The 109,745-nt window shown below is 38.5% G+C and overlaps 1 protein-coding gene across 2 annotated transcripts; it reads left to right on the top strand.

Moving 5' to 3' along the window:
- The first annotated feature begins 10,650 nt into the window (after positions 1–10,650).
- On the top strand, positions 10,651–105,128 carry MFSD6 (major facilitator superfamily domain containing 6). Of its 2 annotated transcripts, XM_072612683.1 has the most exons (7): positions 10,651–10,790; positions 36,224–37,841; positions 66,902–66,999; positions 95,183–95,344; positions 96,731–96,829; positions 100,664–100,944; positions 102,985–105,128. In XM_072612683.1, exons 2-7 carry the CDS (start codon positions 36,277–36,279, stop codon positions 103,219–103,221), a joined length of 2,442 nt encoding a protein of 813 aa, XP_072468784.1. In that variant the 5' UTR covers positions 10,651–10,790; positions 36,224–36,276; the 3' UTR covers positions 103,222–105,128. The 2 variants fall into 2 exon arrangements, with proteins under 2 accessions (XP_072468784.1, XP_072468785.1); XM_072612684.1 differs by lacking the exon at positions 36,224–37,841 and having other exon boundaries at positions 10,702–10,790.
- The last annotated feature ends 4,617 nt before the right edge of the window (positions 105,129–109,745 follow it).

Below are 109,745 nucleotides of genomic sequence, written 5' to 3' on the forward strand. Positions count from 1 at the left end.
TCTAGCCACCACCCTGAAGAAAGCATGCTTGGAGAGAAGGGAAAAGGTCATTGGAATTTGGTTTTGAAATGCATGTGTATGTTCATCCTTCATTGCTGAAGAAAACCATGCCATTGGAGAAATAAAGACATGACTTGCACTTGACCCTTGTTTTGAGTGAGGGAGGGCTGTGCAGTTCACCAGCCTCACTTCTCCAGAGCCATCTGAATCCAGTGACCAGATATTCATCAGGATGACTGGAGATGACCCAGGATGGGGGTAAGTCACTTACCCAAGGTCACACAGCTAGTGGGTGTCAAGGTGAGATTTGAACTCAGGTCCTCCAGACTCCTGCACTGGTGCTCTATCCACTGCACCACCTAGATGCCCTGATAGGTAAGTATCTCAAAAGAGAACTAGTGATTCAAAGAGACAGCATGTCTTTATCAAGAATAGGTCACTCCAAATTAACCTTTCTTTTTCTTCAAGATTTTTAAATTAGTCCCTAAGAGGAATGCTATAGCTATGATACACTTAGAATTTAGGAATACTTTCTGATGAAGTATCTCATATTCTTGTGGAAAAGATCAGCAGATATGAACAAGATGATGGTACAATTAGATAGATTCAGAACTAGGTAGATGATCAAACTCCAGGGTTAGCCATTAATGGTTTAGTGCCAGTGCAGTAGGAAGTCTTTCAAGAGAGTGCCCCAAGAATCTGTGCTTATTCCAGTATTAACATTTTTATCACTGAATAGCCTGCTTATTAAATTTGCACATGACACTAAGGTGGGAAGATTAGTAGCTCACACATTGAATTACTGCATCAGACCCAAACAAAAAAAATCTTGACAAGCTAGAGCACAGGACTGAATCTAATAAGGTGAAATTCAGCAGAGATAAATGTAAAGTCTTACACTTGGGTACAAAATCAACTTCAAAAATATAAGATGGGGAAGTTGTGGTTAAACAGATGTTCTGAGAAAGATTTGGGGTTTTAATGGATTGAAGGTTAGATAAAAGTTAACAGTTTGGTATTGTAGACAAAAAGGCAAATTTGATCTTGGGTTATATTGAGAGATGCGTAGCTTCCAGGAATAAGGAGATGATATCTCCTCTACACTCTGTCTTTAATGGACCTCTTTGGGAGTGTTGTATTCAGTTATTGTCTCTACAATTTAAGAAAGACAATAATAAGGCAAAGAACACATAGAAGAGAGCTGATCAAGGGCCTTGAGTTCATATCATATGAAGACTGTCTGAAGGAAATTGGAATGTTTAGTTTGGAGGAAAGAAGACCTAAGGTGTACATGAAAGCTCTGTTTAAGTGTAATGGGGATTTGGTTCATGCACAAATCCTATTTGCTTTCTACGCTAATGCAAACTCTCCATGTGGAAGTCAAGACACTGTTTCTAGGATTATTGTGATGTGAAAGGGAAGTGATTTGGAGAGATTGTGGAGCATATACAGATAGATGTTTTGTAATTGGGTCCATTCATCTAAACAGCTTTATTGCCTGAAGAAGCATTTAAAAAGGCCTATCAGCTTTCATTAATTCCTCTTTGTCTTACTCACCTGTTTGCTTCATTCAGAGTCTCCTTTTCTCTAGTGAGAGACCATGCTGAGGCCTTCTGGACATGAGAAATAGGGAGTGGTCCTTGGTCTTTTCATTTGTTATTTTTAGTTTTAGGTGAAGGAAATGGAGCCTCATAACCAAGTAAGTTTGAAAGGTCCTCACTAATGTACTCTTGCACCCCAGTATTCCAGAGTTTGGGTTTCCAAACCCATTAAACCAGAAGAGCAAGGACTGATCTTTGGTAGTGACCTTCAGGACCCCAGCACAAGGACTCATCAGTCACGTCACATTTGGACATGAACTTGGTAGGACAAATACAAACTGAGTTAAGTTTTTAATCTATTCTCCAAAAGGTCAAAGTGGAGTATGGGTAAGTTTATCTTCCTCCCCAAAAGTTGGTGATGGGTGTCATATCTTGCTATATCTTTGAAGTAAATATCACTTTGTAAAAGCTTATTGATACTAAGTGGTTTAATGGAACTGGGGTGTTAGTCATTGGCCCTCTGACAATGGGAGACCACAGTTATTGGGGACTCAAACTGATGGTATTCCCCTTAGAATGCAGAAAGACAAATGTAGCACTCTGGCTCTAAGAAAACAGGCCAGACAAATTAAGTTCTCCATGTTGAAAGAACTGGTGTGCTACCTCTTCCATGCTTCAAGAGGCACCTATTATGTTTAAACTCTATTATATATTGAGCTGAAATTCATCTGTTGTCTTGACTATAAAAATGGTTGTAGTTGTCTTAGAAAGAATGTGACTACTCGTAACTCTTACTACAAATGCCCTCTAAGAGAGAAATCCCTAATGTGTATATTGTAATCCAACCCAATCTTTTCTGGAACAATTGAATAAATCTCATATTCTCTTTCAAGTTGAAAAAGAAAAAAAAAAGAAAATGAGCCAGAACAAACTTGCTACATAAGCATTCAAAGAGCCATCATGTGGAAGAAGGTTTAGATTCATTCTGTTTGGTCATGGAGAGGCAAATTTAAACTTGGCACCAGAAAAACTTTCTGATAATTATAGAGTTGTTCCAAAGTGGAATGGGCTGCCTTAAAGGTCACTGATCTTCAAACAGTCTCAATGGTCACTTCTCATGTTTGGTCTTCAAATAATCTGAATGATCACTTCTTATGTATATTGTATTGGAGAATCCTTTCTGGTTTGGGTTCAAACTAGGTGGTCACTATATATGTCCTTCTAAACTCTAAAAATTCTGAAATTTCGGGATTCAAGAATATACATTTTTAAAAAGTAAAGCATTAAATTATGATGAAAACAATTAACAAACAAATAAACACTCTCAGAACATATACTTGTGGGAATTCAAATCTCCTTTCCTAGCAAAAAAGGGGGATTAAAGGAAGATCAGATTCTGAGAACCCAATCCCCAGGAAGACTCATGATCTGGGCGAGGAAAGTGTTTCACAGGGTAGGCAGAGTGTAGAAAATTCAACCATGTAGTAAGTCTCATCTCCTTCTCTGTTCTTAGGTAATGGCATCCTGAGAGGCAAGTTCTGTTCCTCAGCAGCTGAAGTTTACTATTGGCTGCCACAAAGTCAGGCTTTGTAGGGGGCTACTTCCCCCATTCTTTACTGGTTACCACCATGAGCACTGCATTCCTTCAATTAGAGTACAAACTTGACCTAATTCCCTTGTATCCAGGTACAAAATGCTCTATGCAAAATGAAGCTTTAGGAGTTTCTCCCAATGATTATTTGCTCCCTAGGCTCAGGCATTACTGAGTGTCAAAGCTGGACAAACACGAATCTATTACATTTAAAGTAGAAATAATATGTGCCTTACCTGCCTCACAGGATTGTTGTTTGGATCAAATGAGATAATGCACTTAAATTGCTTTGTAACTGAAAAGCAGTTATGGTTATATGGAAGCCAAAAATGTTAAAGCAATGTTGAACTACAGAGACATGGCTTCAAGGAATACAGTGTGGTTCTTCTTGTGAAGTCTGCCCTGGTAAATCCAGCTCTGTAGAAAAAGATATTGATAAGTTAGAGAGTGTCCAGATAATGGCACCCAGGTTGGTGAAGGACATTGACTTCTCTTTGCATGTGGATCAACTGAATGAAATGGGGATATTTAGTCTGCCATGGGGACACGATAGCTACCTTCAAAGATTTAAGAAGCTGCTTTGTGGAAAAAAGATTTGATTTATTGTGTTTGGTTCCAAAAAACAAAACAGGAGCAATTCATGGGATTTATAAAGATGCAAATTGAGGCTTGATATCAGAAAAAACAAACTTTCCTAAAACTTGAGTTGCCTCTAAGTAGTATAGCCTTTTTCTAAAGATAATAGATTGTCCTTTATTCGAGGTCTATAAGCAGCAGTTACATAGTTTTTGAGTTTCCTTCTAATAAAATTCTGTGATATAAATGTAATGGAATCCATTTGCTATCCACCATGCCTGGCCCACATAGTGCATGCTCAAAGCTGACCTTTCTGACTATTGGTCCCTCATATGGGAGTTGTGAGACTGACTTCTAGACATATGACTCAGTGCTGGGAGTTTTCCCTATAGAACCAAAAGTCTCCCAATTGGCTGCTGATGACTCAGTGTATACACAAAAAGGAGAGAAACATTCTTCCCTTTTTCTCTTCCTTCCTAATTTGTGTGGACTGTTTCAAGCTGTACCCTAAGAGTCTGGTGGGAGAAGTAGAAATTGCCTCTATCTTCTATCAAACCTCCATGCAGCCATGGGCATGTGTCCTAACTAGGAGAGGTTTTGCCTGGGTCCCTGATTGCTTTTTCCTTTTTTATGTAGCTTCTCCCCTGATCTTAGGTGAATGAGTATCATGAATAGAAGTGACTTCATGAGTTCAGGAGATCCAGAGCCTGTGGGTGCCATAGGATTGGAGCTGGCTGACAAAGGTAGAAGCTTCTGTATCAGAGAGGCTAGCTACTGATGGGTCTGCATTCAGTTGAATTTCCAGCAGAGTTGTAAGGAAAGTTCCAAGTTAGAACAAAATGTAAGATACCTAATTAGCAGTCATACAAACTGCTCTATGTTCTGATGAGGTTTAAATATTAGCTTCCTTGTAGACTGGACCAATAGTTCTAAGTTACTGAAACCTGTTGTTTGTGCTCTTGGAAGTTTCCAAAAACTGTTTAGCCTTTCCTGTATGGGTAGAAATAAATTACATGTCCCTCACCCTACTTTGATTACATCTTTCATTCTCCTCCCACCCCCACCCCTTTAGGGAACCCCTGGAGTTTGGAGTCATAATCTAGTTTATTGTAATTAAAATTATTTTGGGGTAGGGAATTTAATTAGCCAATGAGTGCTTGAAAAGAAAGTTCTCTGTCTTTAGAGGCAGACTTTCCATGACTGAGCTTTGTCCAAACCACCTTGGTAGGTGCAGGATGAGCAGGCGTGAGTGCCCTAAAATGGTGCCTCCATTCTAGATAAATGTAAACTAGTGTGTCTAGTTTGTGTCTAATGTGTCTTTGAATTCCACAAAGTCCCATATAATCTCTCTCCTAGGAATTAAACAAGAAGACTAAATTTTCAAGGTAAAGAAACATGGTGACTGATCCAACCACCCTCTTGGAACTTTGCCCAAAGGGCTATAAAACAGGGCAATAAAACTCTTTAACCCAGAAATAACTCTTGTTGCTCTGTATTCCGAAGAGATTTTTAAAAGGGGAAAAGGAACCTATTTGCACAAAAATATATATAGCAGCTTTTTTAATGGTGGCAAAGAATTGGAAATTGAGGGGATGTCTATTAATTGGGGAATGGTTGAGCAAGTTGTGGTACATCATTGTGATGAAATACATTTTTTCTGTATACTATTGTGCTATAAGAATGAGCAAGATGGTTTTAGAAAAACCTGTACTTTCATGAACTGATGCAAAGTAAAATGAGCAAAACCAGAAGAACATTGTATATAATAACAGCAATATTGTGTGACGATCGACTGTGAATGACGGCTATTCTCAGCAATATAAAAATCAGATTCAGAAAGGCTCTCACCTCTAGAATAAGAGCCTGTCTGCATATAGATTGAAACATACTTTTTTACTTTATCTTTTTCATGTTTTTTGCTCTGTTTTCTTTTACAATATTACTAACACGAAAATATTTTTTGCATGACTGCACATATATAGCATACTAAATTACTTCACTTCTCAGTGGAGGTGGAGGAAGAAGGAAGGAGATAATTCAGACCTCAAACTCAAAAACTGGTTTTTTACATGTAATTGGAAAAAACCATGTATACAAAAAGCTGAAGGTGAGTTTTCATGTAGTAAAACAGTTGGAGTGTTCTAAAGGTAACCCATTCAATGTTAAGATATGGAGAAGGAAGCCCCCAGTGTGCTGAGCGGACCCTCTCTGCAGGATTTATGAGAGGACATGGACCAGAATCACACTGGACAATCACTGAAGCAATAAGTGTTTATTAGACATCTATTGTATGCAGGGGCAAGCGATTAAAAAGAAAACCAAACAGTGCTTACTTTCTTTTGGGAAGAAGAAGAAGAGGTACACATTTAAGTACAAAAGCTAAACAAAGGAAGTACAAAGCCAGCTGGGGATGGGGACCCCCTCGCATGTGGAGGAGCCTAAAGACAGAATGTTATGTATAGGGAACAACATATATGCCCGTGTAGATTGTGAAAATGGAATTAATGTGCAACAATTAGCATTCAGCATGCAAAATATTTTACAAATATTATCTCATTTGATCCTCACAACACCCCTGAGAAGGGGGTACTATAATTATCTTCATTTTACAGAGAAGGAATCTAATAGATTAAGATCACATAGAGAATAAATAATGTGTTTGAGGCATTTGAACTCAGATTTTCCTGGCTCCAGGTTCAGAGCTCTATCTACTATTCTACCTAGATGCCTTCAAATATCAAATAAGGGATTGTGTGTGTGTGTGTGTGTGTGTGTGTGTGTGTGTGTGTGTGTGTTTTGCTGGAGTCAAGAACCACTGGTATATCTTGAGCAGGAAAGTGACTTGGTCAGAACTGTGCTTTAGGACCACGTTAGGCAGCTATATGGAGGATGGATAAGATGACATGGATTGGTAGTCATATATATGGGAAGGGTATGCACATGGGTTAGATTTTTGTTATTCAGTCCTTTTCAGTTGTGTCCAATTCTTTGTGACCCCATTTGGGGTTTTCTTGGTGAAGGTACCAGAGTGGCTTGCCATTTCCTTCTTTAGTTCATTTTATAGATGAGGAGATCGAGGAAAACAGAGTTAAATAACTTGCCTAGGGTCACACAGTTAGTAAGTGTCTGAGGGTAGATTTGAACTCAGGAATATAAGTCTTCCTGACTCCAGGCCTGGCACTGGAGTCTACTCCAGTAGTAGTCTAGTCTTGTAGTCCAGTGGAGTCTACTGGCACTACCCAGCTACCCCATAGATAAGATTACAAAGTAAGAAAAAGGTTCCTAAAAATGGGTACAATCAAAAGTAGAATAACTCCCTAGAGAGGTAGTGGGTTCTCCCTCAACGAGGATCTTTTTTAGTTTATTGTAGAAAAGATCATTTGTTCACTTATGAATGGACCTCTAAGGTCACTCACAACTCTGAGATCTTTACTTCAAACCTGTCTCACAAGATGACACAGTCTTACTTCTTACCAAGGCTAACTCCTTTACCTGTTCAAATGATCCCATTTCAGCTCATCTCCTCCAACAGACTGCCCTGTCACCCCATACTATCACTTATTTTCTATCTCTCCCTACTGCCTACAAACATGCCCATGTTTCCTCCATCCTAAAAAAAAAATTACCTTCACTTGATCCTGCCACACCCCATATATGTGTGCATGCATATATATGTATGTATATATGTATGTGTATGTATATATACACATACATATATTTTTATACATAAAATCTGCCCTTTGTAGCTAAACCATTCAAAAAAGTTGTCTATCCTAAGTACCTCCACACTCTTTTCCCTCTTTTCTAACCTCTTACAATTTAGCTTTCTGCCTTCTCATTCCACCTAAATTGTTCTCTCCAATACTACCAATGATCTTAATTACCAAATTCAATAGCCTTTTCTCAATCTTCATTCTCCTTGACCTCAATGGTAGCCTTTGATATTGCAGATCACCCTTTCTTACTTAATACTCTCTTCCTTTTTTGGTTTTCAGGACACCTCTCTGTCCTGATTCTCTCCCTACTATGGGACTGTCTCCTTCTCTGGATCCTCCTCCATATCCACCCTCTAACTCTAGGTGTGCTTCAGGGCTCTGTTCTATATCCTCTTCTCTTCTCACTCAATACTAATTCACTTGGTGATCTCATCAGCTCTCAAAGATTTAATAATCATCTCTCTGCTGATGATTCTCAAATCTCTCTCTCCTGCCCCAAGCTCTCTGCTGACCTCCAATCTCCCATGTCCAATTGCCTTTCAGACACTTCTAACAGCATACATCTTAAACAAAACAGGTCCAAAACAGAACTCATAATCTTTCCCTCTAAACCCTCCTCACCCTTTCCCTGTTACAGCAGAGGGCAATACTGTCCTCTCAGTCTCTTAGGCTACAAACCTAGGAGTTCTCCTTGACTCCTCATTAATATCCCCCTCCCCCCCACATCCAGCCTTTAAAACATCTCTCCATCATTCTGAGCCATCTCCAGTCATTCTGATGAATATCTGACCACTGAAACCAGATGGCTCAGGAGGAGAAAGTGAGGCTGGTGACCTTGCACAGCTCTCCCTCACTCAAATAAAAGTCAACGGCAAGTCATGTCATCATCTTGATGTCATGGCCCTCTTCAAAAACGAAGGACAAACACAACCTGTGAGTAGGCCAAGCTGCCTGAATGGGGGCCCAGCCAGCTGGGTAACTCAGCTCATCCATTCCCTCTCCTTCTCTCCAAAGGAAGATAAATTTTGATTGTCAAAAGCTTCCCTGTTAACTTGGGGTTTGCTGGCTGGATTTTTTCCTTTCTTCTTTCCTTCTTTCCTTCCTTCCTTCCTTCTTTCCTTCCTTCCTTCCTTCCTTCCTTCCTTCCTTCCTTCCTTCCTTCCTTCCTTCCTTCCTTCCTTCCTTCCTTCCTTCCTTCCTTCCTTCCTTCCTTTCTGTCGTTAAAGACCAAACTTTAATCACATTTCATTCTGGAGCTCTTAGATTGGACACGGCTATATTTTGGGCCCTCCAGTCTCAGAGTGAATGTGAATGGTAACGTTTCTTTTGGCTAGCAACCCTGAGGGTCTTTCCCTCCCAGTTTGATTTTTTTTTTAATTAAAGGGACCATCCTGTGACTCATTTCTCAAAGAGGCCTATTCACTGAATGGGTGTTACCAAACTCAAAGTGAAACCCTGAAAAGACCTTAGCCTAAAAGGGTCAGGGTCTCCCATTACATCCTGGGCTATCTTCAATCCTCCCAACGAATATCTGGCCACTGGACCCAGATGGCTCTGGAAGAGAAAGTGATGCTGGTGACCTTGCACAGCCCTCCAACACTCAAATCAAAGTCAACTGCAAGTCATGTCATCATCTCCCTGATGTCATGGTCCTCTTGAGAACAAAGGAGAAACAGAACAACCAATAAGTTTCCTTTTCTCTTGTCACTGACACCACTCCTGCAGATCCTCATCACCTCAGCAGTGGAGTATTGCAACAGCCTTCTGGTAGGTCTGCCTGCCTCAGGTTTCACCCCATTCCAATCATCAGCCACTGCACAGCGGATTTGACCATGTCATCCCCTACACAATAAACTCCAATGGCTCTCTATTACCTCTAGGACCAAATACAAATTTTCTACTTGGCATTCAGTTTTTTATAACCTAATCTCCTCTTACCTTTCCAGTCTTCTTTCATTGTACTCCCCAATACTTACTCCTCAGTCCAGTAACATTGGCATCCTGGTTGTTCTACAAACAAAACTCCATCTCTCAAATATTTCTCTTGGCATTCTTTCTGTCTGTCCCTTATGCCTGGAATACTCTCCCTCTTCAGTTCTGCCTACTGAGTTCCCTAGTTCCTATGAAGTCCCAACTAAAATCCCATTTTTCACAGGAAGCCTTTCCCAACCTCCCTTAATTCTAGTGCCCTCCCTCCCTTATTTCCTATTTATCTTTCATACAACTAACTTTGTACATAATTGTTTCCATGTTGTCTCTCTCATTAGATTATAAGCTCCTTGAGGACAGGGACTGGGGTAAGTTCAGTTTTGGAAAGGAGTCTACCTTCGAATACGGGGACTTCATGTTGGGTTTAAAATGTGTACTGGACATCGTGTTCAAGAGCTCTGAAAGCCAGTTGCAGACGATAAATCTATCGAGGTCAGCAGAGATCTCTTTTGCCTTTTTGTATTCTCAGCTCTCAGCACACTGCTGGGCACATAGTAAGTGTTTAATAAATGTTTACTCACTGATGACTGACTTGGGGTCAGAAGACCTGCTACTTAAGAACGCTGTATAACTTTGGGTAAGGCATTTTCCCCCTCTAGGTCTCAGTTTCTTCATCTGTAAAACGAGGGAGTTGTAGCGCTAAAGCTGTGCCAAGTGTAAGACACCTTTCTTCTCGACCTCCTCCTTAGCAACCCCCACTCCGCTCTCCAAATGCAGTCAACACCGTTTCCATCCACCCACGGCCACTCTGGCCTTCCAGGTCCTCCCAGAGGGAAGGCAGGGGCAGCTCCTTCATTAGGGAGGCTCAGCGCCGGGCCATGCGCGGAAGATGGAAAATAACCCCGCCCGTGCCCTGGCCGCCTCCCCGGGAGCCTGACGGAGCGCCAGGGTTCCCGAGGGGCTAGAGCGAGGAAGGAGGGCGGGCGGTAGCATCCGCCCCAGCCGCGCAGCAGCGGCCGGGGGAGGCGGAGCGTTGCACCTGGCGCCGGGTCCTCCTCGCCGAGCTCTGAAACGGGTCCAGCCGGTAGCGTGCGGCTGCCTGCCCGCTCGGGGAGGAGGAAGAGGAGGAGGAGAAAGGGGGAGGTCGCGGCCGGGGCTGGGTGAGCTCTGCGCTCGCTCGCTGCCTCCACCGCCTCTCGGAGCGCCCACTCCCGCCTGCCAGCATCCCTGCCTCCCGCTGCCACCTCCCCCCTCCCCCAGGAAGAGACGGCAGAGAGGCCGGGACCCAGAAATGGTGCTAGCTGCCCCGACGGCCCCCGCCGCTCCTCCGCCCCTCCCGGCTTCCTGCAGCGGCTCCGCACCTGCCGACAGCGGCCGCCGCCCTGGGGAAGGAGCTCCGAGCGCTTCCCAGAGCTAAGAGCCGCCGCTTCCCTGCAGGTGAGTGAGCCCGGGCTCGGGGGCGGCAGCCCATCAGTCCAGGGCCACTGATGGGAGAGGAGCGCTCACCGCAGCTGAACGTCGGTACTCTGGATTGCCATCCCCGGCTCATCCTCTGGCCCCCAGCTACGCCCGCCTGCCCAAGCCCAGGAGCCGGGGGCGTCCGGGGTGCCCACCACTCCACCTCACCACCTCTTCCCTAGAGCGAATCGGCCGGCCCCCCGACCCGTTCCAAGGGGAGTGGACGTGGTACGAGGGGGGTGAAGACTGTGCCAGTATCCTTGGGGGAGGAGGAATGGTTTGCTGGGGGCCCTCCAGGGAGGTTAGTCATTCTCAGGCATCTCGTGTGCGTATCTTCTGTCTCCGTCACCCTCGCCCTCGCTGTCTCTCTAGCTTGCTCACTTCCCCCCCTTCCCCCTATTCCGTGGTTCTTTGGAGGTGGGTTTGTTGTTTGTTTTTGTGTGCCTTGGCAAGGCTGCCAACCCTACCCAGAGAGGCGCAGGGCAGGACTTCCGCAAACGTAACCTGAGCTTTGAGAAAACAAAGGGGCTGCGGAGTCAGTCTCCAGTTTTTTCTCCTGCTGTTTAGGCGGCTGTTGTTTCTGGGGAGGAGAGAGACGAATGTCCTTAGCCTCTTCTTTTCAGAAGGTCCCTCCCTCACTTCTGGTAACAAATATCCCGCAGGAGAGTTAGGTACGGACGTTCTCCGTAGGACAGAGACAGGAACCTCTTTCTATCTTCCCACCAGACAGGCACAATGACTAAGATATGCCCACTTCCATTCTGGAGGGAGAAATTGACATCTCATTTGTCACTCGCTACATAGTCGCACGCAAAGAATTATTCCCGACATTCTCCAAGAGGAACTTTCCATATTCAGTGCAGGCAGCAGACTAGAAAACCTGGGCCAGCCTGACGATACAAAACAGTGCTCCGAGGTAGATGGAATCCCCCGAAGCATCCGTGCAGTAAGAAGCAACCGAAATGAACTAATCAATCAATAAGCATTTATTTAACGATTGCTCTGTGTTGGGAACAAAGAAAAAAGGTGACAGCTTGTGCTCTCAGAGAGCCTACTGTCTAAAAAGGTAGGGGAGAATATGGGCGATAACATATGCTCCAATACGTACAACTATCTAGGCACAGAACAAATACAAAATAAATTCCAAAGCAGTTTTGGGAGGGAGTCGAAGTCTCCATAGAGAATGTGGAATTTGAGCTGAGCCTGGAAGGAAGTAAGGGATTCTACAAGTTGGAAGGGAGGATGGCAGTATATTTCAGGCATTGGGATCGGCCAGTGCAACGGTACTGAGATGGAGTGTACTTTGTGAAGGAGCAGTAAGAAGGTGAACCATAAAGTACAGAAAGGAAATAATGTAGAGCAAGTGGGTGGGAGGGAGATCTAAGCTCTACAGATTTGTTTGGCGTGCCTTCTCCCACCAGGCCTAGTCTCTGGAACAAAGGTGAACAATTCACCCATAAATTTGGAACATGGAAGAATTCCTTATTTGCTTTTATAAAAATTATCGAGCATCTTTTTTCTTATAGATACTATTTATGATGGGTGATAGGCAGAATTTGAGTCGGTGTGGTCTTTCTCTTTAGTCTGTTGCAGTAGAAATGAATGCTGGACCTGGAATAATTAAGAGCCCTTGGTTCTCATCTTGTATTTCTGATTGTAATTAGCTACGTGGCCTTAGGGAAGTCACTTAACTACCTCAGATCTCAGTTTCCTCAAATTGAAGGGATTCATTAAATTGTAGTCTTTGAAGAGTTAGAATGAGCCATCTGGAGCATATATAATAAAATGACCATTTTAAAGATGAAGATTTTGAGGCCTAGAAAGACATTCTGTGACTTGCCCTTGGCAGCTGAGGTAGTAACTTGTAGGATGGATGTTGGAACCCAGGTTTTTTGTTGACAAATCGGGGTTCTCTATGATGCCTCTTACAAGAAGACCTCAGAGACCCCTTTAAGCTCCAAGTCTGTAGGATTCTGCTGTGAAAATATGACAGCAGTGATGCAAATGAACATAAAGAGGATATACATACAGTTGAATAATAAACTGACCAGCCAGATGCAGGATAAATATTTATGTGACAGGATTGTCTATTCTTATAGTGTGAAACTATTCTTATAGTACATTTATATGCCAAGGGAGAATGATGTCTAGCCAGCTACATATCAACATACACACCATCAATCTTATCTTTATCTAGGGCATCCTTAACATTTATGAGCTTAGGATGCTGGCCACTGGTTGAGATCAGAACATTTTAAGTCAGAAAGTGGCTTGTGTTTATCCATAGGTATTAAAATAACATAAGGAAGAAGAGGAGCATCACTAATGAATGAGATGTAGGAAGCATTGGGAGAATAGGAGGGGGAAAGTTCATATTTCTATGATGTAGTTAGACCATTGAATATATTTTCAACGTATTTTCATTTTCAACAATAATTTCAACAATTGTTTTTTCTCAAATAGTTCCTGTGTGTAAGCTGAGGTATTTACTACACAGTAGTACTTACTACACAGTAAGTGTAGTAAGACAAGAAGGTGAATTCAAAGACAAACACCAACAGGGCATAGGTTTGTTTATTAAGAGGCTGATTATCTAGTTTCTTTACTGTGCTCTGTCTCTGCTTCCTGTCTCTTTCCACTTAACAGATGTTAACTTCAGTGTGCATGTGTTAGTTAATGTTATCTGTGTGTTCTCTTCACTTATTCATACCTCCTTCATATTTGTCTATTTGTTCCCATTGCTTGTTCAAATACGGTAAAGCTCAGAGGAAGCCTACGCTTTGCGTATAGCTTTGTTTTTACATAACCTTTTATGTTTCTAGGTTACATCAGAGGCAACATGGTGTCATGACTTGAGGGCTGATCATGGAGTCAGGAAGCCCTGTATTCAATTTCTCCTCTCATTCCTTCTAGCTGAATGTCCAAGGGCAAATCACTTAACCTCTTATTCCCCCTCAGGTAACTCTTAGACTATAAGTAACCTAGGAGTTGTTGATCTATATCAGTGGAAGGAGTTTCTCTAGTGGGAGTTCCTTGAACAGATGAAATTACATACATTCAAGATAGATTACAGTTCTTGTTACTAAATGTATACTGTATATAATATATTTGTGCATTTATGTACAGTCAAATTACATGGCATATTGAAACTGTTAGTGGGCTGATTCAGGTTTTACTTTTTTTCCTCTTTTTCTAGTAGAAGTACCAAGATACAGTGAAGTTGCTATCAACCTTCATTCAGAGCCTAAAAAGTGTAAAAGCATATAAGTTTAATAATAAGTTTAGTTTGGTGTGTGTGTGTACAAGTTGGCAGCTTGATCTATTTCCATGAATTCACTTTATATCAAACTCAGCATTTTTCACTTATCTGTTTCCCTGTTGATCTTGAGTCAAGGATCATGAGTTCAACGATTTATGGTACTTAATCCAGAATATCATTAGGGTAGAAAATAGTAAATCTAGGTGGGGCAGAAACCAAAGAGATTAGAAGAGATTCTCAGAATTGCAGATACTAAGAAGAAAAAAATATTTGACATTCTTAGGAGGCAGTATGACATAATGAGTAGAATGTTGGATGTGAAGTTAGTAATATCTGAGTTCAAATCCTTCTTGGACACTGTGTGGCCCTGGGCAAGTCACTTAGTCTCTTTGCGCCTCAGTTTCCTCATCAGTAAAAGGAAGACAATAATACTTACAGTTCCTATCCAGCAGAGTTTTGGGGAGGACTAAATGAGATACTGTCTGTAAAGCTCTTTTGCAAATTTTAAAAGCACTGTATAAATGTCAGCTACTGTTCTTAGACACCTGGTTTTTACCTTTTCTGGTGGTTACTTGTAGCTTATGTTTTAGCAGTCTGACTCCCCTGTTTTCACCCAGGATGCTTTTCTGGTGTTTGATGTATAGACCTCAGTGCAGTATATATCAGCCCATAAAGAATTCCTTTGGGTGGAATGATGTCACTTGATGGTTTTTGTCCTCTGTAGTTGTCTTAGAGGGTGAAGTCACTCCTTGTAAAGGGGGGAAAGGTACCATGTTGCTTAAAAAAAATGGTCTCCAAAATCCCTTCCAGCTCTAAAGTTTATGATCTGATGTACTTTAGAGGATTTTGTAGGGGGGAAAGAACTTTGTAACAGAAATGAAATCAAAAGCCATGATCCTGAAGTAAAGGGAAGAGGAAGTATTCTGAAAGAGGACTTGGTCATGACTATCAAAAGGTGAAACTTTGTCCAGAAGAATTAGGAGTGGAAAAACACTGTTGAATTTTATTATTTTTTTTAAATTTTATTTATTTTCAGTGTTCTACAATCACTACCATATAACTTAGTAATCTTTTGCTTCAGTTGCTAATTTGTGTTACTGACATAACAGAGAAACAGCAAACTATGATGTTTACCTGGTGCATGTTATCCACAAGACCACAGTTATGTGCTTTATTATGTAAACTATATTAAGAGAAGATACTCTTAAAAGAGAAATCATAAAATCATAGTATTTTTATTTGATCTTATCATGAGGTAAATTAGCTTTTGTAGAAATTGAGGGGGAAGAACGTGTGTGTGTGTGTGTGTGTATGTGTATGTGTCTGTCTGTCTCCCCATGCTCATATACTTAGGCTTCTTTTAAGAATTATTCAAATTTAGCTGTGGCTGAACATTTTGAAAGCGATATTATTGTCACATTAATTTAAGGAAGACACATTCAAAAAACTTTAATCTACCATCTAGCATGTCATTCATGTAAAAGTTCTAATTGTATTTCAGGTTATGAAAGTAGGATTCAGGAAGCCCTGTTGCTAGGTAATTGCCCAATAAACTCTGAGAAATCGACATAGAATTCTATTTTTGACCAATTGAGTCATAGAAAACTTAAGATTCTCCTGGAAAAATTAATTTGCCATTACCCATAGCATACATTCTGTTTGGATTATGCATTAAAGAAAGTATTTTCAATCCAGCAGGACTAAAGAGAAGAAGATGCTTTTCATTGGTCAGGAGGTAGGAAAAGGAGAAACTCAATGACACAATTTCTGTGAGCTGAATCTAGGGAAGGGAGGAAAGGGAATAAGCATTTGTAAAGCACCTACTATGTGTCAGGCACTATGCTAAGTGCTTCTTTACAAATATTATCTCATTTGATCTTCATAACAACCCTGGAAGGTATTGCCATTTTTACAGTTGAGGAAACTGAGGCAGACAGAGCCAAAGTGACTTGTCTAGGACCACTAGTAAGCTATAAAATGTCTGAGGCTGGATTTGAACTCAGGTCTACCTGCTCCAGGCCCAATACTTTATACACTGCCCTACCAAGATGACTACTGTATTGCAGTTTGAGCAGTTTTGAGGAGTGTTGTTAGAATCTGACACCAAGGGTTGGTGGATCTAGGTTGAAGACAGAAAAAGCATTGTGTTTCTTAGTGACTCAAAGAACTATGATTAGTTTGGGAATATAAGAATAGGGAAAACCATGAAGTAGAACTGAAACAATGGACAAAAACAAAAATAGTTTTAAACAAGCCAAAAAAAGAGAAACCAATCTTGAAATTACATGCATGTGTTTAGTTTGAGACCCTCTGTGTAGTAGTTAAATAGCTCTTGCGCATTTATTCGGCAACAAAAATGAAAGTCTCTGACCTCAAAGGGCATATATTCTACAAAGTAGCTCCATGTCCTGTCCCAGATTTGTGATGTTGGGAATATCATTGTTCTTGGCTTCAATTTCCCCCTGCATAAAAATGGTCTCCAAAATCCCTTCCAGCTCTAAAGTCTATGATCTGATGTACTTTAGAGGATTTTGTAGGGGGGAAAGAACTTTGTAACAGAAGTGAAATCAAAAGCCATGATGCTGAAGTAAAGGGAAGAGGAAGTATTCTGAAAGAGGACTTGGTCATGACTATCAAAAGGTGAAACTTTGTCCAGAAGAATTAGGAGTGGAAAAACACCGTTGAATTTTATAATTTTTTTTAAATTTTATTTATTTTCAGTATTCTACAATCACTACCATATAACTTAGATTTTTTTCCCCTCCCTCCCTGAGACAGCATGCAATTTTTCTATAGGTTCTACACATACATTCTTGTTAAATACATTTTCACTATAGTCATGTTGTATAGAAGAATTAAAATGAATGGGAGAAATCATATAATAAACTGAAGTGTAATACAAAAGAAAATGATCTGCTACATTCTGCAATTGAATTCCATAGTTTTTTCTCTGGATATGGAAGGCATTTTGCCTTAAAAGACCATTGGAAATTTTTTTAAGTCCTTGCAGACTTTTAAGTTTACCTTTTAAGTCTATCAGAAAAAACTCTCGCACACTGTGGTTGTTACTGTGCACAAAGTTCTCCTGGTTCTGCTCCTTTCACTCAGCATCAGATCATATAAGTCTTTCCAGGCCTCTCTGAAGTCTTCCTGTTCATAATTTCTTATAGCACAATAGTATTCCATTACATTCATGTACCATAATTTATTCAGCCATTCCCCATTGATGGGCATCCGCTTGATTTCCAGTTTTTGGCCACCACAAAGAATTCAAATTTTACAATTAAGAGGTCATGAAATCCATAAACATTTGTTAAGCTCCTTATCAGGCACTGTTAATAAGCACTGGAGGTGCTAAAAGAGTTAAAAGACAGTCCCTGCCCTCAACGGCTAATTGAAGAGAGCATGTAAATAAATGTTTACAAAACAAGCTATATACAAAATAAATAGGAAATAATTAACATACGGAAGGCATTAGAATTAAGAAGGGCTGGGAAAGGCTTCCTGTGGAAGGTGGAATTTTAGATGGGACTTGAAACCAGGAAGGTCAGTAGTCCAAGTGGAGGAGGGAAAACATTCCCGACTTGAAGGATAGCCCGAGAGAACCCTTGTAGCTGAGAGATGGAGTGTCTTGATTGAGAAATAGTCAGGGGGCCAGTATCTCTGGACCAAAGAGCATGAGTTGAAAGGAGTAAGGTGTGAGAAGATTGGAAAGGTTGGAGGGGGCTAGGTTACGAAGGGCTTTAAATGCCAAACAGAGCATTTTGTATTTCATCTTGGAGGCGATTGGGAGCAATCAGAGTTTACTGAGTAGAGGGATGACATGTTTGGACCTTCCTCTTAGGAAAATCACTTTGATACTTGAATGGGGGCTTGATTGGAGTGGGAAGAGACTTGAGGCAGGCAACCCCACCCACCAGCAGACTATTGCAATAATCCAGGTGTGAGGTGTGAGGAGGGGCTTGTGCTAGAGTGGTAGTAGTGTCAGAAGAGAGAAGAGCTCCCAAGAGATGTTGCAGAAGTGAAACTGTGACAGGCCTTGACACAAGATTGGGTGGAGTGGGGGTTGGGGACAGGGTGAGAGATAATGAGGAATCCAGGATCACCCCTAGGTTGTGAGTCTGATAAACTGGGATGATATTGATGCCCTCTATTATAAGAGGGTAAGTAGGAGGTAGGGAGAGTTTAGGGGGAAAGATAACAAGTATTGTTTTGGACATGCTGCGTTTAAGATGTCTACTGAACATCTAATTCAAAATGTCTGAAAGGCAGTTGGAGATATGAGATTGAAGATCAGCAGAGAGTTTGAGGCAGGATAGGTGAATAAGATCATCATAAGTATTAAATCTATGGGAGCTGATGAGATCCAAAGTGATATAGTATAGAGGGAGAAGTAGAAAAAAATATGAAACATTTCATGACTTTGCATGTCATCCAGTGGTTCAGAGTAACCTTGAACAGGAAAGTCTCATTTGAGCGGCTGCTTCAGAAGCCAGGTAGCCAGGGACTGAGTAGTGAGTAGATGCTGAAGAAGTAGAGCCTAAAAGTACACAGTTATTTCTAAGATTTTGGCAAGGAAGGGAAGAAGACATGTAGAATAGCTTTGAGGAATGTCAGGGTCAAATAAAGGTTTTTAAAGGATGGGGTAGACCTGACCATATTCCCAGGAAGTAGATGAGTTGAGTTGGAGGGAGAGAGAAGACTGTCAGGGATTTAAAGAAAAAAAGAGCATGATCAGTAGCTGAGGGCAATGGGATGGACGCAGGGAAGACTCAAGAAAGGAAAACATTTTGTAGTGCAGCCAACTGTGTGTTTATTTGAGGTTGGGTAGCATGACTGTGTAGAGGACCCAGTTGTCTTGATGGTGTGTCTTTTGTTAGCATTCAGTGGCTCAGTGATATGTCCAGGAGATGAATGCTTTCATGTGCGTTGTTGGCTGTCCCATTTAAAAAGCATTTTCTGTAAAAGTATGTTTCAATAATAAACATGCCAGCATGAAGTTCATCTCCCCTTCTTTTGCATTCCCATTCCCAATCATTTGCTAAGTCTCATTGAAAGCCACATGATTGTCCTTTAAACAGGAAAAAAAAGCCCCAACTTCCATAGCATATATTTTTAAATGACCCTTCCATGATAATAGCATTTTTTTCTACTAGTGGTATATAAATTATACGTTTAAGTTTTTAACCTGGAGGAACAGCTCTGTTATCAAAGTAGAGGGCATGTGGTGCTGCTTTAGTTGGTTCATTATCATTCCCGCCTCACTGAATAAAAAATAAATCTAATTTCAGGGTATGATGCATTACACATATAATAAATTTACACATTGCTGTTTGAGAATATAATGCTTTCAAGGGAATAGTCTGAAGCCAACAAATTAATAGAAACACATTGAAAGTAGTCAGATGTGTCAATAGAAAATTTAAATAAATTTAAAATGATAGATTCTCATTTACTAACACTCAAAAAGCATTAGATTTGAGAAATCAAATCCTAGACATTTTGACTAGAATTTTCTTTTCTTTACATTTTCGTTTTTCCCCAACTATTAGTAGTTTCTGAAATTTTGACCAGTTGACATAGTCAACAAGGCATTATTGAGGTGTGTGTGTGTTTCTAGGTGTTATTGAGCAGCAGTAGGTACTCTACTACCAAGATTGTGGCCCGATATAGGATTGGAGTATGAGGAAAGCCTTTTTTCCCCTTTCAAATTGCCTTGTGTTGAAACTTGAAATGTATTTTCCTCCATGTACAATGTTATAAGTAGTGGCAATATAGTTTACACCAGTTCCAACGTTAACTTACCATTTTAAAATGTGAATTACCTATAAATACATGCATTTATTTGAATTTCATTGTTGTGGTTAGTTGTGTGGTATGAGATAAATAGGTTTGGGTTCTATTTTCATTAAGCATGTGTAATTTCACTTTAAAATATACTATGACTTGTATGCTTATTAATTTATTTTAAGCATTTTCATTGTCCTATCCTTGAAAATATATTCCTATTGTTGTAAAAGGCAGAACTCAGAAGACAGGAATCAAAACTTCATATTCGAGGTTGCTGTAATAAGAATTTGATTATTTGATGTTCACTAGCCACCTGGCTTATGTTAGAGGCAGGATGTTCTTTGATTTTTCACAAGCCATAGCTTTCTGGCACACACAATCACAATCCAAAGACTGACAAATTAGAATTTAGCTCTGCGGTGTGGATAAAAGGTCCTAGTTATAAAATTGTCTTTGATATTTATACTGTGTTTATTAAGACACAAGAGTGGTTGAAATCAGGTTACTTTTTTTTGTTTCTGTAGCCATATATAGGTTTGAAGGCTTCTCTTTCGTCTCCATCTCTCCTTCTTACCCCAACCTTTAGTAGAAAGAAAACAATTCCTTCTCCTGTAGTTCCCGTCCCTTTAATAAATTGAAGCAGAAAGTATATAATACAGGATTTAGGCTCTTAATATTTTAGATTTATTGTTTTACCAGTATGACTTTTTCACTATAGATTCTGGAGGACTCACAGTACTCTTATAACTATTTAAAATAATTAGCTGTTTTTGCCTTAGATCTACTTAATTATCATTCAGGACTTTCAACTGACTATGCTCTGTCAGGAGATAAGTGGGTTTTATCAGGCTCATAAGTTCATGAACATCCACAATAAGATGAATATCTAAAAGACAACTTTGATTAAATCCTTTGATGTACTACCATAAAAGAGAATAGGAGGTCGTGTTTGAGTTTTAAACTATATTAGAGCATTCCCAAAGTTCAGAATTGTTAAAAGATTCCTAGTATTGCTGAGTTGGATAGAATTCTTTTGGCTAGCATCATGAATAATCAGGGATGCATAGGACCACCACTTGAAAGAAATATTTTAGCTGAGGGGAGATTCATCTCCTTTGAAATAACATATTTAATAAAATACAACGTGCATTGTACTGCCCATTTTTATGCTACTAATGCTCACTGGCCTCAGAATATAATATCATTATCAACAAACTTTTTTTAATTGAAATTACTTTTAATTAATAAAGATTCATTTTCTTCCCCTTCCACCTCCCCTTCATGCACAGTCAAGCAAAATAAATCCCCACATTAGCCATTTCAAAAATATGTATCTGTTCTCCGTCTTGAGCCCATCACTTCTCAGTCAGTGCCCATACTTGACCATTGGTCCTCTGAAATCATGATTGGTTGTTGCTTTGATTAAGGTTCTTAAGCTGTTCAAAGTTGTTAACAAACACTTATTGAGAGATGATGTACTGCAGTGCACCTCAGAAGATATTCCAGAACTCGTATGGAACTTAAACTTACAAACACATGGGTATGTTTGATTCTCCTGACCTATGAGTTGTCCATATATCATGGCAAAGAATTACACTGTGCCATTTGCAAAATGAAATTTGAGGAAAACTTGGCTACTGAGTGCAGTTGCTATGTTAGAGTTTTAAGTTCAGACATCATCCCTGCCTTCAACGAGCTTAAGATCTAGTTTGAGAAACAAGGACACACATGTGAAAAGATAGATAAAAGTATAAAATGACAAATACATGCTAAGGAATTCACATGAGAAAATGACCTTACCAGGTGTGGGAAGGGCATATTAAAACTGTGTTTTGGAATGCTGATTATTTCTGAGTCAGTGTACAAGATTACGTTCGGTGTAATTGATTCTAAAATGATACCTTTACATGAATATTAACATAATTAATGTCTTCCAGTCTTGTAGGAAAAAAACCCAAATATCAGAAGTTAATTTCTTGGTATGATAACACTTATTGACACCTTTGATACATTTTGTTTTGCTTTATTGATTTTTCAATTTACACCCCAGACTTAAAAATTTTGCCTTTTGCTCCTCAGTATGAAATGTCCATTTCGGTAAAACTATCTTCTTCTCTGTCCTCTGAACCTATCATATTGTTTTGAACTGTTAGTGTTCATGGACTTCTTATGCTGTGTGCCTTTTCTGGAAACTTGCTGTTCCTCTCCAGTTATCCATATCCTACCCTTCCTTTAGAATCCTGTCTCCTCTAGCTCCTGATCATCATCTCCTTCACTGAATTCCTATAACCCTCCTCATCTGTACTTCTTTTATTGGCACTTAATTCTATATTATTTTGAATTGTTGCTTGTTTCACAAATATTCACATAAATATACACAGATGCATCTTTATGTCTTGTCATCTAATTTTTCTTTTGCACACCCTTTAATGGCTGTCTAGCTAAATGCTGTGTACTTCTTAGACTCTTAATAGTTAATGAATGAATATATTCCTAAGAAAATTCACTATTTTATCTTCTCTTTCCTTTAGAAATCTAGTTTCTGTCTAACTGAAATTGCATTTAGTCACTCATGAACCGTTGGGCAGCAAGGTAGCATGGTGGGTAGAGCACCAGATCTAGAGTCAGGAAGCCTGGAGTTCAAATGTAGCCTTAGACACTTACTAGATGTGTGATTCTAGGCAAGTCATTTAACCCCATTTGCCTCAGTTTCCTCATCTGTAAAACCAGCTGGAGAAGGAAATGGCAAACCACTCCAGTATCTTTGCCAAGAAAACACCAAATGGAGTCATGAAGAGTCAGACACAACTGAAACTAATAAACAGCAACCACAGAGCTTTGAATTCCTGATTACCCAGTCCAGTGTTCTGTTGTCATTCCAAATCATTCATGAACTAACTTTTGATTCTGTAGATTAGCCTTTCTCCTTGATGTACTTTCCTTGGTTTCCAGGACCTATATCCATATGGTTCTTTTACCTACCTAATTTCTTTCTATCTCCTTTTCAAGATTTACCCCCTTTCTTACTGTCATCTTAATATAACAATTTTGCAAGGCTTTATTCCTAGCTGTTTTTTTTTTTAATATACCCTGTCTTATTCAGTGACATGGCTTCAATCATCATTGCTTTGTGAATGAATCTGAAGGCTATATTATCTATATAATATATAGGCTATATTTTATATATATGTGTGTGTATATATGTGTGTATGTGTGTATATATATATACATATATATGCATATATATGTATATATATATATATATACACACACACACATAAAATTGTCATCCCTGACTGCTCTTCTAGTCACCAGACTCTCATTTCCAACTACCTGTTGGACATTATCTAGCTATATGTTGAAGTGATACTGCAATCTCAAGATGTTTAAAACCAAACTCATCTTTTTTCCTTAAATCTGCTCCTCCTACTTCACTATCTTTGTCAATGGCAAAATCATTCACGGTGTTGTAATCTTGGTCTTTATTGGTATCTAGCTTCTGCTGCATTCCTAATGTCCGGTTATGCCCTATCAAGTCTATGTAATATCTCTTGAATCCATCCCCTCCTTCCTGTTCCCATTCCTCTCTTTCCTAATTCAGATCCTTTTTACCTTGTTTACATTTAATGCAATAGCCTCTGATAATGGACTTTATATCTTCTAGGTTCCCTTCGTTACCTATAGGACTTCCTAATGTCAAAATAGATCTGATCACACCATCCTCCATTCAAAACCTTTAGTGTCTCATCAATATTTGTCAAAGTCCATATTTCTCAGTAGTTATTCAAGGTTCCTCCACAATCTAGCTCTAGCCTTCTTTTCTCTTCACACACTCTGATTTCAGCCAGTCTTTATCCCCTGAACACACCCTATACATCTCTTGTCTTTTTTTATTACTCAGATTGTTGCTTATGAGTGAAATCTGCCTCCTGTCCTCTTTCTTATCCTCATTCCACCTCAACAATTCTGGAGCTGCTTAGGCACAACTCAAATGGTTATCTCTTTGATGACATCTTTCCTTGATAATTTTAACTGAAAGTGACTTCTCCACAATCTGGCTCTTAATACTCCACTTATACCCTTATTCTGTTCCAATTTATATTTTATTTTCTTATATACATGGCTCATCATCCCTACTAGATTCTAAATTCTTCAAGAATGGGAACTTGTAACATTTATCAGCATAGCTCTATCACTGCTTAGCAAAGTATAGTGCATAGTGATCACTTTAATAGATGTTTGGCATTGGGAACTCTAAATTTCTACTCCTATATTATAACACATTCTCTCCCTTTTTTTTTTATAGTAAGGCACCATGAACAGCTGTCTTTCACTTTTTCATACTAAAGAAGGCTAGACAGAGCATAGATCTTTTAAATATGTGAGTAACATAACTACTGTATTCATTTAATGTAATTTTGAATTAACCAGTCAATCTGAGCAGTGATTTAATGTTATATACCTAGAAGTGTCATATGTGTATGCTTTCAGATCCCTTCTCCCATCATGTTCATAGTTTCTTCTGACATTTTTGAAAAGCCAGAGATTTGGGAAAAATGATCAGAATGTCTATATGGATGAAACTAGACATATTTTCCTAATTAGGTATAAGTATTATGTTATATTTAAGAAATGCACACTTAGGAAAATTGGTAGAATCAGTGGTTGTTCCTTCAGCTTCATAGGGTTTTTCCAGCTTGTGAACTTTGCCTAATACCTGAAACATTCACTTAGCGTAAGCACTCAGAGTTCCATTGAGTCATTGAGAAGGTTAATTTAAATGGGTATTAATTATGTGGTATATTTTAATAGATGTGTTGATATGAGATGTTGGCCTTCCTAATACCTTGAAGTGAATCAAAGACATAGATTAAAGGCATAATGTTCTTTGTAAGATTCTTAAAGAGTGAATGAAAAGACTTTTGTAAAACATTTATTATGTGCCAAGCACTGTACTAAATACTATGCATATGGATGTAAATTTTAAAAAAATAAAAAATAAGAGAATTGTAAATAGAAATAGAAAATAAAAAAGTGAAACAGCCCCTGCTCTCAAGGAACACATATTCAAATAAGTAACCAGATCTCTCTCTCCTTGGAACTGCTGGTATACTCGTTTGGTTATTAATCACATGCCTTCTTTCTTTGAGACTCTCTGTAGTCTTAAGTTATTATTTAACTCTGGTACTATTATTTGAATTTTCCTATGTTTATGTTGCATCTTCATAAATAGACTACAAGTTACCTGAGGGCAGGTACTCAGTCTTGCAAAATTGATAATTTAAAAATTATTTTAAAAGCTACACAGCCTCAAAACTAATAATTTTTTTTACCACAATAGCTGTATAACTGGAACTATTTGTAAATAAATATACTTAAATAAAATATACTTAATTAGCATTTCACATATTCTCTTCTGTTGAACAAACATCTGAATACCTACCATGCACAACGTATAGTACCCACCACTGGTGATACAGAGCCAAAAATTAAACAGCTCCTGCCTTCAAGGAGCTTAATAAGAAGAGGTGATACAACATATATTCAAGTAAATAAAAACAAGTTATATACAAAATAATGCAATTTAATTTCAAGAGAGAGTAAATTTTAATAGTTTATAGGATAAGAAAAGACTGTTGAAGTTGGTGCCTGAGCTAGGAATTCTATGAGGCAGAATTGAGGAAGGATTCTAGGCATAGGGAGAAGGAATTCTCCATTAATTCTAGTAGCATCTTGCCCTGTCCTTCAAAATTCATCTTGCCAATAGTCACATTCATTGTTCTAGATAAGGGACCATTTGTGCAAAGGCATGGAGGCAGTTGTTAGAATGTCACGTACACATAACGGCTAACTGGCCAGTTTGGAATGGAGAATGTGCACGTGGGAGCAATATGAAATAAGACTGGAAAGGTATGTAGGGACCATATTATACAGGGCTTTAAATGCTGTATTTTACTCTAGAGGAAATGGATGGCCATTAAAAAATTTTGAGGGTGTATATATGGGGAAGTAATGACTTGGTCAGATCTTTGTTTTACAACAATCATTTTGGCATCTGTAGGGAGGAAGACTGCAAAAGGGAGACACTGGAGACCAATTAGGAGGCTATTACATTGGTCCAGACAAGAGGTGATAAAAGTCTGAAGCAGAGGCTAGAGACTCTGTCATTGGAGAGGGGGCATGGATGCAAGATAGAATGTAAAGGTAGAGTCAATAAGACTTGGTAACTGACTGAAGATGGAGATTGAAAAAGACAGAAGAGTTCAAGGAGACTTCAGAATGTTGAGCCTGGGGGATTGAAAGAAATCAACAGAAATGGGAAAGTTTGGAGCAAGGATTTTTTTTTTTTAATATACTATGAGTTCTATTTTGTATTTGTTGAATTTGAGTTTGGGATATTCTAGTGGAAGTATCTAGGTGGCAGTTGATAACAAGGAACTGAAGTTAGGAGAGTGATTAAGGCTGGTTCTATATATATTTGTTTGGAGGTGATAATGGAATATTAATGAATAAATGTATATTAAGCACCTACTGTGTGCCAGGCACTGTGTTGAGTTAGATATACAAAAAAGGGCAAAAGACTCAAGGAGCTCACAGTGCAATAGGAGACACAACATGTAAACAAATGTACACACAGCAAGCTAACCATAGGATAAATAGGAAATCACTAACAGTGGTAAGGTCCAGAATGAAGAGGGTTGGGGAAGGTGGGATTTTGGTTGAGACTTAAAGGAAGCCAGGGAGGTAAGAGTAGAGGAGGGGAGAGTATATCAGGCATGGGGAATAGCCAGAGAGAATGCCTGGAGCCAAGAGAAAGACTGTTTTGTTCGTGGAAGTCAAGACATCAGTATCAAAGCATACATATCAGAGATTAAGATGTAAGAAGACTGGAAAGGTAGTAGAGGGCTAGGTTATGACGGATTTTGAATGCAAACAGAGCATTTTGTATTTGCTCCTAGAGGCAATAGGGAGCCACTTGAGTTCATGGAGTAGAGGAGCAGCATGATCAGATTTGCTTTATAGGAAAATAACTCTAGTAGCTGAAGGAAGAATGAATTGTAGTGGGGAGAGACTTGAAGCAGGCAAATCCACCAGCAGCTTTTTCAGTAATCTTGGCATGAGGTGATGAGCACCTACACGATAATGAAAGCTAATGAGAGTGTACTAAAGAAGATAATGTAAAACAGAGATCAAGACAGAACTGTGTGGGATTCTCTCAATTAGTGGGTAGAAGGATGATATTCAGTCAAAGGAAACTGAGAAGCAGTGATCAGAGCTGTCCTGATTCCCTATGTGCTGGTACAAGAATGGGCTGTGTAACCCCTCAATGAAGTGTTCATATCTTTTGTGAGCTCAGAGTAAATGGTCTCAACATGTGAAGTATTCAGAACTATTTCCTCTGTCTTGTTCAGTGTTATAGACTCCCAGGGAAGAGACAGTTGTTCAGGGTGGCAGAGGCTGAAAGAAGGAAAGAAGGATGAGGACTCAGAACAGGTCATTGGGTTTAATAGTGAAATGATCATTGATAACCATGGAGAGAGATTTTTCAGTACAACGGTAGGGTCAGAAGGCAGGCTGCAAGAGATTAAAAGGTGAAGAAATGTGGGCAAGGAGGATAGACTGCGCTTTCTGGGATGTTATCCATGAAAGGGAGAAGACACACAGGATGAAAGCTTGAGGGGATGGCAAGGTAAAAAGATGTTCTTTTAAAGAAGGGAATGAGGAGGGAGGGATGTGAGCACTGTAGATAACATGGAAAGAGTCCATGAATAAAGAGAGGTTGAAGATGGGAGAGGGGGAAAGATTGAGGGAAGCAACTCCTACAAGAGACAGGAGGGGAATGAGATCAAGAACACAGGTAGAAGGGTTAGCTCTGTTAAGAAGAAGGGCCACCCCTCTGTCACAGAATCAGGGCATGATGAAGAAGAGGGACTTAGAAGTGTAGAATCAAAGGGTCATATATTTAAATCTGGAAGGTATTTTTGAGGTCATCAAATCCAACCTCCTCATTTTATAGCAGAAAAAAACTTATTTTATGGATGAAGAAACTGAGGGTCAGAGAGGCTGGATCATTTGCCCAGGCAGTCTTATCATTGTTGCTGCTGTTGATTTGTTTCAGCCACATCTGACTCTTTGTGACCCTACTTGGGGTTTTCTTGGCAAAGATACTGGAGTGAGTAGTTCACTATTTCCTTCTCTAGCTCCTTTTACAGATGAGGAAATTGAGGCAAACAGGGTTTTGTGACTTGCCCAGACAGCTAGTAAGAGTCTGATGCAAGGTTTGAACTCATGTCTTCCTGATTGGAGATCCGCTATTCTATCCACTATATTACCTAGGGGCCCCTGCACCACACTATCTCTAACTAAACAACAGAATTTTCCAAAATGAAATTGGAGGTTGATGAACTAGAATGTAAGGATGTAGGATGTAAGAAGGGACATTGACATGTAAATTGAATTCTCCAAGTAGCAAGGCAGGAACATTTTATCCTATATATATATTTCATTTCTACATAGTTATTTCCATGTTATCTACCATAGTAGATTGTGAACTTATTGAGGATAGAGGCAGTTTTTGCTTTCCCTTGTATCCCTACTAAGTGCTAATCGGCACTTTTTAAATGCTTATTAACCTGACTTTACTTGAGATAGAGGATGAACTCCCTTGAGAAGGAAGGAGAATATTGTCAGGGTTAGTAGACTAAGAGTTGGGTGATAAAAATGAATGAAGTGAACCTCTGTGGAAGAGAAATTGTTGAGTCAAAGTGACAGCCTAGAAGTGGGAGACTGGAGTAAAAATTATGCTTGCTTCCCCTCCTGGCATAGAGTTTCATGGGGCATGAGAAAAGAAGCACCTGGTTTGGGGATGAGTTGCTAGGCATACAATTTTCAATATGAAGAACATTGAAAGACTGTAATAATGACTTAGGGTAAAGGAAAATATGTTAACAGTAGTTTGAGTCTTCTGGAGGGCTCAATGGAACCGCAGGGCAGAGGACAGAATGAACTGCCAATAGATGTTTTTACAGTAGCAGCATGGTGTCCTAGAAAGAGTATTGAACTTAAATTCAGGAGAGGCCTGGGTTTGAATCCTGCTACTGGCACTCATTAGATGTGTAGCCCCAGGAAAATCACCTAACCCTTGAAACTTCAGGTTTCTCATCTATAAAAATTGGAAACATTCATAAAATGGGGATAATGTTGTTCTGAGTTGTTGTGAGGATTGACGAGATAATTTATGTAAAATGCTTTGCAGACTGTAAAGGGCTCTATAAATGTCAGCTATTATAAAACTTCTTTCCCATATCTTTAAAAATATATATATATATATTTCATACTATGTCTTGCCTATTATGGTCTCTATTATGGGCACATTGGTTTGATTCAAAATGGTCCTAGGCCCTAGGTCCTTAGCCATAGCACCTAGTAGAGTGATATGAAGAGAGCCTAAAGGTCTGCCAAGTGGCTTAGGGGGTCTATCATAGAGACAGAAAACCCTGCCTTAGTTTATGATGGGATCCAGTACGATCCTAGAGTTATAATGAAAATGTTACCTGAAATATTAATCTATTAGTTCCTTAGCAGGGATTTGTTTCTTAGATTAACCAGTTGTCATCATGCATCAGTTGGTGAGCAGAGTTTTGGTGAGAGCCTCAGAAACCACCAGTAATAATGGGGTGGTGGGGTGGATTTGGACTTCTGTTGCTGTAGTGAGAAGCATTATGTAGACAGTACAAGTACCCTGAGCTCCTGTGGTGGTATATTCTCACCCATGGGGAAACTTGCTGCGCCTACTTGAAAATTTGGCTTGGCACCAGGCCTGAAGGAGCCATGTCAAAATGACCTGGAAGGAAGACTGAAGATTCTGTGATACATTCTCCACATGTCCTTCTAGTGGGAGACAACTTGTACCCTGATCAGGATGTGCTTTAGCCCTCTTGCAGTATGAGTGTTTGGTATAATTCCAACCTCATCCTTCTTTTTTGTTACATTGGCTTCATGCCTGACAGCCTCTAAAGCTGTCACTACTGCCAGAAAATCTATTAGAACCAACAGCATCAAGATCTGTGTCCCTGAAGAATGTTTTATTTTGGAAAGTTCTGTTGCTTCCTGAGAGGTAGTGCAGTGTTAGTGAAAAGAACACTAGTGTTAAGAGTGACGATAGCCTGAGTTCAAATGTTACCTCTTCATTTAAGTAGCTGTGTGACCTGGGGCAACTCAGTTTATCTCCAAGTCTGTTTCTTCACATATAAAATCGGGATAAATAAATACAGTACCTATCTCAAAGGACTGTCAAAAAGATCCAGTGAGATAATATGTGCAAAGTACTTTGTAAACTTCAAGAACTCTAGAATTGTCAGCTGGCATGGTGTGACTGGGACTTAAAAATGCACTTCTGAGAAGGCAACAGGGAATGAAGTCAAGGTAACATCTGCAAAGACTTGTGGAGGAGTTTTAATTTATGTCTGCATTTTATAAGAAAGGGTAGCATTGGTAATAATTATGCTTTACCCTCATAAACTATAAAATAACTACAGGGTTTATTCATTCACGATTTTGTGTTCGTCCTTTGTTGCTAAAGAAGACCATGCCATCAGAGAAATGATGACATGTACTTGACTTTGTTTTGAATGAGGGAGGAGTGTTTAGTAAATGCCTAGTGTGTGCCAGGCACTGTATTAGGTGTTATCATATAGTCCATACCTTCAAGAACCTTACATTTTATTGGATGGGAACAACATGTACACACAGAAAAAGCAGTTCTAGATTACATGTCAAATAAATATAAGGTGATTACAGGGAGGGAAAGGAACTAGCAAATGGAGGAATTACGTAGGATAGGCATGATGTAGGAAGTGAAATTTGTACTGAGCCTTGAATGAAACTAGTGATTCTCTGAGGCAGAGATGAGGAAAGAGGGGATTCTAGGTCCATGGGGACACAGCATATGCAAAAGCACAGAAGTCAGCAAGAAATGTTGTGGGGTAGACCGGTTTGGCTAGATTGTAAGTGTACATAAAGAAGAGTGATGTGTAGTCAGCCTACTAAGGTAGACTGGAGCTGTATGGTGAAGAGCTTTTCACAGTAGGACTTGCATTTTTACCCAAGAAGCAATAGGGAGTCATTGGAACTTCTTGAGGTAGAGGGTAACATAGTCAGACATGTTGATTCTGTTGGTCTTCTAGACCAGAGATTCTCAAACTCTTTCATCTCAGGAGTCCTTTGTACTCTTAAAAATTACTGAGGACTCCAAAGAACTTTTATTTATCCAAGTTATACCTATTGATATTTATCATTTTAAAATTTAAAACTCATAAATTTTTAAAATATTTGTTCATTTAAAACAAAAAACCTATTACATGTTAAGACAAATAACATTTTTATTTTTAATGTTTTATGAAAAATAACTATAGTTTTCAAAACCAAAAAATTAGAATAGCGATGTTGTTTTCCATATTTTTGTAAATCTCTTTAGTGTCAGGTTTAATCTCATCTCTGCTTCTGTATTCAGTCTGTTGCTATATGTTGTTTTGGTTGAAGTATACGTAGAAAATTTGGCCTCACAAAGATAGGTAACTGGGAAAAAAGAAAAAGAAGGATTTTGTTAGGCAAATACCACCTTCCTGTTACGATGAAAATATTTTTGACCTCATGGATTCCTGAAAAGGTTTTAGGGACCTTTAGGGGTCTATAGACCGCATTTTGAGAACAGTTGTTTTTAAGCCACTTCAAGAAGTTCAGGAAGCACTTTTCTTAATCTTTCCTAGTCTTTTATCCAAGGACAGAAGCATGGTGACATAGATAAGTAGGTGCTGATAAGCTCTCTTTTCCAGATGGTTGTTTCTCATCCCTACTTGTCAAAAATGGCTTTTAAAAATATGTTGCAATTAGACTTGCACAAGATATTATAACATTTGCAAGTGTAGCCTGAGGAAAAGATTACTAAACAATTATAATATAGTTTATTTTTCTTTTGAAATTATTTTCAAATGCCTTTTATTTCATGCCTCTGAGGGGAAAACAAGAAATGTTTGGGGCAAGTTTGATTTAAATACATAATGAAGAAAGCTATCAGTTTTTCCAGGAAACATTTCATTGCCAACCATTAATAATTCAGAATAACCTGCAGTTTGTGCAACTCTATGTGGGGTTTAGTAGGATGTTTTCTCTGCGATGATGATGATGGTGATGTTATGACTTTGACCTGTAATTTTGTCAGAATGAAAACTGCCTCTGTTAGCAAAGATCTCATTTCTTACATGCCTCAGTAGATAGATGGTCAGCATGAATTCCTGGGGAACCCCAAAATTCATACTTGATCTAGTAGCTGGGAGCCAAAACAATACATAATCCAGTAAGTGGTCAGAATAAGAGTAAATGATGTTTACATAGCATGGTAAGGTTTACAAAGCCCTAAGGTTCTGCTTCAGCTTCATCATGGCATGGAGATGAAGCAATTGAAGGAGAACCATAGTGGAAAGGCATTGATTAACATCTTTATAGAAAATATAGGTGAGAACTTTAAAATTTTTAATGAAGTAAAGAAATATTGGGAAAAGCAATGTGGTAGTGGAGATGTCAAAATCCAGACCAGCAAACCTCTGGAGTGAGGTCTGAACCAGATTAAAATGTAACAGGGAAATGTTTAACAAAATAAAGAAAATATAGTGCAACTCAGATAATGTTAATTTGTAGTTTTCTAAGTCTATATGCTACCTCAGGGATCCCTTTCTACATGAATTTGACAACACTGTTTTAGGTAATTAACGTCAGATGTTAGATTATATTCTTGTTGGTGGGTGCTGAAGTGGGCCTTTCTTCTAGCTTTGCAAAACAAACACTTCTATTCTTCTACAAAGATGTTTTAAACTAATTTTTCGACTTGGACCAGTGCAATAGTAATGATGCACTAAATGAAGTCCTTGTGCTTCAGGTGATTAAAATTCATATTTTGTCCATGAGTCTAAGTCTAAATTGTGACATTTGTTATCCACAAGCTGGTCAGAGAAGAAATTGTTAAGGTTAGATTCATACCAATAATTGAATGGTTTTTTTAGAAAAAAATAATTTATAAATGAATTTTTTTCATGTTCCTTGGTTATTTTCTTCACCTATGGCATTTTTCCTTTTCTAAGTTAGTCTGGTGTTTGATAGAAGTCTTAGTTAATTTATTTCTGTTCTTGAGTCTGTGTCAATAGCTTTGATTAATTTTGTTAATTTCTCCAAGTGTTTTAGGACTTCTTGACAGGGACCTAAAATGTGACTTGAAAGTATTGAGTCAAAGACCCTTTGTAGCCAGTCAAGTCAGAGTCCTAATTGTTAATAGTAGAGAGAATGACTACGTGAGCTAATAGGAGCAATTCTTGAGTGTTTGAGGACAGAATTTTAGCTCAATTTTGCTCATTCTGAACACTTGAAATTATGTTGTACTTCCATTTTTGCTAAGATAGGAGGAACCTTGTGATAAATCACATGAATTCATATGATGGAAAGGCGGTTGGCCAGGAAAAATGATTTTTATCAAAGACCAAGCCAACATCCTGTTGAAAGAAATGTTCTCCATTTGATAATTAGAGGCATAGCATACAGTTCTTTTAGTGTTTGAGCATCGATTACTTATTGGCCTGGGTTCTTATGAGATAGTGTTTATTCCTCTGCCTTCTGCTAAGTCCTCAGTAGTTAATGGGTATGAACATGTAGAGCTGAGCAAGGTAACTGAAAGGGGGGTAATAATGGCTGTATGGTAACCAAGTAGCATCGTGGCAATGAGAAATAGTTCAAGAAGACATTGAAAAAATCAGAACTGTAATCATTGCCATGATCAATCCTGACTGCTGACACTGAAACAGAATTCCTCCTTTCAGCTAAAAGGTGGACTACAAGTGCAAAATGGGACATTCTGTGTCAGTGATGACCAATTTGTTGGTTTGTTTCATGAAACTATACTTCTTTGTCAAAAGCGTGGACTAGAGGATTGTTGGGAAGTGACAGGGTTTTTGTTTTTTTTTTAAGAAGCATAAATATACACATTTTTCTTAATTTTAAATTAGTGAAGGTAGAAAGATATTGGTAGCTAATTTTGATTTTTTTAAATAAAGTTTCATATGACTGTGATCTAAAAAAAACAAAACAAGGGCAGAGAGGTTGAAGCTCAGAAATCAATTAAATAAGGAGGATAATTTTTAAGGCAGAAGAGAGAACATTTGTTCTTTCCTGAGGTCAAAATGGAACTGGGGGCGTTTTGCACAAGCCTCATTGAAACAGGTGAAGGCAGCTGTTAAGGGAAATTCAAGTAAATCCTGTAGGATTAGTTTTCATAACAGGCGATCTGTTTAACAGTAAGATTCTGGTATTTCCAGATTACCTCTTGCCTGCTTTGGGGTAAAAGTGAAATTTTACCTACAGTTTTTTTTTTAACATCCTGTGTATAAAATTTTAGCTTGATTTTAGCTTAATTTTTTTGTGGTAGCAGTTTATAAATGAATGGAAAACTGTAGAAATATATAGCGCTCCTACTAGGCAGAGTGAATGTGTGTAATGCCTATTCCTCCATACTGAAAATGAAAAGACCTGTCATCTAGAGCTCACAAATTGTCTACCTTTCTCTTTCATTTAGAAGGATTTTTAGGATAAAAAGAGTAATAAGAAAGATTCCGGCAGATTTTAAGAAAAAAATTTTTTTTTACTGATATAAAGCAACTGGTGGACTATTGACTAAATTTGGGGGTGGGATAGGTATGAAATATCTTAAACTTACTACTGTGTGTCTCTGACAAATACCAATAGCTGGTTTGGATAGCTGTTTTGATAGTGCAAAGTTTTAATAATATTAGCTTTCCCACTTTGGTCATATTTTTTTTTTACTTAAACTTAATAATAATAGCAGACATTTATACGTTGTTTTAAGGTTTGCAAAGCACTTTACATGTTTTCTCATTTGATCCTCACAACAACCCTGTGGGATGGGCACTGTAGATGAAGAAACTAAGCCAAGTGACTTACCTAGGGTGACAGAGCTAGTACATGTCTGAGGCCAGGTTTGAACTAATGTTGTCCTGGCGCCAGGTCCAGCACTCTTAACAGCCTCTCAGTGCTGTAAATCAGTCCATGAACATAGTAAACAGGTTTGACCATTCTGTCATGCATGTAAGAAGAGTGAGGAAGGCTGGTAGCTTGGGTGGTAACTGGCACCATTGTTTCAGCTTCTTAAAACATCTTTTTAATATTTCTAATCCAGTAAAAAAATGAAATGTCTTGACTCTAAAAGATGATTCTCAGTGCAAATGTAGTTTATAACATATGATATTTGAGATGAACTATTCTAAATGCAAGATATACTGACAATCTCCCTGATAGCAAGTACCGAATGATGTTTTATCTCCAGAAAGGGGCTGTATCTGTAGGCATCTAGGCAGTGAAGAGGATAAAATACCAAACAGCCTCAGGAAGACCTAAGTTTGATCCTGCTTCATAAACTTACTAGGTCTATGACCCTAGACCAGTCATTTACCTTCTCAGCCTCAGTTTCCTGATCTGTAAAATGGGGATAGTAATAGCACTTACTTTGTCAGGTTGTGATGAAGATCAAATGAGATAACATATGTAAAGTGCTTTGCAGACTTTAAAGCACTATTTAAAGGATAGCTGTTGTTATTATTGTGGTGTTATGTAATACAGACAGACAGTGCAACCAGTTCTTCCTTCTGAGTACTTCTTTGTTAGGAGTATAGTATTGCTTAGGCAACTCTCTTGCCCATTAAGTTGTGGTTTTTGCTTTGTTTATTTGTTGGAAGGCCATGTGATGTTTATTCTTTACTAGGAACTGAATGGATAGCCCTCCTAATCCTTCTTTATAGTATCAGTCCTCAGAATCTTATAAAATAAATGCATCCAAGTCAAGATATCATTCTCATGATGCCATTTTTGGTTCTCTTGGAGAAACAACAGCCTTTAGAAATGAGAGGCATCCACAAGTCTGATCTTTTAAAAAAAATTATATTCTCTCCAGTATGTTTTATTATAGATGAATCCCTAGAAATTCGATATTTTTCCTAGGAATTAGTGAAAAGATTGGAGACTAATTAGTTAGTAATAAATTTCACATTAGAAAGTATCATTTGTCAAGATAATACTGAATTATAGTGAGAACATTTTCATTTCTGAAACTATTTTTAATTTCTTCTGTGTTTTCTTGCATCATAGGAACATGATTCAAATTGGTTAATAAAACATCTCTTCTCCCCTAGGTGCTCTTTATTGGATATGACATAGAACTCCTCAGTTGGCTGCAAGCCTAATAAAGCAGAATCAGTTAGCATCAAAATTGTCACTTCTAACTATATATATATTTTTTCCTTTATAGATCAACTAGAATAATTTTGAAAATTATCAACTTTCTGATGTTCATAAAAAACCATGGCAACTGATGACAAAGTTGCCATTTTGACTGATGATGAAGAGGAGCAAAAGAGGAAGTACGTGCTTGCTGATCCTTTCAATGGTCTTTCCAGGGAACCAGACCAGCAACCTGCAAATGAAACACCCTCCTCCACAGAGACTTCCACTATCCCAGAGGAAGAAATAGACTGGATCGAGAAACACTGTGTTAAAATCAACAATGATCTTCTTATTTCAAAGGTCTTTTATTTTTTCTTTTACTCTGCCTATGGCTCTCTTTATCCACTTTTACCTGTGTACTATAAGCAGCTGGGCATGTCACCCAGTCAGAGTGGACTCTTAGTGGGCATTAGATATTTCATCGAATTCTGCAGTGCCCCCTTTTGGGGTGTAGTTGCTGACCGCTTTAGGAAGGGTAAAATTGTTCTCCTCTTTTCACTTTTGTGTTGGGTTTCATTCAATCTTGGCATAGGATTTGTCAAGCCAGCTACCTTGAGATGTGTACCAAAGATCCCACCTACAGTGCATCCAACCAATGGGAGCCATCTTTTAACTACAGTTCCACCAAATTCTTCAGTCATCCCTCCCCTTACCGTAGTCCATGCCACACCACCAAAATCTCTGAAGAAAAGGAGTTTACCTGAAGATTTTACGTCAGAAAAGGAATTAACCAGTCCTGGGCTTGTATCTCCTTCTCCAGCTGATGACACAGCAATTGTATCCACTGTTCAGTCTCCAACAGCACCAAGTACTAACAGTTCTATGCTCTTGATCCAGAACATAAGCACCACAGTGACTCCAGTTGTAACTGGGAATCTCACCAAAATGACGACCACCCCTTCTGTCACCACCAAAGTATCACCATCGGACCAACGTATTCTGGTTTATGATCAGCAAGAGGTGGAAGTGATATTTCTGGTTATCCTGTTGGTTGTCATTATAGGAGAGTTTTTCAGTGCATCCTCTGTCACCATTGTGGATACAGTCACACTACAGTATCTGGGAAAACACCGGGATCGCTATGGATTACAACGCATGTGGGGTTCTCTGGGCTGGGGATTGGCCATGCTTTCAGTGGGTATAGGTATTGATTACACTCACATAGATGTTCTCATTGATGGTCAAGGGTGTAAGCCCCCTGAATACAAGAACTACCAGATAGTCTTCATTGTTTTTGGGGTCCTGATGACCATGGCTTTAATAGTGGCTACTCAGTTCCGCTTCCGTTACAGCCATTTCAAAAGCAGTAACAACAAAGGGAAAGAGGTGGAAATCCCTCAGGTGGAGAGAAACAATTCTGCGGAATCATCTGAAGACACACCGACCAGCTCTAGTCAGTCACAAGCATTCAGTTTTTGGGACCTGATTAAGCTACTTTGCAGTGTGCAGTATGGCTCTGTGTTGTTTGTGGCATGGTTTATGGGTTTTGGCTATGGTTTTGTATTCACCTTCCTCTACTGGCATCTGGAAGACCTCAATGGCACAACAACTCTGTTTGGTGTCTGCTCTGTCCTGAGTCACGTCTCTGAACTGACTGCTTATTTCTTTAGTCACAAGCTTATTGAACTCATTGGCCACATCAGGTAAGAAAAATAATATTTTTCATTGCTATCAGATGGTTGAATTAAATTCCTATTTTATGTTATTTTGGGTATAAATTCATGATTATATTATTCATGCTATGGGAAAAAGTTAAAGTATCTCTTGTTCAACTTTATTATTCTTGTTAAAGGAAAAGACCAGTTCATTTAGACTGGGATTCTTTACCTGAAGTCCATGCATATCTTCCCATTGCCATGGTTAGATTTTAGGGCAAGTCCATGAGCTTGAATGAGAAAAAAAAAAATCACATCTTTATTTTCAGTAACCTTTGGTTTCTTTTGAAATCCCATGTATTTTTTTAATGTTATTAAAAACATTATTCTGAAAAGGACTCCACAGGCTTCAACAGACTGATGAAGGGGTCTCTGATACAAAAAAAAAAAAAAGGTTAAGAACCTCTTATCTAAAGTCTAGAGAAAATTTCTTCAAAAAGTCACAAATTCCTTGTTGTCTGTCACCTGTAAAAATTGATTTGTCTTACGTAAAATGCTTTAGTTACTATGTCCAGTATGTTGTAATGCAGACAAGGCAGCTTCCTCCTAACAGGATTATGTGAGTCAGGTCAAGTGAGTCAACTTTCTCATATTTCACCTATACCTACTATAAAACTTAGAAGTAGTCTATAATAATGGCAGTTACATTCAACAAACATTTTCCATGATCACAAGCCTCTTTCAGAGGTGCTTACATTAAGAGGAGTCTTGCAGAATCCTTTTCTTTTTTAAAAAATGAGTCTGTGAATTGGGGACTGGGAAATGTGTCTTTAGCTGACAAGAAAATAGAGAAAATTTATTCCCGCTTCACCCTTAACTCCCTGCCCACTCAACTATGTCTCCTCTTTCAAGATCCTTCAGTGATACAGTATTTACTAGGCTGCCAGAGTACCTTGTCTTCTTGAACCTCTGATCTTTGTATGAAACTGAATCAAGTTTGCCATCCTTTAAAAAATCCCCCTTTCCTCTTACATTCCCTGAAAAATGGAACCCATATATATATATATATATTTTAAGATTTTGTACGGCAAAGAGAAGAATATGACTATCTGAAATGAGGAAAGATAATACTCCAAAGAAAGTTAACAACAGATATATATGTAGCCTTCTTATGCATGTAGCATGTGAGTGTGGTGTGTGTGTGTCTGTGTGTGTGTGTGTGTGTGTGTGTGTGTGTGTGTGTGTGTCTGTGTGTGTGTGTAGTTTATATGCATTACTTTAAATATCAGGTTTTTTAGACTGGCAGCTCCTTGAGAGCAAGAACTGGTGGTTTTTTTTGTTTTTTTACCAATTTTTCTATCCCCAGCAATGTAGCACAGTGCCAAGCACAGAGTAGCCATTTAGCAAATGCTTATTCACTTGGAAAAGGGAAATTATAAAATGGAAATATGATAGTTTTAGCCCTTTTCCTTTCTCTTAAAAGGGAGAGTATCACCCATTTTTAAAATGTGAGCCCAGTGATTTTAGGGAGAAATTATTACTGAATTCCTTTTGCTTGCCGAGTATATGTTCATCTCTTCAGCCCTTCCTGTAGTAACCATCCTCTCCTTCCTTTCCAATTTTTGATTCCTTTATTTTTACTAAAAGTAGGCCAAGACCAGATTACTTGTCTTTTTTTATTGCTTTGGTCTACTTTGTTAAGACAGAATTAGGCTGACTGATTCATTGAGACATAGTGTGGTTAAAATAATGTTGGATAGAGATATCAAAATGAGTACTGCCTGAACCAAATTAAAATGTATTTGAGAAATATTTAATAAAATAAATAAAGCTACAGTAAGACATAAATGCCATTCCATTTGGCCCCTACAGGGAGACTTATGTGTGTATTAGTGGCCCCCATTCCTATTTAAGTTTGATGTCACTGATATGGAGTATTAGAGTTGGAATTAAGGAGATCTGAGTTTAAATCCTGACTCTGACACTTATTAGTTCAGTGACCCTGGAGAAGTCACATTAACTTGTCTGGGCCTCAGTTTCTTCATTTGTAAAATGAGACGTTTGTACTTGAACGACTCTAAGACTCCTTGGGCAGACTCTTTAGACAGGTTACACGTAGATGGATAGCTTGCTGGGCCTGGAGTCAGGAAAACCTGAGTTCAAATCTGACTTCAGATACTTATTAGCTATGTGACTCTGGACAAGTCACTTAACTCTGTTTGCCTCAGTTTCCTCATCTGTAAAATGAGCTGGAGAAGAAAATGGCAAATTGCTCCAGTATCTTTGTCAAGAAAACCTCAAAAGGACTCATGAAGAGTCAGACATGACTGAAAACAACAAAACAATAAAGATTCAGCCAAGGATCCTATAATCCCTTTGCTGGGACTCATGAAAATTACCATATGATTGAAGCTGTCTGGGGCTTCCTGTTTCCGTTCTTCAGGTCAAGTTTATCTGCTCAGAGCTATTTATCTAGCTAGAAAAATGGACCCTTTGGATCTAATATGGTATGGGAAGGTTCAGACATCACAACTTTCAGTAGGTGCTCAGGGGTAGACTGAGTGGAATTCCAAGATATTACTTAGTTCAATAGCAGCATTTAAGGGGTGCACAGAGGACTCTCTATGTGCATTGAAAGTCACATCAGTGTATGTTCATCCTTTGTTGCCAAAGAAGACCATGTCATCAGAGAAATGATGACATGACTTGACTTGACTTTGTTTTGAGTGAGGGAGGGCGGTGCAGGTCACCAACCTCACTTCTCCTCCAGAGCCATCTGAATCTAGTGACCAGATATTCATTAGGATGACTGGAGATGACCCAGGATGAGGCAATTGGGGTTAAGTGACTTGCCCAAGGTCACACAGCTAGTGAGTGTCAAGTGTCTGAGGTAACATTTGAACTTGAGTCCTCCTGACTACTGCACTGGCGCTCTATCCACTGCACCACCTAACTGCCCCTAAGTCAAATCAGTAAGCATTTATTAAATATGAACTATGTGCCAGGCGGTGTACTAAGCACTGGAGAAAAAAAATAAAGGCAAAAAATAACAGTCCCTGATGTCAAAGAGGAATCAGTCTAATATAGGAGACAACCTGCAAATGACTATATGTAAAAAAAAAGTGTATGTTATGTGTGTGTGCATATACACACACACACACACACACGATAAATTGGAGATCTCAGAGTGAAGGCATTAGCATTAAGAGAGATCAGAAACGCTTCTTGCAGAAAGTATGATTTTTAGCTAAGACTTGAAAGAAGTCAAGGAAGGCAGGAGGTGAAGGTGAAGGACATTACAGGTAGGGTGGACAGCCAGTGAAGATGAAGTGGGAAGATGGAGTATCTTGTGTGAGGAAACAGAGAGGTCAGTGAAAGAAAATCTGTTTCTCTGTTTCTCATATGCAAACAAAAAAATATGGTTCTTGCCATCTTTTGTAGAAGGAGAGGAGCTAGGGTAGAAATTTAATTGTAAAATTATCACTGAGCTTATGCTATTTTAAAAAAATTTGTATCACATAGATTTTGAAACTATATTTTTATTCCTTTGCTGGTTGTTTGTTAGACTGAAATTATATGATACTTTATTTTATCAATCTCCAGAAAAATAAACATAGGATAGAATGAATTCTCAACAATAACTTCAAAATTCAAGCTATTTAAATTTTGGTAAAAGGGAAAATCAATTTTTAAAAAATGATAATAGAAACAATTTGTTTCATGTCCCCTTCCTACCTTTTTTCTGTAAGTCTGCTTGGAAGGTTTGGACATTGTTACTTTTGGTATATAGTGTCATCAATATATATATTATTTATATGTATTATATATATTATTTTAGAAATTCTGAGGTGTGTACACCTGTGTTTTTATAGCACAATGATATTTCATTATATTAATACTATAATTTAGTCATTCTTAATTATTAGATATGCTGATCCTTTCTAGTTTTTGATACTATGAATAAAACAGTTATGCATGCTTTACATACATAGGTCTTTTTCTTTTAATAACATCCTTTGCATATAGCCCTAGCTGTCTGGATCTCTGGTTAGAAGTTATAATTTTGTATCTTGCTAGATTTTTCTCCAAAACCATTTTATTGATTTGACCTGTACCAACAATGAAATAGATTAGCTTTTTCTCCATGGCCCTAATCAACGTCAAATTTTGTAGTTTGAAACCATTTTTTTTTTCAATTTGGTGGATGTAACGTATTTTGGAGATTCTTTGAAGACCAATTATTTGATCATTAGAGTTTAAATAATTTTAAAGTGATCATTAACAATGTCTCTTAATATCCTGTGACAATTTGACTATAAGGGAATGGATATTATCATAGAAATTTTATGTCAGTTCCTTAAATATTTTGCCAGATTTTTATCAGATATACTTACCACAAAGTTCCCCCATTTATTTTTTTCTTTTTCCTTTGAGTTACATTGCTTTTTGTTGAGTAAAATTTTTTTATATAACCAAATCCATCAGTTTTTTCTCTAATAATTTCTTGTTTATGTACAGTAGAAAATAAGTCTATTGAACAATTGAAATCTATTGTTTCCTTTTCTTCTAATTCCTTATGCTATTATGTTTATGTAATCTATCGAATTGGGATTTTTCCAGTCTATGGTATGCAATATGTATCTCAATTCAGTTTTAGCATACTGCTGATAAGTTTTCTTGGTTTTTATTGACTGTTTTCTTTATGCAATATTTTACAGTCTTTGGTTGATCAAACAGTGTCGTATATACTTTTGGTGCTACTTCTGGATTCTCTATGTTAGATTTTGGGTTTTGTTATATTAACTTTGGAAGTATTAACATTTTTGCTTTCTAAATATTAGCTTAACCTAAGCATGGACTGGAGTTATCCCTCCAATTGTCAGGTTCTTCCTTTATTGTTAAAATAATTCTAAATTCTTTATAGAGGTCTACTGTGTGCCTTGAGAGTCTAATGCCCAAATATGTGATACCTTTTGTATTCCTGTTGCAGTGGGCTCTCCAAAAAAAAAAGAAAGTGCACAAGGCACACTTTTATGTTTAATGTACATTATTAACATTTTCTCTTTCATAAGTCTGAACCTGGAGGAGTCAAACTCCTATCAGTAGGGAGTCAGATTAAAATGTAACTGGGAAATATTTAACAAAACAAAAATATGAAACATAGATAATATTAATTTGTGGTTTTGTAAATCAACATGCAACCAGAGAGCTCCATTTCTATTTGAGTTTCATATTGCTACTCTAGACAATTAAGGGAATAAATTAAGCCTTGATTTGTAGCATTTCCTGATTTCTGAGGTATGTATGGTCATGCTGAGAATTTATCCATGAGACAAGTAAGGGGTCTCTAACACAACCCTCCTGGAATCTATATTCAGTCATGGCCTCTGCGACAGTTGAGAGACTGAGACTTTCAAAAATGTGACAAACAGCTATTTTGCCTGACATGCCTCATCTTTGTCACAGGAGATGGAAGTGTCATATTCTTATAACCTAACTTCTCAAAGATCATACGGTACCTTTTATATATTCATTTCCGATGATCGATGTAAGAAATAGCCTTTTCCCCCTTCTGAATCCCCTGTTTCACTTTTCAAAGCCTGCTGTCTACAGATCAACTACCTTAATGTAGGAACAGTCTTATTTCTTACACATGTGCAGAAGACAATTACGGGATGTAGATAATGCTCAGAACTTTGAGTTAGGAAGACTTGAGTTGAAACTCTGCCTCAGATACGAACTCTGTAACCCTGGTCAAGTCACTTAACCTCCATGTGCTTCAGTTTCCTCATCTGTAAAATGGGGATCACAGTAGTCATAACAGCACTTACATCACAGGGTTGTGGAGATCAAATGTGATAATACGGATAAAGCACTTTGCTAATTTTAAAGTGCTATAAAAAATTTAGGGAGAGTGAGGGAGTGGGAAGGATAGAATTTGGAACTCAAAACAAACAAAAAAAAACATTGAATGTTAAAAGTTGTTTTTACATATAATTAGGGGAAAATAAAATATTATTTTTGAAAAATCAGCTGTTATCGTTATGGCTCCTTCATCTGCCTGCCACTTTACTTCTAGTTTTCGTATCTTTCTTTACTGAAATTCTTCCTCATCCTCTTTTCCTCCTGTGCTTCCTTTGGCCTGTCCACACCCATTCTCCGACAAGTATCAAGTAAATTAATCCTTAGGATGTTGCTGCATCCTCTGTCAAGCAAGATTTGGAGGGGAATGGACAAAGAGTTCCCATGGCTTTCCTTAAGCGGCCACATTATTAGACTTTGCATCCTTGGACCTAAGCCTGCGTTTAAGTAGACCTTTTCCCCTTGCCCCAGTCCTTTAGTTTAACTCTTTGGCCCACTATAATACATTTTATCTTTCTTGTAGATAAATTTCTCTCTTTATTCATTTTTGTTGTTTTTTTTAAATAAAAATACAAATGACTTTTCTTAGTTTATCTTTATACACTACTACCTGACTAGAGTAATTTTGTTGTTGTTTAGTTTTCGCTTGTGTCTGACTCTCGGTGACACCTTTTGGGTTTTTCTTGGCAAGGATACTGGAGTGGTTTGCCGTCTCTTCCTCCAGCTAATTTTACAGATGTGGAAACTGAGGCAAACAGGGTGAAGTGACTTGCCCAGAGTCCCACAGCTAGTAAGTGTCTGATGCCAAATTTGAACTCAGGACGATGAGTCTTCCTGACTCGAGGTCTAGTACTTTATCTATTGTGCTACATAGCACATTAGAACTTAATTTCCTAACATTTAATTCAGTAAAGAATTTATTAAGCACCTTATATGTATCAAATACTCTATCAGGTACCAGGAAAGATGCAAAGTTTAGATGAAGCATGGTTTTGTGGCTGTAACATAAACTCCTTGCTCCAAGGGAGTCTATAATATAATAGGATGATGTGACATGCACAAAAATAACACAAGAAGTGTTTAATAAATGCAAATAAAATGCTGTGTGAGATCTGAAGGAGGAAAATCATTCCTGGTTCAGGAAATCGGAATGGGGTTCGTGGAGAAGATTCTGGTAGAGCTGAATCATAAAGGGATTCAGCAGCTAAGTATAGCTTGGTATATCAAGGAAGATGGATCTTGGCATTGGAGCCTCAGGAGAGATTTGTGATGGACTGTTGTCATTAAGTGGTTAGTTACTTATGTGACCATATTATCTTAGCTATCATCTTTGGGCGTGATGAGATCAATATTTGTCATCTTTTTGGAGAAAATTTTGTGAGTCATGTAGTGTTTGCTGTGATTTTCTGATGGATTGGTTTTTAAAGTAAAAAAGTAGTGGCGCTTATATGATTTAAAGTTGTTATTAGAAGACTGTCATATATTCATTCAACCATCTGTAATGGGAAGGGATCATTTTCTCATGAATTTTTGTTCTGTTTTGTTTGTTGATCTTTGTCAGATCAATAAAGAGGGAAAATATCTGACCTGTGTATATGAGGACTGTTCAGAAGGATTTTGCATGTGTCTCATAAAAGATCTTCAGTATCTTTCCACATCATTTCTGTTCTGAAGATGGTCACTGGCATATAGAAAACACAGCCATAAGTGGGTATTCAGAAAGTGATCCTGGATTAGCATATGGAGTAGTGACTGACAGTTTGTAGTCCTGAAAACAAAATTTTAAGGTCATTTCATTTCTAAATCTCTTGACAGTTTTGGGCTTTATTTGGCAACTTAGGAAGGGAAAATGAGACAGGAGAGCAACCACCAATTTTAAAAGGGACAACAAAGGCTCAACCATAAAAGTTATCAAGGTGTTTGGAGTAGATGGTTTCTAATTTTCTCCTTGGATCTTGTCTTCCATCCTCTGGGAAGAGTTTGAGTAGTGAATAAGAACATGTCCACATATCACCAAGGACAAGCAAATTTCTGAATAGGTTTAGAAATTTAAGGTAATTGCATTCTTAGGCCAGTGTTTTGTGGAAATAAGATTAGAGCTAATGAATTGTTTGTTAAGTTATCCCAAGCATGTAACTGGCCTGTTCAATATATTAATGCCCAACTATGAGAGTGTAAAGAATCAGGTAGATATGGTTCAAGTTTGACTCTTGTGAAAGCAGCTTCTTTTTGTATTGTAGGAAGTTACTTATTTACTTTGAGAGACATGTTAAGATGGCTTTATACCTCAGGCAGCTAACTAGGTGGTAATGTGAATAGAGAACTGGGCCTGGAGTTAGGAAGGTCTGAGTTCAAATGCAGCCTCAGACAGGAAATGTCTTAGGCTGGATTTGAGCTTAGGTCTTTCTGACTCCAGCCCCAGGATTCCATGCACTGAGTCATCAGCTGTTTCTAGTCTCAGCTCTGCCATTAACTAGCTATGTGACCTTGAGTGAGTCATTTCATTGTTTAGGAGCCCCACTTTTATATATCTATTGAATGAAAGGGTTGGGTGAAATGATCCTTGAGGTTGCTTCTGGTTGTAAAGTTCTTTGACTTTAATTTCTGATATAAGTTTTCTCTAATCTGGTGTCAAAGTTTGAAGGAGGTATGACTTGAATTTGTGAATCCTTGAGTAAAAGTAGTGGCACTTTTTTCCTTTCTATTCCCTTCGTTTGTCAATTGGCTAAGTTCAGTATCATTATAGCCTGTCATGAATGCAAAAATGTTACTAGTACAGTGTGGGCAAAAGAATACAGACTCAGAATATAGACAGGTGTTGCAGTTTCCATAACAATGTAATAATGTTAACTAGCGCTCATATAAGACTTCTAAGGTTTTCGAAGCAATTTTTGCAAATATCATCTAGTTTATCCTCATAATGATCATGGAAGGTAGGTGCTATTATTATTTTCATTTTATAGATGAGGAAACTGAGGAAGAGAGAGGTTAGATAACTTGCTAAGGGCACTCTGGGGTTTGATTTGAACACTCATTTTCCTGACCACAAGTCTAATGTCCTTCAGTGTACCAACTAACTGCCTCAAAATTAAAAAAAAAATTCTCCCCCTAGTGCAGTTTAAATAATCCTATTCTTTCAGAGCTTTTTAACTGCGTATAGGTTATCAAATGAAATTAGAATTGAGTTTAAAAGCTTATGATCTAACCCACAAGGAGCCGTGTAGAGCCAGAACCTTCATGCCTTTGCAGTAGATGTGCTTGCAAACGATATGATCTTCCTCATGGGGACAATCGTAGCCATTTAAGTGAAGAATTCAATATTTTAACCCTTTTAGGCTTCAGAAATCCTGTAGGGAAAGACTATTTTCCCTGACATACTTTTTAGTAGTTGATGAAAAACATCGTAATTCATGTTTTCATTCAGCATCCGTCATGTGAACTGTGTTCTGTGTATTTTTGGCCAGAAGTCCATATCTTTCTACCTGTTATCTCAAACATAAAGCAGGATGTTATGGCACGAAATGTGTCATAGCCAGAGAGTTGTTCTCCACTTGATAACTGGGAAACTGACACGTAGGCACCATCACTAACACACCACTGTCCCATTTTAGCCATAGGATCTGTTCGGCTACAACAGTAAATATCTCTCAAAAAGACCATTGAAATGATTCTTTTTATTATTTATTATCAAGATCAGTCAAGCCATATTTATGAAGCTTCTGCTATATGTCCGGCGCTATGCTAAGCTCTGGGGATACCAAGAAATCAAAATACATCCTGTGCTCTCAAGGAACTCACAGCCCAAGTGGATCAAGGAAAGTATAGATATTGTCTTAATATATCAATGCTTTGGATAGTTTTGTCTCAGACACAGACTGGCTATGTGACGACAGGCAGATTAGTTATTTAACCTCTCAGCGCTCCAGGCTACTGCCAAAGGTAGGGGTTCTTTAACTATTTTTGTGTCATGAACCCCTTTGGTAGCACATTTAGTAGCCAGCTGTATGACCCTGAGCAAGTCACTTAACCTCTGCCTTCCTCAGTTTCCTCATCTATAAAGTGAAACTTATAGACCTGTTCACAGAATAATGTTTTTACACAATGTACTTCTCAACACCTTTTTAACTACCTCTGTGGCCTTCCTCATCTGGGAGTTCCCAATATCAGTGAAATCACAGGTCCCTTCCCTCACCCTAATCTATATTGTTTATTTTCCCCCCGAGGGAGGCTGGATATGATCCATATTCTTGTTTTGTCAGAACAAAAAAGTCCCCAAAGCATCACTTCTATTTTTACTTGAAGTATTTTAAAATGCATGTTTTCATTCAAAACATGATGGATATATGAAGAGTTAAGCAGTGCTATAAACAATATCATGAATATAGCCCAAGGGAAAAAATATTATCTCCCATAACTAGTTCTAGAACTTCAGATTGATTTGAAACAGCATTTTTTTAAGCCTTTTTATACTAGTGAGGATATTACCTGTCAAGAGTTAGCTGTGACCTCACTTCCAACCTCGCACTAACTGAACAGGCACAGAAATGTCTTCTCTTCTAATACGCAGATCAGGTGAAATTATTTTTTTTTCTGTGCAAAGGGAGCAGCTGTTAACATTGCTATCATCTGCAATCCTGTCTCTTTACCCAGCTATTACAACTCTTGTTTTTAAAAAAAACAAACCAACAAATCTTATAATTTCCTATACAAAAAAAGGAGTAGAGGATAAGAAAGAAAAGTTATTATTTTTAAAAGCTACATTGTGCCCCTTTTCTGCCTCAACAAATCTAATTAGTTAGCAGTCTCCGTACTGCTGATTATCATAATCTCAATTGTTCAAAAACAGACTGTAACTAGTACTTTGCCACCAATAAGTGCCTTTGTTGTCACAACTAGGAAAATGTATGCTTACATTAATACTAAGACGCAAGCAAATACTGAGTTAATCAGGATTCATTTGTATTAAAGCCTTTTATTTTAAAACAAAGCAAAAAAAAAAAAGCCACTGCTTCGAAGGAGCTTTCTCTCTTGTTATTGTATATTGACCATTATTTATACAGATCTGCAGGTGTAGGACAAAGAAATGTCATTGGAGTGTCCCTTTCCTTCAGGTTTCAGTTCAGTTGTTCCAGTAGGGTCTGACTCTTAGTGATCCCATTTGGGGTTTTCTTGACAGAGATACTGGTGTTGCTGGCCATTTCCTTCTCCAAGTCATTTTTACAGATAAAGAACTAAAATAAACAGGTTTCCGGTCACATAGCTAATAAGTGTCTGTGGCTAGATTTGAACTCAGAAAGATGAATCTTCCTGATGCCAAGCCCAGTGCTCTCTCCAGTGTTTTGTAAATTATCTGCTTTTGATGTTATAAAATCATTGACTGTTTGAGCTAGAAGAGATGTCCTTTAGTCTAGTCCCCTCAATTTGCCAGAGAGAAAGTGAAGGCTTTGGTGCATGGTCCGGTTCACTTCACTCAATTCCGTGGCCACAGATAAACCTTAATTTGGACCAGCACATTTGGTCTTTTGTTTGCAAGGATCAGATGAGTGTGTGTGACTGCTTTAAAACAACTAGTTGAGGGCAGTCATTCATGCCACTCTAATCTCATTTCCTTCATTGACAGGGCTACTAGACTGGTAGATCAGGGGAGTGCCATAGACCATTTACAGCAGACCATTTAAAAAATTCTCTCGTGTTATTTTTGTGGGCAAGATAGTAAGATACACCTTAGCAGATTGTCTAGGTAGGTCATATTTAAACTGATTGAACAACCATATTTAAAGAAATTACTAATAGATTGACGTCAGTTTGAAGTAAGATCTTTAATTTGGTATCCCAAGTATCTGTCCTTGACTTTATGCTTTTTAACATTTTTATGAATTTCTTGGTTGAAGTTATAGCATACTTGTCAAATTTACACATGATACAAAACTGATAGGAAGACCATGCCTGACAAAATTAGATCCTGACATGCCAGAATTTTCATGATGAAATTTAATAGGAATAAATAGAAAATTAGTTTCTAAGATGTTATACATACAGCTAGGAAATAGTTCATGTGAAAAAGACCTGTGTTTTTTGGTGGGCTTAAAACTCAGTAGGAATCAACAATGGGACATAGTAAATTCATGTAATCTTGGGGTACACTGAGAGGCATAATGCCCAAAACAAGGAAGGTGATGGACCAACTGGATTCTGCCCTCAACAAGCCATACTTGAATCATTATGTTCAGTTCTGGGCAGCACACTTTGAGAACAGTAAGGTAAATTGGGTAGTGTGCAAAAGAAGGTGATCAGGGTGGTGATGGGACATAGAGGACTGTGACATACAAAGATGATTTGAAGGAACTGAGATGTCTAACTTGGAAAAGAGACATCTTGGGAAGGGGAAAAGAAAGGTGGAAAAAGGGGTACCTAATTGTTTGGGAGAGAATTTAATGTGAACAGGGATTAAACATATTCTGTTTTGCTCCAAAAGGCAGAACTAGGAAGGGTGGAAGCTGAATGGTTGGATCTGGGACATCGTTAAAATTTCAGCGTGAGCGTTTGTACCTTGGAAAGCAGCAAATGCTTTCAGGACTTGATTTATTAGTTTGTGGAGTAATGGAGATTAAATTTAAAAGTGATTCATGTGTACATTTTCCCCCTGGAGAGCTGGTTATTAAACATATATCAGCATACTCCTGGCAGGTGATGAAACTAAGCATGGATTGAGGCTTTGACTGAACACTGAAGAGCAAGCACTTTGTTGTGATTCCAAACCAGTGTTATGCATGTAAGGTGATCCACAGAGTCCCAGTCCAAGTTCTCTCTGAACTTACAATCCAAAACAATTCCTCTCCCATTTTCTTACAGAACGGGCCTGTCTCCATTTTGTGTTTGTGATTCATGGAAAATAAGGCAGTAGAGATGGGAGTGACTCTGGGGATGTAACCCCTGTTACTGTTCTCATAGACCTTCAGCAAATAAATTAGGAAAGACTGGAGGAATCTCATTATCAGCACCACTGAATAATCACTTAGTGACATAAAGTAAGATACCTTAGCTTTAATTGATGAGTGTAACTATTACCTCTGATACATTTTGTATAAAATAAACTCATTGGTGGTTTTGCTTGAATATTGATGGAATTTTATTTTCCTATTCTCTTTCTACTTTGTCGTTATAACAGTAAGCATGCTGACGTACACAGCAGGGCTTATATATAAATAATTATATATTTTTATTATATTATTATACGTAACATATTATATTGTATATTATATATAATATATAAATGTTTATATATAAAATATATATATAAAAAGAAAGGCAACCTTTGAGAGGTCAACAATCACTTTCATCAAGCCCATGTATCATTCACTTAGTTCAGAGGAAAAAGTCAGCACTGTGAACTTCAGAGAAAATACAAAGAAATCAGAATCAACAGACATGCATCCAAATGTCTGACATAAGCAATACGTACATCATAGACCAACAGACAGATCCAACTGTCTGACCATAGCTACCAGAGAAGGAAGCACCAATATCTGGGTTTTCAAAGCTGGGGGACTCCTACTCCTTAGTGGCTTCCAAGAATCACGTCTGGCCAAACAAATACTTCCAGTCAGGAAGCCCCAGAGTTAAACCTCCCCCTCGGAGTATTTGTACCTTTTTTTAGAGTCAGAGGGCATCAGAACCCTTGAGAACCAGTGCCTCATTAGAAACTTAACAAAAGATGAGGGCTTCCTACAGATCTTCCCAGGCCCATTAATGGGTAGGGAAGATCTTCTTTAATCACATTATTTAATCAGAAGCACTTGCTTATACTAAAACAAAAAATGCATTATCAATATAGTCATTTCCTCATTCAGCAACTGAATTATGTACAAGACAGTATGGGGGTTTAAAAAGAAGAATGAGATAGAGATCAATCTTTTATTCATATAGCTTACTGTCCAATACCATCAAGAAGTTAAGATCTGTCTTTTTTTACAATATGGCTAATATGAAAATGTTTTACATAATTTCGGATGTATAATTGATGTAATTGATGTTGCTTACCTTCTCAGTGAGTGGGGAAGGGAGTGGGAGGGAGGGAGAGATTTTGGAATTCAGAATTAAAAAAAAATTATAAATGGAGACTTTAAAAAAAATGAAAGCCAATTTGATAGGAAAAAAAATCTATCCTAGTGCTTTACATTTTCAGTACATTTTACTGTACTGAATGTTACATTTTACTGTACCATGTGAACAAATTTACCATCAAAGGAGGTACAAAGGGCAATCGACTCTTATCCCCTTATAAACACTTTAAAAAGAAAAAAAAATTCCATTCCTGGAATAAGAAATCATTATCTCCTGTGTAGTATTTTTAGTGTTAATGATTAACAGTTGAGCTGTCAGAATAAAAGGCCATTGTGAAAAGAAAGTAATCAACAAATCAATCCCCAAGCAAACGTTAATTGCCTGTTACATTCCAGATACTGTGCTAGGTGCTGCGGATATCAATACATACAGCCGCTGCCCCTCAAGGAACTTGTACGTAGACTAGTAAATACAATATATACTGAGCAGTTGTAAGATTTAATAGCTTTCAGGTTTTAGTAGCTTAAAACTGCGCTAAGACTTTTGTCATTTATTTCTCTCCCAATTACATGTAAAGACAATTTTTAACATTCATTTTTTTAAATTTTGAGTTTCAAATGCTCTTTCTCTCCTCCTCCCCCATTTCCCTTCCTGAAAAGAAGTAAGCAGTTTGATATAGATTATATATGTGCAATTATTGTGCTAACACTTTTAGGACATTGTACGTATGTACATATGTATATATGTCTCTCTCTGCATATACAATAAATACAGAGTAATTTCAAGTGAGGGGCATTGATAACTGGGGTCATCCGGAAAGATCTCTTGAAGGAAATGACACAAGTCAAGCACTGAAGGGAAGTCAGGGTTTCAGCGGAGGTGAGAAGGGAGGGCATCCCAGGGATGCAGAAGGACTTCTGCTAAGAGGTGGGAGGTGACATGTGTATGGAGGACAGCAAGTAGTCCAGTTTGGCAGAAATGTAGTATTTGTGAGGGGGAGCAACACATAATCAGGAAAACAAATCTGGAGCCTGGCTGTGAAGGCCTTTAAAAGAGAGAGGAGTTTGCATTTTATTCTCCAGGCAAGAGCAAAGCACTAAAGTTTCTTGAGGGGGGTGACATGGGCAGACCTCTGCTTTAGGAATATTAATTTGGCAGCTGTTCAGAAGAGCAAAATTAAATTTTAGTGAGTAATGTAGAGTGTTGTTTTTTAATGCTTCCTGATTTAAGAAAATTCTGGACCATTTTCTGTGCCAGTTAGCGTAATTTTTTTTAATGGTGCTCACTCTTGTTTCACAAATGAATATCATTGGTCAAAAGGAGGACTGGTCAATAATTCAGTGTAAATTTATCCCCTTTGCTAGGGAAAAGAAATAAATGAATAAAATACATGTATATATAATGTGTGTGTATCAGAGCCAATGCTTTAGATGGGGTATCCGTAAAATCATTTTTCCATATTAAGAAGTCCTTTAAGTACCACAGTGTAGTTATATTAGTAATTTACATTTGTATAGAACTCGAAGTTGTTGAAAATGTTTTCCTCATAACCCTGCGAGGCAGACCAAACAAATACCATCCTTACTTTCCAGATGAAGAAACAGATTCTCATAGAGTATAAACCCCATCGTCACATAGAATTCATTGAGTGAAAGTCAGGATCTGAAACCCAGACCTCCAGAGCTCAGTCTCAGCGCTCCTTTGGCTACACTTTCTGTCTCTTTCGCCAAGGGTGAGACTCTCTATATAGATCGTCTGATACCCAACTAGTTAAAATTCACCTAGATATTTCACCCATGCGGTATAACAATCTTTGACTCAGTGGTTTTCTCATCAAATAACCTAAAATTTCTTACAATTAGAGCTACACTCCCAGGTTTTCTTTTACTGCCTACGACAAGCTCAGGTGCAAAATCACAGCCCTTGTTAAGCAGTTTGCTAGCTAACACTTAGAATAAGTATATGGTTAAGTTGAGTGCTTTAAGGCTTGCCAAGCTGCACATATGTCATCTCATTCAATCCTCACAACAACCCTGTGGAGTAAACGCTATCGTTATCCTCATTTTGTGGATAAGAAAACAGACATATAGAGGTTAAATAACTTGTGCAGGGTCAGACACCTACTAAGTATTTGAGACAGGATTTGAACGCAGGTTTTCCTGACTTCAACTCCAGTACTCTGTCCACTAGACTACTTAGCTGCCCCACAACCCAATTAAGGATAATCATTTTAGCATGTTTTTGTAAAGAAAGCGTATCTGAGGTGCACAAAAAAGAAGTCCTCTGCAATGCCTTCTTAACAATAACCGTGTGAGGTTTAGATTATGATTATTCCCATTCAGATGAAGAAACTGAGACTTGCAGAGCTTAAGTGTCTTGCCTCAGGTCCTGTAGGTAATTCATTTCATAGCTGGGATCATAGAACAAGTTTACTGTCAGTTGAGGACTGAGTTCTGGTCTTTCCAGTGTTCTGAGCCACCCACATTGTCCCTTCCAGGTTTTTATGTTAAGCACTCTAAAGACAGCCATTTGCCTTAATGTGTACTCATTGGACCAACATGATAAATATGGGTCTGCAGAATGCTTGTGCAGGAGAGACAAGAACAGAAAATCCCCTCCATAATCCCCCTCTCTTAATGCTTTCCTCTGTTGACTAGGCAGCAGTTCAGCCTCCCCTCTGCTGGGCGCTGAGGCATCTTCCTTCCCTTCTCCCTCCTAGACATACTGTTGGAGAGCAGCTCATCCCAAAAGAGGGATGAGAACATTTTTTAAATTGTACTATTTTCACTTTTTTTCTTTCTTATGGTTTTTCCATTTTGTTCCGATTTTTCTTTCACAACATGACTAATGTGGAAATATGTTTAATATGATTGTACATATATATCAGATTGCTTGCCATCCTGGGGAGGGAGAAAAAAATTGGAGCTCAAAATCTTACAAAAGTGAATGTTGAAAACTATCTTTACTTGCAATTGGAAAAAATAAAATACAGTTAAGTAGGGGGGAAATAAAAAAATTGCCATTTGAAAATTAGACACATCAGTGCAGTCAGTAAAATAATCATCACCTAAAATCTTGTATAGAAACAGAGTTTCAGATAGGCAGTGAACAGTATCTTTATGGATTCTGGAATCTCTCAGAATTCCTTAAATTTGCTCACTATGTAATGGTAATCTTAGCAACATAAATAGAAAAGAGAACCAAAGGAGACCTGGAACAAATGAGTCATTACTCATCATTATATTAATTTATTATTATATTATATAAACATTATATTAATGTTTTTATATTTTGTTCTTTTACCAAAATTTAAGTAATTTAGAGTTTCAGTCTTTCTTTGGGAGCTATTTTCTCATTTAAAAAAATTTTTTAAATTTAAATTAAATTGAAAATTAAAATTAAATTAAATTTAAATTAAAAATTAAAAAAAAATTTTTTTTTAAATTTAATTGTCCTTATTTATGACCTAGGAAGTCTGGAGGAGGGGGAGGCGTTCTGGAGTGGGAGGCTGGAAAGATCTGAACCAGGACTACACAACTTGTGGTCCTCCAAAGGATGTTGGAAATCCTTATGGCATGCCAAAGGATTTCAGGTGACCTGCAAAAAATGTAAAGGATTTCCCAGAATCTTTGGGTTCAGATCATTTCTTCATCTGAAAAAGATGAGAGTCATAGTCTCGCATTCCTATCTGACAGAGTTGTTGTAAGGAAAGTGCTTTGTAAGTCTTCCTAGTAGTTTCCCCTCCTTTTATGGACCATTCCTGTGAGTTCTTTGTACAGAGTGTAGAGAATTCCCTTTGAGGAAATCTGTTCTACTAATGCAGTTTCAGCATTTGCTTTCCAATTTATAGCCTAAAAAAGTTGCCTGGAGTCACCGAAAGGTTGAATAATGACTCAGGATTTTCACCCAGGACTTCCTGACTCCAGGGTTTGCTCTCTATCCACTATGGAAAATTACTACTTTGAAAAACTGAATCCAGTATATATAAATGTGAGCTCTTGTTCGTATAATTACCTCTACACTTTGAGATAATGTGATTATCTATGATAGACACTAGAACAATGGTAGCTTATGAATATTGCAGTCATAATCCTTATTTGATCCTTCCATACCATCTTTACTATATATATCTTTTCTGCCCTTTGTAGCTAAACTCCTGGAAAAGGTGTCTACAATAGGTACCTTCACTTTCCTCTCACTCTTTTCTTAACCCTTTACAGTCTAGCTTCCAACCTCATCATTCCACCAAAACTGCTCTCTCCAAAGTTACCAATGACTTCTTAGTTGCCAAATCCAATGGCCTTTTCTCAACCTCATTCTCTTTAACCTGTCTGCAGCCTTTTGACACTTGATCACCTTCTCCAGCTTGATACTCTCTTTTCTCTAGATTTTTGGGACACCTCTCTCTCCTGATTTTCCTCCTAACCCTCCTTCTCAGTTTCCTTTGCTGAATCCTCATCCAGATTATGCCCTTTAACCTCAGGTGCCCATAAGGATGCTGTCCTGGGCGGTCGACTTTTCTTGCTCTGTATTCCTTCACTTGGTGATCTCATCAGCTTCCATGGATTCAATTACCATCTCTACGCTGATTATTCTGTAGTCTATTCCACCCCAACCTCCCTGCTGACCTCCAATCTTGCATCTCTACAAAATTGATGTCCAGTAGACATGGCTTACTTAAATGGAACTTATTATCTTTCCTCTTGAATTTTTTTTTCCCTTGTCTCCATCTCCTTTCCTCTTACTATAAAGGACAGTACCATCCTCCTAGTCCCTTGGGCTTAAAACCTTGCAGTAATCCTTGACTACTCTCTATTTCCCTCCTTCTTATATCCAATATGTTGTCAAAGATTTCACTTTGCAATATCTCTTGAGTATTCCCCTTTCTCTCCCCTGACACTTCTACCACCCTGGTGTAGGCTATTTTACTGCTGCATTAGCCTGCTGGTGGGTCTGTCTTTATCAAGGTTCTCCCTACTCCAATTCATCCTCTATTCAGCCACCAAAGGGATTTCAAGATCTGACTATGTCACAACCCTGCCTCCCCCCAGTAAACTTCAGTGACTCCTTATTACTGCCAGAATCACACAGAAAATTCTTTGTCATTCAAAGCCCTTCATAATCTAGCCTTCGTTTTTATTCTTTTTATGCCTTATTCCCCATCACATACTCTTCCATCCACTGTCAGTGGCCTCCTGGCTGTTCCATAAACAAGACATTCTATCTCTTGGCTCCAAGCATTTTCTCCATTTCCCTTTCCATGCCTGGAACATTCTCCCTCCTCAGCTGTGCCTATTGACTTCTCTGATGTCCTTCCTGTAAGCCCCAAATAAAATCATATCTTCTATCAGGAAGCCTTCCTCAGCCCCTCTTAATTCTTGTGCCTTTCCTCTGTTACTTATTTCCTATTCATCCCATATATAGTTTGTCTATATTTGTTTGCATATTGTCTCCCCATTAGCTTCTTGAGGACAGGGACTGTCTTTTGCCTCTTTTTATACACCCAGTGCTTAGCATAGTGCCTGGCATATAGGCACTACTAAATGTTTACTGATTGACTATAACTGATTTCTGTATTTTACAATCTTAGAAAGTTGCTTAGTGAGTACTAAGAGTTTAAATGTCTTTCCCAGAGTCACAGCCAGAAAGTATCAGAGGTAAGATTTAAACTTAGATCTTACAGGCTTCAAGTGAGCTCTCTCCACCATACCACATTATGCTTAAGATCTCCATAGAATATGTCATGAATGCAGGAGCATAGTGCATTGTGGAAAGATTCCTTCAACAAATGGCTTCAATTAAAAGTTTCTGCACTTACATAGTTAAGATGCAATTATCTTTTAAAATTAATTTTTTTGTTTCCAGTTTTCCGCAATCACTTCCATAAGTCTTAGATTTTCTCCTCCTCCCTCCCCGAGACGGCATACGGTGTTATATGGATTCTACACATACATTCTTATTAAACACATTTTCACATTAGTCATGTTGCATAGAAGAATTAAAACAAATGGGAGAAACCATAAGAAAAATCCAAACAAAACAAAACATAACACAAGAGAAAATATTCTGCTTCATTCTGCGATCCAGTTCCATAGCTCTTGCTCTAGATGTGGATGGCATTTTGCCTCAAGAGTCCTTTGGGAATGTTTTAGGTCGTTGCATGGCTGTGACGTACTAAGTCTAAAAAAAAAATCCTTACACACTGTAGCTGTTGCTGTGTACAAAATTCTGGTTCTGATCCTTTCACTCAGCATCAGTTCATCTAAGTCCTTCTAGGCCTCTCTGAAGTCTTCCTGTTCATCATTTCTTAAAGCACAATAGTATTCCATTTTAATCATATACTACAACTTGTTCAGCTATTCCCCAATTGATGGGCATCCCCTCCATTTCCAGTTCTTGGCCACCACAAAGAGAGATTCTATAAATATTTTTATACGCATGGGTCCCTTTCCCATTTTTATGATTTCTTTGGGGTACAGTCCTAGTAGCGATATTGCTGGGTCAAAGGTATGCACATCTTTGTAGCCCTTTGGGCATAGTTCCAAATTGCTCTCCAGAATGGTTGGATGAGCTCACAGCTCCACCAACAATGAATTAGTGTTCCAACTCTCCCACATCTTCTCCATCATTTATCATCTTCCTGTGTTGTCATGCTAGCCAATCTGATAGGTGTGATATAGTACCTCAGAGTTGTTTTGATTTGCATCTCTCTAATCAGTAGTGATTTAGAGCATTTTTATGACTATATCCTCAGAAAACTCTCTGTTCTTATCCTTAGACCATTTATCAGTTGGAGAATGACTTGTATTCTTGTTCATTTGACGCAGTTCTCTGTATATTTTAGAAATGAGACCTTTATCACAGACACTAGTCACAAAAATTCTTTCCCAGTTTTCTGCTTCCCTCTTTGGTTGCATTGGGTTTGTGTGTGCAAAAATTTTTCAATTTAATGTAATCAAAATTATCCATTTTGCACTTCATGATGTTCTGTACTCTTGTTGGATCATAAATTTCTCCATTTTCCATTAATCTGACAAAAACTAAGATGCAATTATCTAAAAAATTAAATTATGAGGAATAACTTAACCCCCCAAATTACTTTAGATATCATCACTTCCCAAAGTGATCCTGAGGTTGTGAGAGGACAGATGTGGACAGAATATATATATATGATAATTATAATAATAACTAGCATTTATGTGGCTCCTTCAATTTAGTTCTTGAAATACTTTACCAATATTATTTCATTTGATTCTTACAACAACTCTGAGGTAGGTGCTATTATTATCATAATTTTACAGATAAGGAAATTGAGGCAGAGTGAGGTTAGGGCTATATAGCTACTAATAATCTGAGGCAGAATTTGAACTCAGGTCTTCCTAACTCCAAGTCCAGAGCTCTTTCTATTACATCACTTATATTTTGTTTATATTTGCATATTTATATATTATGTTTGCATAATTATGTTGGGGTTGATAAGGATATTGTGAAAGATAAGAATGACATCTTTGATATTCTTTTTTGATTTTTTATTCATCTCTTGCGTTGAGTGAATAGACTGACTTTATTGGGGATTGAGAAAGGGGGGTAGATGGCCGAAGGTATCTGTGTGAATCTGGAGAAAGGTGTGTTGTTGAAGAGTGGGATGTTGGAGACAACCAAAGGAAGTTGCTATATTGGATGGCTAAAGACGTACCTAATAAGAGCTACTGTGTATAGACTGAGGAAGGAAACAAACAGACCACGATACAGTTGAAACCAGATGAGTTATTTTTAACAAACAATTGGCTGAGCTGTGTATTCCTTTTTTTGAAAGAATTGCCTCATTAACACCCAAATGAACATTATCCTGCCAAGGGAACTCTTTAGAAAAATCCTTCCTGGTGACCTGCCAGTGTTAAATTAAACCCTCGCTAGGGGAAATTTTAGTATTTAGTTCCCCAAATTTGTCTCCTGGATAAGACGTATACATGTTTGAAACACCGCAGTATTGTAGAAAACACTGGGTTTAGAATCAGAAGTTCTGTATTCAAGCCCAATTATTACTACCTGCATGACTCAGGTCAAGTCAGTTAAACCCTCTGAGCCGCAATTTTCTGATCAGTATTATTGTCTTATACTAGATAGTATCTCAGATTCCTTCCAGGTTTGATCCTGTGAAAATGACACTCCCAGAAAATTAATTCTTTTCATATCAACATAATATAATATTACTGTTATCAAAGTGAATTTGATCTAACATTCATTTTACTTCAAAGACATGATTTTCTTTGTGTGGGTCCTACTGAACTAGGATGAGCCTCCTTGAAATTAAGAATCAGAGATCCTGGCTGCAAATCCTGCCTCTCCTCCTTGCAGCCTCTGAGACCTTGGTCAAGTCATTTCCCCTATTACTGCCTCAGCTTCCCCAAGGGTAAAACAAGGGAATTGGAGCAGATGACCTCCAAGCTCCCATTCAGTTCAGAATTTTTTAGCTTCTTCCTGGCAGAAAGACTCAGCTATTATTTGCCTTAGTCAGCATTCTTGGTGGGCTACTGTGGCTATAAAACTCATCAATCTGTGATCAACCTAGCCATGAAATCAGTGTTCTCTGGACTTAAGTGGGACTGCTAAGAGCCCACTTATTTCATGCCTTGGGCCCCTGACTTTTTAAAGCTAAAAGAGATATTCTTTTTTTTAAAGCACCTCAAAGCCTTGAGATTCCAGAAGGCAGAGGTGAGAGAATGCTGACACTCAATGCAGTCATACTGTGGGGAAAAAAAGCACTGAAGAGGACAGTCTGCAGGAGAGGTAGTGTACTAGAATGCAGTATCCTGTGCTAGAGGCTAGTGAGGCCATCTGTGTGTGAATCATGGAGAACCACACTTGCTGAAGAAAAAAAATTGGTGATGCAATATTGATGGTTCTAAATAAGCTGCAACAAGTTACCAATAAAGAATTGTGACCAAGAGGTGGGAGGAAGAAAGGAAGGAAGGGAGGGAGAGAGAGAGAGAGCGAGCATGTAGTAAGACCTGTGTCCTCGTAGACCTGTGTCCTCCTCTGATATCTACTATTTGTTGATCCAGGGCAAATAACTTCTCAGTGCCTCTCAGTGCCCTAGTGTGTCTGTGATTTAACCATTGTGTTATAGATAGCTTGTGTTGTGTAGCTACAAGGAATTCCCACTTCAACAAAATCCTAGAATATGTGTGTGGGGAATATTCCTTTATCAGAGGAAACTATAAAAATTCTACTCATTAAAACGTTTTAACTTCTAGAAATATCAAATTTATAACATTTATTATAGTATAATAAACACTATCCCATTTTATGAGAATCAGAAAACCGGAGTTCTAGTCCTGGCTTCATGTCTTACTAGATTGGTTATTTGGGGCCTGTCTGTCAACCTCTTTGAATGTCTGTGTCCTCCATTAAAATATGTGTGCGTGTGTGTGTGTGTGTGTGTGTGTGTGTGTGTGTGTATGAAATGTTGCCTTTCCCACCTATTTTACAGAGTTGTTAGAGAGGACAAAACAAGTCTGTGTGTGAAAGCCTTTTGCAAAACTGTAGAGTGCTTTGCTAGGGCAGCCAAGCAGCACAGTGGGTCCTGAGTTCAAATATGACCTCAGACACTTACTAGCTGTGTCACCTTGGGCAAGTCACTTAACCCTATTTGCCTTAGTTTCTTCATCTGTCAGATGAACTGGAGAAGGAAATGGCAAACTGCTCCAGTATCTTTGCTGAGAAAACCCCAAATGGCATCCTGAAGAGTTGAATATAACTAAACAATGACAAAAAGAGTGCTATGCAAATACAATGCATTTTATCTTATCATAAAAAATCCAGATATTTTAGCAGAGTAGTTTGGCCATTTAAAAAAGCTGGCACACCTTGATTATAGCACAGAAATAATGAGGCTTTGCAAATGCTTGCTGCTGGCTTGGAAGACGATATGGACAGCCCCATGCCTACTCATAACCACCACTAGAAAAACAATTTTAAAAAACAGGTCTTACTGCTGGGGAGCCCACAGCATCATTTTCCCATGGAAAGCACATTTTTCTAAAGTAGAATTTTAGAATATTAGCTAATTAGGACTATAATTCAAATAGATAACAGTTGGACTAGCAGCCTAAGAAAGGTGTATTTTGCTTTAACTGAGTGCTAATCCTTAGATTATAAATGAATCATTAATGAATATTCTATTGTATATATTACAAGAAGGATAAGAGGGAGTTAGAAAAGGAAGGATCAAACAATATGTCTTGGGTGTTCAGTGCTGAGTTGCAGACAGCTTGTTGAGAAGCAAGGCTAATCGGGTAATGGAGAGGAAAGGGCCATTTGTCTTGGGCTACACTTTTAAAGATGGCCTCAGATTAGGCACAGACCCACCTCCTGTGGAACAAGAGGGTTTATTTACATAATCTCATTTACTGGGCTTAATTAATATTAGCTGTGATCTTCATTTGATTATTTTGGGTGTCACAGTTTTCTACTTCATACCTCCTCTAACCCCTTACAGATGACTGCTGTCATTACCTGCCATGCCCACCTCCACCTTCACTGACCAAAGTCAACGGTCTGTTTATTCTAAACTATAGACACTGTCATAAGGAATGAGTAAAAGTCATGCAGGGTTTTTTACCAAGGAAGATTGTTTTTCCTCTTTAATAATAACCTCATCATCCCAACACAGAAATAAATATGTATACTGTATGTGTGTGTGTATATGTATATATATATATATATACATATGTGTGTGTATATATATGTGTATATATATATTATATATATACACATATATATGTATAGCTTCCATCTCCACATTTGTATTACTTTGGAAAGTGATGGTACCTGTAATAATTTGCTTGTGAAATATTGCTGAAAATTTAAATTTAGACCAAGTTTCTTAGCTAAATAATCAGCTGATCCTAGAATCAAATAATAGGGAGAGAACAGACTGGGCTGTCTAGTCATTTTTTAGGCTTGTCCAACTCTTCATGACCCCATTTGAGATTTTCTTGGCAAAGAAACTGTAGTGATTTGCCATTTCCTGCTCTAGCTCATTTGACAGATGAAAACAAGGTTAAGTGACTTGCCTAGTGTCATGTAACTAGTAAGCCTCTGAGGATAGATTTGAACTCAGTAAGTTGAGTCTTCCTGACTCCAAGCCTGGCATTCTATCCACTGCAACACCTAGCTACTGTTGCAAACTGGATTGCAAGTCATGTGATACTTCAGTAATCCCAAACTGCCTCTTGAACCAAAGACCCTTTTTTTTTCTGAGGCAGTCAGAGTTAAGTGACTTGCCCAGAGTCAAACAGGTTCTCCTGACTCCAGGTTCAGTGTTCTATCCACGTGCAACCTAATTGCCATCTTTTTTTATGTGTGTTTTTCTGATGATTCTATATGTTTATGAATCATAACTACTGTCTCTGAAGAAGAAAATTGTGGGTACCCCAACAGGGATGGACATAAATAGACTGTTGAAAATGACCAAAAAAGAATTGTGATCAAGATACCCCTGATGCTAAAATATCATATTTTAAAATATTATATTTTATCATATTTAAATGATATTAGAATATCAGTCAGGCTACGGGTGTGGTGGTATGGGATGACAGAAAGACCTGCAGACTTGAATTTGGACGGCATGAACTAAAATCTTGATTATGACACTTACTAGCTGTGTGACCATAGATGAGCAAGTAATTGAACCTTCCTAAGCCTGTTATCTCTGGGCATGCTGGGTTGAGAAATCATGAAAATGCCACCTTGATTAGAACTCCATGACTTTTATGTGGTCTCTCACATTTCTGGCAAGGAAAGGTACCAAAGAGTAGTAACATCTGGTTAAATTAAATTATATTTCCTTCTCCTGCCCCTCCCATTCAACATGGTGTTAAGGCATTGTTTCACACAATTGTTATACTCTGTCTCCCGTTGTCTAGAATTCTCCCAGAGAAGCAAAAATGCACCTGGTAATTCCTTCAAGTGTTGACCTCTCTATGCCACAACCTCTTTATCTCTAACCTCACAGTAAGGATCAATCACCAGTTGCTGAAGATATGCATTCATTCTTTTTTTTTTTTTTACCATCCTGTGATATTTCTGGGTCTTTTTCTGTTTGTTCATACATATATACATATGCATACATAGCATACATACATGTAATTCATGTATAACTATTTCTTATTTCCATAACAGTTGTGTTTTACCTAGTCAAACTCTATGATTTTCAACATATTCAAATTTTCTGCTAAGCCAAAATCCTGAAGTTCTCTTGGTTGTAGTTAGAAAGGCACTAAAGAGCAAAAAATAAATCTTTAAAGACTCTTGGCATAGTTCTTAAAGCTACATTTTTAAACTACTGTTTTTCCCCCTTTGGGAATATGTGATAATCTCTTTGGTGTTAATGGCAAAAAAAGCATTCTTTCATGTAACTCCCTTAGCAGCTTGAACCTTTAAATGGTTCATTGCATTGAAATATCTAAGCATTCTCTCCTAATATATAGTTAACATTAATTCCTAATTCCAAAAATGTGGACAATACCAAACATAAACTAGACTAGATTTGTTTAAAAAATTGGTAACAGAAAAAGGAAGTAATTGTGATATAATGGGATGAACACTAACTTCAGAGGTTGGAAGACTTGGGTTTGAGCCTTCTGTCCTGCTTACTGGCCATGTGATCATGGGCCTGTCAATTAATCACTCTGCACTTTAGTTTTTTCATCTAGTTCATCAAAAAGTTGGCAACTAAGGGATTGGTATGTATTTTGGCCACAACAACTCATAAAACCTATGTTTTTTTAAAAGATGGCCCCATGGTTGTTGAACTGTTTCTCAGTCATTGCCCAGCAGATCTCTGTGTGCCTTGCCATGCGTCAGTGCAGTTGCTTTGCTCCTCTGATGCCTGGAACAAGCCACTATCTACCTCAGAGGCAAAATTCTTGGCATGGAGCAGGGGCCATATTCCACCCACCCACCTGCCATCAATTATATAATTCTGTTTTCTCTCAGGATCCTTCTGGTTAGAAAATAAAAGAGTACCTGGATACTTCTTCCTTCTCTAGAACAATAGGTTTGTGCTTGAAGGTCACCTCTACAATACTGTCAATCAGAAGAGAAGGAATGGAGAAAGAGGACAAAGAAGAGAAGAACATGCTGGGTGCTGAGTCATCTGGTATATTGATCATAAATGCCCAGAGATAAGATAGTCCTAGATGTCAGTGCCTATGGATTGTGGACTGAAGGCATAGATTGAGCAACATCATGACCTGAAGCAGGTTACCTTAGGTCAGGAGCTTTGGACTGTAGCCTGGGTTGAAAGACCATAGTCATGGCAACGATGAGTCTGAGGAGGGCTCATAAAAAAGATTTAGGATGGACATTGTGAAAAAGGGGGAGGTGGGGGTGGGGGAAGGAATAGGTTGCAAAACCAGTTTTGCTAATAGCCTAAGAGAAAACTATTGCCAGGGAGCAGCTAGTTTTGAACTGGACTAATTAGGGGTCAGAGCCAGTGAAATGTGCGTGCACATTTTCAATGTGTTCTACGTGTGTTGTAATATCTTTTAGGTTTTTGTTCTCTTGGAAAAGGAAAGTTTACAAGTCAGGTGTTCTGGTGTGCCACATTGAACATTTTGTTAAGCAGGGCTGTGGTATCTTCTGCCCAGACCACAGAAGTATAAAGAACCGGATACAATATTTGTTTTGGGATATCCACATTGTACAGGTCTTGCTTCTTCTCACGAAGGATGCCTGAATCTCTGAAACAGCTGTTTCCTGACCGGTAGCCCTTCTTCTGTACCTCATTCTCTCTTCTTCTCTCTCTTCTTGCATTTACTTAAAATTTGCTAGCCAAGAGCCTCATTTTGATTCCTTGCCTTGGCCCTGTGCTGAGGACAGAGCCAAGGCAAGACTTAACATAACATAACTTAACATAAGGGAAGACATGTTTAGAGGTACAATTTTCCCATACGATTCCCAGTTGAACAAGAAACAATAAATCGCCTATATAAGCCACAACTTTCCCTGTAGGCCTACTAGCTTTTCTTTCCCAAGGCTCAGAAACAGGAAAATAATAGGTGTTAGAAAAATCAGCAGAAATTAGAGAGGAGCTAAGAGGAGAATCTTGCTCACTAAGACTGAGTTTTAACCCTAGAGTTTTTCTCCTGAAATTAAATCTCACCTTCCAGCTATTACCTGTTTCCAAACCAGTTTGGTCTGGTTGAAAACCAGATAGTAACTCTATGCTTTTGGATAACTCTTTAGGGGGAGTGAAGGATTGGAAATTCAAGTACATTTTCTTAAGCAATTTTATAAGCCTTTTGTAATCAAGATAAGGCTTTTTTTTGTGTGTGTGAGACTTCTCTAATATTTATAGATTATAGAAACAAGAGCAAATTTGTCATTTTCAGATACCGTTTTTGCTCACTAGACAATAAAAATTCACTAAGTTATTTTTTTAATTAAATTAAATTTTTTTTGGTGAGTGGTTTTATTAGGTTCATAGATTTAGGATTAGAAGGAAGACCTTAGAGGTCATCTGCTTTAACCTCCTGATTTTACTGGCAAGGAAACTGAGGTCTAGACCAGCTAAGTGACTGACTGCTCACCTCGTCAGAGCTGGGATTTGAACTCAAATCCTTTCGCTCCAAATCGAACATTCTTTCTGTACTGTGGTATGACTGTTTTAGGTATTGTATGCAAGTGCATAGTGTGTATGTGTGTGTGTGTATGTGTGTGTGTGCTTGCACACACACATTATATATTATATATATTCATTTTAATAATGCCCTTCCCACTATCTAGTGAATTGGCTACAGTTCTATGCATATTTACCCTACAACCAACTGGATGAAAGCCAATAATGTCATTACTGATGGCAGAATGCCCAGACTGCCTTAAAAAAGCATCGTCCTAGCTGCTAATTAAGTTTCAGGAAAGAAGATGTTCCCCTTTATATTAACAAGCATGTTGAAAAGGCTGAGGGCAGATATGTTAGAGGCAGTGTTCTTCCTCTTGGGATATCATGATTAAATCCAGGAGTTTCCAGCTCCTTAGCTTAGGATGGGTCTAAGTTTGTCAGTGGTGAGTTTTTGGAGTAAAGAAAACCAATGATTCTTGCACATGGTTGGCCTCATACCCTGATCTTAGTTTATATTGCCTCTTCTTATTCGTTATTTATTTTATTCTTTTAGGGTTCTGTATATTGGCCTGGCCTGCAATACAGCTCGTTATATTTATATCTCCTATTTGGAAAATGCTTGGACTGTTCTCCCAATGGAAGTCCTTCAAGGTAAGAGACATTTAGAATGAGGAATATTCTGCAAAAAACCAACCCCCTAAATTATTTATCTGCTTCCTTGAGTCTTGATCATTAAAAAGTTCAGTAGCTCTGTGTGTCTGACTAGACAAAGGCAGGAAGAACCCACTGTTTTATATGATTTTACAGTGGTTGCCATGGAAAAGGATGACGTCAGGGAGCTGGTTCAGCAGTTGCTCTGAATACTGTTCTGTTTGTTGATCTAAACAAAGCTAAATGTGATCCACACCCTTGTGATTAAACAAAGACTGGGGAGCTCTGGCCAGTAGACCAAGTCTATAGGTGTAGCAGTTGTATATGCCCTCATCTGAAGCAGCTGACCAAGTAGTTGTACTGTTCAAATAGAGTGGATTAAACTTGCATTAATTTAAAGGGTTAAATGTACTTAGAGGAAAAAGTTTCCCCTTCCCCCCAATAATTATCCACCTTATGCACACAAGTATTATTCAGTTCCACCTGGTGATTTATAACTAAAATTTTAAACAGAAAATTAATCATGTTTCAATTTCAGCATTTATTTCCCGTACCTTAAAAGAAGTTCTAGCCTGAATTCCCTTCTTTGATTTGGTACACTGTTTTGTCTCAAGAGATTTGACATGCATAGCGTCCAACTGGAATCTAGGAGAAACTGGCATATAACTTCTGAAAACAGAAAGGAGGAGAGGATGGACAGACGGCAGGAAGGAAGGAAGGAAGGAAGGAAGGAAGGAAGGAAGGAAGGAAGGAAGGAAGGAAGGAAGGAAGGAAGGAAGGAAGGAAGGAAAGTTGGTTCACATGTTATTTAAGACTGAACAAAGCACTCAGTAATGTACTATTGAAAAGATTCATTCAAAAGGGTCGTATGGCAGGATTCCGCAGGACTCTTCTTTCTTTCTCCTTCATAATGCTCTACAACAAATTTCAGGGAGCTTTTCACATGTTTAAGCATCATAGTATCATAGATCTTGAGATGGAAAGGATCTCAGAGGCCATCAGATACAACCATCTTATTTTGAAAATGAGAAAACTGATGCCCATGGAGCTTAAGTGACTTGCCCAGTGTTACAAAGGTACTAAATGTCTCTTATAAGCCTTTTCCCTTAAGACTCTGCTTCCACTCTAGTGCAGACCTCATCATCTCACTCAGGTTATTGAAATAGCCTCCTCATTGTTCTACCTGTCACAAGTCTCTCCCTACTCCAGAGTCCATCAGCTATCACAATGATTTTCCTAAAGCTCAGATCTGACCATATTTATACCACCACCCCTTCAACAGACTGCGATGGCTTTCTGTCACCTCCAGGATCAAATATGAAATCCTTTCTTTGGCATTCAGTGCCCTTCATAACCTACCCCTTCTACCTGTCCCGTTTTCTTGCACCTTATACCCTCTCTTGTACTCTGTGACCCATTGATTCTGGGGTTCTTGTTGTTGCTGGAACAAGATATTCCATTTCCTAACTCCTGGAATTTTCACTGACTGCCCTCAGTGTGAGCAATTCTCTTCCCCCTCATCTCTGCCTTTTAGCTTCCCTGTCTTCCTTTAAGTACTATCTAAGATGTATGGGTGTTCAGGGAGGACTACCCCTGCTGGTCTGAAGGCTTGCTGACCCCTTTTCGGGGCTGTTCATCCACTTTTGGTGTCTACCCATTACCCAGCTCACCTGTGGCTCCAAGAAGCTGTAGCATGTGTAGTGTAAAAGGCCTCAGCAGATGAGTTAAGCCATGTTGAGGTTAACCCAACCAAATTGGGCTAAACCAAGCAAGAGACATCAAATTTCTCAGTGAGTTAGGGTGATGTCAATTCCAAGCATGTGAAGACTCCAACCCAGTGGAATAGACAGATGACAACAGTTTGTTCCAGTGGCCATGAAGGTGGCTGAAACAGGCACTCTGGGTTTCTTAGAGCATGGTCAGACATCAAAGATGCTAAGATCATCCACTGCATCCTGAACCATCACCAGTCATCTTGACTTTCGTTTTACTAATGGATTTTGATGACTCTGGAAGAGAGAGAGTAAGACTGATAACTTTACACAACCCTGCCTCATGTGAATCTGCTTCACAGATGAGTCAAGTCATAACTCCACGATGTCATTGGACTTCTTCAAAAACAAAGGATGAACAACCACAAGATCCTTCCTCCTGCAGGAAGCTTTCCCCCATGCCCCTGAATTCTAGTGCCTTCCCTGTGTTGACTATTTCCAGTTTTTCTTGAACATAGCTTTTTTTACATGTTTTTTTTACATGTTTTTACATAGTTTTTACATAGTTATTTTTACATGTTTTCTTCCTTATTAGACTGTGAGCCATTGGAGATCAGGGACTCCCTTTTGCGTCTCTTTATAACTCCGATGCTTAGCACAATGCCTGGAACATAGTAGATGCTTAATCAATGTTGATCAACTCAGATCAACTCACTATTGACTAACTGATTTATTTCTCAGTCTTCTGACTCCAAAGCAGGCCTACATTCTTTCCACTGTATTACAGGGGAGCAGGCCCAATACTGTTAGCTGTCTTGCCATTTGTGCATTCATTGATTGATTTGCCATAGTATGTTAGAACCTATACAGTGCTGGCAAAGACTCCTGGAGAGCAGAGACCATACTTTTTTCCCTCATTAGGACTTTCTACCCTTAAAACAATTAACATGAACTGTGTAAGAAGGGATAACTGATTATGTTAGTCATGAAAGGTGAATAGCCTCTTCCAATTTTGCTTAACTGATGTAGACAAGGAATAAGAAGGGGAAAAGAAATATGCTATGGTCTCTTGGTTAATTTCTCACTTGGATTTTTTTTTACTGGGGATCTCAAACGGCTTGCAGGTAATGTTTTATAAAAGTAATATTTCCAGTGGGATACCCAGGGCCCAAAGATAAGTTTTTATTCAGTGATGAATTAGGGGAAAAGACAAAAAAACTTTAGAAAAGAAATTCTTTTTCCTACACTTACATTTTCTTCCCTGGATTTCAGTTTATAAATAATGTGGGTTTTATTTGGTGGGGTCATTGCCTCGTTCATCTAGTGCCAGTAGAACCCCGTTTAATGACACAGAGCAATTAAAAGGAGGTTCCGTGAATATGTGGAGTCAGGCCTTAGTGCCTGCTGATTCAAACAGAAAGCTCCATGTGACAGCTTTCAACAAAGCCACTTGTGTCTCAGACTGGACAAAATGGTTCCATTCCCTGAAGGACTGAGGGTGGACCCACTTGGCTGAACCAAACCCAAACCCTCAGACTTCCTTTGATCTGCTGATGACATCATGGAAAGTTATAGGTCATCTGTCCACAGCATGAGTTGTGGGACTATAGAAGACCTTTTATAAAGAGGTTAGCTGAGTTGGTCTGAATTGTCCCTTCATGACAAACATTAGATAGCTTTCAAATCCCTTCCAGACCTATTGTTATTTTTTAATTGTTTATCAATAATAAATTTTTGCATTATAGAGAGGCAGATGCCACAATAGTAGATCAAGAACTTGCCCCAGAGCCAAGAAGGTATGTGTTTCAGCCCTCCGTCTGGTATATAAAGGTCTGTGTAACTGTGGCCAAAACACTTAACCCCTCAATGCCCCAGCTAATTTTTCTAAGACTGAAAGTTGCTGAGCTGGTTTAGCTTTGAATTGGTAGAGGAACTTTCCTTTTCCATGAGTTTTCTAGACCAATGAAATCACGAGTCATATTTTAAAAAATAGTTTTAATTAAGATTCAGAAAAGAAAATAGAATATGAACAAATCCTAGAGGTTTTTCGCTTCAAGGAGCTCTCTGTCCCATTCATGGGGATGGGGGTGCCCCTTGTATCTTGGCTTACAGTATGGCAAAGGTTATGTAACCAAGAAGTCTTGAAGCATCAGGAAGGAAGGACCAGATCATGAGAATTCCCCTATGATCTCTGGTGGAAGATATAAACATTATTTTCCCCTGGACTTCATTTCCATACATCCATGCATATTGGAAGCTCTCAAAAATGATTAGCTCGTGGTACTTATATTCCTTGTTTCATCATCACGCTTCCCCCCATATAAACCCTATAATAATTTAAGTGAGAGCATGCTGATTTTGGAGTTATAGAACCCGAGGGTGGATCTCAGCATTTCCACTTACCGTCTGTGAGTAGTAAGGACCTCAGTTTATTAACCTCTAAAAGGAAGGAATTTGACTAAATCACTTCTAGGGCTCTTCCACCTCCAGATCTGATGATCTATTGTCCCAGGAGTTGGCACCTGGAAATGGTGAAAACTGAAGATCTATTATAGCTATCAGTCAATAAGCAATTTTTAAGCATCTACCATGTGCCAGACTAACAAAAAGAGACAAAAGACAGTCCCTGCCCTCAAAGAGACCACAGTCTAATGGGTGAGACAACAAATACGTACCAACAAGCTATGTACAGAATAGAAAGGAAATAATGAGAAGAAAGGCACTAGAATTAAGGGAAGTTCAAAAAGACTTTCTGTAGTTATAAACAGGCAGTTTTCAGATGAAGAAATTAAAGCGATCTATAGTCAAATGAAAAAATGCTCTAAATCACTCTTGATTAGAGAAATGCAAATCAAAACAACTCTGAGGTACCATATCACATCTATCACATTGGCTAACATGACAAAACTGGCAAATGATAAATGTTGGAGAGGTTGTGGGAAAATTGGAACACTAATACATTGTTGGTGGAATTGTGAACTGATCCAGCCATTCTAGAGAACAATTTGGAACTATGCCCAAAGGGCTATAAAACTGTGTATACCTTTTAACCCAGTAATACCCCTTCAAGGTCTGTATTCCAAAGAGATCATAAAAATGGGAAAAGGATCCACATGTACAAAAAATATTTATAGCAGCTCTTTTAGCAGTGGCCAATAACTGGAAGTTGAGGGGATGCACATGATCAAGTTCTGGGATATGAATGTGATGGAATACTATTGTTGTATAAGAAATGATGAGCAGCGGACTCCAGAAAAACGTGCAAAGAGCTAGATGAACTGATGCTGAGTGAAGTGAGCAGAACATCGTACACAGAAACAGTAACATTGTGTGATGGTCAACTTTGATAGACTTAGCTCTTCTGAGCCATGCAAGGATCTAACACAGCTCCAAAAGGCTCGTGATGGAAAATGCCATCCACATCCAGAGAAAGAACTTGGGAATGCAGATGGAAGTATATCATTTGCTCTCCCTCTTCGTGGTTGTTGTCTCTTCTTTTTTGTGGTTTCTCCCTTGAATTTAATTCTTCTTTACAACATGACTAACATGAAAATATGTTTAACATGAATGTATATGCAAAGCCTGTACCAGACTGCATGCCATTTAGGGGGAGACAAGGGAGGGAGAGAAAATTAAAACTCAAAATCTTATGGAAATGAATGTTGAAAACTTTAAATAAATAAATGAAATTTAAAAAAAAATGTAAAAGGCTTCCTGTAGAAGACAGGATTTTAGTTCAGACTTAAAGGAATCCAGGAAGTGGAGATGAAGAGGGAGAGCATTCCATACATGGGAGACAGCCAGAGAAAATGCCCAGAGGTAAGAGATTGGAGTGCCTTGTTTGTGGAACAGCAAAATGGTCGTTGACAATGGAGCAAAGAGTATGTGAGGTGTAAAAAGATGAGGAGAAAAGGTCTAGGTTATGGAGGGTTTTGACTCTTATTATAGCTGCTCTATGTCCCCAGTTGCCACTAGTTTACTTTTAGTGTTGCAAATGACCATAATGATAGCATTCCTGATCACCCTCTATTTCTGGTACCTCTTGTCAATTTTTTGTAAGACTATACATTTAGAGGTAGATGTAACTTTTGAGATTATCAAGTCCAATCCTCTTACTTTTCAGATGAGGAAATTGAGGCCCAGAGTTTTTAAGTGACTTGCCATGAGAGCTTATAGGTAGTAGGCCTAATATCTGAACCCACACTTCTATGTCTAAATCCAACCCCTTGTTCTACTATGTCACTCTTTCAGGACAGTGATTTTTCTCAGGTGGTTTGTGTAATAATTGGTAGGTGAGGATGGAGGGAAAACAGATTTTCCTGCTGCCTTGGACTCTGCTTTTAATAGGCAGTTACATAGGGGATAAATTAAGGGCAATCTATAGGGACTGAAAAATAGTCTTTCGTAGTTCCTGATTTCTTACTGGCAAAGTCTCATGTTTCAAATGAAATTTCTCATTATCCTTATACATTTATTGTTGCATAATAAATGTTATATAATAATGTTGGTTGTAAGGCTTCACTGTCTTCCCACATCCAATGACTCACATCACCTTCTTGCTATATGCTAAAAGACAGTTAACATTTAAGTGTGTAGGGTATATTCAACTATGTATTGGAAACATCCAGTAAATAGTATTAAAGAAGTGAGCTAACAGAGGAGAAGTGGACACCAGAGGCAAGAAAAACTTAAATACCTTTAGCTAGAGTCAGGAATTTAAAGTCTGATTTTATTTGCTTACTCAAGTCTCTTTTGACCACCTACTTTAAAAGCAATGATGATTCTCCATGGGATCCTGCTAGCAGGAATGACCCATTCAAAAGATCATTGAAAGAAAATGATGCTTGCTCCTTAAAATGGATTTGTAATGAGAGGCTTGAGTCAGAGAGACCCCCTTCCAGCAGGAAGGTTACCACAACCTAGGGGATGTTTGCAAGCTACTTAAATTAGTGCTTTGGGCAATGATGAGTGAAACCAAGCTCAGCCCCCAGTTCTTATTACCATCCACTAAGGACAGTTTCTCTGTAGGACACTGGTGCCATTACTGATACAAGTTTCAGCATCAGTGAGTGTAGAGTTAAGATTTTGATGACATATGGTTTTTTAATGTTAGCAGTAGGAGGGTTCCAACTGACGTTTATAAAGCATTAGATCCATCATCTTTAGCATGCTTATTCAGGCTAAGAAGAATCGTGTTTTCTTTGCTATGCCATATTGGAGGGCATACAGAGCTCTTAGGAGGATTGCCGTTCAACCCACCATCCCTGACAATTGAAATTCTAGCCATGATCCATGTCTCTTACAATCCATATTGCAAAGTGCCCAAATACTGCTGTTGCTGCTAAAGGTCTGTCGCAACCCTTTGTTGACAAGCAGCCTGCATTATACCTAAACGGGCACATGCTCTAAACAGAGCTCTCCAATTGATAACTGAAAGAAAGGAGACTTGCCCTTACGAGCTAGTCTTAAGAATAATTTTCTCAGTATCATCACCATAATGCAACATCAATATGCAAAGCGAATAATACAGGCTGACCCCGATCAGTAGATATTCTTTTGTAGCTAAAAAAAAGTCATGATGTAGTTTTTTTTTTAATTTTAAAAATAATCATCCTTTAGGACCCATGTCAAACCTCACTTCTTCTATGAGTCCTCTTTCAGTTTATTCCATCTTATGCTAATATCTCCGTTCTCTAAACTCCTTTTGCATTTACAATCAGGACCACAATGTTCTCTCATTGTTTTATGGATCTTAGTTTTTCCCCCATTTGATTCTAAGCTTCTTGAAAGCAGTGATTCCTGCCTATACTTATATGCCCCCCAGAATGCTGGACATACAATTGCTGTTCATTAAGTACCTATTGATTGACTTAATAGCTGTTTAAACTCACCAATATAACTGAGTTTTAAAAAACTGTCACAAAAGATCCTTTGCAGATACCCAAACAAACACACAAGTTCATTCTCTGAAAACAGTTCATCAATTGTTAGCAGAAAGAGTGTGTCCTTTCACTTCAACACTATGGCACTGTACTTTCCTTAAGGCAAGAACTACCACTAATTTCATTCACACTTATAGGACCTTGGAGTTTCAATTTCATGGATTATCTCACGTAATTTTCACAGCAACCCTATGGGGTAGGAGCCATTATTATCCCCATTTCACAACTGAGGAAATTGAGTCTCTGAGAGGTTGAATTATTTGCACAGAACCTACACCTTTAAAGTATTTAGAATTGAAGACTGTTACATAGGTAGTTCTCTCTTATGACATGCTGCATCATTGGCTATAATATTTCATCAGTTTCGCTGTCTCTTGCTGTTATCTGTACTCATATGGTTCTAGTAACTCTATAGTGTTCTTTTGGCTCTGATTTCTTCATCCTGAATCACTTTATGCAAGTATTCTTATGTTTCTGTGAGTTTTTCATATTTGTGATTCCTTACAGTAATGTAGTTTTTTCATGACATTCATATGCTGCATTTTGGTCAATTGTCCCTCAATTATCTGTCACACATTTTATTTTTGGCTTTTTGGTAACATGAAATAATAAGTGTTTTCTGTTTGTTTTGGCACACATGACTCTTTTCTTGCTATCAGAAACCTGCTTGGGTCAGAGTCCCAGGAATAGTATCTCTTCAAAAGTATAGTAACTTATACAATTCAAAATTATTTGTTAGAATGGCTGAACCAATCTACAGATCCAGAAGCAGGGAATTTGAATTTCTACCATTCTACAAGGCTTTCCAACATTGAGTTTCTCATCTTTTGTCATATTTTTACTGACTGGGCAGAGATGAGGTAATATTTCAGAGTTGTAGTTAATTTCTCTGAACATTTTTCAGAGGATTACTGGTGGTTTCTGTTTCATATTTTGAAAACTTTATTTGTATCCTTTGTCTTCTTGTCTATTTGGAGAATGGCTTTTAATTTTTCAGATTTGTACCATTTTCCTATGTATTTTTGGAGTATTTAACTTTTATTAGAGATTGAATGTAAAGATGTTTTCCCAATCCATATATTTTCTTCTGGTTCCAGCTGCATTGATTTTATTTGTGCAAAGACTTTTATATATTATGTAATTATACTATAGCTGATTATGATTTTTCTCTGATCTGTAGTTATGACAGATATAACCTTTCCTGCTTTTCTTATTTTTTTTGGCATGACTTTTTATGTTTAGATCATTTGTGTATTTGGAATTTATTGTGATATTTGGGATAAGACACTATTCTCAAACTATTTTTAGTCAAGCTGTTTTCCAGTTCTTGCTGAATAAAGATTCTTACTATTGGTAGTTTGTGTTCTTTGTTTTCTCAACCGCTGTGCACATCTGTTTCTAGGTCTTGCTTGTCTAGGCTATTTTAGTAGCATACTTCTGTTTCTTATCTAGTATCAGCTAGTTTTAACATTTGCTGCTTAAAATCTGGTCGTGGACAAGCACTCACTCTCCTTTAGTAAAAAATTATATCCCTTGCATTATACCCCCGTATCTTTTGACCTTTTACTCTTAAAAATAATTTTTTAGTGTTTTGTTTAATTCAGTAAAGTGCCTTTGGCTCTTTGAGATAGCACTCAATCTGTAGAATGACTTAAAGAGCATCATAATTTTTACTATATTGATGCAGACATACTTGTTTTTAATTTTCAAAAAAATTTAAAGAACAATATGAACATTTTCATTTTAAAAAATCAAACTATGCCACAAACTTGAAAAAAAAATCCAGAAATAGAATCCTGAGCTAGGATAGACTCTAGAAGTTTTTAAATTGCTTTGCCTCCAAGATGAAGTTCTTAACACAATCTCATGTCTCAAAAGAGTAGCTTATTTCAGTTTAGAGGTAGAGTAGTAGAACAAAATACTTGCTTTTTCAGGTACAGTTTAGTAATTTACGAGGGATAGCATAATACAATTCTTGCTTTAACATGTGCAAAGTCACTGAATAAATAAAAATAATATTAAAAATGTCTCTTGCTGCACACTCTGCATATTATTTCCTTGATCAGAAATTTTCAACCCGGAGTCCATGGATAGATTTCCTGTGGTAGTTAAACTTGAGTGGGAAAAAAATTACATCTTATTTTCAGTAACTTCTAATTGAAATTTATTACTTCCTTCAATTTTTTAAAAACATTATTTGGAGAAGGGATCTATGACACAGAAACGGTTAAGATTACCTGCCCTAGACTATTGCTGATCATGTCTTCCCTAAGTCTCTTTATGCAGTATAGATGCTATCTTGCCATTCTATTATAAGTCGGAGTATCAGCTGTGGAGGAAATATGCGACATTTTTTGCTCATAATAGTCTCTCTGAAAGAATCATTTCATTATGATTCTCCGGTGCTTTCTCTTCCCTTCTCTTCCTACCCTTCCTTCTCCTCTGTCCTCCTTCCCTTCTGTTTCTTCTTTCCTGTCCCCACTTCTTTCTTCCTCTCCTTTCTTTCCCTCTCTCCCCCTCCTCTACTTCCCCTTCCCTTTCCTCTTTTCCTCTCTTCTGTCTCTCCTCTGTCTCTTCCCCATCTTGCCCTCTCCCTTTCTCTCTTCTCTCTGTATACTCACATGTGTTTGTATGTATCTTTCCATGTGAGTTGAAATTTGTAGAATTGATTCAGAAGTTTGGGTCCCATTCTCACTCTCCCATCTTTCCCCAGCTCTCTCCCTATCCACCTGATGGATTTATTTCACAGAATCTAGGAGTTGGAAGGTATTTCTGAGGCTGTTATTAAATAGCCACCCACCCTTACTGGAATTAGCATCTCTGTACACCATAGCTGAGAAGTGGCCACCCAGCTTTTCCTGAAGGTCTCACGAGGAGAAATCCACCACCTCCTGAGGCAGATTAGGCCTCTTGGGGATAGCTCTAATTGTTACAAAATGTTTTCTTTTAACAAGCTTAAATTTGCCCCTCTTCAGCCTCTACCCACTGCTTCTAGTTGTGCCCTCTGGAGTCAAGCAGAACAAATTTAATTTCTCTTCTAGTAGCGGCACTTAATACTTGAAGATAATTATCATGTCTTTTTACCTATCAGTCAAACATCCACAATTTCTTTAATTCATGCTTTCATATGGCATGATCTTGAGATCCTTCATCATCCCAGTTGTCCTCCCCTGGTCTCTTTCAACTTACCAATCAATCAATGTTCTTAGAAATGAGATATCAAGAACTGAACACAGTGTTCCAGAAGTGGTCTGACCAGGACAGAGAATGGCAGAGCTGTCACCTTCCTAGGCTTGAGGGCTATCTGGCCTCTCTTAAGGTAGCACAAGATCATATTAGCTTTTCTTGCTGTTACTGTACACAAGTGACTCTTAATGAACTTACATTCCATGAGAACCCCAAATTAGACTTGGGTGAACTACAATATAACCATACCTCTCCCATAGTGCACTTGCAAAGTTGATTTCTTTTAACCCAAATGCAAGATTTTATTATTCTTATTCAGTTTTACCTTATTAGATTTGGCCCAACACTTTAGCCTGGTTAGATTTTTGGATCTTGACTCAGTCAAGACCATTTGGCATCATCTGCAAATTCAATAAGCATACTATGCCTTTATTTAAAACAGATAGAAATGTTAAACATCATAGGGCCAATCACAGATTCCTGGAACATGCCATTTGAGCCTTCTTTCCAAGTTGACATTGAATCATTTATTAATGACCACCCTTTGGGATTGGCTGTTCAGCCACTTTTGAATTCACCTAACTGTTAAAAAAAAAAAAAACCAAACCCAACAACAACAACAAAAGCCCCAACTATTTTTTAAAATCTTTTGACATTTCTAGTCTCTATAAAATCTCATTTTGCCTGTAAGAAAAAACATGAGACTTTGTCAAATGCTTTGCTAAAATCAAAGTAAACTAGTTTTCTGGTACTCCCAGTTTAGTGTGGCTTATTAATGAAGTCATACTGGTTCCCTGTGATCACCATTTTCTTTTCTAGATAGTCATCAATCCTTCACTACATTCTAGAATTTTTGTCCTTAATAGGAATCAAGATCAAGAGCTTTGTTTTCAGGCTTCATCTTCTAAACTTTTTTTGAAATTGGGAAGAAAGTTGCCCTTCTGTAATCCTGCAATACTCTCTTTCTATCTCCCTGCTTCTCTTGGAATTTAAATCTCTATGCATTTTTACTTTATTTTAGTCTCTAGCTTAAAGACCATTCTCTTTGGCAAAGGAAACAAGGAAAATAAGAAGCAATTCTCCTTTCTCCACTTTGTCCATTTTTATCTTCTTATCCACCCTGATCACAGAACCTAAGCCTTCTTCCTCTTCCCTGTTATAATATGTCCTTTAAAAAACAACACAACCTAAGCAAAAATAAAATGAGATAGTACACAACCAAGTTGATGGTTGCCAAGTCTAATCCATTTATTTTTTAATCAAAGGATTAGACTTAATTTGCTTGGTCCCAGGAGACAGAACAGAAAATAGAGTGTAGGTGTGGCAGACGCAGATTTGGGCTTGATGTAAAAACAAAACAAACAAACAAAAAACTTCTACAAATTAGATCTCCCTATTTGGTAGTGGGGCAGCTTGGTGGCATAGTGGATAGTGTGCCAGGCCTGGAGTCAGGAAGACTCATCTTCCTGAGTTCAAATCTAGCCTCAGATGCTTCCTAGCTATCTGACCCTGGATAAGTCACAACCCCATTTGCCTTAGTTTCCTCATCTGTAAAATGATCTAGAGAAGGAGATGGCAAACCACTCCAATATCTTTGTAAAGAAAACCCCAAAATGAGGTTACAAAGAGTCATACACAACTGAAATAATTGAACAGTAAATTTAATAGTGTATTCCCCAGCATTTGCTGTTATAGATGGTATTCTTGGCCATGTATGAGTTGGATTAGATGGTCCCTGAGATACTCAGAGATTCTCTGAATTCCATCTTCCAAGATTATTTATGTCTTTTTACCCACAGTGCTCCCTCTCGGTGTGCGTGGGGTTATTGCTGTATGTAAAATGACCAGCATATAATCAGCAGTTACTTTCCTATGTTATATATACACCAAGTAAACTTCTTCTGTTGCTATTTCTAGAATTATCTGAAGGTTCTGTAGCTGTTTGGGACTTGGACATTTGGGCTCATAATCTGTTCTTTGTCTCACGGTCTGCCTTTGTAAGCAAAAGCTTGGTAAAAGACCAGCCTCTGACAGCTTGCTGCACACTAGGTGGACCTGGCAGGGCTTCTATTCACTGACATTCTGTAGAAGCCCTGCGTGGCTTGAAATTGTTGTTCGTTGGGTCAGTGGTTTCTCTTAGAATAAAACCCATTACAACTAATTCTGAGATCATTGCATGAGGGACTGAGTAATTACATACCTGTTCAGAGGGCGCAAAACACAGCTTGGTACAGTGGTAGAAAGGTCTCTGGACCTGCCTCTGACACATACTATACTGACTGTGATTCTGGGAGATCCAGCTGATATCTCTGTGCACCGAGACAACTTCCTGATATTATAAATTGCAGAGAATGTAAATTCCTCACCAGCAGTTCCCTATTCTGATGTTGTGCATTCAAGTCTCGGCTTTGCCACTAATTTTCTCTGTAATCTTGACTGAGTCAGTTGAGTATCCTGTGCCTCAGTTTCCTTGTGTGCAAAATGAGGAGCTAGACATACTCTAAGGTCTGATCTACCTTGAGAATTTTGTGATTCTAAGTCAGCAGTAGAATTGGGAAGGGAAAAGAAAATCTATTGCCCAATCCACCAGGCCACAACCCTCCCCGCCATGACGTGATTGCCAAAAGAGCCGTTGTCCCAGCATGAAATCAGCATACCTGTTCAGGTGTGCAGGTTTCATCTTGCTAATGTGAAGCACTTATTGCATTAGTACACTCTTTATAGACCCACATTGTGCAGTTGTGAGATGGCTGCCATTGAATCAGAAACTAATATTGGCATGTAAGTTAAAGAAAATATTTTCCCAGCATATAAAAAATTTTTTTTTTAATAAATCTCACCTGACATTTTAACAGCTAAGAGAGGAATGGGAAACTATGGAGAGAATGGAGTGAGTGTGTTGACAAATGGTAGCAGATGAATATTATTTCTGCCCTTGTTGGGCCAGACAGATTCTTGCTCATCGTTTTTAGATTTCGAGAAATTAGTGCTATTGAGATGAGCCATCCAGCCAAGCTGTCTCTTTTTGTGAAAAACAAAGCAAACAGGCATTTAGCATTTCCCGTAGGGTGGGTTTTTATTGGTCATGGTATGTTTTATTGTTTTCAGGCAGAATCAGAAACTAGAGTTGTTCACACACCAAATGGTTAGGCTCTTGACGGTGGTAGTCTGCATATGTGTCTGTTTTCTTCCCATTATGTCTCTAAGCTAATCTTCAGGGAACAGCACTTAGGGAGGAGACAAGACTTGGGTTCTCAGCTTCCTTGGGTCTTTAAATTGGTATCTGCGGATGGGTGATGAAACGTGCCGTTTGCTTCCTGACAGAGAAGTGATGAACTCTAAGTGCAAAATAAGGCCTTTAAAAAAAAAATGGTCAATGTTAGAATTTGTTTCTCTAGCTTATGAATATTTGATACAAGAATTTTATTTTTCTTTCTTTCAGTTTGTGGAGGGAACTTGGGGGAGGAGGAGTTAGCGATGGGGTTAATAAAATTTTTAAAAGGTGAGAAAAAAGGGTCATTAAAGCATTGTTTAAAATGTGCAGAAGAAAACAGAAAGAAGGTTTGGAGGAAACACACAGATGAAACAACTGAAAATAACTGCTGACTATATTGAATTGCCTGCCTTCTCAATGAAGCAGAGTCGGGAGGGAGGAAGAGAGAATTTGGAACTCAAAGTTTAAAAAAAAAGTTGGAAATTGTTTTTACATGTAACTGGAGGAAAATAAAATACTAATAAATCAATTTTAAAAAAAGAAAATAACTGTTGGGTTTCTTGTATACTTTAGTAAAAGAACAATACAGATTCACAGCTGCATGTGCAGTCTTTTCTGTTCTGCTGTGTATTTTATGTAAATGTTCATCTTATTTGGTATTAAGTTCAGAATTTAAAAAGTGAATTATATTAAAATAGACAAAAATATTGTATTTTTAATGTAGAGTTGTTCAACTAATGGTTTGTTTGGGAGATTAGCCTAATTTGGAAGAGTGCTTCTCAATCTGTTGGCCTGCAGACCTCTTGGAAGCTTCCAGGCTATTTCGAGCTATTTATGAATCTATATGGGCACCAAGCATAATCATTTTGAACTTTTATTTGACTGTGACAAACTATGCAGCATGGCTCAGTATGACAAATAAGCAAGTATGCATTCTGTAGACAGAATAATATCTTGCACATATATGTATCACTGTTTTTCAAATACATATGGATCCTTCTGATTAATAAAATAAAAATTCAAATAAAAAATGTTGCTGAAGTAGAAAAAAAATGCCATGTAGTAGTACCAGTCATGATAGTTGAATGGTTTGGATTTTTATTTATTTTTTTTCGTGACCTGTGCACCCAGTGAAAGGAAATTGTTCTGACCTAGTCCTTCCTTCAGAGGGAGTCATTGGTGGTTGTGTATGAGCACTGATAGCTGAGGGTACAATGTTCTTAGCGTCTGTAGTCCCTCAAGACTTTTAGTCTGTCCATCTGAAAAATGTAAAATCACATTTTACTCATGTCACTGAATAAATTAGCATCCTTATTTATGATCCTTCAATATGATCATTTGCTACTTTCTCCCATTACTGTAATGAGGAACAAAATGCCCTCCACTTTCCTTCCTGTTCTAGTATATAGTCTTTTGCCACTCATATTCGGAACTGAAGTTGTTTTCAGGTAGCAGCATTAAGGCAATTGTTTTTTTTCCATAATACAGGATCACCTCCAATGAAGTTCTATTTCATTGTCTTATTGTATAATGGAAACAAAGCTGGGTTCTCAAAGGTTGTGCCATAAAAGGATTGTAAGTTCTGGCCATTTAGTGTAGTGGGAAGACCTCTCACCAGGAGTTACAAGACCTGGATTTGAGTTCTGACTCTGCTGCTAATTTTCTGTGTTTCCTTGGGCCTCAGTTTCCTTACATATAAAATTAGACATAGGATTTATTAAAGCACTTGCTGCATACCAGTCATTGTGCTAAGTGCCAAGCATATAAATGAAAGCAAAAGAGACAGCCTCTGCCCCTCTAATGGGGGATGATAACACATAAGGAAGTGTTGGAAAAGGTGGGGAAGGTAGACAGCAGAGCTGCAGGAAGATTGTCAGAGAGGGAGACTCTGTTAAGGCGGTATGATTCCAGATACTTCTAAGCTTGAGGAGGTTTTTTGGGTAGTCTTGGCTAAAAGACTTGTGTCCAAGAACCAAACTAGCCAGGTTCAGAAAGGCTTTTCACAAGAACATTGACCACCAGGGAGTGAATTGTGTTGTCCAAAGGAACTTAGTCTCCTAGGGCATGAAATGATAATGATCCGTGTCAATGGAAAACCTATCTTTCCCATTAGAGTCCCAGCTATTTGAAATAAAATTGAACTGTTTTGGTCTTGGAAGAGATTTAATTCACATGCGAGAAAACTGAGACCCAGAGCAGAAATGACATGTCCAGTGTAACACATTGCCTTTCCTCCTGTCCCACCCTTTTATATGGTTCAAATGTCATTTATTTTGCCCTTATAGATACTGAATGAATGAGAATGCATTTACTGAATGTTTACCATGTACAAAGAACTGAAGAAAAATGTTAGTTGATGAGGATCTGGACTAGGTGGTGGCCATGAGAAATAGAGTGAAAGGGGTGAATGTGAACTGTATTGTGGTGATAAAATCAACATGAATTAGCAACTGATTGGCCATGGGGGATGAGGGAGAGTGAGGAATTGAGGATGACTCTAAGGCTACAAACTTGGGGGAGGGGAAGGATGGTAGATACTCTTTACAGAAGTAGATTCAGAAGAAAGAGTGGTTTTTTGGGGGAAGGTAATTATTTTTGTTTGGGCATGTTGAATTTGATATGCCTATTGGGTCAATTAGTTTGTAATGTTCTTTAGGATATTATGTAGATATGGATATTATTAGATATACAGATATGTGATATCTGATAGATAGATATAGATCTGAGGAAGATGAATTAGGTTGTCTCTATCTGGAGTCATATACATAGAGATGTCAGTGAAACACATGAGAACTGATGAGGTCTCCAAGAAAGAGAATGTTGAGAATGGAAAAAAGGGGGAGCTCAGGACAGAGCCTTGGGGTATACTGACAGTTAGAGGTTGTGATATAGATGATAACCCAGCAAAGTAAACTGAGATGGAGTGGTCGGTTGGGTAGGAGATGTGCCAAGAAAATAGTTCCATGAAAATTCAGAGAAGAGAGAGTGTCCAGGAAAAGAGGGTGGTTACCAGTGTCATATGAAGCAGAGAAGTCAAGAAAGTTGAGAATTATAAAAAGGCACTCAGATTTGACAATTTAAAAGTCATTGGTAAGTTCAGAGAGAGACAGAAAATGTTTATGTTGAACGATAATGTTGGAAAACAGATTGCAAAGGACTGAGGAGTGCAAGAAGTGGAGGCACCAAGAAGAGAAGCTTTCTTTTTTTATTTGAAGTTGGGCTGTGAGCAGGATGAAAGATTCAGGAGAAGAGCTGGGGGCAGCAAGATCAAGTGAGAGCTTTTTTAAAATGAGGAGACTTGGGCATATTTATAGGCAGCAGGGAAGGAACTGATAGAGGATTAAGATTATTGAGAGGAGATCATCATGGGGGCAAACTGTTGAAGGAGGTTTACGGTGATAGGATCAAGGATAAAATAGAAGTCAGTGTCTCACATATGATTACATAAGAAGAAAGATGAATGAGAATAAATGAAGAAAGATTCCTAATGGGGATTTAGGGAGTGACTGAAAATTATGATACCTTGCTTTGAAGTTTAGAGGGGGGGGATTTGGACCAAACCTATGATTCTTCTTTTCTCTTAAAGACTAGCCTTAACCCCAAATCACCCTGGCTCTCATTGACTGGACAATAATAAGTCCCAAAGCCAAGCCCTGATTGGCTCAGTACAAATATAAATAGAAATTATTTTTGTTTTGGCCAGAAACCCTGAGGTCTTCCCCTCCTAGATTTATTTTTTTTTTTAAAGAGACTATTCTTTGCTTCATTTCTTATTTAGTATTAATCACTGAATAGGCTTTGCCTCAGTCAAACTGAGACCTTAGTTTAAAAAGGCCACAGTCTCCCACTGTATCCTGGGCCATCTCCAGTTCTGATCTATATCTGGCCACTGAACCCAGATGGCTTCAGAGGAGAAAGTGAGACTGGTGACTTTACACAACTCTCCCTCACTTAAATCCAATTCACTGACATGTCATGGCATCACCTTCCTGATGTCATGGCCCTCTTTGGAATGAGGGACAAACCGCAAGCAACAATGATGTCATTGGTATGGGGGACTTCCAGGTGAAGCTGTTTCCTCCATTGATGCAAATGACAGCTGTTCAGCTGCTATGAAACCAATCATCTTAGAGAACTGCCTGGGGCACTGAGAGGCTGTGACTTGTCTAGGGTCACACAGCTAGTATATACACAGGTTGGGTGGGCAATATTTTAAGAATTCACCTTGTTGTGACATTTGTATTGACAAGATTGAATCTTTACATATTTGTGACTACAAATGGGCCAGACTCTTAAGGACTGAGCATTTGTACACTAATGCAAGCGGGCCAGATTCTTAAGGAATCTGAGGTTAATGGGGGGGCAAGAAGGACTTTATATACAGAAAGACTGTGGGAAGGACCTAGGAGTGGCCAAGTCATCTGAGGTGACCAGGAGGTAACAGAGGTAACCCAGAAGGGCTGAGTGCCCCAAGCGAATGCCAGGGACCTGGGCCACGTAGGAAAGTCCATGGACTTTTCCATTTGGGGGTTCAGATCCCATCCTCATCATCTCTATCTGGTATATCATGCTGCCTGCTATTGAAATTAATTTGTTAATAGTTAATTGCTATTAGTTACTTAAATTAGTTAATTGTTAAACAGTTACTAAAACTGTTTAGTGGGTCATATATTCAATGTTAATTTTCTGATAAATTACATTTTTTTAAAAATCAGTGTATCTTCTCAATATTTGTAGCATAAAAAGGCTTCTAGATGCTGTGCATGATTTCTCTCATTTTCTTGCGTGGTTAGGCAACTGGGTCCACTTACGGCCAGAGAAAAATAACTTACTGCATAATTAGCCCTTTTTTTTTTTTAAAGCTTTAGTCTTTCTCCTTTCACTTTGTATTATCTATACTTATAAATCACAATCCTGGAAGAGAAATAATTTACTCACTGCATCCCAGGCTATCATGTCAGAGTTCCTTTCAAGTGATACAGTTCTCAATTACCTAACCAAGATGGTAATTTGATCATTAAGCATTGGAAATCAACTGCAAAGTCTTTTCTAATGGCCAGTTAATATCAGCCATCCATTAAGAGTAAATTCTATCTTCAGTTGCTGATAAATTTTAAGTGGATTTGAAATTCACACTGAGTTATATCACCCACAGGGTGTTTTACTATTTATCTTAAAGGAAACCAGCTTTTTAAATTGTTTTGTTATTTTGGTCAGAAAAATTATGTATATCCAACATTCCACATTTAGACAAAGATCCTTATTTCATCTTTGTTTATACCAGTAGCATACATTTTAACTTCCCCTTCTCTATCATCACTCATGGGTATGAATTGATCACTCTCAAGAACTTTTGGTGATGGGGGCGGAGCCAAGATGGCGGAGTGAAAGCAACGACTCACCTAAGCTCCTGGAAAAACTCCTCTGGATATATCTGGGGGGAGAGTCTGACCAGACTTTGGAGGTGTAAAATCCAGTGGGTGACGGACTTTGACGGATTCGGAGCCCAGGCTGGACCGAGGTCCACGGGAGGGATCTGTTCCGCGGGGGTAAGACCCCGGCGCACAGCGCAGCGCGGTCAGCGCGGCAGGGCGGAGGGGACCAGAGGAGCCCGAGAGTGGCGGGCGAGACCAGCGGAGCAGGAGATAAGCCAGGCGGAGCCGGTGAGAGCCGCTGAGTGCCAGACATCAGCGCAGCAGTCCTTGAAATCTTCAGCCTGAAGACGGACTTCGGTGGGTCACTACTTGAACTTCCAGGAACTGGGATGGCAGAGTGATCAGTAAGTGCTCTCTCCTCCCCCCTGATGACCCTGAGGGAACCATAAAATTCTTCCCCAGATTAATCCTGGATCAGCGGGAACAGCAGAAGGGGGCGGGTGGTCTCATAACACCAGAGGCTGGAAAAGTGGCAAAGGGGGATTCTTCCTACTGTGGTGGAGGCGATCTGGAGGGACAGACGACCCAGGGCAGAGAAAATTCGCACTGAGACCCAGGCAAGCCTCAGAGCTGGGAGACGAGCCCCAGGAGGGGCGGGAACACGCGTTAGCTTCTAGGCGTGCCCCAGCCCTCCAGGGGAAAAGGGAAGACAATAGGGAAGCTGGGATTACCATCCCCTGACCTTGCCTTTGCCTCAAGTCAGCTGAGGAGATAGCCTGAGACCAGACCACACCTCCCACACACCTAACAAGCTAACCCCAGGGTTGATCGGGGAAACAAAAAACAAAAGCCTGCTTTTAGCCTAGACACACATCAGCTCAACTTAAAGATCTGTACCTTCTGACTGAAAGAACCAAAAGCTACAACACTCAGCCAACATCATGAATCGGAAAAAGCAGACGAAAAGTGAAAAAACCATAGAATCTTTCTATGGGGATAAGGGCCAAAACACAAACACCAAAGAGGTTAGAGCTGAGACTGTACTTCCATCTGAAACCTCAGATGGGACTATGAATTTCTCGCAAGCACAACTAGATTACCTGGAACGTCTGAAGAAGGATATAAAAGAAAAACTGGCCAATGATTTTAAAACTATAAAAAAAGAATTCACTGATGAGAACATCACCCTGAAAAAGAAAATTGAAGAAATGGAAAAGGAAGTTCAAAAATTAACTGGAGAGAATAATTCCCTAAAAGGAAGAGCTAATCAAATGGAAAAGGAAACCCAAAACCTAATTGGGAAAATTGATCAGATGGAAAAGGAAACCCAAAACCTAACTGGGAAAATTGGTCGATTGGAAAAAGAAGTACAAAAATTAAATGGAGAAAATAGCTCCTTAAAGGGAAAAATTGGTCAGATGGAAAAGGAGATGGAAAAGCTAACTGAAGAAAACACTACGATGAAGATTAGAATTGGGCAAGTAGAAACTAATGACTCAATGAGGCAACAAGAATCAGTCAAACAAAATCTAAAGAATGAAAAGATAGAAGAAAATGTAAAATATTTAATTGGAAAAACAACTGACCTGGAAAACAGATCCAGGAGAGAAAATCTAAGAATTATTGGCCTGCCAGAAACCCATGATGAAGAAAAGAGTCTGGACAATATCTTCCAGGAAATCATCAAGGAAAACTGTCCAGAAGTACTAGACTCAGAGGGCAAAATAGTCATCGAAAGAATCCACCGTTCCCCTCCCGAAAGGGATCCCAAACTCAAAACCCCAAGAAATATAGTTGCCAAATTCCAGAGCTATCAAGTGAAGGAGAAAATACTACAAGCAGCCAGAAAGAAACAATTCAAATATCAAGGACACACAGTCAGGATCACACAGGACCTTGCAGCTTCTACATTAAAAGATCGAAAGAATTGGAACCCAATATTCCGTAAGGCAAAGGAGTTGGGACTTCAACCAAGGATCAACTACCCAGCAAAGTTCAGCATAACATTTCAGGCAAGGAGAAAGTCATTCAACGAAATAAGGGATTTCCAGAGCTTCCTGACCAAAACACCAGAACTCAATAGACAATTTGATCTTCAAATGCAGGTCTCCAGAGAATCATAAAAAGGTAAACAGAGGGGAAAAAACAAAAACAAAAACTTGCTACTCAATTAGGGCAAACTGTTTACCTTCCTATAAGGGAAGATGATACCTGTTAATCTTGAGAACTGTGCAGCTATTATGATAAAAGGGATATATGTAGAGGGAATGGGCATAAAGTAAATGATGTCATGTCAAAAATATGATTTAAGTATGAGAAGGGAATGTAATAGGAGGTGTGTAAAGGGGGAAGCAGAAAATGGCAAATTATATCACAGGAAGAAGTACAAAACTATAGTAGAGGGAAGGAGGGGAGGGAGATGAGCATTGTTTGAGAGGTACTCTCATCTGATTTGTTCAAAGGAGGGAACAATAACCTTAAGCAGATAATCCTAACTAGCTCTATAGGTAGTAGGAGGGGAAGGGGGAAGAAAGGGGAGGGTGCCTAAAAGGGAGGAAAGAAGCAATAAGAGTAAAGGGGACTAAAAGGGAGGGGGGCTAAAAGAAGGAGGGGAAGGCTGCAGGAGGAGGGGGAGAAAAGTGAATACTATTGAGGAGGGGAAGGGAGACGGGAGAGTTAAAAGCACAAATGGTGGGAAAGAGGGTGGAGGGAAATACACAGATTGTAATCATAACTGTGAATGTGAATGGGATGAACTCTCCCATAAAACGGAGATGGATAGCAGAATGGATTAAAAGCCATAATCCAACAATATGCTGCTTACAAGAAACACATTTGAAACGGGGGGATACACATAGGATAAAGGTCAAAGGATGGAGCAGAATATATTGTGCTTCAGCTCATGTAAGAAAGGCAGGAGTAGCAATCCTAATCTCAGACAAAGCAAAAGCAGAAATAGATCTAATCAAAAGGGATAAGGATGGAAACTATATCCTACTAAAAGGCACCATAGACAATGAAGCAATATCATTACTAAACATGTATGCTCCAAGTGGTATAGCATCCAGATTCTTAGAGGAGAGGTTGGGGGAGTTGAAGGAAGAAATTGATAGCAAAACTATACTAGTGGGGGACCTCAACCTCCCCCTCTCTGAACTCGATAAATCCAACCTCAAAATAAACAAGAAAGAGGTTAAGGAGGTAAATAAAACTCTGGATAAGGTAGATATGATAGATCTTTGGAGAAAATTAAATGGGAATAGAAAGGAATATACTTTTTTCTCAGCGGTACATGGAACATTTACAAAAATTGACCATGTACTAGGACATAAAAATCTCACAATCCAGTGCAGAAAGGTAGAGATAATCAATGCATCCTTTTCAGATCATAATGCATTAAAAATTACATGTAATAAAAGGCCATGGAAAGAGAAACCAAAAATCAATTGGAAACTAAATAATCTAATTCTAAAGAAGGGTTGGGTTAAAGAAGAAATCATAGAAACAATCAACAATTTCATTCGAGAGAATGACAATAGTGAGACAACATACCGAAACTTATGGGATACTGCAAAAGCAGTTATTAGGGGAAGTTTTATATCTCTGAATGCTTACATAAATAAAATAGAGAAAGAGGAGATCAATGACTTAGGCTTGCAGTTGAAAAAGCTAGAAAAAGAACAAATTGAAAATCCCCAAGTAAATACCAAATTAGAAATACTGAAAACCAAAGGAGAGATTAATAAAATTGAAATTAAGAAAACTATTGAATTAATAAATAAAACCAATAGTTGGTTTTATGAAAAAACTAATAAAATTGATAAACCTTTGGTCAATCTGATTAAAAAAAAGAAAGAAGAAAACCAAATTACTAATATTAAAAATGAAAGGGGTGAACTCACCTCCAATGAGGAGGAAATTAAAACAATAATTAGAAACTACTTTGCCCAACTTTATGCCCACAAATTCGATAATCTAAATGAGATGGATGAATATTTTAAAAAAAAAAAGAACTTTTGGTGATTCTACATTATTGCCTGCTGAGGAAAAGACAAAACCAGTCCGGAATGGCATTTCAGGCCTTCTGCTTATTTCATGATGCTTCCTCTCACATAGTCTATAGTCCAGCCACACGGAATGATCCACTATTCCCCATTCTCATCTTGCCCATTTGTGCCTTGCTGGCTTTGTGAATTCCATCCTCCAGGCCTGGATTGTATAGTCTCCCCCGCAACTCTACTGAAGCCCTTTCCCATCCATCAAGGCCCAGTTCCAGTACAGTCTCCTCCTGGTAATCTCCCTTGCTTAATCCAGCTACATTGCTTCTCCCCTCTTTGAATCTTTTAGGCTGCTTTGTTTGACTTCTAAATCAGGGGTGAGGAACCTGTGGCACTGGAGGCCACACATGGCCCTTTAGACCCTCAAGTGTGGCCCTTTGACTGAATCCAAACTTCCTAGAACAAATCTCCTTAATAAAAGGATTTGTTCTGTAAAACTTGGACTCAGTCAAAAGGCCACATCCAAAGGCCTAGAACGTCACTTGTGACCTTGAGGCTGCAGGTTCCCTACCCCTGTCTAACTCCAAATGGGGTCACAAAGAGTCAGACATAACTGAAAGGACTCAAAAACAAATTTGTATTATTTGATTATTTGTTACATGTCTCATTCCCCCTTATGGATTTATTTATAGAGAAGGACTATGCCATTTTTCAATCCCTAGAGGTAGCAGAGTGAAGGTGATTAGTAAAAATATGTGTTGAGTTCAAACTTACTTTTCATATAGGTACATGATCTTTTTTTAGGTACTTTGTGCAGTCCTTGAGCCTGCAGTTAATCAAACAGACAAATTATACTGATTTCCATTTATGAAGTATGCCAAAGAACATCTTAGATATTTTTGGTTTGGAAGTAATTTGTTTCTTTGGAGACATTTTCAAAGTCAACCAGAAGCATTTGGTCTGGTTCTTAGCCTAATGTGACTCATTTCAATGTAGTAGAATGGGAACAACACTGAATTTGAAGGACTGAAGTTGGGAACCACAAGACTCAAATCCTGGCTCTGATGCTTTACCTCCGTGACCTTAGGCAAAATATTTAACCTCTCTTTACTTCAGTTTCCTTATCTGTAAAATGAGAACTTTGAACTAGATGACCCTAAGGGCCTTTTAGCCCTAGATCTATAATCCTAGGACATGTTACTTTTTACAAATTGATTTCCAGTGTATTGATTTTGAAGTCTCATCAATTATTTGATTTAGGAAAGCAATAGAATTGGTAAAAAATTAAAGCTCTTCACCTTTCCTATAGAAATAATATGGAGAAATAATTATTTGGCCTTTTGAAGTCTTATACTCCCTAGATCTTGAACAGTATTTTAATACCATGGAGAATACTTCTTTGCTGATGATTCTTCATTCTCTTAGTGAAAATAATGAAGAGTTATTCCCACCTTGGCTAAGTTATGAATACAAGCATTGGGGTCATGTTTGTAGTATATCCATTTCACTCCTGAAACAGACAACTCATAAAATAAAAATTCAAAGGTATGTGTTTTGTCCAGGGATAGAAGGAGGATATGGTTAATTTGTTTGATGATTTTCTGAAAAGTGAATCGTTCGGGCATCATTTTTGCCTAGGTATTGGATACCTAGCAGACAATTTCTGTAACTTTCAACCTTTGAAAAAAGCAGTAGTATATTTAGCATATGTTTAGTTTAAAAGAAAAAATTACAGTTGTGATAAAATCAGTAAGCCCTTGGTAGCCTTTTCAGCCAAGAAATATTGGGTTTGTATAGTCTGACCAACATATGATAATTGCTTAGCACTGATACAGTAAATGCATTCTCTACGGTTGGTGCTAAAGGCTGCTGCTCATTTTTTTTCAAAATTTTATTGATATCTTTAAATCACCTTTAAATTTCCCCATACATGCCTCCTTCTCTCAGAGAGCTGTCTCATACAACAAAGAAGCACCTAACAAAGAATTTTTTTAAAAAGGAAAAAAGTTCAGAAAAAGTAACCAATACGTAGCAGCCAAGTCTGATATTATATACAGTTTTACATAATCCCAGTCTTCTGATTCTCCAGAAAAAGGAGGGTGGTCCCATCTCATACATATCTCTTTTCTTTCACCAAACGTGGGCGTTATAATTTCACAGCATTTATTTTTACTGTTTTTTTTTCAATTTTTATTTTATTTTTTATTTTTTTTACGCTTATTTTTTCCTGTTGTTCCTTTCGTTTGGATAGTTGGAGTCCTTGTATATTTTGTTTTCCTGACTTTGCTTCATTTCATCAGATGTTTTTTCTGTATTCTTCACATTCATCTTTTCTTATGTTACAGTAACATTTCATTATACAATATTCTTGTACCATGTTTTGTTTAAATATTCCCCTAAAGGATGGGCATCTACATTGCTTCCTATTCTTTGCAATGACAAAAATGTGGTGCTTTAAATATGTTGGCATGTGTAAGGAACTTTCTTTTAGCCATTTCCCTTCTTGGGGTATTTGCTAGCAGTGGGATGTTTTAGTCCAAGTGACATTTTAGTTACTTTTTTTAAAAGCATAATTCCATTTTGCTTTCTAAGTAGAATTGGATCACACAGGGTCACATAACTAGGAAGTGTTAGCGATGAGATTCAAACCCAGGTCTTCTAACTCTTAAGTAGGTCAGACTAAGTCTACCGTAAAGGAAAATGCCTACACAGGGAACCACAAAGGGGAATAAAAGGGTTGCTTTCCCTGTTACTTAGAAAAGAACCACATTAATATTTAACAGTGTAGAGTTCTTCAATGTGAACATCATAATGGATTCTTCATGATAATTATTAAATAGTATTAAGCACTCTTAGTACACATCTCTGTCATGGTCATTATATAAATCAAGTGAGTTGTTCCTCCTTCATTTCTGAGGGTGATGTCTTGAAGTGCAAGTGAATTGGATTTAAATGAGACAGAAATGTACAAAGAAATAAAGTTTCTAGATCATTGGCACTAGAAGGAAACTTCTAGTTAATTAGTCCAAGTCCCTTCACTTTATGGATGAGAAGCTGAGACTCCTGGAGGTTGTGACTTGCCCCAGGTTATAGTCAATTAATGGCAGAACTGAAACTAAAAAACTTGTTCTCCTGACTTCCACTCCAGTGCCCTTTCTACTTTGCTACTTCAAGCATAGATTTTTGGAGGGCGTATTGGTGGTAAACCAGCCATTTGATCTCAGACTTGAAATGATATGTCTTAATTTTAGGTTTATAGCATACATCTGTTTGTCACTACAATTGCTTCTCTTAGCAAAGACTTGTAAATCTGATTACATATTGTGCTGGAATTAAAAAAGGGGGGCAGAGTCAGAGGGCTTCATAACATGACTGAGACTACTCCCAGTCCCTCTTTATTTAAGACTCCTGATCTAGCCCTGTCCCCTCACTTTACATATGAGGATATCAGAGCCCGTAGAGGGCAATCACAAATCTAGTTTGTGAGACTTAGTCCCAATCCTTTAGGAGATTTAGATACAGCAGTTTACATTACTGAAAATTTTGAATTACTAGAATTCATCCACATTTATGAAGTTATAGTATACTTTTTCCTTTTTTTATTTATTTAGTTCTATGTTTATTATTATATGTTATTTTATTTATTTTTATTATGCTATGGCGGATTTGTTCAGGATGCAGTTGTCTGTGGCCTTTAAGTTTGTGTCTATGAAAGTCAGCTTTATTTCTCAGCTTCTATTCTCACACAGCCATCAACATCTGGGAAAGTCATAAAGTCTTTCTATTGGTGATGCATACACAGGTGTGCATGTAACTGGATAAACTTTGGAAGGAATAAAATTGTCTCCTTATATGCAAGAATCTTTTGAGGGTCCCTTGGACAGCAAGGAGATCAAATCAGTCAGGACATAAAGAAATTAATTCAGACTATTCTTTGGAATGACAAATACTGAAGCTTAAATTATTTGGACACATAATGAAAAGACAGGACTCATTGAAAGAGACTCTAACGTTGGGAAAGATTGAGGGCACATTGAGGGTGGCACCAGGAGAAGGGGATGGCAGAGCATGAGATAAATAGACAGTGTCGTGGAAGCAATGAACATGAGCTTGGACTGACTTTGGGAGATAATAGAGACAAAAAGGGCCTCATGTGCTATGGTTCACAGGGTCCCGAAGAGTCAAATATGACTGAACAGCATGCAGGAATCAAGCAAGCGTCTTAGCAGTTTATTCAGAACTCTTTAAAATTCCGAACATATGGAGACATAAGGAATTAAAACTGTTTCACTTTTATCTTCCTGTCTCCAGTATCTGGTACAATACCTTTCACAAAACAGCTGATTGGAGGCCACTAGTGCTGGTCTGACAGTATAGTTATTATCCTTTCCACATCATAACTTTCCCCATCGAGGTGATATATCTCACATTGGCTTAAGAAATTAAATGGGAATTTGAGGGAGTTTTGCAGAAGCCACAGATGACACATGAAGGTCAGCGGACTACACAGAAAAAGTTTAGAAACTCAGAAATGCATAAAATATATGCACAGTATTGTATAATATCAATCCAAATTTTACATTAAGGTACCATAAACACTTCATAAAAGAAAAAGAAAAAACTTGGACTTCTTTGATATGAAGGGAGGGCCAAAAAATTTTGCTAGGATTTTCCAGACGGGTGTGGCGGTCACCACACTCCTAACCCCAGCAATGTGAAGGGGATAACTGTACCTTATTTTCTTTTCTTACCCTAGGGGTGACCCATGCAGCTATCTGGGCTGCTTGCATTTCCTATCTTAGTGCAGCTGTGCCTCCAGAATTGAGAACGTCAGCACAGGGAATTCTCCAGGGACTTCATCTGGGTTTGGGAAGAGGATGCGGAGCTATGATTGGTGGAGTTTTAGTCAATTACTTCGGTAAGTAATAGGCTTACTCTTTTTTAGAGACATTCCCATGAATTATTAGCGGGTTGGGGGTTTTTTTCTCATTTATTTTCCAGACCAGAAACTTGGCATACATTTGTTAAAAATGCCCTTTTGACATACTTTGTGCTAGTGTAATTTTAAGGGATTTTTGCTAATGCACGGTGCTAATTTTTTATTAGTTGCTCCCCACTGCCCAACCATACTAAGGATGAGTCATGTGAGATCAAGCTATTGCTGAATTGTATACCTCCCTGATATAAGGAGGTCCCTGCCGAGAAATGATGTGTTCATCTGGCTTGATTTAAGGTGGCCTTGCATACTGTTCAAAGCATACAAGGGGGAAACAAAGAAGACACTGCAATTCAGTTAGAGTTTAAATTAAACCTACATAATCCCAATTTCTTCTGGTACCACAGTCCTATTGTTGTGTTCAATCTGGGGATCTGTCAGCTCTACTACATTAGGCAATTTTTGGTGGCAGCTGGATGGGGGAAGTGATAGAGAACTGGGCCTGGAGTCACTAAGACCTGAGTTGACACACAGTCTCAGAAACTAGCTGAGTCATTTAATCTCTGCCTACCCCTGTTTCTTCATATGCAAAATGAAGATAATCACAGGGTTGTTGTGAGAATAAAATGAGTTAATATTTGTAAAGCACTTTGTAAATCTTAAAGTGCTATGCTATTTTGTTTAGACTTTGGAGTACAGCAGTATAGGAAACTCCAGGTATGGAGACTCCCTCTACTAATGCAAATTAGCAACTTCTGCAATTTATAGCCTTAAAGCATGTGCCTGGGACACAGAGAAGTTAATTAGTCCAGGATCATTCTACTGGTATTTGACCAGGTGGGATTTCAACTCAGGTCTTCCTGACTTTGACATCATCTGTCTAACTACTATGCCTGACTGTGAGCCTCTCATATGTGCAGTGGTAGAATGAAAATTGCTGTTTCAGGAATCTTGATTATTAAGTTATTTAATGGAAGGTGAAAGTTCATCAAAACTGGGGCATCTCAATCCTGTAATCTGTGAGTACATTCCTTGCCATCTCAAGTAGATAACAGACAGAGACACTTTGAGGATCTGTCAGAAGAATACTCTTATAGATTGAGAGAATCATAGAAATCATTGTGTGACTCTTTTTACAGATGAGAAACTCATTCCAGTAAAGCGGAAGTGGTTTGCTGCAAATCACTCAGAAGTAGGACCCTGACTCCTCATCTGATCCATTTTCTGCTCTATCATTCTGAAGCATTCTCCTCTTTAAGTTTGTCTCACTCTGTGCAATCGGTGGATATCAGGAGGATATCAGGAGGAATGTAGTCATCCCTGCTCTGTATCCTTATCTCAAAGAGTTCTGTTGACTAATTTTTACAGGTGCTGCCGCAACTTTCAGAGGGATTGGAATGGCCTGCCTAGTGATCCTCCTGCTCTTTGCCCTAATACAATGGCTTGCAGTCCCAGACGAGGAAGAAGGTGAGTGTTCTGTACTTGCTGCCACTTCTCAATGCTTGGGCCTCGTGAGTAACCTTGCATAGCTCCTAGGAACCAAGACAGGCTAATGCTAATACATTATCTAAAAAAATTTTGTATCCCTGATACTTCCCAAATCCAGTGATGTGTCTTTATTGGTATGTTGACATATTTTTGGATTATTAGCGAATATATCCACTAGCCAGGGGTGGGGAACCTGTAACCTTCAGGCCACATGTGGCATTCTTTCTAGGTTCCTTGGGTGCAGCCTTTTGACTGAGTCCAAGTTTTACAGAACAAATCTTTTTATTAAGGGGATTTGTTCTGTGAAGTTTGGACTTGATCAAAGGGCTGCACTTGAGGACCTAGAACCACATGTGGGCCTTGAGTCAATAGGTTCCCCACCCCTGCACTACACCATTTTATCTCATCCATAGTATTTTGGACTAGAAAGGACCTTAAGGGTCAACTAATCAATTAGTGTCAGACTAAGTTGTTTTGTTTTAAGTGACTCTTGGTTCAAAAGAAATTTTCGTTTTGGATTTGAGTAGGATTGAGTAGCTAAGTGGCACAGTGGATAGAGTGCCAAGCCTGGAGTCAGGAAGACTTATTTTCCTGAGTTCTAATCAGACCCTAGACGTGACTCTGGGCAAGTCACTTAACCCTATTTGCCTCAGTTTCCTCATCTGTCAAATGAGCTGGAGAAGGAAATGGCAAACCACTCCAGTATCTTTGCCAAGAAAACCCCAAAATGGAGTCACAAAGAGTTGACATGACTGAAACGTCTGAACTACCACAACAACAAGATTGGGAGAGATCTTAAATTTCTTTAGTGCATTGAAGCTAGCACAGAATCAAAGGGATGTGTGTATAAGGTTGTGAAATATTGGAGGTCATTCACTAGGGTCGAGAGGGGAATAGCATTGTTCTCACTGTCCTTTGTATGTCACTGCCTTAGCGATAGAATGAAACCCGGTTGTAAAAGAGGGTTTGTTTCAGAGCAGCTTGTGAAGACTTAGATGAGCTAGTTCAGAGTAAAAGAAACAGAACCACAGGAACAATCATACCATGACAACAACACTATAAAAACAAATCACTCCGAAAGCGACAAAGGAATGGCCAACCATAACTGTAGAGAACCAGTGATGAAGCAGCTATCCACCTCCTGGAAAAAAGGTGTTAGACTTAGGATGCAGAATGAGATGTATATTTTTTGAGCAGGGCCAGTGTGGGAATTTATTTAGTTTTAGTATTTATATTTTGTTACCAGAGGCCTCCCCTCAACCCACCCCCAATGAGGGGGCTGGGAGGGAGAGAAAACAGATTTTTATTCATTGAAAAAAATAAAATACAACTTTAATAATCATTCATACAGCACTTTGCAATTTTCAAAGTGCTTTTATGATAATGTTATCACACTTGATCATCACACTAACCCCATGAAGTTGGCAGGACAGGAGTTTATCAGCATCGTGGGAATGTTATAACTGAAAGGAGACCCTTCGAAATAATTTCATTTTACAGTTGAGAAAATCGATGCCTAGGCAGAAGTTAAATGCCTTCTTCCAGATCATCCTGAGAGTTAGTAGAAGAAATGAGACTAGAACCCTGGTCTCTTTATTGTGCTCATTTTACAGATGAGGAAAAATGAGGACTCGTAGGGATGAAGTGACTACCAGAGTTGCACAGCTAATGAGGGATTGAGCCAGGTATCCAAAACCAGGCCTTTTGACTCCCAGTTATTGTGTGTTATTGCTGTTCATGTCCAACTCTTTGTGACACCATTTTTGGGCTTTCTTGACAAAAATGCTGGAGTGGCTTTCCATTTTCTTCTCCAGATCATTTTAGAGGTGAGGAAAATGAGGTAAACAGGGTTAAGTGACTTGCCCAGGGTCACACAGCTAGGATGTGTCTGAGGCCAAATTTAAATTCTGGAAGACGAGTCTTCCTAACTCCAAGCCTAGCAGTCTATTCATTGTGCCACCTAGCTGCCCCTCTGGCTCCCAGGTCTAGGCTTTTTCCCATTGTATTACACACTGCCTTTCAACCTTATTTTAAAAGTTATGAACTTTTGGTTGAAGTTCAATCCTGTCCTGGGACCAGGTCTTAAATAGAAGTTTTAAGCAGGATGAAGCCTCTATAAAAAGCAATATGGAGGCTTGGTTAAGGTATATCATGCTTTTTATTGATATCATATGCACCTTATAAAGCATGAGTCAGGCCATGGGATAAAACTGCTTGTTTCCTGGGTCCTAGGACAGAGCTCACTTCTTTTTGGCCATCTTTCTCAACCTCTCTTGTCAGATATACTGAAACATTTCTCTTTGGAGAACCAGAAATGTTACTGAAACCCTAGGGACTGAGTTTAACAGAGTTTAATTCAGCAAGAGAGACAAAACCCTGTTTTTTTCAGAGACCTGACTTGGATCGCCTAGCTCCCGCACAGCCTTGGTTCAAGCCAATAAGAATTCCTTTTCCCCTACCCCTCCCATGTATCAAATAATATTTGATAATGTGAATAATAATTCAGAGGAACAGTCTCACAAAAGTGACGTGAAAGCACAACATCATTCCCTGAAACTACCTTTCAGATGTCCTCTTGAAATCAAGTCAAATGGAGATCAGACTTCCATGTGTTCATAGAGCTTCCATAGGAAAAAGTCCCAGTTTGTAACCTCAATGATGTATTCTTGACAAATGAGTTACTTGGTGAAAACATGTTGCATGCTGCAAATCCTATTAACCTGGGAGTCTGAGTATAGTGTGCAAGTTACACTAATTCTCTCCTTCCTCCTCTTTCCCTCCTGGCTTCCTTCAGGTCCCAGCTAAAATTCCACCTTCTGCAAGAAGTCTTTCCTAGTCCCCTTCAATGATATGCTTTTCCTTGTTTGATATCTCCAATTCATCTTTTCATATTTTGTTTGCACATACTTTTTTATTATTAATTTATTTGTTTTAAGTTTTCTACAGTCACTTTCATAAGTCTTAGATTTTCTCCCACTCCCTTCCTGAGATGGCATGCAGTCTTATATGGGTTCTACACATACATTCTTATTAAATGCATTTTCAAATTAGTCATGTTGCATAGCAGAATTAAAATGAATGGGAGAAGCCTTGAGAAAAACCCAAACGAAACAAAACATAACACAAGAGAAAATACTCTCCTTCATTCTGTGATCCAATTCCATCATTCTTTCTCTGGACGTGGATGGCATTTTGCCTCGAGTCCATTGGGAATGTTTTAGATCCCTGCGTTGCTGTGAAGATCCTTGATGTCCTAGATGTTTTAGATCCTTGCACTGCATTGTGTGTCTACCAGAAAAATTCCTTACACACTGTGGTTATTGCTCTGTACAAAGTTCTCCTGGTTCTGCTCCCTTCACTCAGCATCAGTTCATATAAGTCCTTACAGGCCTCTCTGAAGTCCTCCTGTTCATCATTTCTTATAGCACAATAATATTCCATTACATTCATATACCACAACTTGTTCAGCCATTCCCCAGTTGATGAGCATCCCCTTGAGTTCCAGTTTTTGGCCACCACAAAGAGTGCTGCTATAAATATTTTTGTACATGTGGGTCCTTTCCCCATTTTTATGATCTCTTGGGGATACAGTTTGCACATACTTTTTATACGTTGACTCCCGCATTAGTTTGTGAGCATCCTGAGAACAGAGCCATTGGTGGGGGGAAGGGGGCAGGGAGGGAACCTTTCTTTGTATTTTCAGTGCTTAGCACAGTGCCAGGTAAATAGTTAGCACTTAATGAAGGCTTGTTGACTTGACTTACACTATAAAGAAAACTCTTCAGAGTTGTTTCAACTTCACTTTTCTTTCAGATAAGACAATGCTGGCGGAAAGGATTCCTGTTCCTTCCAGTCCCGTCCCCATAGCAACTATTGACTTGGTGCAGCAGCAGACAGAAGATATCATGCCTCGCCTCGAACCCAGACTTCCTCCCAAGAAAACCAAACACCAGGAAGAACAGGAAGATGTGAACAAGCCTGCATGGGGGGTCAGCTCTTCTCCATGGGTTACTTTTGTCTATGCGCTTTATCAAATTAAAGAGATGATGCAACTAACCAGAATGAGCCGGGCTTCTGAGATTCAGCCTTTGCAGGTAAAATGCTCCCTATACTAGAAATATGACTGCCTTCTTTTTAAAAAAATATAATTTTAAATAAAATATTTTAAATATATTTATATTTCTATGTATATATTTGTATAAATATAATTTTAAATATAATATTTTATTTTTTCCCATGTTAAAATGATTGTTCCCTTTTTAACATTAACTTTGAAACTGAGTTTTACAACATCTTCTTTCATTTTGGCAAGGCAGTGGGGGGATGGCGAGACATGGTTATAGACCTAAAATTCCATCCATATAGGGAATTCCTGTTACAGGAAATGTAGATTGGCAATTCATCTGTAACAAATGAGAAGGTTACATGACTTGCCCATGGTCACACAGCTACTAGGTGTCAAAAGTAGAACTTGAGCCTAGATTGTCCTGATTCTAAGGCTAGCCTTTTATCCACTATATTACTTCCTCTCATCTTCTTTAAATAAAGAAATCTCCAGAAGTTCTGTGTTCTTTCGAGTGCTGGAATATGTCATTGCAGGGATAGGATAGATTTTTTTATGGTCCCTGCTAAAAGGATACAACACAAGAACCCATGTATGGGTCCTGCTCGAGGAACCTCACCTGACTTGGTATAAGTGATGCTTCACTGGCAACCTCCAAAGACAGGGGAAGGGATCAAAGGAGCCCAGAGTATGAGTTTTCTTTGACTCTGGAACTATATTTTTCCCAAGTGAAGATAAGTCAGAATGACTGGGCACCTTTGATGACTGGGTAGCTATCTCTGTCTCTGGATTTGTAGATAATTTTTTTTAAAAATCCTGATAGCCCTGCCAAAAGATTTCCCACTCTCTCCTTCCAATATCAGTAATTCCCCTTTAACTTTTCTCCTTGTAAATGCTGTAATGTTGGACCAACCTTCAGAGTGACTTCAGAGGATACTTAGAGAAGGCAGGGGGAAAGAGAAATGAAGAGGAAAAGGGGGCATTTCATCTTGTAGGAGATTTGTTAACTACCCTTCACACAATTGTCCTGGTTGTTAATTTTCATTTATGCCTTTCCCATTTCATCATAACATTCTTTCCGTCCCTGAAAACTGTGATACTATAGGTCTCACACCTACAAAGACGGTAAAGCCCAACGATATCATTTGCTCCTTTTTAAAAAAAAAAAAGTCAATCTTTACATTAAATTAGGGGCTCATGATCAACTTGGTATGATCCTGGGAAAATTAATTGGCATTGTTTCAAGGTATTAGCGCTTTAGATTACCCAGACTAATCAGCCACAGAACCCCAATTCTACCATTCTACCATATTGCTACACTTGCAGCCCTATTGAATTGTGACAGATCCAGAATTCTTGTCTTGATCTTGAACTTGCCCCTTTAAACTCATAGGCACTGAATCAGAGGGCAGTTTGCTGTTCTGGGTGTGTCTTATGATATAAAAACAAATCTGACCTTTTGTGGAAATTTCTACCAGCAGATGCTCCCTTTTTCTCAAGTGCTTTTCTTATAAAATGTGGTCTCTGAAATTCTGAGAACAGGTTTCAACTACCACAGACATGTTTCTGTCCCTGATGTCACAGAGAGTAAGAAATGACTTGCTGTGTGGCCTTGGGCAAGTCATGTCATTTCCCTTGGCCTCAGTTTCCTCAACTGTAAAAGGGGGTATGGGGGGGAGTGTTGGATTAGATAACTTCCTAAGTTCCTTCTAGTACCAGTGCTCCATGATTATATAATATAGTACAATGTTATCGGGCATTTCATTAATAATGAACAGCCTGGTTTGTATGCAAGAATAAGTCTACTTATAGTGTTTATGTTTTTCATGCGGCTTCTCGGCAGATAGGAAAAGAAATGAAAGGTAAGCCATTTTACCTTATTTCTTCAGCACTCATAGTCACTCACCACTTTAGGGCTGCCACCCATTTTCACATTCCCCGTTGAAAAGGATCGTACATGATTCCTGGGGATGCCTAGATATATTTGCCATCAGTTTGTGAGATGTCATGCAGGCATCCTCTTACATGGACTATTTTCTCCTTCTACAATGTGTTGTTTTCTCTTCTCTAGGGGACCAGTGAGAACCAGGAAACTTCATCGTCTAACACTGGGAGACATTCCCCAAGTGTGACTAACTCCAACCTGTCAGGAGATGGACCAACCCCTGAAGTGGCATCCCAGACCAACCCTGCTTCCTCTCTTGCAGATGACTTTCCCAAGGATGGTCATGCTCATCCTGCTGCATCCTCTGTAGTGGAACACCTTCCCAAGGATAGTCACCCTCAACCCACCACTAGCACACACTGAGACAAAACCCTCTCATTTTACATGTTACATGGAAGGAACTCTGAGGCCTCTGTTAAGAAGCCCTGGGAGGGGCCCAGAACCTAGGCCTCTGTTCATCTTAAAGATTATAATATAATGCAACACATGCTTTTAAATGTTTAAAGTCATTAACATGAAAATGCATATTAACTACAGTACATATTTGGAAAGGAAATTTAATCTCTTTGGGAGATTATGGATTGGAAAGAAATTAGAGAGAGAACTCTCAGCTCCTTTGCTAAAAGTCCGGTTTATGTCACAAGATTTCTTTGCCAAGTTGAGAAGAGTTGAAACCAGCAGTTACGTTAAGAGGAGGGAAAGTGCTTCAAGTCGTTTGCTTTTATAATTTGCCCCCTTCTATGATCAATTATTTGAATTTTTGAATATTTGAATTCATCCTTATTGGAAAAAAAATTGGAATAAGATAAGATGTAGTTAATTTATTTTTCTCTTGAGGAAAAACATCATGACAGAAAGTGATGTGAAACACTAAAGGAGGAACCAGATGAAAATTAGTAACAGAAATTCTTTTGTAAAAAAAGAAAATAAGAAAGGAAAAAAAAAGTTTCACCAGACACTTTGAATATCCTTAGGTAATATATTTTTCTAGGTGGATGGTGTATAAAGTAATAGTTAGAGTTTTGAGAAGTAAAGCTGCCATCAGCTGCTGCAAGCTAAATTGAGCTTTAAAAAAGTTTTTTATTTTATTTTAGTTTTTGGAAATGGGCTTTAAGAAAGGCCAGAAATGAGGGATTATTTAAGATAAACCAATTCAGTATGCTGTAGCTTATTAGACAAGGGTTACTAGGTAGGTTTGTAAAATAAATTAGCCTTTCTTACTGTTTACAAAAGCCCTAATAAACTGATGCAATTTCAAAAAATTCATCTAGTTTCCTAAGGGTTTCTTTAATTAAGCAGTACTGTGGAGGCAATTTATAAAGGACAGTAAGAAATTAAGTGCCTGGGAAGAGGTTAAAATTAATAAGAAATTATTATATCATGTTTTTTTGGGTGCTTGTGGATTCCTTCTCCATTCCCTTTGGTGGGGGAAGGGATTAGGGAATGAGGAGCAAAAAAAAAAAAAAAGGAAATGAAAATAACATATAACACAAAGTAGGGAAACAAAGTCACAGTACATTTTTATAGTCTAGATATAGTCAGACACTGGAAGGTTCAGATACTGGTATTTGCATCTTCAGACATTACCACTTGTGCTGCTAGAACTCTAGCTGAATGAGTACCCCACACCAAGACTGCTGATTGAATAGTAGGCTAAAGTTAGCGGCCAGACTTGGGGGGAGGAGGTGGAAGACGCTGCTGTAAATAAAAATCAGCTACTTTTTTAAGCTGGGATTTTTTCACAGCCAAGTCCGCTCTGAATTCAACACAGGAGTATAGACAAAGGGAACAGACTTAAAAAGGACTCATTCCACCCTCTCTGGTCCTCTGGTGTAACTGTTAAGTCTGGGGTCTTCCCTAACCTGCTGCCCGGGGGTGGGAGGGAAGGGGGAGTTTGCCCATGAATGTCTGGCTTCACAGTGAAACACAGCATTAAAAGCTAAAGAACTGCGAGAAATAGAACTAGCCACTAGTTATTTTTGCACTTGAAAAAACGTACTGTACTGTAAACGATCATGACTCATTTTAAGTGACCTTTAAAATCAGATGTATTTATTGTGTTTATATAATTATGGAAATGAAGAAATAGGTGATGGGCTTCACCTCACCTCTGAATGTACAGTATGTGGACTGTCACACTGTAGGAAGTCTATAGCTTATACCGTATTCTGTGTTTACACTTCTGATTTATTCCTTTGAAACGCCTGCTGTTTTGGAAATGCACCGTTGACATGTTGGAAAAATAAAAATAAATGCACATTTTTAAAATACCTGTTAAATGGTTCGGATGTGGCCAAATATACGTAAAAGAATCTCCATGGACTAAAAAAACATCTACTCCAACTGGACTTTCCAATGAGATTGTCGATGCCAGTACTTGCTCAACAGGGCAGTAATTGCCTTTTAGGAGTTAATACCCAAACTTTTTACTTGATTTTGTGACAGAATGTTTCTCTCCCATTCCCCCCACCCCTCAGTGGCATACTTTTAACGTTCAAGTGAATTCAAATTAATTTTTGAACATTTTGCGACTTAGTTCTTTAAATCACTGGAAATACATAGAAATGTTACAAAATCAGGGTTTCAGAATCACTGCCTTACTTATTTCATACTGTTTCATGCAATATTGGAGAATTACCCCTCAGTTCATGGGCTTGCATTGTTCTTCAGTTGTTTCAGTCACGTCCGACTCTTTGTGACCCCTTGAACCAACCCAGAGCTATGAAGGTGGGATGACTGGGCAGGAAGAGGCAGAATATGGACAAGTTGTGGGACAAGGAAATCTGCCTCTCTATGTTTGCTTTGGCAAGAACAAATTGTATTCTGTTTTTTTGAAGCCTTTGTTATTTGCTTTATTTAGTTGTCATTTTTCAGAGTCAGACTCTTTGTCACTGTTCTTGAGGTTTTCTTGGCTAAGAGTGGTTTGCCATTTCATTCTCCAGCTCATTTGACAGATGAGGAAACTGAGGCAAACAGGGTTAAGTGACTTGCCCTGGATCACACAGCTTGGCAGTGTCTGAGGCAGTATTTTGAACTCAGGAAGATGAGTCTTCCTGACTCCAGGTCCAGCGCTCTATCCACTGTACTACCTAGCTGCCTTGCTATTTGCGGTATTTAATGATTTCTAAAGGAGGAGGGGGATCATTTTACTTTCTATGAAAATAAATATGTTGGGGGAGAGATCTAAGTGGAGAGATATGTAATTCAATATAGCGTGTCCACAGATGATAGATAAGACCCAGGAGTTAAGTGACAGACAGTGGCATATAATAAGCCACCTAGTATGGGACAGCTTGCCATTTTTCCATGGCTCTGACTTCTAGATCTCAGGACCTGGTAATAATCTACAAACACATCCTTTGATTTCTCTCCCATCCTGAGAGTGAATGATAGGAAGAGCTAGTATTTATATGGAGCTTTAAGGTTTTCAAATCCCTGTACTTGCTATTTCATTTGATCTTCAACGACCCTGCAAGGTAGGTGCTATTATCCCCATTTTACAGATGAGGACATAGAGTCTGAGAAGTGGTTTGCCCAGGGCCCCATGGCTATTAAATTTCTGTGGTGGTATCTGAATCTGAGGTCTAGTCTTTCTGACTCCAAGTCCAGTGCACTTACCTGCTATGCTACCTAGATTAAATTTCAAGACATGCTAAATAATTCTTTCATTAGAAACTCTAGGAAAATCTTGTGTTCCAAAATGTACTGTAGTTATTAGATGGTGAAAGTAAGCAGTTGAATGAATCAGGTAGAAACAGGATCCTAGGAGAAGAAAGATCATGGGGAAGAATTGTGGGTATTTACAAAGCAAAATTAGTTAAAGGGGAAAGAAAACAGACTTGATTTCAGAGTGTACGTGGTGGGTTTGAGATAGAGAAAAAATTCTTAGGCATTAAATTCTGCAAATTCAATTTATTTTTACTTCCAAGTTTTACTAAAACATTTGGAATCAACTGTCACAACCATTTGATTTCTTTAAAAATGCATTTTATTTTATTAGGGTTAGGCGAGTGGTACAGTGGATAGAGCACTGGTCCTGGAGTCAGGAAGACTTGAATTCAAATCCAACTTCAGACACGCACTAGCTGTGTGATCCTGAATAGGTCATTTAACCTCAGCCTACCTCAGTTTCCTCAACTGTAAAATGGGGACAAAAATAGCACCTGCTTCACAGGGTTCTTTTAAAGATTAAATGAAATGTTTGTAAAGGGCTTAGCATATAATTGTTTGTCCTTCATTTTTAAAGAGGACCAGTGATATCATGGGGTGATGTCTTGTGTGAACTGGATTTAAGTGAGGCAGAGTTGCACAGAAGCATCAGCCTGACTGTCTTCCAGAGTCATCAAGTCCAGCATCAAGACAGAAGTCAGGATCATTGGCAATGGCCCAGGGTGCAGCAGATGACTTTCGCATCTTCACTGTTTGACCAAACTCTTAAGAGATCCACAGCACCTGTTTCAGCCACCTTTCTGGCTGCCATTGGAATAGATTGTTCTCATCCACCAGTTAAGCCAGGGAAAATCTTCACGTGTTTGGGGTCGATACCTCCTTTGAAACCTATTGGTTACTCTCAACCTGGTTTAGCCTGCCTGGCAAGATGGTTTTACTGCAGTGTGGCCACAGTGTGTGCTTGATGGCACAGGTAAGAGTTGAGTGCCAGGTGGACAACAAAGGTGGAGCAAGCTTTCACCAGAGGTGCTAGTCCTCCCTGAATACCCATAAGTACTTATTTCTTTCCCCCAATGATGTTTTTTTTTTTAATATCACCTGTATTTCCCAATGTATTCCTCTCCCTTCTTCCCTCCCAGAGAACCATCTCATTTTAATAATAATAATGATATCAGTCAGTTAGAGCCACGTAAGCACCTACTGTGTGCCAGGCACTGTGCTAGATCTGGGCATATGAGAAAAGGCAAAAAAAGAGTCCCTGATCTCAAAGAGCTCATCGTTTAATGGGAAAGACAACATGCAAATGACTATTTATGCCCAAACCTAAAACTAGATGCATATAAGGAATGTTTATGAAAACACTTGCATGGTATAATGGAAAAAATTCTGGTCTGGGAGCCAGGGGACCTGGGTTCTAATTTTGGTTTTGCTACTTACCACTTCTTGGGCACCTTTGGAACCTCTCTATTCAGCCTCCTTGAGGGCAGGGACTCACCCTCTTTTGCCTCTTTTTGTATCCAGTACTTAGCATAGTGCCTGTCTCATGGTAGGCATTAAATAAACGTTTGAGTGGTAAAATGATGAAGTTGGACTAAATTATATTTAAGGTCCCTTCCCATTATAAATTCTATGACCCTAAACACATGATCTGCATACACATAAACTACAAATAGCTCTTCCTTATTCTTGGATGGATTATTCACCCACCTTAGGACAACTCTGGCAGGTAGGTGGAGCAGTGGAAGGAGTGCCAGGCCTAACTAGAGTCAGCAAGGCCTGAGTTCATATCATAAGGAAATAGCAAAGATCACAAAGAGTTGGATTCCATTTGGAATTTTCTTGGTAAAGATACTGGAGTGGTTTGTCATTTCCTTTTCCAGCTCATTTGACAGATGAGGGGCTGAGGCAAATCGAATTAAGAGACCTGCCCAGGGTCACACAGCTAGGAAGTGTCTGAGGCTGAATTTGAATTCAGGTCTTCCTGACTCCAGGCTTACCACTCTAGGCACTGTGCCACCTAACTACTACTAACAGTGAAAAGCCTATTGTGCTTTAGAAAGATTTTCAACTAAATGCAGGGGAAAGGTAGGCTTCTTGCTAGCATAGCCAGGCTCCTCAGAAACTTGGTTCTGACCAAGACCAATGAGACTTTCTTAATCGGACTAATTATCCTACATATTTCCCTAAACTTTCTAGATAATCCAGATTTTATAGCCTGTGATTCTCTAACGTATTTTGAACTGGAAGGGACTTCAGATGGCATCTAGTCCAACCCACTCATTTTACAGAGTCCCTTGAGTGACCTGTCTACAGTCACACAGTTAATCAGTGTTGGGGTCACATTTGAACTCAGGTCTTCCTGTATCTAGGCCCAGTGCTCTATCCACTAAGCCACTAGCTGCTGGTAGTTGCTTAATAAGTTTACTGACGACTGTGCCAAGGGTTATAGTACCATAAGTTCAGAGACCTAGATTTGGAAAGTACCCAAAAGAAGTCGTTTGCTGGAGCCAGCTCCTACTAGCTTCTAAAAACAAATTGTTAAATTTTCCGTGTGAGCATTTACACGTCACAAATTGGTGAATGCTACAAATCCAGGTTTAATTTATTGTTGTGTAGATTTAAGAAAGTGATGGAGAAAATGCTAAAAATGAAACTTCAGCTTAAACTGTCATGCACTTTTTTTTTTTTTTTTGCTGAAGAGCAAATTATAAACCTTCACCAACACAAACCTGCCTAAGAGTTTATCTAGTCCAACATCCTCATTTTACAGATACGGAAAACTGAGGTCCAGAGATGTTAAGTCGCTCTGTGTCACACACAGAGTGTCTGAGGTAGGATCTGAACCCATCTCTTTCCACTGCATCACACTGCCTCATTATTGCACCTTTTATCTTCCTTCTCAGTTACAACTTAGGTATATTACATTTTCATCTTTTACTTAGTATCCAAAAACTATAAACATATCAAATATCTGGATGACTCTAAACCCAAGATCTGTGAATTTAAAAAAAATTTATAGCAATTTCCATATACCTGGTTTCCTTTGTAATCTTACATATTTTACTTTATTACTTCAAAACCATCATTATGAGAATTTGCCAAAATGCCAAATAGTTAAGAGTCCGTGCTCTAGACAAATAAAAGATGATAAAGATACTACCCAGTGTCAAAGGAATATACCCTTCGAGAGTTGTCTTAAATAATATTGGTAAACTAGA

This window comes from Notamacropus eugenii, chromosome 5, assembly GCF_028372415.1.
Source record: "Notamacropus eugenii isolate mMacEug1 chromosome 5, mMacEug1.pri_v2, whole genome shotgun sequence".
NCBI classification, from domain to species: domain Eukaryota; kingdom Metazoa; phylum Chordata; class Mammalia; order Diprotodontia; family Macropodidae; genus Notamacropus; species Notamacropus eugenii.

Bases quoted from the DNA above. Each gene is read 5' to 3' on its own strand.
- MFSD6 (XM_072612683.1), top strand. From the start codon at position 36,277: ATGGCAACTGATGACAAAGTTGCCATTTTGACTGATGATGAAGAGGAG. The intron at 37,842-66,901 runs GTAAGAAAAATA...TTATTCTTTTAG, and splicing joins GAACTCATTGGCCACATCAG to GGTTCTGTATATTGGCCTGG. The intron at 96,830-100,663 runs GTGAGTGTTCTG...CTTTTCTTTCAG, and splicing joins AGTCCCAGACGAGGAAGAAG to ATAAGACAATGCTGGCGGAA.